General features: G+C 40.8%; 6 protein-coding genes across 11 annotated transcripts; 3 read left to right on the plus strand and 3 right to left on the minus strand.

Annotated features, from left to right (window-relative positions):
- The first annotated feature begins 308 nt into the window (after nucleotides 1-308).
- Nucleotides 309-12,386, plus strand: LOC124052754 (somatostatin receptor type 2-like). Its single transcript, XM_046377373.1, has 4 exons — nucleotides 309-715; nucleotides 3,447-4,176; nucleotides 4,910-5,235; nucleotides 7,202-12,386. The coding sequence occupies exons 2-4, from the start codon at nucleotides 3,789-3,791 to the stop codon at nucleotides 7,631-7,633; spliced, it is 1,146 nt and encodes a 381-aa protein (XP_046233329.1). The 5' UTR covers nucleotides 309-715; nucleotides 3,447-3,788; the 3' UTR covers nucleotides 7,634-12,386.
- A 7,039-nt stretch (nucleotides 12,387-19,425) lies between these two features.
- LOC124052334 (tumor necrosis factor receptor superfamily member 13B) lies at nucleotides 19,426-27,767 on the plus strand. Of its 6 annotated transcripts, XM_046376457.1 has the most exons (7): nucleotides 21,355-21,409; nucleotides 21,902-22,003; nucleotides 23,123-23,258; nucleotides 24,136-24,252; nucleotides 24,712-25,005; nucleotides 25,238-25,308; nucleotides 25,396-27,767. In XM_046376457.1, the coding sequence occupies exons 1-7, from the start codon at nucleotides 21,377-21,379 to the stop codon at nucleotides 25,555-25,557; spliced, it is 915 nt and encodes a 304-aa protein (XP_046232413.1). In that variant the 5' UTR covers nucleotides 21,355-21,376; the 3' UTR covers nucleotides 25,558-27,767. The 6 variants fall into 6 exon arrangements, with proteins under 6 accessions (XP_046232416.1, XP_046232418.1, XP_046232415.1 ...); XM_046376460.1 differs by lacking the exon at nucleotides 21,355-21,409 and adding an exon at nucleotides 19,426-19,549 and having other exon boundaries at nucleotides 21,902-22,086; nucleotides 25,238-27,767; XM_046376462.1 differs by lacking the exon at nucleotides 21,355-21,409 and adding an exon at nucleotides 19,426-19,549 and having other exon boundaries at nucleotides 25,238-27,767.
- Nucleotides 27,768-28,574: 807 nt separating this feature from the next.
- usp22 (ubiquitin specific peptidase 22) lies at nucleotides 28,575-44,252 on the minus strand. The gene is made up of 13 exons (XM_046376454.1): nucleotides 43,094-44,252; nucleotides 38,707-38,839; nucleotides 34,773-34,886; nucleotides 34,370-34,471; nucleotides 33,175-33,341; nucleotides 32,928-33,075; nucleotides 32,524-32,626; nucleotides 31,116-31,274; nucleotides 30,732-30,858; nucleotides 30,559-30,650; nucleotides 30,206-30,268; nucleotides 29,860-30,009; nucleotides 28,575-29,747 (listed from the first exon to the last, which is right to left on the minus strand). The coding sequence occupies exons 1-13, from the start codon at nucleotides 43,211-43,213 to the stop codon at nucleotides 29,705-29,707; spliced, it is 1,521 nt and encodes a 506-aa protein (XP_046232410.1). The 5' UTR covers nucleotides 43,214-44,252; the 3' UTR covers nucleotides 28,575-29,704.
- A 155-nt stretch (nucleotides 44,253-44,407) lies between these two features.
- On the minus strand, nucleotides 44,408-52,842 carry cops3 (COP9 signalosome subunit 3). Its single transcript, XM_046376455.1, has 12 exons — nucleotides 52,679-52,842; nucleotides 51,563-51,692; nucleotides 50,736-50,848; nucleotides 49,951-50,000; nucleotides 48,697-48,789; nucleotides 48,238-48,417; nucleotides 47,990-48,130; nucleotides 46,907-47,080; nucleotides 46,001-46,087; nucleotides 45,644-45,757; nucleotides 45,446-45,526; nucleotides 44,408-44,787 (listed from the first exon to the last, which is right to left on the minus strand). Exons 1-12 carry the CDS (start codon nucleotides 52,731-52,733, stop codon nucleotides 44,734-44,736), a joined length of 1,272 nt encoding a protein of 423 aa, XP_046232411.1. The 5' UTR covers nucleotides 52,734-52,842; the 3' UTR covers nucleotides 44,408-44,733.
- A 755-nt stretch (nucleotides 52,843-53,597) lies between these two features.
- On the plus strand, nucleotides 53,598-61,939 carry LOC124052335 (5'(3')-deoxyribonucleotidase, mitochondrial-like). The gene is made up of 5 exons (XM_046376463.1): nucleotides 53,598-54,319; nucleotides 55,154-55,254; nucleotides 56,319-56,379; nucleotides 56,494-56,608; nucleotides 57,933-61,939. The coding sequence occupies exons 1-5, from the start codon at nucleotides 54,044-54,046 to the stop codon at nucleotides 58,070-58,072; spliced, it is 693 nt and encodes a 230-aa protein (XP_046232419.1). The 5' UTR covers nucleotides 53,598-54,043; the 3' UTR covers nucleotides 58,073-61,939.
- A 37,475-nt stretch (nucleotides 61,940-99,414) lies between these two features.
- Nucleotides 99,415-101,786, minus strand: rasd1 (RAS, dexamethasone-induced 1). The gene is made up of 2 exons (XM_046378116.1): nucleotides 101,234-101,786; nucleotides 99,415-100,994 (listed from the first exon to the last, which is right to left on the minus strand). The coding sequence occupies exons 1-2, from the start codon at nucleotides 101,502-101,504 to the stop codon at nucleotides 100,465-100,467; spliced, it is 801 nt and encodes a 266-aa protein (XP_046234072.1). The 5' UTR covers nucleotides 101,505-101,786; the 3' UTR covers nucleotides 99,415-100,464.
- Nucleotides 101,787-107,514: the final 5,728 nt, after the last annotated feature.

Genomic DNA, 107,514 nt, shown 5'->3' on the forward strand with positions numbered 1-107,514 from the left:
GATGCACCTGGAGGTCTAGTGCCAACAAAAGAGTTTGTCACTGATGCGATTTCAGGTATGTGCTAGTGAAATATTTTCTATTTTTAAGTGTTTTAATTTTCATGTAACTACACAATTTATGTCCAAATAAATGCTTTAGATCTGTACTCTTAATGATGCAAGGCACCAGAAGAAGAGGCAACTCATAAGCGTGACTCAAAATCAGCAATCCGCAGGACACCGACGCACATTGGGTGACGCGTTTAGGTCTCTCTCTCTCTCTCTGTCTGTCTGTCCGTCTGTCTCTTTCTCTATCTATCTCTCTGTCCTTCTCTCTCTCCCTCTCTCTCTCTCTCTCTCTGGTGCAGTCGTGCGTCCTGCTGCTCAGTCTGACTTATCACGGGGATCCGGTGCTACGACAAGTTGGACGCAGCGCGCGCTACGGCGGGTTTAGACGCAGTTTGCCAAAGTTTCGGTTAACGAACACGGAATATTTGCTGGAGTTACAATGACGTGAAAGATGTAGTGTAACCACCAGCTCCGGTGAAGGTGGCGAGTGGGCGACCGAACGCCAGCGCCGTGCGTAACACTGGGACAGCAGGTGGATGGGGAGGCTGGCGAGATGCAGCTTTCCAGCAGGTCAGCGTCGCTTCGGAGAGGCTGGACTTGTTCTTCTCTGCTGAAGGACACCTTGCCACGATGGACTTGATGTGAGGACGAAGTTTTCTGTTTAAATGTAAGTGATGCTATGGAGAAAAAAAAAAGATCTAGAAAGGGAAATATTTGCTGGTTTTTAGTGAGCTTGTTAAATATGTCTCCATCTTAGGCATTTCTGCGTGGACTTTGGCTTGCTTTTACGCGCTGTAATGCATTCATTACAAAGTCAGCTCTTCTTTGATCAAAAGTTACATTTTTATCAAAGCCATCATGAAATACACTCACGTGGCAATTCATTGCGCAGGCGACTTAGTTGTTGGCACCCAATGAAAATTCAACAGAAAAACGCCATGACAAACACACAGCGTGTGCTTTAGGCGGATTTCAAGACCTCTTTCTGTCATTTCGTGGAGTGCTAGATGAGTTCCCCTCCATCTCAGCACGGCAAAAAATAACTGAAGTAGATGCAACTCCAGAACGCTTAAATTATGTGAGTTCACGGGAAAAAGAGAATGCAGAAAAGGGGATCTGTCTTTCAATTGGGAGGTCAAAGGTTTAGTGCCTGTAACAGCCATTTTATGTCAAAGTGTCCTTGACGGAGAAGATAAACCAACCTTCTGACTGTTAAATAAGAGTTTCCACTTCACTGTAAATTAAAAAAAAAGTGTCCTGTTGATCTGGACATTTATCACACACAGCCTGCGGGTTAGTGCGAGGCTGCATCAAGCCAAGCTGCTTCCCTGGCATCACTTCATGTACTCACACAGTCAGTGCTGAGCTGAAACATACAGCTCCTGGTTAATGCTTTTCTTTCCTTTTTTGTGTCTCAAGTAGCCTATTAGACTTTTTCTTCACAAGTGTTCTAATAGACCACTAAATCCCCCCTCTCTTAATGATACAATTATCCTACTTTATAATTAAACTGCTTGATGTTACCAACTAATACTGACACTTATACAGTAATTAGTCTGCTAACAAATAACAACGTAAATCCTTTCATTAGTGGATGTATTATTGGAGCACATTGCTTTTCTGCGCACTTCCCCTGATAGCTCTCTCTCTCTCACACACACACACACACACACACGTACAAATGCGTATAGTGGAGCTCCATCGATATTTATTTGTAATGGTTATAAAGTAATTTTCATTGTCAGTGTTGGGATCCGCCATTACTGCTCTTGCTGCCACCACCTCATGGATTCTAAGTTTAAAATCTAACTATAAGCACACCCAGTTAATAAACATTAAAACTCTAACAGTATAGTGTTTCTAACAAGGAACATCACCCCCACCCAAACAGAAATTTTTGGCATATAATTTTGGCCTCTAAAATTCTGCACTGAATAGTAGATAATACATTTTATGATGGTTAATGGAACAGATAAGTACCGTTACAGATTTTACAGATTACCTCCGCTGAGTCAAATACTCAATATGCAACAGACCAATGGTTGTGCATTGCTTCAGAGGCAAATGGCCACAGTGATAATAGAATTTACCAGAGCAGCGTGTCTTAATAGTGCTAAAAGAATGAATGATTGTCCTAGTATTTTTTTTCTATTAAAACCACCATTGTTGTTTTTTTTGTACCAAAGGGCTAATAGAATACAATGTTTAATTAGATTTCTTTTTTTCCTCTGGTAATTGCTGATGGGTATTTGTGAAATAAATTCATTGATTTGTCAATGGAACAAGACTTACATTCATGAGAACGACAATTATCCTGAATATTCTGAACTTTGAGTGCACACTCTTTCATCCTTTAGAGGTACATTGTTCCTGATTGTCTGTGATAACAAATAATTGTACCTAACATTGTTTCACAACATCCCTAATTAACACAAAGTGGATTGTCCAAAGTGGGCCCACATATGCCAGTCACATGTATTTCAGGTAAATTTTGAAAGCAAAAACTGGACTAATGTCCTCATTGGTCTGCTTCTGTCACTGTAGGGGAAGAGTGAGTGATCCTGCCACAGTGTCAGAGCTGTTTGTCCCCAAGATCAATTGAATAAACATTTGTCTTCGGCAGCACAGTGCCCCCGTCGTTCTCTCGCTCAGGCGTACCTTTCTGCATGTATGCATACATTGGGGGAGGCAGGCTCACAGGCACGCACCAGACTCAGACTACTGGACTCAGATTAGCATTAGGTCAATTTATTGTCTGGATTGGCTTAGAAACAAAGAGAATAGCCTCAGGTCAAATGAGCAAATACAAATTTGGATCTAAAGTGGAAGTTGTGATGAGTTTTGTAGTCACCCATGTTTGCACAGATTGGAGACATCTTCTTTAGTGCAAAAGAGTGCAAATCAATGTCATGACATAAATGGTGTGTGTGTTTGAGTTGAGTAATGTAGGGTTTTCTGATGGTGTTTGCCTCAGGAACAAATCAAAAACTCTGCAGTATTTAGGGTGTGTAACTCAGGTTTCTCTGTCTTTCTCTTCTGTGTTTCTCAAATAATGGAGATGATGGAAAAAGGTCATATCTTAAAACACTGCATATGATGCAAAATTTATACTTGGCTGGATTTGGCCATCTTTTCCTAGTCTCTGCCAAATGCTTACTGTGAGAGTAATAAGTAGTGTTCAGGATAATTGAGGAGAGGAAGTACTTATTATGTAAAAGAAATATCTGGACTGTTTTCTAGAGAGAATATCTGACATGTCACTCTGAAGGTGTGAAAGCTGTTCTGTAAAGTAACCCTGCCACTGTTGCCATGGATCTTGGAGCACTGTTATTATTTGTTAAATGATATACTGTCAACCATACTTACTGTACCATCACTCTGTTTTTCTCTCTCCATAGATCTGTCTTTCTCCTTTCCTCTTTCTTTACAGGTGGGATGTGATACTTGTGGTTCCTGGTTAATGAAAATCGTAGCCCCCAGAACCCTAAACCCTGACACCCCAAAGCCTCTAATTCCCATACATCCCAGTACCAGGCTTATCCTAGAACCTATGAACTAAAGTCCCTTGATCCTTATTTCCAGCCTTATACAGATAGTTCATTGATTATGAGCATGTGAAAGCTGAACCTCAGACACAGAATATCTACCATCTCCAAAACCCTTATGTTCGCACATTTACCCCTTATTTTCCACTATCTGTAGTCCTACCCTAAACATACCCTAAACCCCTCTCAGCCATCATGGCCTTGGATCAGTGGCCCTTTCTCACGACTCCCCCCAACATTTCCATCCCTGAGCCCCTCCTGTATGACAGCTACATCCAGGGGAATGAGTCCGAACTGGACCTGAACATCTCTGAGACCAGGGAGCCTCACCAGGACAAGACTAGCTCAGTAGTCATCACCTTCATCTACTTCATGGTATGTGCCTTGGGGCTATGCGGAAACACCTTGGTCATATATGTGATCTTGCGCTACGCCAAAATGAAGACGGTGACCAACATCTACATCCTGAACCTGGCGGTGGCAGATGTTCTATGCATGATGAGCCTACCGTTCATCGCCCTGCAGCTGTCCCTGGTACACTGGCCCTTTGGAGAGGTGCTTTGCAGGGTGATCATGACTGTAGGTAGGTGAAGAGGAGAAGGCTAGTGGTACACCCCAGAAAGAAGCAAGAGCTTCTCTGGGCAAAGAACCACTTTTGGGTTCCTCAGGAGGGAAATCATTGTCTATTGTGATTGCAATTTTAAGAAAACTGAAATAAATATCTTTATATCTTTTAAGATATCTTTATTTACTATTTTAAGAGTGTTTGTTGTTTGTTCTTGGACATTTAGGTGTCTTAAAGGAATAATTTGGCATTTTTAGAACTAAATTATTGGTTTCTTTCCCAAAACCTAAATGAGAATTCAACACCATTCTGCTATCTGTCCATAAGATTTAAAGATTAGCTGAGGAAAAGACTGGAAGCAGGGGGAAAAGCTAGCTTAGCTCTGCAATCCAAAGGTTGAAATAAATTCAGTCCACTAGCATTTTCAAAATTCACAGATTAATACACTGTATTTTCTTTTTACATGTTAATAAAACAATAATTGTTTTCCAGTCATGCTAAGCTAACTCTCTTCTGGCTGTATTTTCATCTTTAACACATTGCATTAAGTGTAGACTATACATATTTAGACTGTAGATGCAATGCAATGCAGTTTTCAACTGCCTGACTAAACAACCCTTTTTTACACTTAATTCGCCATCTGTTATATAATAAAACAAACACCCAATTCTGAATACTGTTATTTATTGGTTATCCTCACCTCACCTTTCTTTCTCCATTCCTCCACCCTCTCTCCTCTGTCTCCTCACAGACTCTCTCAATCAGTTCACTAGCATCTTCTGTCTGATGGTGATGAGCATCGATCGATACTTGGCTGTGGTCCACCCTATTAAGTCCACAAAATGGCGGAAGCCCCGCGTAGCCAAGCTAATTAACCTGACAGTATGGGGTGTGTCGCTGTTAGTCATCCTACCTACTATGATCTTCAGCGGCCTGAACAACGTGCCAGTTTGTGGAATAGTTTGGCCGGAGCCCCAGGATGTCTATTACAAAGCCTTCATATTCTACACCTTCTTCATTGGATTCTTCTTGCCGCTTGCAGTCATATGTCTGTGCTACCTGCTCATTATAGTCAAGGTGAGAGCATTCCTCTACCAGGGCTGAAAACTCACTTTAGTTTGGAATTAGATTTGGTATCACTGAAGCTGGTGCATTTCATGAGCAGGCCTTCTGCCTTCATTACCCACCGCAGGGGTCATCACTCCTCAACAGGAAGCCAAATTCACAATTTTAAAGCAATCAATAATCATAGTAATGAATAAGTGTGGTTGATCAGCATACCTGCCAAACTCCAGGCAGCTTAGCAACAGGAGACTGAACCTAACAAGGGTATCTGGGGATCTTCCCCCAGAAAACTGTTCATTTCAGGGACTGTTTTTCTGCACTGTGGTGGATTTATGGAGTATTTTTGTCAGAAATATAGAGTCATGAGGGGGAGGGGGCATTGAAAAAATGGGATTCTCAGAAGAATCTGGAGGCTTGGGAAGTGTTTACCTCTCAAAACAGCAATAGTGAGTAAGTCACTCTGAATGCCTACTCTCCTCATATCCCTATTACACAGCAGCACAAAGTGGTGCCAATCTGTGTTCTCTCTCTCACCTTAGTTTTTTAATCATGTTTAGTCGGTGTCATGTCAATGTCAGTTAAAACAATACATGTACTTCAAAATTTCAATGCATTTGAGCCTTAAAGCCAGACAAACTCTGTACATTGGGCTCTGGAAAAACACCTGATGTTCAAACTTTTTTCAGGAAGAAGTAGCTTTTCCTTTTATTCCTTTCATTTGTGAGAGAGTTGGCAGCTCTGCCTCTACACTACTCAGAAGTTAATATGATGTTTTTTATGAAAAACAAAATCATACTATTGATAAACACTTTACAGGAAAATTGTTATATGCTTGAACCCTGAAAGTTACTTTCATTGCCATTCATTACACAGGGTTAGTTTGACCTAAAATTTGTAGATTTTTCAACCTGATTGGACATCAGAGTACAGATGTACTGTGTTTATGATTAAATGGTTTAAAATTCAGTTGCTAACGTGTTAAATATTTGCCAGATGATTTCAGTCAGGTCCTCTAACTCAAACAAATTTGGATTGACATTTGGAATCTTTGGCCAATGAGGCTTCATATTGTCAACCCAGCTATCGCAAACCTGAAGTTACCCATTGTGGCCATCCGCTAATTTGGACAATGTGCCATAGTCAAACATGTCTACCTAAAGAGGAAGTAAACAAACCACCAACACTATACACCAGATGTCTGGATTTGGTGCACTTATAGGGCTCTGGGGTCAGAGCTGTTTTCAGGTTGTGACATAAAGTTGAACAGACAGGTCTGCGTAGTGTGTAAAATGTTCGTTCAGCCGCAAGCTATACTTAATGCCTTGCTTTCAGTGACATCAAGCTTGCTTGTGCCCCTGCTCTGTCACCCAGTGATAAATAATTTGGCCTGCTCCAAAAACCATGAAAAACACATGAATTCTAAATTAAGAGCAATAGTCTGGAAACACAAATATCTTTACTCTGTTTTCTTTTCTTTTTTTTTTTTTATTTACATACTTATCCAGACATGGAAAAGATTGAAGTTAAATTCGATACTTACCCATACTGCACAGAAACCCTGATTGCAGTGAATATGTTATGGCAATAATGTTGAGAATAAAAACCACAAAAAACAGTTGGTAGGAAACCGTCTTTAATAGAAGGTGGAAAAAGTGTGTGTCAGACAGGATTAAACCATGGTTAGTTTCCTTTTTTACAACATTTTTAATTTTGAGAATTTTACAAATGACTGAGTTTCCCTCTCATACACATTTGGCTGTGGATGGACCTGGAACAGGGCTATGAGCTTGCTAGCACAAGGATATGACCTGACATAAAACCACAACATGATGTTTTTGCACTTGAGTTTGGGGACAGATATTCTACCTTTGGACAGAGTTGTTCTTGTTCTTGAGTTGTTGGCAAAAAAAAGTGTGAACATTGTGCTTCTATATTTGGGGGATTTTAAGTCACTGACAGTCTATTATTCCTTCGCCAGGTTAAGTCATCTGGCATACGAGTGGGTTCCACCAAGCGCAAGCGCTCAGAGCGTAAGGTGACACGAATGGTGTCCATTGTGGTGGCGGTGTTCGTCCTCTGTTGGCTGCCTTTCTATATCTTCAACGTCACCTCTGTCACCGGCTCGATCAACCCAACCTCTGCTGTGAAGAGCACGTTTGACTTTGTAGTGGTGCTCGGCTACGCCAACAGCTGCGCCAACCCCATCTTGTACGCCTTCCTGTCGGACAACTTCAAGAAGAGCTTTCAAAACGTTCTGTGCCTGAAGAAGGTGGCAGGTCTGGATGAGATAGAGCGCAGCGACAGCAGGGCAGACAGGAGCAGGATGGCTAACGATGCTGCAATCATCAACGCCAACTTGGAGACTCACAATGCTGCCCTGCTCAATGGCGAGCTGCAGACCAGCATCTGAGGGAAATGGAACAGCAGTCACATCCAGGGAGGACAGAGTGACTGAATTGCGATGCTTGGTGCTTCCAGACTAATGGGCCACCAGTGCACTGCTAGCGACCCCCCTGCTCAAAGATGCGGGGGCCGAGGGTGATGTAATAGATACTGTTCTTGGACATTGACACATGAACAAAGTTTAAGTGGAAAGTAAACAATTTCCTAAGGGTTTTCAGAGGTCAGGGAAAGCATACTGACTCCATCTTCAAACTCTTGATATTTGGATTAATGAGGCAACTTGAGATGGTTCTCACTGAAGCGGAGCAAAAATGTATTGTGACTGAAGTAACTGTTAAGGCTGTAGAGACAAGTGATGTTGAAATCAGACATAAATAAGAGTATGGTTCATGCTTGTCAGCTTGAGGTTTGTATCAAGTTGTTAGATGCTATACAGACTGATCCAAAACTAAAACAAGACAGATCAGAGAGTGTATTGCTGTGGACCCACTAGAGGACTATCAGGGCTAGTACATTTGTGGTAGAGAGATCTCACTACCCATGCCCTTCTTGATCTAGAAGGGTCGGCACTAATTTCTCAGAATGTGGAAATACTGCTGAAGAATCAGACCAAAATGTCAGTGGAAAACATCCAGCACTTTGATTCTTCAGAGAGAAAAATCAGAGACCCTAAATGGGTTCATGGTCATGTTTTATTCATACCAGCTGGTTTGTTTGGTCTTACATAATCAACAGGGCAACAAAAAAAGCCCTCCTAACGTGACATCTTATTTTCCAGCAAACGAAGGATGTTTTTCACCTCTTTAGCTGACATCTCGGCAGGAGGAGCTGCATTGATCTGTTAACTCTGAATTTTAAGATCCTGGATTATTGATTAAGTGGAAGGATGGGAAACTGTCTCAGCAGCTGCTCTGACTTTGCTCCCTTTAAAACGGCTTGACTTTGTATATACAAAATGGTGTTCTGTCAACCTCTGGGAGAAAGTTCCACACATAGATAACACCAAAACAAAATGACTGAATGAAGACAATCCATGCTGTAAAATTCTGTATTGTTGTGATGCATCAAGGACAGCTCTAAACTGTGTTTGTGAAACCCGTCATATGTACTTTATACTTCGCTGTAGCTGGTCTTAATAGTTGCTGTGCCAACAGTGCGACTGTAAAGAGCCCATTTCTACTTGTAAAGTGCTGTGTTTTTGATAATGTAAGATTTCCTCCTGAGTTCATGTTCACATTTGCTTCAGTCGGTGTGTGCTTGCAAAAATGCTTAAATTTCACATGAGGCAGGAAAATGTGTCATGTCGAAGAGAGGGAGAGAGGGGAATACAGAGATACAGAGAATAGAAGCAGTAAAGCTTGTGCATGTATTGTATCCACTAAGAACACAAGTTTGAGATATTGTAGAAGATGAAATAGATGCAGGTGACAGCAATGTAACCATACCCTAATACAGCCCACGGCATTTAAGCCTGAAGGTATTCTCCAGCCCAGTCCTTGCTTTGCACTTTCATAAATTTGGGGGACTCATAAAGAGACAGATTTTTAAAAGAATGATGAAGCAGTAGGAGATATACTAATTTTTAGTCCTTTTTAAGGGTTGAATTTCAAAAGCAGTGGATTCTACATTTCCCAAGTCTTACAAACAGACTTCCCATTATATATAGTTGTTGTCCTATCACACTTTGGAATGTGACGAGCAGGAGTCCTATGACGAGTAAACTGCGTTTGATCTGCGTTTGAAGTCAGTGGAATGTCCCTTTAAAGTGCAGAGCTTGAACTCATCCGTTACATACTTAAAATGCATTCAGATTGCCCACAGTGCAGTGAACTTCATGTTCCACTGTACAAAGAGAGAGAGAGAGAGAGGCATTCTGCATTTCCACGAAGGTCACTTATATAAGGACTTGTATAATAATACAAAAAAACTCCCAAAAAACATGCAAATACATGTATTACCGGCTATATATATATTCAAGGTTATGTGATTTTATAAATTATATTGATGTGATATTGACCTATCTCATTTCTTTCAATGACATTCAATACAATGTATGTATAGAGAAAAATAACCAGGTAGCTACATTTAAGTGTGCATTCAACTCCATTATATTCCCACGCGTGTCATTGTGAGAGACGGGACATTCATGTTTCCCAGTCATCAGGTCAAATTTTCAGCTTTTCTCACACTTTTTTGCACTTTTGTTCCTATCAGTCTTGACTGTACTTTTACTTCTTTGTTTAATGCTAAGTAAGAGATGTTAGCATGCTAACAAGCTAAATGAAGATGATGTACATGGTAAACACAACTTCTAAATATGTGCATGTTAGCATCGACATTGTGAGCCTGTTGGCATGCTGATGTTAGCATGGAGCTAAAGTACATCTACAGAACCCCTAGCAGCTATCAGTCATTGCTATAAATTGAAATGTCTATATAAAACAATGGCATTAAAGATATATGATTATCAGACTCTAACCCAAACTTAACCTATCTGACATCATTATCAACTTTTAGAAACCTGTGGGTTCATTAGCTAGCTAAGAAATTAGGCCTACTAGTTTGCTTATTTCACTGCCTGACTCCACAAAGCTGCTGCGTCCTAGTTAAGACCCAGAAGAGCTACAACAAAAGGTCTTGTCACATTAAAATGAATTTAGAAACCTTATCACTCCATTAATGCTGACTGAATCAACATACATCTATTTCCGGTTTAGCTATCAGGCTGTTTGTGCACAGTGGCTTTTCCATTGGACCTCCATGATGGAGCCACACCTGGTTGCTGGGAGATTTGTCAAACAACTGCAAAGCCTCTATAGTAATAAGGTCACCCGCCATATGCCGCATTGTCAGATTCGCTTCGTCCCAGTATATCACTCAATGCAGAAGCCATCAGGGTTGACATGACAGGGTTTGTCCCGGGACGTTAGTGCGGGAAATAATCTACAACGATAATCGTTTCTCAGTTGTTAGTGGACCACACAACCTATTACATTCTCTCTGTGCTGTCAATACTAGGAGTAGTATCTGTAGCACAGTTAGTCCTAGCTTCATTTTCACACTCTGAAAGAACACACTCTTGCGTTGAAAGACATAATACGCACACATGTAGGTACAGTACAGTTCCATACTATTAAAGCACACACACTGTCTAATCTTGTTGTTCACAATGTGTCATGCAGACGTAAGCTCCTTGCGTCCATGTCTGATAAAAGATGAAAGCGATGAGGGGTGACCAATTCTGCATCATACTGACCCAGTGTATGTACGTGTCTTAAACAAAGTGGTGAGCGAGCCCCCATTGAGAGTTTTGGTTGTTGAGCGTAATCTGAATATCATATGAAGAAAAACTGTAAATTATCCTGAAACATGCAATATCTTTCTGTATGTCTTTATTTCTCTGCTTTCTGTGCCAAATTTGTGTGTGTGTGTGTCACAGCGAGAAACTCATTTCACAACATTACACTTTACAGTTAAGGTATTTAGCGCCTTCAAGTCTGAAGTGCTATTCTCTCATCATCCACAGCTAATTACTTGTACTCTCTCTCTCTAACTTTTCCTCTCTCTCTTTCGCATGCACAGCCGGTGAAGAATAATCTGAGTTGACACACATTTTACACCCACCCAAACTGAACTGGGCTGAAATCCACTGAACCATACTGAAGGAAAAAAATACTATGCCTGCCACTGCTACTGGCTGTTTGGACATATTTAATGGACTTAATGTTTTTAAGGGATCATTCTGTTAAATAGATGTTGATAAGATGCTTTGTGCCAAAGCCAGTGTAAATGTAGCGCTGAAAGAACAGCTGTGGCAGTGATGAAGATGTCTGTAGTAGTTGTTTCCTTTGTCATTTTGTGAAATCAAGACCTAAATTTCCCTCTCTGGAATTAGGTCATATTTTGAAAAAGTTTTGCTTATTTGGGTCGACATGGGGCTTGACTTGTTCCTTGCTTCGGCCATTGTATAGTGTACAGATGAGAGGCAGAAGCAGAGAAGCCTCTGCCTGCTCTGTTTCTTTTTGCGAAATAATTTGATTTGCGAAGGGCTAGAACGTGCACTTCTGAGGTTGCACCGTTCAATATTAACTCTATGTATTTGTGGTATCCTCTTCTTCTTCTTCTTCTTCTTCTTCTTCTTCTTCTTGCACATCACATCCGTGTGTCACCTCACTAGCCACAACCAGTTCACGCAAGTACTGGGTGCCATCTTTTTTGCTAGATACACTTTCAGAAAGCTTTTTGAGTTCAGCAGCAGATACAAGTCATTATTCTGGTCAGAGAAACAAAGTTAGACCTGGGTTCAACACTTCAGGTTTCATTCATATCATAAACCTGACAAAGCAAATTTTAGCCAAGCTGTTGTAACTTACATGCTTGTTTCTGACAACGCACAACCATGGATATGTACTTTTCTGTGCAGTTATTTTTATCTATGTGCCTTGGAACTGGAAAATCATATGATGATCAATGTACAGCAAAACAACATTTTATCCTGTTTCTGCCAACAACCAAAGGCCTTTGTACTGTACAAACATGTTGGTAACCAAAACATAACAGAGACCTGCTGTATATAATTTTTAGTTCTATGTCCCCAGCTTTCATAGCTTATGTTTGTGTGATATAATGTCAGAAGCAGATGTTTATTTGTGATTCTTTATTGTTGAGTAGAATATAATGTGATCATTGATTGTAATGGACAAACCAATGCCCTCATCTCTGCAATTAAAGTGCAGGCCAGTTTCTGCTCCCATGGTCAACCTGTTTATTGTTCCTGAGAACTGCAACTTGAAGGGCCTCTCCCACAGTGTATTTACTCCACGAATACATTTTTTCTAGGTGTTCCAAGTTTTTCCTTGATTCCTGAGCACATCATACAGACTACATTATGCTGTATACAAATGTGGGATTCAGTGAATTCCAGCATAGCTCAAACTGCTGTGACGGAACTCACAGACACAGAAGAGTTAGAGCTCATCATTTATTCTGCCACTACATGGCTCAAGGTTGGACAAAGAAGGACGACCACACAAGAGTTTATTTAACTTTGCCAGAGAGAAACTAAACAAAACAGATATAACAAACAACCCAAATAAATGGGTTTCCTGTTGTCAGATGGTCAGCCTTTCATGATTTGGTCATGTGTGGCATATTTACAAGTACTTTATTATTTATACATGTACGTCATTAACAATGCGGTATGATTGTGTCTTACAACTCTGAGCCGCATGGCTTGTAGGTGTATGACATTTACCTTTTCATTAATTTATTTTACCAACATCAACATTATGAATTCCGTATTATCTATGTCTTATTGCCACCGCATGTCTTAATCTGTCAAAAGTTGTTTCTAACTAGTCTTGCTTGGGTATTTTGTTGTTTCGTGCTGCTTGCTTGCATGGTTACATATGGACATACTGTGTTATTTTAATAATGATTTGGGGTGTAGGAGTGTGTAGGAATATCTACAGCGGTCACTAAAAAAACCCACAAATGGTCGGTTCATAATTATGTTTTAAATAGCACATAATCACCTGAAGTGATTGCTGTGATTGTGTTTTTGTTACCTTAAAATGGATACTTCATATCCACAGAAGGAGCAGGTCCTCTTCCACGCAGTCCGCCATGTTTCTACAGAATGTACAAACCAAACACTGGCTCTAGAGTCTTGTTTTTTTTAGCTCCCACGAGGGTGAGACGGGGGTGTTGCTCAGTTGCAGCTGCAGCCACATCTCTAGATGCTACTAAATGCCACACAGTGCACCTTTAATGCTTACAAAGCATTAGCAGTAAAGACAGTTGTATCAGGTTGTATCAAGGTGGCTGACAAATAAATAATCTCATATGAGACAAAATCATATCAAAGGCATATTTTCTTTTGTTTAATGTGGATTTATTTAGACATCCCCTGACATGCAGAAGTACAAAAGGCTCAATTTAATGTCTTCTACAGAAGAGCCTACTTGCACCAACATTCCCTCACATCACCTCTCATTTTCTCTGAGTCGCCTCCGTGTGACTCACGACTATGAATACGGTGCCAGTCTGCACTGCTGAGGATTCAATTTCACTGTAGAAACAAGTAAAGTATTCTGCATTGAAAGTCGTGTTTGGGGGTGTTTTATTGTGGTGGTGGCAGGTGAGAGGATGGAAATGAAGATTAAGTGCAAAAACTAGAAAGTGATTTTTCACATCCCCATCTTGCCAGCGAAATACAAGCTTTGGGGAGAGTCAGGTTTGAATGTCAATGTAAAAAATGTCAGCGCTTGCGATCAACAATAAATTTGTTATTATGGGTCAGAGATGTGTCAAAGCTTTGGTAGAGTATGACCAAGCCTCTGTGTGTACGACCTTTTCCAAAATCAGATAGAAAAATGGCTTGTCAAACTATTTCTGAAATTTTTTTTCCTTGCATAATATGAACTCAAAGTAGAACAAAGTTAAGGTAAGTAGGCGAAACTAGACTCAGTATGTGAAAAAAGTATGTGGTACTGGTACTGAACAGGACCTGAGGATAAAGTTAAGTTTCAGTGTTTCTGTTTGTTCTGAAAGGTTGGATAGTCATTGAGCCGAACTCGAGCCTTCCAGAGAATTCAGTCTGTTAAAGCTTTCATGTTTTTCTCCCATTATGAATCATTTTATCAGAGCAGACGTACATTTATAATGGACAGATATTAATTATCTCTGTTTAACCTGCAAGAGCAGAAACCAGCTGTGAAATGCTGACATACTATGTCCTGTTAGTTCTGCTAATCCGGCTAATGTGGGAGAAAATTGCCCACTATGTTCACCAGGTCTTCGCTAATGTTTGTGCATTGTTTGGTGCTGAGCAGGTAGTCAGTTATAGAGCTTTTCTTTTTACTGAAAGCAGCTGCCTGCTCTGGCCATAAATGACGGGCCAGAAAAACCAAAACACTGAGCTGAAAGATGCAAAAACAAAGTATAGAGCTAAGTGGACCAGCTGAGTGATAATCCCCTGTCGGTTTCCCCACTTTTACATATGGGTAGTCATGTGATCCATTGTTAATCAAAATAAAATTGTTGCTAGCTGACAGGGTAAAACTGTCAACTCTTTATCAGAGAATCTGGAGCAAATATAACAGTTTGATCAGGTGAAATTGTTGCAGGGATATACTGAATACTACAGTTATCAACACAGTGACAAGTTGCCACAGAGATACTGCCATTAAGTTTTGTGTTGTAATCTGTTGATCAGACATGTTCATACAATTGACGAGTGAGGCCGCCTTCATCACTTTCATCCCCTCCAAATCCTACCTGTGAATTGTTTCAGCCCCAGCACTCGTGTCTTTCCTACTTCACCTTCTCACCGAAGTTAGACAAGAGTACTTCATTAAAACACTGCTCTGCCTCCCCGCATAATCATGAGTGGGATTAGGAGTGATGAACAGAGTGTTTCTGCAAGATAAAGACAGTACTCGGCAGTGAAAATGGCACCATCTATGACAAGTAGAAATTAAGTTGATTCTGCACTGAAAGGCTTGTATTTTCAAATATTGCAGGCTGTCTCCATCTACTGGTCTGTTAGAATGAATGTGCTGTTATATACAGTACTTAGTGTGACAGCAGTAGGCTTATTATGGTCTGATTATGGATAAGTTCTAAAATGATGCCAGAGAAAGATTCCCACTAGAACTCTCTGACCTCTTCAGTTTGCAACAAAAATTTCAAAAATCAGCAAAAATCAATTACTGCTCCTCGTAAAATTTAACATTTGGTGGAAGAAGAATGTGATGCATGCTCCTTACATGAGGACATTTCAGTAAAACAGACCTCTGAGAAATGTGTCATTAACACACATTTGCATAGGCTCTCAAATGACTGATTTAGTCCTGATTTGATCATTTTATGTGGTTCTGTTTTTCACCCATGTGGCTTTCGTTTTTTTCCTTTTTCTGAATTTGACTACCCATCTGCAGTGAGTCTATTCTGGGTGTTCAGGTTTCTGTAGGTGGTTGTTTGGTTAGAGGTCTGACACAGGGTATACAGATTCTTAGCCGCCTTTACCCTCCAGTGGATTCGCACCAATCACTTCCCATTTATGTTTTTCATTACAATGCAATTTGCAAGCAGGCAGATGTTTTTGTCAGTATTTCATACTTCAAAGGGAATCAGTCTCATAAACACATGTCTATAGATTAGACAATGGTTTTTAAACATCCTTTAACACATTCTGATATTCATAGATAACAACCGATTCAATCATTTGGTTTCTGTTTTATGGCACCAGCTCTTCAACATGAATGTCAGTTTCTGAGTATTGCACTCTGTGGGTCTTTATAACAAAACTGATTTAACTCTCATCACAGTTTTGCACATGTGCAGTAAATTTTTGTTTCTTTTTGTCCCCCCCCCCCCCCCCCCCCCCCCGCGCCCCCCAGGAACAGTTTTTTCAAATTTGACCTAAAAGAGGCAAACTATATAGAAAAAAGTATTGGGACACCTGACCATTACCCCAACAGGGACTTAAATGACATTGCATTCTAAATACACAGACAGCTTTGCAGCTCCCAATCTTCTGAGAAGACTTTCCACAAGATATTGGAGTTTTTCTGTAGTACATGTTGCTCATACATACAGAGCATTTGTGAGGTCAGACACTGATGTTGGACCAAAAGGCCTGGCTGGTAATCTCTGTTCCAGTTCATCCCAAAAGTGTTGGATAGGGTTGAGATCAGGACTCTGTGTGGGCCAGTCAAGTTCTTCTGCAGACTCATCCCATCATGTCTTTATGGACTTTGCTTTGTGCACTGGGGCATAGAAAAGGGCCTTACTCAAGCTGTTGCTACAAAAGTGGAAGCACAGCATTGCCCAAAATGTCTGAAGCATTAAGATTTCCTTTCACTGGAAGTAAGGAAGTAAGGATCCAACCCCTGAAAAACAGCCCCATAAAGAGGTGTGTCTGGATACTTTTGTCTATATAGTATGTAACATATTTAGATTTCTATAGTATTTTTACATTCTTCTGAAACTTTTACTGCCTACATGTATCCCACTGATCCATGCTCACCTAATTTGCTGGAATAATTTAATTAAATATAATGCACTGCAACTATGAAAAGACTTTAAATGAATAAAATATAGTAAAATTATAAGTCTGGACAAATGAGCTGTATGTGCGTGTATACCATTTTACTTTTTCTTTTCATTTTCATTTTCATTTTCTTTTCTAATTAAAAACACTGTTTCGAAATATGATTAAATGTTGCTTATTTATGCTCATATATTTACATATATGTTGGCTTTGGCCTTCCTCTAGCTACAATATCCCAGCACAGGTTACAGTAAGTGTGAAATTTTTGTTCGTTTGTTTTACGGTGACTCAGCATGGCGCCAAGTCATAAATTTATGTGTGCTGCCTGAAATACAACTTTTTGCTTTTCCTCTGGATTTTTGTATTTCACACAAGGTTGAATTCAGATGATTTACATACAGATGCACTCGAAGTGGAAGTCTCGCTTATTTACTGTAAGTTTGCTCGAGTGTAGTCCTGCAATTTGAATCCCAAAGATGAGTTTTCTGTTAGTATCATTTAATTTCAGATGCTGGGGGTTTTCCCCATAGCCTCTGCTTTAAATCTACCTGAGAAGGCTTTTTCTTCCTTTTACCTGACTAATCAAAACGCCTGCAGCTGGACCGGTCTACTGCAGAGACCCAGCGTCAGTTCTCCATCTTGTTCTTGTTCGATCTTGTCTTGATCTTGTTCTCAATCAGTTCTCGATGCATCTTGTTTGGGGGGGGGGGTGCAGTGAGGGATTATATCCTTGTGAAGTGACATCTACTAGTTGAATATAAAAGTCAAAGAGAGGTGACTAATTTTTGATTAATTGTGCATGAATAAGTGTGTGGAGGTGGTTGCTTTTCCATGACTCTTATGCAGCAAAGCAGCACAACTGTAGCCACCTTCTATCACCATAAACCAACTTATGTGCACCCAGTGATCACATTAAAGCAGAGAACAACACCTCTGATGGCGATCAAATCTGCAAACCTTCTTTTATACAGTCCCTCACTGTTGCTGGTTTTAAAGGTCACAAAGGACAGCCAAATTAGGCCGTAGCAAAACAAAACTAACACCTTTTAATGACTTGACACCCCAGAATTTCCGGTAGCTTCTAACACCTGCACAGCAAAGAGTGACAAAGTCAATGCATTGTTGGCGACAGGAAGCTTTTTATCAAAGTGCTTTTTATTCTCAACATCCTCCTGATTTCTTCCTTTGCTGTCCCTCATACTGAACCTATAAATACATCATTAATGATTACTGCTGTTATTAGAAACAGTGTGCACCGTGTGTGACTTCTTTCAGGACTTTATATAACAAAAGCTAAACCAAAACAAATCTCTGGTTATGTTTGCTTCACACGGTCAGAATGATCAGGTGTTCGTACCCTGTTTAAAAATACTCCAGTGCATTTACTCTCAGTCTTAAACTATGCTGCACGTGGCCAGAAAAATCCCAGTTCCTGTGAGAATTGAAGCAGAGACACTGAAATCTCCTTTTGTGCTAAGTGAAAGAAATGCGCTGTGAAAATGCCCAACAGTTTCACAATGATGTTGAGAAAGTGAGATGAGCCGCGTCTCCCCCGTATGTGTGACAGATAGCGGTGCAATAATGCCTGTTTGAGTTTTACCCATATGACTGTTGAATACTGATACAAACCTTAATCCATCCATCCATTTTCTATACTGTTTATCCATCAGGGTTGCGAGGGAGCTGGAGTCTATCCCAGCTGACTACAGACGAGAGACGTGGTTCACCCTGGACTGGTCGCCAGTCAATCACAGGGCCGACACATAAAGACAGACACTCACACACTCACACTTAAAGGAAATATAGAGTAGACAGTTAACCTAATGTGCATGTTTTTGGTATTGTGGGAGGAAGCTGGAGTACCCGGAGAAAACCCACGCAGGCACAGGGAGAACATGCAAACTCCACATAGAAGGGCCCAGACTCGGCCGTGAAAAATGTCTGTTTTCAGAAAAATCACAGAGTCAGTTAAGTGGTTACGTGGTCTCATCTGCCAGAAATGGAGCTTTTTGCTCATCATACATTGGCATGAAGCCTGGTTGTGTCACCTGGAAGCCTTGTGAAGGTGGCAAGAATACAGCAAAATACAGAGACATCCTAGAGGAAGGTTCTGTACATACAAACGTTATATATATACATTTTTTATCATATATCATTATTCTATTTATGTGGGAGAAAAAGACACACAGGGATGGCTTAAATAAGCAAATATTAAGCTGACAATTTTACTTCTCTCTCCACATTCCCATTACATTTTGTAGGCAAATATTGTGCTTTTAACTCCACTAAATTTATTTAATAGTGTTACCGGTTCCTTAACAGAGTCAGATTGTTAAAACAAAACATGAATCACCTCATGAATTATTATATTTTGTTGGTTAATCTAACCAGTGGGTTAATAAAGCGGCTGAAATTGGCCCCACGTTTAAACGTTTAAGTGCAACATTAAAATGATGTGTGTGAATAATACGTCACTGATTACAATCCAGAAAATCCCGAAGTATTATATATTTTACTGTCGGTATTTTTACACTGTCGGATTTTACCACCGCTCTGATTTTTGCATAGATATTTCGCAGTTATTTAGTACAACTGTTTTTAAATTGACAGGTTTATTTTCAATTTATCGTCATAAGAAGTTCACAATTACTGTACAAATACTGTGATTCAGTGTAAAAAATAAAGTCATTGGGTATTGGTCTAACTTTGGTCTGTTTTTAGGTGGGGAGGGGGGGTCCACCTCACACACAGGGGGAAGTCCCATAGTTAATAACCAAATAAGCTTCTATCCTGAACTCTCACAGTCTCACTCCCATCTTCAAACCAAGAATTCTCCCTTCTCCCGCCACCGCGTCTTCATCTCGCCAGGTGAGTGATCCCTCTAAACATCATTTTCAATGCAGTTCTGTCTCCCGTTACACACATACAAGAAGCAGTATAAATGAGCGACAGCAAAACTCAATAAGGAAATAGAAAATTTGCTAAGTGCATGAAGAGAAGACAGGGAAGTCTATCTTGGTTTGTTTTGTGTGGAAATACAGACTTTTGTTCCGGATGTTATCAAACATATAGTACACGTTGATAATAATTTCACACTGTACTAACTCATGAAATCTTCAAGGGCATTTGAGGAAGACAGTTAGTGTGGATTATCAGTGTGTGACAAATATACTCAAGTTCTGAGTGTGAAAGCAGCAGAGGGCGGAGGAGGTTTAGACCAGCGTGTCTTTTCCAGTCAGCTGACTCAGTGCTCAATGGAGCGAAGAGGACTGTGTTTGAGAACAACATACCACTTCTCAAAGGATGGACATGTATGTGCTGCAGCAACAGCACTGCTGGCATGACCTGATAGCACTTTATCTTTGATTTACTGGACTTTGAACATGTTTTGCAAAGTTTGCTGTAGGTGAAAAAAAAAAAAAGGTTTGCTTGATCCTTACATCCTCACACATCATGCTGTGGTGCAGTGTGCTATACTACAGCATCCTAAACTATTAGCATGCAATAATCCCTTAAGCTTAATGTAGTATAGTATAGTGTACTATATTATAATGTAGCATACAGTGTAACATAATACAATATAACATACTAGCATAGCATTGAATAGCTCAGTATAGCAGTCCTTATAATTCATAGTCTTGCCAACTCGCAGTCATCTTGACAGTTACTTCACACTAAAAAGACCAGGTCTCTATCTAAATGAAAGGGTACATCACTGGGACACCAGAATCACCAGTCAAATCTGTTAAAAACAACTTACAAGGTTTGGTGACCTGGGGCATTATATTATATAATATAATATTATATATGAACACGTGTTTCTTATGATCAGATAGATGAAGCTCTTGTGATGAGATATCATAAATCATATGGTATAAAAAAAACTGACACAGATTCAAACATTCCTACAATATTGTTCAAAATAAGAAAAGCATTGTACAGTGAACTGTTAACATCCACTATATAGGCAAAAGTATTGAGACACTTGGCCAGCACACCAACAGGGACTTTGGTGACATTGCATTCCAAGTGTTTTTTTTGAAGTCTTTCTGATTGGGATTTGCTCATTCATGCAGTGGGGTGGTTGTGGGCTCAGGCACCGGTGTGGGACATGGGGGTCCTTGTTCATTAGTGGGGTGATGATGTGGTTGAGGTTGTGTCTCTGTGAAGGCCAGTTGGGTTTCTCATCGGACGCCTGAGGCCATGTCTTTGTGGACCATGCTCTGTGTGCTGGGGTGTAGTTGTGCTGTAGTGGATGGTGGGGGGGGGCTTCCCCGGGCGGTTGTCGGGAAAGGCCCCTCTGTTGGACGAATGGCATTGTCCAAAATGTATTGGTATGCTGAAGCATTAAGGTTCCCCTTCACAGGAGGGGTCCAGCCCAACCCCGGAAAAAGCTTTATTTATTTCTCTGCAACATAATTTGTTGATTATACTTTGCAACTTTGTATCAGCCGATCCCCTCTTCGCCCCCTTACAACTTGTTTCCCGTCTCCTTATTAATTGGTGGTTATTAGACGTGGGCGTGGGCGGGTACCCGTTTTCAGGGTCCTCGTGTACCCTCCTGCTGAATACACGCGCCGCTTCCCGGTTCACCAAACTTCCGCAGTCATCGAAGTTTCTCAAGCTGCTCCTGTGTTTGTTTATTTGTTTATTGTCCCTGCACTGTGGTTAGACTGGCGCCGGTAGGAGCATCACATGCGCCGTTGGTTCTCTCGCCCCCCGCGCTCGGTACGTAACCTGCTACGGCGTCAGGTCCGTTTTTGCAGCTGTCCCTGTTTGGTTTTTCACTTGAAATTTTACGGACTGCAGACCGGGGTTGGTGTATTGTCGGGGGGCTGCACCGGCTACTCCGGCTTCTGCTGGTTTCATCACAGTCCAAATGACGTTTAATTTACACGAATTATTTGATTTTGTGTGATTTATTTCATGCATCTGTTTATGTTCTATAAATGTGACCGCTTATTTCCCGCACATAATATTATTTTATGTTGACTGATTGAATTGATCTTTGACCTTGACGGTGCTTGGATTGTATTTCTTTGGAGAATGTTCCTTTAGTTCGTTTTCTTTCCCGTTGTTTTGTTATAGCACTGGCAGGAGGCTCCCTTATTCTGTAATAACCAGTATTTAGTGTTCCAGCACTGGGGGTGCTGTTTCAGTGTTCGCTTATTGGTTTGGATGAACTCCATAAATTACACCTATGACCTTTTATCTTTTCAGAAGCTGAGGGCCAGCAGTGTTCTGCTGGTGTTCTTGGGTGGTGTTGTCTCCCTCCTGTGTGCCGTCTCCGTCTGGACACCCCTGGTTTGTCCCGTCAGCATTGTAAGACTGCGTGGAAGTGTGCGTAGGGGTTGCTTCTCTTCGAGATATCTTTCCTTTCTCAGCAGCCCACTTCTCAGAAGCTGGTAAGCCTCAGCTTCTCTTGGTTTGCCTTGTTCCTCTGAGGTGAATGCTTTTATTGTGTGGTCTTGATTTTATTAGTATTTCACATTTTGTTAATAAAAAATTATTCATGGATGGAATGACATCTCTAGCTTCTTAGTATAACGAACCTAAAAACTCCCAGGGTTATGTTTGGGATTTCCATGAGTATAGTATGAAAAGAGCCGAAAACATAGGTTGCCATCAATGACATTTTTACTTGTTGGAGCTTTTGTAATGAAATGAAGCACATCTGTGTTTGTATGGAGCTGTGACCTCAGTTTTCAGCCTTTGTGCTCCCAGCCTCCATGCAAGCTTTGCTAATTAAATACCAGCAAGCTTTGGAAGCAGCTAGATGTATTTGGCTACAGCAAAAAAAAAAGCTTAGAAAGGGCTGTGTCACTCCCTTTCTTTACTATATTCAGTACTGTAATTCCTCCCTTGGAAGAAATGAGTAGTATCCATGGCATGTACAAGAATTTCTACTGACAATCTGACAATACAGTGTGTGACCTTTAATAGATACCCTAATTACAGCCGTGTAACACTTCAGCTATGATGCAAATAGATGATTCATAAATCTCTGGAATCTCAGTTTTTTCCACTGTAGAGCTGATCATTCAGTGCCTGTGATATAGGCCAGGAAACAGTGAAGGAGGGAGTCATTTTGGACACTACTGGGTGCTTTTGCAAAATAAAAACAGAGCTTTTACTAATAAAAAGGAAATCTCTGTCTTGTCTGTCCACTCACGTGCTCAAGGAAGTGCAATGTTGAGTGTGAAGTGTGAAATAATAATTCATTAGATAAATGTAATCTTTATGCATTCACGATGTTTGTTTCCATAGTGAACTTACACTCGGGTAAACCGTATCATCACGTCTGTTTTCCTCACTGGCGTAGGTTGTTCTATCAGCAGTCTATACATACATGTGAGCTACATGTGCATAAAATGGACTCTGCTGCTTCCTCTAAACTTATCTTTCTGTGTATCTCTGTGTTGTCATTGATGTGTGTGTCAGTCTAAGGTTTATCATTTGCTGATGGCTTCTAACTGCGGTGTTGGTCAGTACTGGGATACCTTAATCAAAAAGTGTTTCCAGTGTCACATGGAATGTCACCGACTGCATGTCATCCCCAGATGCGCCAGTTTCTGTGGTGGGTATACCCACACACATACATAGACTACAGTAGGTCAGAGGTACAGGGCACATATCCATCAACATTTTGTCACATTCATTTATGGGACTTTGTGAATTCTTAATATTGAATGTACTGTTGATCTTAATCCATATACACTGCAGACAATTTTGTTCTGCATGTTTGTGCGTCCATCTTACTTGATTATGCGATGTGGACTGAAAAAAAACAAAAAAAACAACTGGTAAATTATGTACTGAACAATGTCTCTAATTGTCCTGATTGTGCTAAAGGCAAGCGCAGTAGTTGAAAGGATGACATTTTCCTTAACAAATTATTCCCATCTCCCAACATTGTGGGGGACAAATGCATTTCAGTTCCATTTTTTGCATTGTTTTTCACATAATTTCAGAAATAAAACTCAATTTCAGATCTATCCTGAAATAATTATTGCCTTAGCAGGCAAAGATGCCTTAAATAAATGAGAATGAAGCCTGTTTTTGAGGGATCATTTCCCAATGCCTATAGGTGATTTAAAAAAAAAAAACACACCTGATTATAAGTGGTAACACCAGAATTGTCCTTAAAAATTTAGAGAGACAGGCGCTTAGTTCATGGGGACTGGGAATCTGAGGGTGGCCAGTTCAGGTCCAGCAGGAACCTGAGTGTAGTGTTCACCTGGTACATGCCCTTGAGCAAGGCACTGAACCCTTTACTAGCAATAAGCTTGTGTGTGTAGTTTGGACCCGTGTGTGTAATTAATCTTCAACAGTCAAGTGTAAAAATGCATTTCCATTGATGAAACAGTGACTGTAATGTAGAAAAGAATTCACTTTATTATGTCTTCACCTTCACCCGATTCACTGCTTTCACACTACGTGTCCCCCTGTGACAGAGTCCACAAATTGTAAGGCACGGCCTGGCCACTACTTCGATGGTCTGCTGAAGAAATGTATTAGATGCACTGAGGTTTGTGGCAGACATCCGGCAGAATGCTCCCAGGACTGCCAGAGTGAGTACTGACCACGCTGCCCTCAGTTTTGATTCTTCCTGTCAATTCTCTGTGTCTTGGAGGTAGAAATGTTGCTTACTTGAATACATAAGCTATAGTTAGGTCACACTGGGTTTGAATGGTACTTCGTTTGTGTAAGTAGAGGACGTTTACTTATGCGCAGAGACAGATGCTCTTCTTGCATGTCACCGATCTCTTTCGCCCCTCATTTCCTGTCATTTCTTTACTATTGGCTTCCCAATAAAAGAACAAATGACCCCCCTAAAACAAACAAAATGGATGAAAAAAAATGTTTGCAGCAAAGTGTATAATTTAGTTCAGAGATTCTTTTTGATAGCAGTATTACTGTCCAATTTTTCAGCTGCTTGGTCCAGTGGAAAATTCTTTGTCATCTGGAAGTAGACAGTCAAAGCAACTGCTGACTTCATTCCTATAACATTTTTCCCCATCTTTCCCCAGTTTTGCAACCACCCGTGACCACTAAAAGGCTCTTGGTTACCTCACACGTGTCATATTCCAGAGCGGCCACAGGCCTGGAAGACGCCACTCTTCTGCTATATCCCCTGCTGTCTCTTTGCATGGTGCTGCTGTTTTCTAGCTTGTGTCTAGCCTTGGTTGTCTTTCTGAGGGGAGCCAGGGCCAAGAACTCCAAGCTACAAGCAAAGGAGGCTAACTGCAGCTGCAAGGAATGTGTGGTCCAGCATGGCCAGGAGGTTGGCCAGTCAGTTTACCAGTTGGGGCAGAGCTCCAAAGGTTAGTGTGACAGTGCAATCAATGAGTGGTTTTGCTGGAATAATCTGTGAGTCAAATGGTAATATTATGCACTGTACACAGCACTTCAGACAGAACTTTGCAGGTTCTTTTTTCAATGTTCAGCAACTGAGAACTCCGGTTATTACCTTGTATTTTCTCTATTGCAATGGAAAAATATACTAGCATCCCTGTCCTGTGTTTTGCTCTGATGTGTGTCTGTGCCTTTTGACAGATTTTGCAACTAATTCAAGCCATCCAACTGATTGTGAGCCATCGGAAGACTCCAGCCCAACTGAGACCTGCGTGTGTGTCCACTGTTTCCCCGATCTGAAAGCAATAGGCCAGGGCAATGACAGGCCACTAAGACCGTCTTTCTCATTCTACCCGCAGGCTGTCGTCCCCAGAGCCCATGTGCAAAAGGGAGAGGCTCTGTGGACTCAGGGGAATGCACACCCGGTACGGGAAGGGTGCAGGTCTCAGGGGACGGGCCAGATCTGTCCCCAGCTCACATTAGAGGATTCAGTCGGTCACAGTGTATTGGATTTTCAATAACAACCAAGGTTTTGAAGCAACCTTTAAGTCAAGCTTGTCTACCACCCCTATCAGCCACTCAACAGCAAGACTGCTGTTCAGAATCGGTCAGAATCTGTATTAATAAACAAGTGAAGCAAATCATTCCATTAGAAATATTTCAGATGCTGTTGTGTGGTTGACTCATCTAAAACATGAAAAACTCTGCCATGTTTTACTCCTGTTTCACTCCCGACCCGATGAAGGCATGTTGACGGTGAGGGTTTTGCCACAGGATAGCAAAAAGCTTGTTTAGAAAAACACTTAAATGTTTCAGATCAAACAAAATTTAAATGTTAGACAAAGATAACACAAGTAAACACAAAAAGCAGTTTCTAAATGAAGGTGTTTATTATTAAAGGGGAAAAAACAAATCCAAACCTACATGGCCCATGTGAAAAAGAGATTGCATCCTAGACATAATACCTGGTTGGACCACCCTTAGCAGCAACAACTGCAATCAAGTGTTCGTGATAACTGGCAATGAGTCTTTCACAGTGCTGTGGAGGAATTTTGGCCCACTCATCCTTGCAGAATTATTGTAATTCAGCCACATTGGAGGGTTTGAGCATGAACCACCTTTTAAAGGTTATGCCACAGCATCTCAATGGGATTCAGGTCGGGACTTTGACTAGGCCACTCCAAAGGCTTCATTTTGTTTTTCTTAAGCCGTTCAGAGGTGGTCTTGCTAGTGTTTTTTGGATCATTGTCCTGCTGCAGAACCCAAGTGCACTTCCGAACTTGAACAGATGGCCGGACATTCTCCTTCAGGATGTTTTCATGGTTCCATTTAACACAGCAAGTCCTCCAGGTCCTCAGGCAGCAAAACAGCCCTGGACCATCACACCACCATATTTTACTGTTGGTATAATGTTCCTCTTCTGAAATGTTGTGTTACTTTTATGCCACATGTAGTGGGACACACGCCTTCCAAAAAGTTCAACTTTTGTCTTGTCAGTCCACAGAATATTTTCCCAAAAGTTTTGGGGATCATCAAAATGTTTTCTGGCAAAACGGAGACGAGTCTTCGTGTTCCGTTTGCTCAGCAGTGGTTTTCGTCTTGGAGCTCTGCCATGCAGGCCATTGTTGTCCGATCTCTTTCTTATGGTGGAGTCATGAACACTGCACTTAACTGAGGCAAGTGACGCCTGCAGTTCTTTGGATGTTGTTCTGGGGTCTTTTGTGACCTCTTGGATGAGTGGTCCCTGCACTCTTGTGGTAATTTTGGTTGGCTGGCCACTCTTGGGAAGGTTTACCACTGTTCCATGTTTTTGCCATTTGTGGATAATGGCTCTCACTGTGGTTTGCTGGAGTCCCAAAGCTTTATAAATGGCTTTATAACATTTTCCAACATTTTTAGATCTCAGTTACTTTGTTTCTCATTTGTTCATGAATTTCCTTGGAGCAGCATAATGTCTGGCTTTTGAGGATTTTTTGGTCTACTCCACTTTGTCAGGCAGGTCCTATTTAAGTGTTTGTTGATTGAGGACAGGTGTGGCAGTAATCAGGGCAGGGTGTGGCTAGAGAAATTGAACTGAGCTTTCCAAAGATGTGATACACCACAGTTAATTTATGTTTTAAGGGGGGCGACCTTCATTTAGAAACTGCATTTGGTGTTTACTTGTGTTATCTTTGTCTAATATTTGATTGATGATAGTCCAAATTGAAATATTGACTGACAAAACAGTCTCATTAAATTATCTTGTTTAAAGAGAATTGAGATTAGAATGCTGTAGGCTGAAGGTAATGCAAAGGAGCCCAGACTTCAGTGACTGCAGGCCTGTGAGCCAAAGCTTGCTGCAATATATGTAATGCATGTAAATAATGTCTAATAATGTTTATGCTGTTTTATTTTCTGCAGGGTAAAAACTTGCTCTTTTAAATATGTTTTTCATAATCTGAGAATGGCAGCCAGACTGACGCTGTTTGTCAGTCAAAAGGAACTGGAAGATCCCGAGTATCAGTTTGTATCTTAATAACATAATAGGTGCTTGCTGTTTGCTTCTTGCATTGAGTTTCAGTTTCTCTCCAAGGGGGAAAAAGTATGCACCGACCCCTGAGTACTACTATTCTTCAATCAGCAACATTAAATGAAATATTTGTAATGAATGTACTTTCACAAAACAATAAGACAAAGAGAGAAATCTCATATTCCATTATCATGGACAATAAATAACAAAAGTCTTTACAGATATAGACTTTTCTTTATTTGAGTGTCAATCACTGTGTCCAGTTCTTGCAGCAGTTAACATGTGTGTGCGCGAGGAATGACTGACCGGTTCGAGACAGGTTTCTTCTGATTTACGACCCCGTGTCCCGGATCCAGCTGGACAAATCAACTTTGAGGTTTCACCATTTGTCTCTTACATACAAACTGTACATATATACTTTTACATACATCATCAACATGTGGAAAAAAAAAAATCCTATCAAACTGTGATACCCAGCTCAGACGGCATGCTGAATGCAAGTACTGATTCAGTACACAAACATACGATACATATGCACGCGCACGACGCACGTGCATACACACAGAAACACATACACACTCTTTTTTCCCCCCCTCTTTACACGCAACAACACGTTTTACACAAACACACCTACAATAAGTTTTCCCGCCGCTCCCTCCCTCCCTCCCTCGAGCACATAAGATACACGTGCACGCACGCACACACGCGCACACACAAACACACCGAATTAGAGCAACATGCGGTTAACACTGCGGAATCGAGCTTCTGATGACCCACTATACACACTGAACTGAAATTTACGTTCTTGTCTTTTGTTTCATTTCTTTTTTGGGGGTGGGGGGGGCGTTTACCTGAAACATCACAAACATGGAGAAAATATGCCCCCACTTAAACTTTTTAAACAAAAAAAAAAGAAAGAAAGAAAAGACAACAAGTGCCCAAAGTACAGTAGGAAAGTAGGAAAACAAAATAAACTGAGCCGCCATAGCATCAGTTATCAGCGCTGTTCTGCTTTTTCTTTTTTTTTTAAATTTTGTGCACAAAAAACGTGATTGACGGCACAATGTAACACGGACAGGCAATGTGAGAGCTTACGGAGAATGCAAAAGTGTAAACAAACAATTTAATTACGGTATGTATAAAAATATAGTATTCACTGTGTAATTTACCCCCCCCAACCCCCTGTGTGACTGTTGGAAGCAGCTTGTAAAGGCAGAAAATAACAGAACCTTTGCGTACTGGGTTTCCTAAAAGTATCTGACAGCGACAAACTTATGTGTAATGAATGGAATTAACTGTCTCTCCCTCTGTACAATGTTCATATAATACCATATGTCAGGTGATTCCACCCCCCACCCACCTTCGGGATTGTGGAGAAAAATGCATAAGACAACCTCCATCCTTGAAATATTTGGTCATTTGGAGGAGTGTTGGGTGTGTCACACAAGTGTGTGTGTCCACAAAGTTGCCAGTTTTGACAATGAAAATGAAATTCTTTTTTTTTTTTAGAGCCTCAAATCCCCATGCGGCTTACAAACGCTTTCAGGCGACACTGAATGCAGCGGTACGAACATGAAACAGGACGTTGGTGGAGAACAGCATTTGTGATCAAGTAAACTAAGGTTTAAAAAAACAAAAAAAACAAAAAAAAACCCTCATGCCCTTCTGTGTGGGTCTGAAAAAGAGAGAGAGGAAAAAAAAAAAGTCCAGGCGTGCAGACTGATTCTGCAGTCATTTCTCTCTTACAGAAGAATCCCAGCTGCTTTCCTCTTCATTTCCTGAATTCAAGTGAAAAAAAAAACTTTTTATGTATGCAATATTGTTTCAGTGTCCATACAAAGTTCACTTCCAAATTTCCTGCATTTTGTTTTGTTTTTTTTTTGTTTGTTTGTTTGTTTTGTTTTTTTCTTTTGCACTTTTTGCACGGTCCGGCACAGCAGACACTTTTTTGTCTTGAAAGTCGTACATAGGAGCTAGATTAGTATGTGCTAAGGGTGGTTCCGTGTTAAGAGTGAGAGTTGGGATTTCGGACTGATTCAGGTAGGCTCGTGTTTCTGTTTCAACGCCTTTCCCATCGCCCTCTCGCCCTTTCCCATGTGACTAGTGTAATCCTTGCATCATCCCTTGTCTCCTCCTGCAGACTGTGCTGATGGAGGGAACTACTCGTACTCCAGGAACTGTTTGTGGTAAAAGAGAAGGTACCTGGGGACATCAAAGGGAGACACACACACACAAAAAAACAAAGGCAAACTGGATTTAGTAACATCTAAAATATCTAAACACATACAGTTTCGCTACGAGGTGCTGAGCTCACCCTTCACTGTCCAGCACATCCTTGATGCTGGCCTTGGTGATGATTGCATCGTCACATTTGAACCACTGGTCCTTGTGTTGGCGGATGAAGGTGGTGTAATGGCCGCTCTCCAGCGTTCCCTGGTGGTTCACCACTGCAAACAGACTATACCTGAAAGAGGAAGGGGGGAGAGAGAGAGAGAAGAGGCCAAGGCTTAGTCAGAGAGCAGCACAATACATTTATCTATATGCATTTGAAGGAACCCTGAAGTCAGGTAACAGAGCGATGATAAACTGGTTCCTGCTGAAACATTTGGGACCTGGGCTGGTTCAGATACTGGTTTACTACACACAGAGGTTTGCCTTACTTGTTGTCATTGTTGAAGGGGTCCACAGTCTGTTGGTACTGCCCATTCATCCTGCTTTCTTTACTGAAACACACAGCAAGTCAAACTTAGTCACAACAACACCAAATCCAATCAAACCAAACAAAGGAAGCATCTACTGCTGTGTGACTTTCTCATTTGTGTTTCCAATCCTTCTTTTCATTCCCATATCAATCAGAAAACGTGTGTATTTTCTGAGCAGCTAAACAGATACAGATAGTAGCACTGTGTTAGTTCTACCTGGCCTTCACAGGCCTTCCTCAAATCGTTTTGTGAAATGTTTTATTTTCTGTCTCCAGTTGACTGCTCCCAATCTTCCTTTGGATTGTGCTCACCTGGAAGCCATGAAGGGGGTCATGTCCAGCTCCAACGGGAAGGAGACGTAAGTTGTGATCTTCCGCCGCAGTTTGGCTGAATGTTCGAACCTCTGAACGCAAACAAAGAAGGAACATGTCTGAACATCGCTCTGGCCGAAAATTAGCATTGTCATACGCAGACACACTCTTACCTTGAGGTGAAAGCAGGCTACGATGGGCAGCTTCTTCATGGTCAGCTGCTTGGTGGACTCCTGGTAACTATGGCAACCGCTGCACTTGATCTTAGCGCTGCTGCCAAGGTGCTCTGGCCTGGTGAACCTAGACAGGACAGGATGAGGTTTAGCCCCGGCGGGTGTGTGTGTGCTTTTATCCTTTAAGTCTCTGCTCCAGTGGATTTGGGAAGAACAGGAATTAGTTTTCAGGTGAATGTGAACGTGTATGTGCGTGTGTGTGTGTGTGTGTGTTGTTACAGTTTTGGCACTTTGCAGCAGAGAGAAAGAAGATTTGATACACCAAAGAGGGGAATTCATAATAAAAAAACACCATGTCAGGATTGTAGTTGTAACGTCAGTTACCTGCGCAGACAGTCGGTGAGTGTCGTGGCTCCAGTGGTGTGACTTTCTCCGTTAAGCGCTGACCCGTCTCCTCCTGGGCTGAGGGGCCAGAACGGGGTGGAGGAGCCCGGCAGGTCCAGACTGATGTCCCAGAACGGGTCTATGGTCGTCGAGACACCGCTAATAGGAAGACAGAGAGACACACAAGATGGTGAGTCTGTATAAGAAGATGGAGGCGCTGCAGATATCTAACGCATACATCTTCCTGTCTGGTACCCACATGACGAGAAGCTCAGTCCAGGCAGTTACGGATGTAAAACAAATTATACTGGCTGATGGCATCTGTGACCCGAAAACATTTGGGCAGAGATTCTTTCTCAAGTAATCCCTAAGCTACCGTCAAGCATTTCTGCAAGGAGTAACTATATACAGTATATATATATAGAATATACACTGTCCATGTCTTTGGCCAAAACAAAGAATGAGTTGGCACCATGTTATATTTTATGTCTATATGTATGCCTTTTTTCCTTCCAACAAGTGAAATAATGTGCCACTAAGATAACCTCAGCCTGTTTTAATACAAATACGTTTTCATGATTTTGTATTAGAGTTTGTTCATTCAAGCGCAGTCCATTCCGTCACTCGGTTTTCTTTCTTCGAGAAAAATTCATGATACAAGTTGATTTTTATCGGAACTCTGACTGTTCAGTTTTCACTATTTTGAGAAAAAAAAGACTTTGATAGCTTGATCACTAACAAATAACTGTTTTAGAAGATGATGATTTTTTGCAAAGCCTACCACGATCATATAGAGTAGTTACTTGTTTAGCATCAATGAATTTTCAATGCAGCACTTTTGCTCAAGCTTGAAAAGGATCTCTGTGCTTCTTCTGCCACTTCAACCAACTGCTTCTAAAAGTTATGATGTGAAGTGAATCATATATTCCTGTTAGAAGTACAGGTCCACACCCACAGCAGCACATTAGCTACTGGAGATTCTTAAATGTCTTTTAAAAAAGAAAAGAAAAGAAAAAAAAAAACATCTTGGGCTATGAAGTTCCGTCACCTTATTTGACCACCAGGTGGAACTAGAGATCAGCATTTCAGACTGTAGGCCATGAAAGGTTTTTCCTGTTGCTGCAGTGTACGGTTCAGTGTGTGTGCAATGTGTGTGTGTGTCTGTGCGTGAATGATGGAGGCAGGAGGGTCCTATCGGGGGAAGAGACTGATCCAGGACACTGAGAGACATGTGAACTCTATCATGTCATGTCAAGACAGGCGTACTAGCAATACAATAAATCTGCAGTGTATAAGGTGAACGCTTTGTTCTACTAGGCTTCATACAGTCGCCAGTGAGGCCTAAAAGGCTTTCCGTATGGTGTTTGTTTTTTTCTGCCGGAACAACCTCACACAATATCACACTTACTGGCAGACTTGACAGGTGACGTCAGACTGCAGCCCCCCTGTGAAGATTTGGTCGATGATGCAGTTACAGTGGTTGGGGTTGTTGGCTTTCTTCCCGTTGTCGTCTGTGTGGAAACACACACACACACACAGTCACTAAAAGCAATGCTGTGTAACTCCACAGCCACCCTCTCTGTCTATGATGTGCAGAGAGAGAGAGAGAGAGAGACGCTGAGATCCAAGACAGAGATCAGTGCTGTCTCTCCGTCTCTGTGTCAGTCTTTTCATCCACTCATTCCACTCAGCTCTCCTCCTGTCACTCCTGCACTCAGATAAAAGCCTCCTCTCTCTCTCTGTCATTCTTCCTGCTTTTCTCCTCGCCTCCTTCACATCTGGTCTTCTCTAGTTTTACCGTCTGTGTCCAACCTTTGCAGTGTCTGTGCAGGACGTCCAGCGCCGCGATGAGGAACTCGTGGGCATCCTGCTGCTCGTAGCCGGCCAAGTGACGGGCGTGAGTCCACACCAGATGGAGAAGACGGAAGGGGATGTGCGGCGACCGATGGCCTGAGTAGAACTGGAGAATGTGTATGTGTCAGGTGTATGTGCTTCCACTTACTCACTTCTTATTCTTCTGTTTATTTGAACAAAGCCAACAAAAGAACGAGATGGTTACCTCCTGGAAGAGCTGCGACATCTCACACACCAGACAGGAGTTGCTCTGCATCTCGCATTTGTGTCGGTCGGACAGGAAGAAGTCGCGCAGCAGCGGGGTGTGCGTCAGCGCCTGGACGATGCAATTCATGAAGCATGTGTTGCCCAGGTTTATCAGACCTCGCAGCCCTGATGGTTAAGAGAAGGAAAGAAAATGAAAGAAATAAGAAGCGTGAAAAAAAGAAGGGACAAAGAGAAAGAATAAGTGGAGGAAGGAAAGGAGGATGAACAAAAAGGGAGGAGAACAGAGAGAAAAAATTGAAGAGAGCCAGACCATTTTTCTTGGCTGCTACAGTGGGGCATTGAAGCTGCTATGCTGTCCACACACACACACACACACACACACACACACATTACACAGTAACAATGTGATGTGCCTGAGGCAACGTTGGACTGCACGCAGGGAAACCCTTGTCAGATTACAGCAAACCAAATCACAGACACACACACACACACAGATGGGGGAAGGAGGGAGGGAAAAGCAGGAGAGAAGGTGGAAAGAAGGAAGGAAGAGGAACAAGGACGAATGAAGAGGAGGGAGACGGGAGGAAGGAGGGAGGCAGTGTTCTCACAGATAAGCAGCCAGGCCTATAATTCCCCTCACCTTAGACAGTGCCAGGGATGTTAATGATGCTCGAGCAGACTCCTGCGGGCTGCTACAAGGTGTTAAACGTATGGCAGTTCTCCTCAGTCCCGCAGGCTGCCAAACCCCAACTGCTTCACTCTGATATTCCCCGTTGCTTCCAATATATTCAGCTGCTTCGGTCTGAAGACAGCAAGCCTGCCCCATTGCAAGTGCATGACTGACCAGTGATCACAGACATGTTTAGGCTGTGTCATCATACAGGATATCAACGCTAATTATTACCTCAGTTTGAAGAAGGGCTACAATTAATATTTACTTCCTCTGCCAATTAATACTTAATGACATCTTTGTCTTATCTAACAGCAGCTATTATTCTGCTCTCCCCTCTGAGAACTCCAGTTGGTCTCCTTCCTTCTCTGAAACTCAACAATCGGCCCAGACTGTGCAGCTACACAGTTTGCCACTCTAACACTGATGTGTGTGTGTGTGTGTGTGTGTGTGTGTGTGTGTGTGTGCGCATGTGTGTATGAGATCTAAAAAAAAAAGAAAAAAAAAAAAAAGAGAGACTAACCAATAGTACAGTTGGAGGTGATTCTCCTCCTCTTGGGGTTGTGGCGGAGCAGCTCCAGCTCTCTCTTGGTGGGCTCCCATGTTGAGTACTTCTCCCCTATGCCTGAAAAACACACACACACACAAACACACGATATTAAGATGATCTAGATAATAATCTCTAATGTAGATAGATAAATAGATAGATAGATACTTTGTTGATCCCAAGGGAAATTCATGTCTTATTGTATTTCAAGTGTCAACACTAAAATTCAATGTCTTGAGTGCAATTTCACTTTAACCACTGGACCAAGAGCTGTTCGGATCAACAGTCGAATCAACACTCATAGGAGACATCATAGAGCTTTGGCGGGGTGTGATGTCACTGCGCGTGGTGTGGCTCTGTCTGTTTAATGGTTTCATACCTTGCATCTTCCACGCTTTCCTCTGTTCCTCTTTGGCTATCTGTTCCATGTCTTTGTCGTAAATGTAGTCTTGGCACATAAAACAGTAAATTCCTCCATACAGCAGGTCAATAGCTGAGAAGAAAAATACACGAGAGGGCTTTTTAATTCAAATGCAGAACACTTTGTCAAAGGGTGAAAATGGTCTGCGTGTCGCCACAGGCTGTGTGAACCGCTAACTGCTTCGTCTCTCAGTCTTTTCCTATTCAGGCCACGTTGTCACGGTGCTGCGATGCCGGGCAGTCGGGATTATCTGCTGACATATCAGCTATCTGTTAACACCATCCAGGAACGTCGCAGAGACGCCCCGAGAGACGCAGGGAGCAATCAAAAGCCAAAAGGTGAGGAGGGAGGGATGCGCCTATCTAACTGTGCAATCTTCCACCCGTCGCACGTTCACTTAAATGTTCAAAAAAGGTCTCTCTTCACCTGCTGTACCCTGCAGCTACCTGTTTGCTGTTGCCATGACGACCTGCCTGATGGCTTCTCCCGGGCTGTCATCCTCTGCAGGTATGGAGAGAAAAAAAAAAAAAAAAACAAGAATCCAAGTGGGGGACAGGATGGCAGAAGGGAAGAAAGGAAGTACAGAACTTCACTGAACTGACAGGAGGGGAGGAAAAAATAAAAAGGCAAGGAGACGAGGCTGATGGTCCAAGTGCAATTAGATGAAATGCTCTGACAATTCTGAATATCGAAAGGGTCATCAGGTAACCATGGGAACAAGAGGAGGGCAAAATAGAGGAGGAGACAGAGATGAGGCCGATACAAGGCTGTGAACAGCACCGACTAAATAGCTGCAAGTGAAAATGCATAAAACGGTCGGATGAAAGCGATGGAACGGCAAAGGAGGAGGAGGAGAAGCAGGAAGGAGGAGGAGAGGGAGGAGGGGGAGGAGGGGCCCGGGGTTTTAATGGAGGCTAATTCTAGAGGGTTTGTTAAAGACGACTTAATTACCTCCTTACCAGTCTGCTGAGATCTGTCCCTTTTCTCTCCCTCAGTATTAGACCGTTTCTCACTTTATTTTTCGCAGCATTTGATTCAGCGGCTAACCTAATTAAACTCACAGTTACACACACACACACACACACACACCAGAGGGGGGTCTTCCTGAGCTGAGCGATAACGGCGAGCAAAGGAGACTTCATAAAAACAAACCGACAGATTCCCAACATCTGCCAAACCCAGCCTTTGTCACGGACAGCCCGAGAGTCTCCGCTGCGGCAGCGTTCTCCTCCGAACGTGCTTCACTTACAGCTCAAACCGTCTAATTCTATTATGTGAAGTATAAAAGAGAAAGCCAGCGGGTGCAGGGCAGGATTTCAGCTAACGGGACGACGCCTTGTGTTGGAGATAATATGCTGTTTTCAGTATCTTTTCAATGTTGCCTCTGAACTTCTGGGTTTTTTTCTCCCCGTTCAGTCTTGTCACAAACAAGAAAATGTTGCATTTGCGTGCAGCTTCAATCACAAATGCAACACCTGTTTATTTATTTTTTTTTACCACAGCTGTCAACTGCGCTGTGCGTTTTGAGCCTGCCCGGTGCTAAATGTCTTAGCGTGCTGCATTATAGCGGCGCACATGGCAGCCACATGAATGCACACTTTTAACCCTTTGGATTTGAGTGTCGGGGTCCTGCTTCTTCCTGCAGCAAACTTAACTACGCGGTGGTCCTGTTCTATGATGTCATCGGGTCTGATGTCACTCATTCAGCTCATCCGAGAGGGGCACTTAAAGGTTCAGCCCGACTAATTCCTGACCGACTAATATAAACAAATGTTTTTATACAGATATATTTTGTTTGACCACAATGTGTGCTGCACACAGCATTTTTTACAGTGGGTGTATAGGGAAGTTTTTTGGTCTCTTTCTGTTTATTTTTACCCTAATCTGAGTGCTCCTTGCACATGGTGTGACCAGCATTCTTCTTCACATAAATAAATAGCAATAGATGTTTGATTCATCTAGTAGTTTTTTTTTCCTGTGATCAATACAAATCTTTCCCACGATTATATTTAAAAGCAAAACAAAAGTTAAGGCACCTTTATAAAATGTTAAGCAATTTTTACAAACTAGCAAAATCATATTTAAGCCATTTAAAGGCGTAAAACTCTTTCTAAGCTCTTTTAACGACCTGCAGAAGCCATGTCATACCAGTTGATGTAGGGGTCTAGCTGGACTACAACATCTGCCCTCTCCTCCACTCTTCCTACGCCTCTGCAACATACTTGGGTGGAGAAGCTTCAATAGCTGAACACCAACAAACACCAGTGTCTGAGAGCACTACAGCGGGCCAAACTCGATGCATTTAAAAAACTGACTCATAAAACAGAGCTGGGTGATAATTCAGCACTGACTTTAGGTAGAATCATCATGTAATGTTGTTTCACGAAACTCTACTCCCTCCCCATTTCCTAAGTATTAAGTGACACAAATTATGTGCTATGGCCTTCTCGACCCAGCTGAACACCTTTGGGGAGACGGTGGAGCAACATTTTAAACTGTTCTCTCTGTTGTCATCATCATCAAAAACACCAGCTGAGGGAATATGTTCCCTGCAGTAGAGTTCCAGGGAGTTTGGGAATCTACGTCAAGGAGCATCAGAGCTCTTCTGGAGGCTGGTGACAGACAAATACCTTAAGGGGACACTTGTGTTATCATTTCACTTGTCACCAATCTGCATTTCAGTATCTGCCAAGCACAATAGACAGCAGTTTACAGGTGAATGCAGAGTGCACACACTCAGCGGGACCTGTTCAAGTAAGGGTGGGATCAGGTAACACACAGCAATTTTCTCTGCAATAATTTGGTGATTTGTGTGCAGTGTTTTGATTACTACAGGCTGTGTGTCCCTGTGGGAGCTGCACAGAGGGGGGGGAACAGCCAACTGTTCTTGGTGTTCAGCTAACACCCACGTCTTTGTTCAAATCTGGAGCCATCCAGACTGTGTCTGTTTGATGGCAATATTTAATTCAGTGGAGTGAAATGCAAGTTTCCCATTCGTCACAGCGAGCGCTCGCCAACAAAGCGACCTCCGTGTGAGCTGTGCTGAGAAACACAGCGAGGTTGTTGCGTTTCTGAAAATAGAAGCAATGTCAGTAATTTTTTTAAGGGAGCATACTTGAACAAATCCGCTGAAAATCACTGATGTGCGACGATTTGTGTTACCTTCGCTGAATTGGAATAATAATCCTGTCACAATGAGGCAGAGGCAAATAACTCATAAACCTACACAGTAAACTGTAAACACAGGGATGTGCACCTAACAAAGTGGATTCTTAGGTACTTAATTTGAATCAGTCACCAAGACTGACCTCAGTCCCTATTCATTAATAAGTTCACTAATGCATATATACTCCTTTTAATGGGCTACATGGGGCCCAATCCACAAGTGACGTTCAAGTCCCCCATGTGGCCAACCTTTGTTGCAATTATGTTGCAAGAGATTACCGAATAGCTCTGTGCTGCTCTTAATTACACACATACATACAAGTCTCCACATACACAGACATTAAATACGGACACATCAACGAGCCCACGCTCTGGTGTTTATGAACAGTCAGCGCTTCACGCAGACGCACCGGGCTACGTCTTCATTAGCCACTCAGCTGTGTAATTAGCCCTTTTAGCAGCCTTTGTTTTGAGACAAGCTGCATTACTGACGCCGTTTGCATGTGGGTGTGTGTTTGTGTGCGTGCATGTATATTATGTGAGCGTGTCTGTTCAGGAGGCGGGGACCAACTCATTTAAGCAAAAGGGGCTAATTGAAGGTTTGGATGCCTGGCATGGCACCTTGTGCTTGACAGAAGCCTCGAAACAAACCTGCTCTAAGCGCACCTGCGGATACCTTTGTGAGTGCCTGTGTGAGTGTATGTGTGTGTATCTGTGTATGCCATACCTAGGTTATGCCTCTTGCTCTTGGCATGCTCGTGGATGTGTTTTTTGGCAAAGCAGGCGAAGAAGACGCAGTAGAGGCAGGAGTGGAGTCTGTTGAGGTGGGCGCCGCACATGTGGCAGATACATGACTTGGCCTGGAAGAGAGGAGGAAGAGGGGGAGGCACGAAGAGGAGACACAGGATATGTTTACATCTGCTTCGAAAATAAAATTCAGAAACAAGATGGAAAACTCAGCCAGGCTTAAAGCTCATCAGAATCCTTCACAATGATCAAATGACTATGTGCACGCAGAATTATCCCACTGCAGGTCCCCTCTGCTCTATGGAGCATTTTAGCATCTTTTAACTCAGCGTTTTGCTTAACCCCGCAGCTTTAAAGTCAAAGTGAAACACGCATTAAGGCATCTCTGTCTCATGCAATGTGACACATCTCCAAGTAAAACTGAAATATGTGGGCAGAGTTTCGTCACACAGGTGTCATAAATCCTATTCTACAGATATGACTGGATGGTAAAATGCAGCGGTGCGGTACAAAGGTCTGGGGTTAGGAAAATGTGAGAAATTTACAAATTAGGCCTCAAATTAGCCCTCCCACCCCCCACCAACTCTGACCTATGGCGATATCAGTCTGCCGACTACTTGACTCAAGAAACAAATCTGATTTACAAGAAGTATCAGAGGAACAAATTACGAATACATATAGAAAAACAATGACATTCATTAAACAGACAAAAAGAAGTAAATAAATGAAGTAAAAATGGTAAATTTTTGCCGTAAATAACAACTGACACGAGGACATAGCATCAGAACATGGAAAACGCACTTGTCATGTGCATTTCAAAGTCACAGGGTTCTCACAAAGCTCTGATGACCCCACCGTATGACAGACAGATGCAGTTAGCAACTAGCCAATGAAAATTTAGCAGCTAAAGAGACGTGTAAATTTATTTTAATGACTGCCAAAATATTCATCGCTTCCACTTCCCACAAGTGGACCAACGAAATCAATTCATGCAGCTGTAAAGATTTTTTGTTCTTTAGTTTGTTCTTTCTTTCATTGTCACCTAGCATTGGCCATACATAAAACATAATCATTAAGAAACTGCACTTTCAGATTTTCTAAAGCACCACGCGGCGCTGGTCACGCAACCACAGCAGGGAGATCTACAGTACACGGCTGTGACAGCAGCTGCTCTGGACACGCATTTTGTTTTTTTGACATTTCAAAATGTCAAACGTCTCTCTCTTGAAGCACTCTGTAATGAAAGGTAAGCTTTTGTTAGGGCCACACCTGACATGTGTTACATCATCTTTAATTTCCATTTTTATTTCAATAAAAAATCCTACAAAGCTTTTCTTCGACCTCTGGAGCCTTGAGCAGAATCACAATAGGCGAAAGCAATCTAACAAGGACATTTCTGTGTGTGTGTGTGTGTGTGGCTGTGCAGTATGTGACTATTTGTCATTGAGTGAATCAACCTTAGGCCAAAAAACCTTGTGCTCTCTTACATTTCATATGCACATGCAAACACACACCATATATGATTGCTAATATTTCATACATTCCTACATATTTCTTTTTGATAGTCACGTTGGGCAGATGAAGGAGAGGGAGAACGAGGATGGGGTGCATGACTGAAGATGGAGGGCAGATAGCAACAGTTCAAACGCATGCAGATGAGAGGCTGGCATGTCAATGAGCCAGCATGAATTTGGGGAGGTGAGAGGAAATGAGCAATGCCTGAAAAGATAAAAGATAATGCCTGAGAAGATAAAGAAAAAACAGTGTGAGGGCAAATACGAGAAATGGAGACAAAATTTTTAAAAAATGCTATTAGAATTTTTTTTCTTTTCCACTTTCAAATCACATACTCTGATTTGAAGGTGGAAAGTTGATGTAAAGCAGCATCTGGTGCATCACATCACAGTCTTCTGTCTAGAAAATGTCAACCAACGGTGAAAAATGCCTGTCACATTATCATTTCCCCGAGCCCGAGGTGACATCTTCCAACAGCTCGTCGCATGTGACAGCAAAACCAAAATACAAACATAACAAATATAAATTAAACAGACAATGGTAAAGAAACCGCGAAACTGGAACTGGGGTGTGTTTGCCAAATAGTCACCTTAAAAACCCTTTGATGAGGCTCACTCTCAGTTTTTGAAAAATGGGAAAAATAAGCAAACCAAAAACACTGGGTTTTATTCCAGTCACACACACACCTCCATGCATAAGTGCTTAGACAGCACATGAATTATGAAAAGGCATCAATATGCAACAATCTCTCCCTACTTATTCTTCCAACTGTCAGTGTTACAGTACGCATGTATTATTTTTTGGCTCCCTGAGAATATCGTCTTCATGTAGGAAGTTGTGTCTGCCATCTGTCAACATGTCCTTACATCCTCCACTGTCATACTGTCTGAGTACACACATGGAGTAGTTACAGTAGTTACAGGCCATGTACTAACCAACCAACCAACCAACCACACGCTCATTAAGGTCTCATCTTCCCACCACGTAGAGAAAAACCCCGAGCTCCGTCCATGACATATTTTTCTGAGCTGACGAGACAAGAGAAGCACAAGAGAGAGAGAGTAATGGGCTGGAAAGATCCTGGTTAGAAGTGTGAGTGAGGATGCTATCACACTGTGATTCCTTCCAAACAGAGGCATTATGAAATACTGTATATTCCACAAAAAAAATGAGTAAACAAAACTGGAGGGGAAATGAGAAGGAAGTCACTTTAAAAAGACGAAAAAAGAACAGGGACAGCATTTTAGTCAGTATTTTAAGTTTTGCTTTGAGTTTATAAGGCATCGTTCCTCTTTCACGATGAGTGCATTTCGTGCTGCCAAAGGGAGTGGAGGCCGCAGCAGTAGTGCAGGCTAACAATAGACATCCCTAGCAAGACTTTGCAGAAAAGTGCTGCAGACTGGTACTAAAATCAGAGTTCGAATAGGATTGACTCACACAATTTGGCAGGTCTTGGGTGGCTTGGAGCACATCATACATACAAACACACGTCATGGTCTCCAGTGCAGTATCTTGGGAAAAAAGTTTTCTTCAGTAGTGGACTATTTGGTAAAATCCAAACTAGCAGTTATTCAGGTGTGATTAAACACTTCTCTGATTGTCACTGCAGCCAACCAAAGTGTGAAGCCTTTGATTTCCCAAGGCGAAACAAATTGCTCAAAATTCAATCTGCGTCAGAAGATCAGTGGACCGTCTGATTCAGACCGCATGTTGATCGTGACCATCTGAGGCTGGCATGGTCAGCAATGGAGTGGAGACTGAATGATGGAACAGTTGTCTGATATGTAACTGAACCACGATCAATAAAACTGTAGTGCCACAGGGAAGTAATACGCAGCAGGGATGTGACACCTCCTGCCAGCCTTGTATGGTCTTCATGGTAGGGTGGGGGCAGGGGCAGAGAGGCGAGCAATTATGGCAGGAAGATCCCCTACAAATATTTACACCATTTACTTCAGTAAACATGCCTCCTAGACTACCAGCTCCCTCTGATGCCAAGCAGATGACAGGGGACGCACGGTTGTCCCAGAGCACATTTAAGTGCAGAAAGGCATGTATGCAGTCAAGCACACGCACTCGCACAGATGCACGCATGCAGATGCAAGCACTGCTACCTGCTATTACTGTGCTATTATCATACCCACATTATGTGAATCTTTACAATAAACATGACTCAACAAGAGGGGTCTTCTTCTCACACACACGAAGGAGATGCTCATTTTGCTTTCCTCGTTATACCTTGATGATAATGTCATGCAGTACAAAGGCAGCAATGATCCACCTCTGTCATTACCAATTGGGGCTCTCGTGATAATTGGTTGTGTGTGTGTGTGTGAGGAGGGGGGGCATTAATTGCTTAGTTTATTTTCAATCAATTAATGCCCCTTAAGCGAGGAAATACCATCGCGTAACGCTGGCCTGCGGTCTGCTGGTACAAGGAAGAGAAGCCACTGCAGGCGCATTGCCAGTGCAAACAGCTTTGTAATCTGTTATGCGCTCTCTAGCTTTATCTAACGTCCGACTGTGCGACGCTGACCGGGTGATATGCTGGTAGTTTGCTTCAGTTTGGGCTGTTCTGCAGTACTGCCGTTTAGGCTAGTCAGAGCCCGACACCGAGGGGAAGCGAGTCTCTGAGCGTGGGTAGTATTTTACTGAGAGCAAACAGTGGTTTGGCATTCGGAGCGTCTGTGTGTCGGATGTTTGTGTTGTTTAAGAAGGGCGGGGAACTGTCCACGCACGCGACCGCAGCTCACACATACACAAACACAAACACAAACACAAACACAAACACACACGGGCTGTCGTACGTTAGGGTCACTTCTAGGCGCTCGTTCCCCTCTTTCAATTGTTACCTTGCGTTTTCTGGTCTCGGCTGAACCACTCCACACGAAACACTGATAAATAACCCTCAGGTTCTGCTTCCAGTTGTCCACTTTAAAACTGTTGACATGAGGACAGCCCGCGGGACTCATGGCAGTCACAGCATCCGGTTTTACTGTCCTCTGGCGCGATGAAACCTGTTCAGATCCCTCAAGACAGACCCAGTCCGAACGGGCTGACTGGTTAGCTTGCCAGGTTCGTTATCCACAGAATGCTGCGCTCTGGCTAACTGGACATGTCCTGGTTGCAGTAACTGAGACACGCGCAGTAGCAAGCATTAAGACGGATTTTCCAGTATCCCTCTATTGGACATGAAACATTATGCATGCATTTAAATCCGGAATAGCGCGGTATGTGTAGTTCTTCACATTCGCCAAATTACATGTTAGCAAGCTGGCTAAAGTTGCTTAGCACTGGAATTTCAACAGTAGCTTACACGGTGAGTGTCGTCAAGACCCACCTCATTCATAACGACGGACCAATGAGGCACTAGCGCTGGAAATGATTGGCGTGTACCAACTTTCCTTTTCCCGCACAAGTTCCGCCTCTATGAAGTGGGAGCTGCGTCGTGATTGGTAATACTTTCCTGCAAACCACATCCGCCTGTATAAAGACGTTCATTGGCTAAGACATATATCAGCTTCATTGTATCCGACAAGAATGTTACAATGTGTAGTGAAGGGATGGAAATTCAAATCCACCTTACAGTGCACGTAGAAGCAAACGGATGAGAATCTCTTTTCACAAAGGCATGAAACCCAGAGCTATATTCTTAAACAATTTATTATTAACAGACCCACAATCGCAAAGCTCAAGCGCCCAAATGACATAACAATTTGGTTTCATCTGTTGGCTTCATCTTTTGTAATAACAACCTGTCAAAACGGGCTTTTTTTGTTTTTGTTTTTGTTTTGTTTTTTTAACAGTGCTCTAGCGACCTCTAGTGGATCCGACCTAAAAAAAAAAAAAAACAGAAAAGGGGGAAAGAAATGAAACAAACAAACAAAAAAAACACAACAAAAAAAACAAAACAGTGCACCAGATTGTGAACGACTCCTCCATTGTGCCGAGTTTGGTCAAGGGCATGTCCAGATACAAATCTGCTATTGATGATATCTACATTCTAACCAAAAGGAGTGAAAAGGGAAACGATCATTGCAGTCTTTACAAATGTAGAATATATCAGATTTATTCCTCGTCAGTCATAGATGTTTCTCACATGTAATGCCCTCTTGTTACGGCCATCATGCAGCAGAACCAAAACAAACAGTGAGATTATTCACACATATGTTTGGAACAAATAAGTCCAGTTTTTATTATTGTGGATTCTGTTAACGTAGCAGTGGCGTTCCAACCTGAACATTGATAAATAAAACACTGACAAAATTGTAATCTTTTTTTTTTTCCTTTCCTGTAAGGATCTTTTGTTATCCTTAAGACACTGTGAAGAAAGAATAACCAAATTTATCATCATTCCACACAATTAGATTTTCCTTGACCAATGTCCTTATGCAATAGAATGTTTGTTTGTTTTCCTCTTTAAAAAAAATCCAACTCATCCTGGGAAGAACGTGTTGGGTGGCTGCAGCGTTCTCTCCCTGTCCAAGGCCCCTCAGGAATAACTTGATGTTTTGCTACCAACATCGTCCTCCTGCGATCCCATACTCTGAAACGAAAAAGTGTCACATGATGAAAATGTTACCTGTAAGACAATGGACTAAATGACTGTTTTTCTTTTTTAAAAAAGGATAGTTTTACCATTAATTTATCTAAAGTTCTGTAAGCTGCATGTTTCTCAAAAAAACACTTTGGAACACTTTGAAAACAGGGTTGTAAATACCAGTAAGGGCGAATACTGTACAAGTGCGGTTATATTTTTTTTATTACTAAAGTAATTCCAACCCAATTCTTCTATTTATTTTTATTTCATTCCACCACATATAAACCATCTGAATTAATCAAACAATGTAACCAGCCCTGAGACATAGGGTACATATCATTCACATGTCAACATTTGTTAGCAGGATTGCAATGATAAAAGATTTTCACAGTAAGCGCCTCAGAAAATATCATGGTATCATAGTAAAAATTTTCTAAATTTTCTCCCTTTAAAAGGGATGAAAGCAGAGGGTTTGTTTATATGTGTAAAAAGGCTTTATTATAATTTCACAAAATATCATCAGAAATTATATTGTCAGAAATTAAACTTTATATATACTTAAACACACACGCTGTTGCTACCCTATTTGTTATTCATTTGTACAAAAGTTGCCCACATAACAGAGAGAAGTTTATGTAAATGACCTTGTTAAACATTGCCTCACCTTCTGCACAAATTGTGGGTTTACTGTGATTTCTTGATCCATAGACTTTAGTTTCTCATCCAGCTCTATACATTTCAACATCTGAAGGGAGAGGGGGGGAAAAAAAAAAGATGTGTCACTTTAAGAAGCTTCACACCAAACGCACCACCTGGATTTATACATAACATTAACGCTGAAAAGAGAGTCGGACACCCTCACCTCTTGGTCGATTTTGTGGAGCATTGCTGGGTTGTTGTATTTTTCGGGGTTGTCGTGGAAGCAGACCATGCCATCCTTTTGGTTAATGCTAGCGTAGATCTCACCATCTTCAATCTGCACAGAAGCACGAGGAGGAGCATGATGAAAATTAAATTTCTAATGGTGATCAACGGTTACCTTTCAAAATCTCTGGAATTAAAGGATAATTAAATAAAATTAAAAACGTGTCTAAAGCTCCTGAAGTTTGAGATACAGATACGATACTGTATATTGTACAACTGGTACAACATTTCATTTGATTTCAGGTCAGTGTGTGGATGACAGGTTGGACTAGCTTTTCTTGCTGGAGGGACTTACCATGTGTAAGACGTATTTCTCTGCTTCCTGGGGACCTGACAGCTGCACTCGACTCGCCATGTCTTGCAAAGACAGCGTCAGGAAAGTCTGCAGGAGGGAGATAAAGCAGGAACTTGATATCAAAAAGACTAAAAGATCTGCCGGACCTATGAGTGTAACCTCATGTATGATCATCCTTTCTTTGATTGAACATTTGTTTGATCTTATTCCGCTCAATCAAAAGCAGCCAAGAACTTGTCACCAAAGCACCTGAATTCACAAGCACCTTCTTAATTGTACAGTTTCTCTAACTTCAGTCAGATATGATTGACCTGAGAGACATTATATCATGATTATTTTGACCAAAGATCTTATCACAAGTATCTTTGACCAAACAAGTCTTTTCACTCCAAACAGACAAAATGGCTAACAATATTGCATCAGATAACTGCAGCAGAGGCTAAATCATGATGATAACCAAATACAACAATCCATCTGGTCTCGTGTCATGACCTAAACATTAAAGTGGTTACTCAGCTCTAGATGTGACACTCTTGTTTGATGTCCATTATGCTCAGTTTTCCCAGCATGAGTAACATTTGGCTATTAGATGTTTACATCTAACACTCATCCATGTTTCTGCGATGTTTCCTGCAATTTGGATTATTGTCAATTCTAATGTCATGTGGCAACGCTGTCATGGAGGAGGAGGAGGAGGAGGAGGAGTTATTTTCCAGATGTCTCAGATCAGGAGTTTAAAAAAAAAAATGATTAACTGACTGATTTCAAAATGCCAACACACCCCTTTGACAAGGACTACTCGCCTTCCATAAACTGTCCGTTAAACAGTATAGTTCAAGTCAGGATTGGACGACTGTCGCTCTTATTTTCTTGTAAAACATCTGAGGTATTAATACAGAAACCCACCTTTGTTAACCTCTGGATGTTCTTCTTGTACAGGGAGGAGAGGCACTGCTTGACCAGGCCTGTGTTGTTGTCTCGTGTGAAAGTCTCGCTGTGTTTGTTGACCAGGCTGCGCAGCTCGGCAGGGTTGTTGGTGGTGTAAACCTGAGCTAACTCGTGATACGCGTTGCTCAGGGGCTGAGAGAGGCAGTAAGAGGGGGAAAAAAGAAGAAAAAGGACAGGACAGAATATGAACCACCCGATGGCACAACAAATCATGCATGTGTGAGTCAATCTTGGCTGGTTTTAACATTGTGTTTACTCTGCAAGCAACAGGATTACTGTGTCACTGAAGTCTTCAAATTTCATGTTCTTCAGAGCTAGGTATGAGGAGTTACCTGTTTAAATGAGCAACATTTCCTCCTTCACCTGGTCTAACAGAGCTATAATGAGCTTACGCGCATCAGCTGAAAATCAACTTAGTAAAGATGCACAGAACGACCAGCCAGGGACCGCAATCAGACGGTTTTTAGTGTGCCCGGCCCCGGCCCGGAGATCAGCCGTTCCGTCTCCCATTCTGCCGATTGTAAACCGGTCTATTTTATGCATCCGCCGCACATCATATGCACAGCAGCACAGGCAATAAAGCCAGTCACACACTAGCGTGTTTTTAGCATGGGACTTCTTCACTGTGAGTGACACAAGACACAAAGCTCACAATCTGTAACCATGTAAAGTAAACCGTGGGGGACTACCACAAAAACATTCGGAACAGCAAACTTCACCCAGCTGAACGTGTCCAGTTTGAAGAAGCTAGAAAAGGAAGCTGCTAAAGCTAAAGCTTTGCAATGAAGAAAAGTTGATTTTGTTTGCATATGCTGTCAATTATCGTTGTTAGAAAAGAAAAAAAAATCTGAATTTTTGGCAATTGGCAAGTCACACACTTCGGGCACAGTTGGAAACCGGAACTGGCCGAGAAAATTGCAATTGGTGCACCTCTATAAGTCACTTAAATGTCTGCACATGCAAAGTAAGAGCTGACCTGAAGAGCAAAGCCCCAATACTAACTGTGTACTATACTATTCCACACATGCTGTTTGTCCTTACCTTGATGAACCTCCCTACTATTTGTGAGGTGTATTTGGGCAGCGGCTGCACTTTGCCGTGGAGAATGAGTGACACCAGGATGTATTTCTTATAGGCTTCCAACATAATGTGGCTCACTGCCATGGCTGGAGTGGTTATTGCCTGACACAAGACAATAAGAAACATGTTACTGCCTATATGTGCACCAGAGAAAAAGTGTCAGTATGTCAGTACATTTATCTGATTGCTCACAAAGCACGGGAGAGTACCTGTTCATAAAAATACAGTGCTCTTTCGAAGTTTTTGAGGCCCGTGTAGATCATACCACCATAATAGTAGTAACATAGAAAGTGCTTTGCGTCGTAAGCGCCGTTCTCCTTACAGATGTCCATCATGTCCAACTCCAAGAAGGGCAGGGCAGGCTTGAAGCACTTTGCTAACAAGCACAGCTGCAAGGAGACAGGTATGTAGAGAGGATGAATAGGAGGATTTCACTGGACCGTCACAGTGCAAAGGAACTGTGCTGTGTTTGAATTATTCAACACAACCCTTTAATAGGATATATTCAACAAGTATGCATATGTGAGCAGGGGGGAGAAGAGAACTCATGTATATATAATAAATTGGATGTTGCATACCGCTAAATAGATGGCTTTTAGCAGCTTAATTAGATGCAAGTTAAATTATGAGGCCATTTAGGATTACAGCCATGGTGGTGACAGACTCACCTGACACAGGTCTGCATGAACTGAGGTAAGTTGGTTTGTGTTCATCTGCATTTTGTCTATTGCCTGTTTTAGGACGACAACACCCCTCAATGGCTGTTAGGGAAGGGGGAAAAAAAACATATTCAGGTTTATTCAGCTGCAGCTTTCCTGAGGCACCCTAACACAGTGGAAACCGTCCAGGCTCGGTACGGCACTTTAAAATGCATTAGAATATTTAGATCTAAAAGAAAAAAAGGAAAACATGCTAATGTAGGATGCAAGTGAAACACAAGCAGCGGGATGACTCATTCTTATTGGACAGTGCTGAAAAATTTGATTAAAATGTGCTAAATTTCACTATCGCTGAGGGTCGATACAACATTAACAACAGTTTCATCCATCTCACAAGCTACACTGTCAAGACAATGCAGTGTCCTTTAAATTATCATACACACACACACACAACACGCACGCTGAGGGATGTTTCACAGAAACAAGAACAACATAAGACTCTAAAAATATCACAAAATACAAAATTTTTAAGAGACAACATAGAAAAGAGTCATATGATTCTACTGCTCAAGTTTAGGGGAGCTGATGTAGCTGATGAAGCCGTTTAGAATCTGAAGGTGTGGCAACACAGGCACACGTCAGCACACACATACTGCAGGTGAAACAGGGCTTATGCGTGAACATTAGAAGAATTAGTCACAGCCCTGTAGCTTTTGGAGCTAGAAGCCTACCTCACTAAAACTGCACTCGTGTCAGTGAACACACACTATTCACACGGTGTTCAACTGTGCAGGTAGTGTTTGATGGCAGCGGGAAGCATATGTCTCACAAAACAAACACTGAGCGAGGGGCAAAAGGCCAAATAAACTAAGAATAAACAACCCTCGTTTGCATTCTGTACTCTTGTCTGATATTTAAACTATTCAGTCTTCATTAGCGACTGCAGCACTGCAGTACACTGCAAAAGATGCTCTGAGTCATGAATGAAAAGAAACTGTTTTGCACAAACACAGATTTATAAATTTTAGAAAAAAACATATAAACATATAAGAACATGCAACTTTTCTATGTCTATATTTCATCCAGCAACGCATTGTTTAAGTCTACCACACTATATTCGAAATTATAAATAAATTAAATTCGAAAATAAAAATCACTCCACTCGATCATCAAACATCTGATTCAGTTGGGGTTTAAAAAAGATGTGATCGTAAATGAAAGCTCTGGGATGATATCTAGGTGAGTCAAAAGCAACAGTCTTACCTGTTTCCGCTCTACAAGGGCGTTTGTCAACTGGTGGCAGAGACCAGCAACTGTGAGAGGAAACAGAAGACAAGGAAACTGTGTGATGATTGACTCTTTTATGTATGTGTGTGTGTCATGCATAAACTGAAAACATATACATTAGGGATTGACAAATATGTTTTTCTTTTCTGGGCCAATAAAGTCTAATAGTCATGAAAGAGTGATAACTGATATACATTTGCAGTAAAAATTAAATTTAGAATAACCAGTGATGGAACATAAGTAAAATGTAAGTAAATTTACTCAAGTACTGTTCTTTTACAAGTAATTGTACAATTTTTTCTAGAATATAGGTGACAGAGAGAGGCAGCTGCATCAGAGCCAAAGGAGCACACTTAAATAATCATATCATAATCATAATCAATAATAATCAATCCATCACTGATGTGCACACATACGATACTGCACAGTTCAAGTCTGCCAAATAATGCTGTAATAACTTTTGTAATTATTTATCTGGCGGTAATACACTATTCTACATCAATAAACCTGATACTGCAAAACATTTTAGAGCTTACTGCTGGACACTGGAAATGGAGGTATCTGTCTTATGGTCATAACTGAGGAAAGCACTTGAACAAGAAAGACTGGGCATACTTTAGATAAACATAGACTGACCGACAACAGAACACACATTAGAAATCTGTTCAACTGAAAACCTGTATAACACAAAAACAGCCAGCAGGTTATAAATGTGCCTCCTAAACACCCAGAAGTGAGAAGTTTGGTTATTCTGGACTTACAAGTGTCTGTTGCATATCTAATGTGCTCCCCATTGCAGGTACTGATGAAGAGCTGGACTTGGGAGAAGAGCGTCTCAAAGTCAGGGATGTTTGGCATGGAGAACTTCACAAAGCTGAAACAAAAGAATAGGAAAAAGCCTTACAGTGACACAAGAACATAAAAATGCAAAACTGATATTCAGATGGTTTAGGATGAAGACAGTCAAATGGTATCACTTGAACAGTTTTAAACATTATTGCTGTAGGCTTTGCAATGCAGAAATTAAAAGAAATAATGCTTTTTTTTCTTACAGTACAAAACTACTACTATTTTGCATTTTTCCCCACTTCTGAGTTTTCCATGATGTGTAATTAAACTCAACCTCTCAACATTGTCATTTTCAGTTCTGTTAAATGTCCAGTTCAGCAATGGCATTTCTTGATTTACCAAATTACAAGTAAAAATCACATTCTTGGCTTCAGCGTTAGTCCATGCCTACATTACATGCAGTACATTCAACAGGTAGCCTTCAGCTGCTTGCAGACTACATAACATTTGCTTTGGTGTATGTAACAAGTCTCCTGCAATGATTAAAAAAAACAACACAGAGAAGCAGGACATGGCACCTTTTGCATGACGTGTGGATACTGAATAGTTTATATGATGATCAACAGACATAACAATAAACTTTTGGCCCAGTTCAGAAAAAAAAACATGGATCAGAAGCTTGGGACATTATGATGGCAGGAGTGTAGAGGAAAGCAAACAAGCCAAAATAAACTTCACTACTGATGGAGGAAGAGTTCTCGACAGGTGCTAAACACACTGATGGTGGAGAACTACTTACAGCACAGCCAGCACACCGAGGGAATGCTCCTGGATGTCCAAGGCCCCCAGCACCGTGTCCAGGTGGGACAAATTTTTGGCCAGCAGCTCCCCACTCTTGTTGATCAACTCACACAGCTGAGTCATCTGGCCTGGGGGGCAGAGAGAAAGTAAACCACTCTGGACCTTTTCTAGTGTTCTTTAAATCTTTAGAAAGACACAGGTCTCATATCTCAGAGAGTTTACATCGCAATGCTGGATACAGATCAAATTTTAAAAATCACTACTTTTAGGCAGACCCTTTGCTTTATAATTAAATTAGCCTGTTATAGTGGGATTTATTATCATCAAAGGTAAAAATTTCTTGTATGTTTTCCATGCTGTGACACACAAGAAAGACACATGCACAAAACTGTAACTGCACTGGTTACCAAAACTAAAACGTTATTATAACGTTCTGCCTACAACAGCCGTTGTAAATTATGAGATTAAATTAATACAATCCACAAAACGAGAAAAGAACAATACTTCTGCCCTAAGTAATGCTAAGACATTATCCACTTTGTGTAAGCGGTGAAAGTAAAAATAATATTTCAATTTTGTTGTCCAAGACTGTCAAGAGGCTATTGTCGATAAAGGCAGAAAACAAACAGACTTAAAAAATTATTTATAATCATCATTCTGTGGCTGAGCGTTTCAGTATAAATCGGCCGGTCAAGTGTACTGTCAAGGCCTTGCAACAGAGGCAATGCAAGTGGAATTGACAGATGACTTTGTACCAATAATATTCGCAAATTCAGGTCGAGAGCCAATCATGTGGGGCCGGGGCGGGACTACCGGTAGGCAATCCCCAGAAATTATTCTCTAGATCAAAAACAAAAAGTATGATTTTGACATTTTCTTTGATAAGCTACCTGTTTTACGGTTATCAGTGGTGTCCCTGTACATTAACGCATCTTCTGATGATACTTTACAGAACTCTCGCAGCCAGAGAGAGTCATTTTTGTGGTGTGTTTACATGATAAAGCAAAAAGAAGGCTCTGACCAGTTTGGCTGCCGAGCTATCGGCAAGGCACTGGATAGCATATGCTAGCTAACTAGCTAATACTTCCATCTTGAATGAGTTTAGCAACCCTACCTTGAGCGGAGAGCTGCCGCACATTGTTCACAAACTGCTCCAAGGCTGAAGCCATTATTTCCTGGGTCCAAAGTGGAGGTAATTTGCACTGTTTTTCATTCAAACGTCAGAAACAACTCCGTCCGGACTGAGGCAGGGGGCCACACAGCCGCCACTGGGTGAAGCTATCGCGAGATCATAAGAACAGAGCAGACTGCAATGAGTTTCTGAACCGACCATTGGATTCTTAAAGGGCCAGACATTCGATTTGCTAAAAGATTCATGACATAATTGTCATACTTTTCATAGTGGTATTTTGATTATTAAAATGTAACCTATTGTGCTTGTCTTCTGTGATATGGTGCTACAGTTATATATTGCACACTGCAATGCCAATTTTGCCTTTTAGGGAAAAAGAAATGAAGGAACTGACGTCAAACTTACCGGGTTTTTAACAAAGATGTTATAAGATGTAAGAGCTCCTGTGCGAGGTTTCAGCATTCACTGTCTCTAGACTGGAAACCAAAGAAAACAGTTATTGATGATCACCGTTATTAAATGATCTTGTCTGTCATTGTTGTAATTTGTTATCTTTGATAATCTGGTGCTTTTTTCTTTGTATTAGCTACACAATCATAAGTCTAATTTCCAACAGTTGAACCGCAGTGTAGGTCACTGTAATAGTATTTATTAGTGATAAATATCTGAAATGATTGCAATCACCGAAGATTAGCAAAAATGTCACAACTCAAAAATAAAAAAACAGACATTTATTTTGACACATTATCAAAGAACATGAATTTATTGTACAGCTAATGGATCCCTGAAAGCCTTCCTATATAATAAATATTACTGTAAACTTAGAACTTAGAAACCTTGAAATTGTCATTGCTCTGTGACGGCTCTCACATATTGACAGGAGTGAGCCATCTAGTCCACCTAACATATCTTTGCTGCAAGCAGGATTTGGTACAGTCTGTTCTCACTATCCTTGCAGATGCAGTGCCAGTTGTGTACTACTCCTTGTACTTCAGGTTACTCCAGCAGTCACTGTTACAGATGCTGTGGCTTTGAGAAAGGCTGTGGGTAATACACACTGACAAACGATGCAGACAGCTCCAAGTATACTGTGGTCAAAGGCATGTCACATTTGACCTGTCAGCTGCTATGCGGCTAGCCTGTCAGCTAAATTTAGCTACCGACCGTTAGCTGAACTGCAGCCGACTAGCAGAGATACCCCCAGAATGATAAAGTTAAGCTAACAGTGAAACAAAACATTACGAAAAGACAAATAGCAACGCAACAATGCAGAGTGCTGAAAACGACAAGGTTTAACTCTCGCAGAATTTGGAAGTAATTTTACTACAGCTCACTCAAGAGTCAACGATGTTGTTAAGGTCCAGTATAACACGCCTACTCGGAAGAGGGAAACCTTTGTTCCGTGATCCGTTTAAGAGGATTTGCGTAAACATGTCGTCCTCCACTGCTTCGGGTAAGAGACTGCGGGTTCTGGTTGACATGGACGGCGTCCTTGCGGACTTTGAGGGGGGATTCTTGAAGAAGTACCGGGCCAGGTACCCGAGCGAGCCCTACATCACACTGGATGACAGGAGGGGGTTTTGGGTGTCGACGCAGTATGGGCAGCTCAGGAGTGACCTGTGTGTAAGTTGATAAAACTCACATTTGCAGTCCTACACAGATCCAGAGGCCATTGAACCCCACTGAGTGTGGTTCAACGGCCCTAATTAAACAGTTTAAATTGTACCAGAATTCCAAGCTATCCCATTTCGAGGCTTTTTGAATGAAAAATGACAACAACGCTATTTAGTGGGCCATAAGTGTCTCGTTTTGCTTGTAAATAAAGGAATATGTCCCATGTATGCATTTGCACTGTGCTGAAGAGTTCAAATATGAATGTTGTATTTTGTTTATAAATTTCATTCAGTATCTGAGTTCAGTGCTTGAAGATTAGCCAGCAAGTTCATCCTAATGATCCCAATGACCCGTTTCTCTGATCCAATACAGTAAATGTACAACTGTCACACTGAACCAGTATTGTTAAATTGTTTCTTAGTTGTTCTATATTAGTATAAGTCCACTTAGTCAAATGCATATCCATATATCCTCGATACCCCCTGGCCTCTCTGTCATTATCTTATCAAGTCTGCTCTTTGCTCTCTTGGTTTAACCATTTGTCATCACTTGTTATTTAGCCAGTCACAGGCCTGTTCTTAATAAAGGCTCTTTTATCATAGAAGTAAAATATGGCATGAAATCATAAACATTGTCAGGGGCACAAGGTCTCAGTTCCTATTTTGTGATTATTAAAATACTCAAGAAATCTGTGCAGTTCAGTCTCATTCAGATATAAGTTCTTCTGTGCCTTAGATCAGCTGAGTGGCGAATTGACCTTGTAAAAGTTGCCCTTTGGATCTTCTTTCTTCAAAGTACATGTTTTTTTTTGTTTGTTTGTTTGTTTTGTTTTTTTGTCTCCAGGAAAAAGCCATCAGTATATGGCAGTCCAAGGACTTCTTCATAGACCTGGAGCCGCTGCCAGGAGGAGTGGAGGCAGTCAAGGAAATGTCCAAGATGGAAAAGTAGGTGCTGATGATGCATTTCACCCATCTAATATATAAACTCATTTGGCTGCTGCTGATGTTACAGTAAAATGTCATGCAGGCAGGTTTCTGAGCAGCATAATCTTGAAAAGAGTACAAACGCGGGGAGCAGAAAACAAAGCCGCAGAGCTTGTGGGGACTTTAACACGAAGAGCTGATTCTGTGCCTTAAACTGCATGAATCACCAAAGTCATTTGCATCTATTGGTCTGGTGGACCTGGATTTTAATACGGAGGTGGATGGTTATGCACGGAAGCTGATGAGAAAGAAACGCTGTTTTAAGCTCGGATGCAAGCTCACATGCATCAATACACCGTTTCTGGGTTGATGACGATGATGAGTTATCATCCAGTTGTATCAGATGTTTAGTGTCCTGTTGTGTTGCTGTTTCAGAGGCTACTTCCTCCCGACAGCCGTAATGTTGAGGAGCTTCTTAGTGTTGCCAGACTTAAAGATGATTGACACGAGTAGCACGAGTCCAGAGCTCTCATGATGGGTGTTATTATTTGTCACGCACCAGTTGGGGCTGTGTTTACGTGCAGGACGAGACGTGCTCTCCGTGCACTCGACCTGTACGTGCCTTGGTGAAAGCATCTCATAACTGGCATCTGCAGTGAGATATTTCTTTCAAGTGCGATTTTATTCAACATGAAGGAGGTTGTGATTACCATTTCCATTCCCAGAAGCACACAACAGAGTGGAATATTGTCTAAAAATAGCCACCATAGTTATGAAACTGTGTGTTTACATTATCGCTTCTAGTGGGAACGAATGGGTTTTCTTTACCACCACCACCACTGCCTGAATGAACCTGTTTACTTATCAGGGAAATCTGCCATATGGTGTGGTCTCTTATTTTTCATTCACTTTTGTTTCGGACCTCTTTGTTGTCCTGCCAGGGAACGTCCACAGCCTGTCTTCAAAATAGTCATTATTCCAGTTAGAAAGAATCGGTGTGCCTGTCCGGTATAAGCAGCTGGAATATATAAATGTTTGTATGTTTTTCATTTTTCCACTTCTGTTGTTCCCCTTTCTCCCCGCAGCACAGATGTCTTTATTTGCACCAGCCCTATAAAACATTACAAGCACTGTCCTTATGAGAAGGTAAGTTGCTTTTCTGCCAATCGCCAACCTCTACTCTGTTCCCTTTGTAAATTATTACTGTGTTTCCTTTTTCTAAATGGATCTCATCTTCTCTGTGTGTGTGTGTCCGTCCAGTATGCCTGGGTGGAGAAACATTTGGGGCAAGGCTTTCTGGAGCAGGTCATCCTGACCAGAGACAAAACATTAATTACCGGAGACATCCTCATAGACGACAAGCCTGATATTCTAGGTGAGGAGAGTGTTTGTGTATCCTTTTTCCGACCCACTTTAGATGAAACCATGCTGACCTCACATGCGGACCGCAAACACGTTTGTGTGTGCGCCCACATCTAGTGTCCATTTTATTATTTCAACTTCATTTGTCAGCTGAAATGAAAACATCCGTTGTAGTTAGCTAATGAGCTATTGCTACACTGTATGGTCAAAGGTGTTGGGACATCTGACTGGGATCTAACAGGGATGTTAATGACATCACATTCTAAATACACAGACAGCTTCCACTCTTGTGCGAAGGCTTTCCACAAGATTTTGGAGTGTTTCTGTGGGAATTTTTTCCCATTCATGTGGTAGAGCATTTGTGAGGTCAGACACTGATGTTGGACCAAAAGGTCTGGCTCACACTCTCCATTCCAGTTCATCCCAAAGGTGTTGGATGGGGTTGAGGTCAGGGTCAGGCCTCTGTAAGGGTCAGTCAAGTTCTTCCACACCAAACTCATCCAGCCATGTCTTTATGGACCCAAACTGTTGCCACAAATTTGAAAGCATAGCATTGTCCGAAATGTCTTGGTAAGCATTAAGATTTCCCTTCACTGGACGTAAGGGGCCGAGCCGACCTCCGAAAACAGCTCCATACCACACCTGACCCTAATAATGAAGAGCTGTGTCCCAATACTTTTGTCTATATAATGTTGCTGGCTAATTAAACTAACTTTAGCTCCATGAAGTGTTTTTGTGGATCGCACTGCTTTTCTTGCAAAACTATCCCTACTCTACCTCTGATAGGTTTCCTTCATTGATCAAGCCTGATCACTCAGATTTTTAATTTGTCGTTTAATGTATTGTGTATTCTCAGAGGGACCCCACCCCCCCACTGTCTCCTGCAAGTCCTCTGATCTGAAAAGCTCCAGTTGACTGAGTTTCAGTAACTCAAATTATGTTGCTGTTTTTTTTTTTACCATCGCTGACCGGCAAATCGCAACGACATAACATTATGAAAATGTTAATGTGTTGCCAAAAAAATTGCTTTGAAACAAACATCTTTCAGCATGCGTAGAAGTGCATTTTAAAGATTTAAAGGAAGACGGAGAGAAAAAAACTGAAAGGCAGAGGATTGCATAATACTGTTTGTGTATGCCATGTGGGTGTAATTATTTGCTTACATCTTCTTCAATGTCTCATTTGCACCTTTTAAGACAGCTGCCACAGTGTGTACACTGTTAGTCCGTATCTGTTGCTTTGTCTAAAGCAGCCCTTTGTACACTCGCTTTCTACGCAACGAAATGCCTGTGGTTGTCACTTACATAATGTTTGTGTCTAATACGTGTCCTTTTCAGGGGTGGAGCCTAAACCAACATGGGAGCACATCCTGTTCACCGCCTGCCACAACAAGCATCTGTCCACCAGCTCTTCACAGAGACGACTTCTGTCTTGGTCAGACGACTGGAGGGCAATTCTGGACAGCAAAAGGCAGTGAGGGACTCCTTCACCAAACACCGTCATCGCTCGGAGGAGGCGCTTGTCTTGCAGAGTCAGTGCTGAAATTCATTTCTGAAAAGGAGGAAGGTAAAGTAATAAGACAGGAGTGATTAGCCAAATAAACAATAGTATACAGGTTGGATGTTTCACACAAAGCAGAAACACTTGTTGCATGATGTTGGGAGAGGACATTCACTTTTTTAACCACAAGGGGGCACTCTGAGACTGAGTGTGAAGTGGGGCTGACAACAACATTTTCATCAGTTTCACTCAAACAACTGTGACAGCAACACAGTCGAAACATGAGGGCAAAAATAATTGAAAATGGATTCACAGTAAGTGGAAAAGGGCAGGCTGAACTTGTTGTTAGCTGCCCTGTGTCTGTTTACCATACGTTTTGTCCACGTTTTACTGTGGACATTAGATTTTTAAGCTTCTGCATGGATAGACGGTTTCCTTCACAAAAGGCTTATCACTGGTTGACAGTTTTGTGTTGCATTTATGAGTCAGTGGACTGTATACAACAGGACACTCCACTACACACAAAAATGTACAGAAATAGCCTCCAAAGGTCATAGGCACTGGCGAGGATGTGCGATACTTGAACACAGTAAAGTGACTCGGATGTACAAATACTGTAACTGTTATGTCAGTTCATTATTTCACTGTACCATTTGGGAGAGCACTGCAGTAGTGCCTGGGGTTAGTACACGTGTACAAAGCTAACCTCTAAAGGTAATTACAGAGCTGATGTGGTCAAGTTGGTGCTTTTTTTAAAAACTTATTTCACATTGATCTATGCATCTCAACTAATACATTAAAGAGGAAAAAAAATACTTATTATACACACAGAAATGCACACATACATATGCATGTTGCCAAAACATCACTAAAGTTGAGTATATTAGAATAAATGAACAAAATCTCAAAGGAAAAAAAGATTGTTTAAAAAAAATGAGCCTGAGCATAACTTTTAGATGTAAGAATGAACTAAACCTCAAAAAAGATGATTTTATTCTTAAATTGGGTTCTTTGTTTGATTCGTTTTGTTTTTACAGGCTCTGCTTTCACACAGCCAGTCAATCAGTTTTGAACACACCATATTTTATTGATTTCTGGTTAAGCTTGTGAAATTACCTATTGTAAACTCACTAAAATATGAAAATAATGTTACCTCAGTATGTCCAAAACCAGCACACAGCATCAGTTTTTAAAACATGATCTTGTTTATTAGATTTGTGATCTCTTTGTCATTTCTGATGAAACAAATCACCATTTATGGTTTATATTTTCATTACGTCAGCAAATAGATAGAATCTATTTGTATTTATTTTAGCATTTCATTTATGGTTTGAAAATATATTTTCCCTTTCCACATTTTATGTTGTTGAATTACATGAGTCACAGAACTGTATTTATTTCATTCAAGCCGAGCCACAAAACTCTCGCTGTCTTCTGTCTGAGGTGTATTTGAGCGAGTGAACAAACAACTTCCTGTCTGGATTTGCATTTTTTCTGCTTCATGGTCAATCGAGGTATTTTGTAAGTGCATTTGAATAATTTTTGACTCTTTCTGGTCGGTTCATTACAGATTTGCCTGTTGTTGCTGTTGTGCTTATTTGTGGGGGGTTCTGAGCAAGTGTTATGGAAGACGTACTTAGTACTGAGTGCTGTGTTATTGTGCCTCGTCTAATGTACAAATCAAACATGAGACCTTTAAATGCTGTGTTTTATTCTGCCTCACTTAAAATGTCTCCAAAGAAAAGAATAAGAGGAGGGCCAAGGCCTTTTAATGGCCCTATTTTCGGTGCAGTTAAAGGTGAATTTCTTTTTTTTTTTCTTTTTAGTTTTTATACTTTTTTCATTTAAATTCACATGAACTCATAAATAGGATTTAACAGACGTTTGGAATTATCATCCCTTTGTGTTTTGACATTCCAGCAGTATGGGACTGTTTCACTAAACATCATGAACTTTGTTGTAATTTCCTCTCTCTGCTGATCATATCAGTTAAGAACACAAGAAGAAACAGCCAAATATGAACATTAGTCTAGACGGCGACTCGCCCTCAGTCCATCTTATTATCACCAAGATAGGCTTTGCTACATATGAGAAGCTGCTGCTATCAAATGTGAATATCTGCCTCCTTATACCCATAAATCCCAAAATGCATTTTGGTATTGATTCTGTAGTTCTGCCTACATTCCTCATGAAACCCCCTGCAGATCTTGGCTGGCCATGAAAACATGGACTCTGCCACACTTCTCAGAAGAAACACGCTACAGAAAGTTAATTTAGAAGTAACAAAAAGTCCTTGCTGGGAATGAAAATGAGTCACATTTATCAAGCGAGCTCTTCTTTCTTACCGCAAAGTACATGAGTAACCTTTAAGATCAGCTCTTACCGCAAAATTGATCACATGTATGCGTAGAGAGGCACAGCGAGTCCGAGACAAGAATTTAAATTACATCTGTCCAATGGTACATTCTTTAAATACAGCAAAAAAACTTACTGGTACATCAAGGGATATGTTATTCTGCAACAGCATACATGATTGAATTCATTGTAGTGTACTATTACAAGTGTATTTTGTTTATGTAAAATCTTAAATATCTCCAGTAGCAATCAGGAGGAGGGAGTCTACCTCAGAGAAAATGTATGATAACATGGAATTTAGTAATACAGGTGCCAACAATAAAGACTCAAAGTGGTGTGGTATTCAGAATGTATATTTGAAGCTAATGGTTCAAAAGAAAGCTGCAAATATTAAGCAAAAAAAGGTCCCAATTCTGAATTATAATCATTGCTTTAGGTACCCTGTCCCATAAGGTGTGTCCACGGCCGTCTCTTAAGCAGTTAAAGAGAACTTCAGATGTCACTCAAATTTAGGAGCGTTTTTAAAAAATAATTATATTGAAAAACTCTCTGTTAAAATTTCACTTTAAGAGTCCGTCATGCATTTTTCTTCAGTGTCAAAACGTGACACTTGCATTTCCCACAATGCAACTTGGCCACTAACTTTTCTCTCTGAGATTCGGGCGTGTTAAGGCAGTAGTAGCTAATTTAGCCCAAAGCTGTTAGCCTTAAGCAGAGCTGCACTTGTGTTTAAAGGTCACTTCTTCTTCCATGGATTTACTTCATTTTTCAACTTGGATGCTGACTCAAGTTACATCACTTGAGACAATTTGTCAGACTTCACAGAACACCCAAACTTTATTTCACATATGCAGTAGTACTCCCCAACACGCGTAATCCACATCCTCTGATGTTTCAAATGAGTGACGTTTCTCTCTCGCCAGGATGATAAATTCCTATTCACTGTAAGGAAAAGATCTGGAGATCACAGAGGAAACCCAAAGATGGAAGAGTGAACTCCAGTTAGATGTAAAAAACATGTCAGTCAAGATCAGATGTAGTATCTCATGTGTCCCTGCAGCTCTCTCATCCTTTCTTTTCTTTAGCATAGAGCCCTCAATACACACCAGGACTGTGACCTGCTGCACTGTCAAGGTTACAGCGTTGCTTATTTTTCATACATCTGACCACCACCAAGTGATAAACTAGGTCAGCTGGCTCTCACAACTGCTGGAAGCTTACATGGAGGAAGCGCTGCCCGTTCCATTTGACCACCCAAATGACAGCCATGTTGTTGTTCAAATGAAACTACATGACAGCAAAAAGTCAGTCATCCCTTGCATAAACACTGCATGTGTGTCAGTCGTAGGTGAGCCATTTTTTTGTCAATGAATGTCTTGTGATTGTGGTGCTGATGTTCATTTTTTAAGCAGCTGCTGTGTGTATGGGAGAGAAATGTTAAACCACGATTCGTAAAGGACAGATTTAATTAAAAAATTCTAAAAGTTTATATTGTGTCAGTGTGATAAATGGGATCACATCCTCATATGAGCCTTGACATAACCCTCTGGCTCTGTTTGTAAGTGGTGCACAGCAGACGGTGTTGCTGCGCAGACAATTGTGTGCAATCATTCTCAATAATGCTTTGTCAACAGAACAGCACAGTATTTTATCTTCCCCGCACGGCGTTGGGTCTTTGCTTCTCTCAGACCTTTTATTCATTTCTTTAGCCTTTAAAATTACGCTCATCTTCACTTCAACATGTACCTGAGGTCTCTTCACTGTAATTTCCGTGTTGTGTTGAATGGAACAAAAGGATGTCATGTCGCATAGAAATTGTCAGCATAAGCCTTTGCAGGGTTCTGAGCAGCTGTGTCTATCCCAGCATGCATTGGTGGAGAGCACCAACCAAGACTGTCCACCACAGGAAAAATATGGATAAAGGTAGTTTATACAGGACGTCTTTTCAGTCCAGTATGAATTCTGCACCTTACAATTTACATCCAGGGCCAACATTCATTGACAATGAAGGATATAGTGAGCCCTACATTTAACAGGCATTGTAGATCTGAAATTATCTCTCACCATACTCAAGTCGCATGTGCTGATATTCTAGAGAACATTTCTATCTTACCGTATTAATGTTGCAAAATACTGTGCACAAATCAGCGTATTTACTTTACGAGTCTAAAATACTGACGACTGAAATCTAAAGCTATTTGCTTTCCACCGAGCTGTGTCGTGGCCCGTCAATGTAAATCCCACCTCAAGAGGCTTCATCAAATCAGGTTGATGATCACTTGGATGGTAAACTGAGGTCTAAGTGATGTCTTCAGGATGTAAAATGTAACACTTCCCCATTAAATATCTAAAAACAACTGGGCCTTTGTTCTGCATTTTGTTGAGCTGTGTACTTACATTATTCCAGTTGTTTCTAACTACCTTCAAACCCAGAGAAATTCTTTTATATTTAAGGTGAGGGTGCTCTGTGAATGTTTCTGCCCGAGTCAAGTGCATCAACAATGATGGTTGTTTAACGATGAAGATTACAACTCCAATGATCCTTGTTTTGTTTCCATTGAGAGACCCCTTGTGGCAGAGGCTACATACTGTACATTCATACCAATATGAACAGAAGGAATGCTTACAGTGACCAATAGCATTATGAGTATGCGTATAAGCATGTGACTAGACTGTAGAAAATGTGATCTTGTTCTCGAAGGAAATTATGATTAAATGCCAGAAATTTGGTTCTGCAGTCTACGTTCCATTGGTTGTGAATGCAGTCAGATTGACACCATTTGTCCCTTGCAAATACTGATATCACAATAACAAATTTGATGATGAATATCGAAAGCGTAGAGACAGCATTAGCACTGTGGGAGTACTTAACTACACTAGTTAAATAACTGCACTTAATTGGAACTGCACTCAGACAGTCTTCAGATTGTGCTGCAGGCCTATTTAATTTCAACAACATACGGCATAATGGCACAAAATACTAGCAGCATGTAAAGCCTCGTTTAGACAAGATTGTTTTTCAGCAGTGTGAGTAAAAGCATTCGTAATCTGAAATGTTAATGGGTGACAAATCTGTGTGATGACAAAACCAGTGCGCGCTTTGTGTGGCGTCATCACATCAGAAATATACCATGCTTCATGCAACTTCACGGTCAATAACAGGACGGAAGACCTTCAAAAGCAACAAAACATCACAGAAATGGGAAGGACAGCGGGGAAATTGGACAGGATTAGACCTTCTCCTGAGGTCTGATTTTTTTTTTTTATTTATTTTCCTGCTAGATAGTAGATTTCAATGGAACTAAAATAACAGACCTGCTCATGTAATAACATTACCCAACTTTCATCTGAACACAATGTAACCCCATAGAACCCCAAATACTATAGAGTGTGTGTATGTCCACGGTGACTCACTTCCACCCATAACATCGGCTAAGTATAAAACATTGATCCATGTTGGGTCTTTTGCTCTCTGGCTCTGCAGTCAGACCCACTGATAGCCATATTTCTTCTGTGTGTGTCAGTTTTACCTGCAGGCAAAACAATGTGTCGTGCCATTGGATTCGAAAGGGTGGCACTTTCCCTGCACCAAACAGGAAAAAAAAAAACCAAAAACATCCGTCTGTCACGCCCCTTGACCTTTATTTCTTTCAGAATTAAAGAAATGCTGTCTGGCACTGCACTGTAGCCCCCATTGAGGATCATCACTGTTTATTGATCAGACCAGTGAAGTTGTTCATTGTGTAAGCATCTCTTTATATTAATTGAATGAATAAATATATATGAATAATTAACAGATACAGAAACGTGGCAACTTTATTTATCCAGCTGATGTAGAGTAACAGTGGTATTAATTTGAAGAGGTTTTAAGCCTGATTTATGATAAACTCTCGACAGAGGTGACATGTTTTGGACAGGAAAACTTGTCACTCGATGCTTTCATGTCGTGCACCTGGAGAATTTTGTTTTGACACAGACACATTTCATCACCCAGTGTGACTGAGTAATGTACTAATGTCGCTGGAGATAGCAGTCTTCAATCCGCACCGACTTTGACCTGCACAGAAGTAACCGTCGGTCCGCAGCAGCTGATAGCACCAGGCTGACTGGCTGCAGAGATTTACTGCACCAAAAATATGTTTTTGTGTCACCTCTACACGGAGAGATCAGCAGTGTTTGGATTCACTGGTTTTATTTCCCAGCCCAGTGCAGTGAGTGAGGGGAATCTGCTGCTCTTAGACAGACTGAGGCTGATCAATCAGTGTGGATATGATTGAGAAGTGAAAAGCATACAGCATGGCACCTGTCAGCACAGATTTGGTGACAGAAATACATAAGGGACCTATGGTGGAGAACTTAAAAACCTTTTGTTGAAGCACGGCTGTTTCATATCTTTCACTCATCAAAAGTGCTAAGGGACCCACCACAAATCAGCCTTTATCTGATGAATGAACTTCAATGGTTGCTCCAACAGCTCTCCGCTCTGTAGCTGTTGAATGCTACACTATGTTCACTGGCTAGTTGCCCACTTTCTGCTGGGAGTCAAAACAGTAAAGGTGCAGCACATAAAAAAACTAAACAATGCTGAAACACTCAACTGAGATGGAATGGAGTGAAAATTCTCTGTGCGTTCATCAGTATGTTTGACCTCTTTTGTATTACACACAGTCATTTTACCCATTATTTCTATACATATTTTGATAGCTTCAGTTTTGAATCATTTTAATTTATTTAAAATTTAATGTATGATTAAGAAAACTTCATCATGAAAGTTGATACGGCTGATGCTGGCTTGTATGGAGTGAATCTCGTTGTATTTTTGCCCTTATTGTAAGTTGCTTTGGACAGAAATGTCCAAACCTAAATACAACTTTACAGTTAATCAAGAATGCAATAAGAAACAAGATTATTTGGTTGCTTATCAGGAGTAGCCTAATCAAACATCTTCATACGGCCTGTGGATAAAGAGAACAGCCAGTCCACTGCGAAAGTTTGTCCTTATTGGGAAAATGCGTCAAGAGTCCAGGGGAAATCCCAACAGAGCAATAAAACTGGGACTGAGCAAGAATTTCTTTAAGATGAATTCATAGAGCTTATGAGAGTGCAGTCATGTCGTACATACTAAGGAAATGCTCAGTACAGTACAGTTTGTTTTGTTTGTGCAGCGGAGATATGATGTACAAGATGTCCTTACGAGGACAGAAGTGACTTGGACTCAGCGTAATGTTTAGATTAGACTTAAGAGTACGGTTAACCACGTGCTGCAGATGTTGTTTGTTAATAATTAGATTCAGGCATATTCCATGGAAGCTTCCATGGTTGTGGTAAGGGGAACACAGGGTGTTTGTGCACGCACCAGTAGTTTATTACTCTCAAAAGTATGTTCCATTGAGTAGAACAATACAAATGAATGACTGGGGGAAGAAAATGGAAGCAGCCTATGGAAAGTGTGATCAAGCACATGGAACAGAGGACAGGTCAGGTGGAGCTCTTCCTGTTCGCTGAGTTGTTTTTGTTCCTTCCATCACACCGTTTGACCAATCCCCCTTCTCTTTCACACTCTGTCTGTTTGAACTGCTCTCCTTTCGTTTGTTTAATTGCTTTGCTTTTCTGCTTTTTTTCCAAGTTCAAGTACATTAAAGTTTGGTCATGATAATTTCGATTTTTCGTTGCTAAAATGATTTGTGGTAAAACATATGAAATGGTACAGTTTGTATAAATCCGGAAACTGTGGACAGTATTTTCATGATAGCATGACCCTTCTCTCTAAAGAGGCTATATTTTTATAATAACACTGTCTCAAATTACAATGTGGCAGTCACTTGAGTAGCTAACCTTGGCTTTATGGAGCTTGATAACTTCCTATTGTTTTGGCTCTCTCGCACACACCATTTTCATAATGTTGTTTTTGGCCAAAGCATGGGGCTGTTTTCAGCAAAAAAACCAAACAAAAAAAGCTCTAAAAACCGACTGTGTGCTGCATGGCCGGCAGCAAATTGCAGAGAGACGAAATTAGCAACTAGCTGGTGATCATAGTGGAGCATTTGGCAGCTAAAAAGCCTCAAGTCCCTCATGAGTTGGTGGATAAACAGAGCAAAAATGAGAGTGAATGTTGGACTTGCATTGCTCAGGTGGACAGAAAGATGACTCATGATAAATAATAATGTGGCTCCATAACTGCTGGAGTTATAAATAAGCAACCCTATGCTAACAGTCCCATCAATTTAAAAAGGCACTGATGTCTCAGCGTTGAGTTTCCAGCTTGTTTCTGCTGCCCCCTGTGGCCAAATAAATAAATAATGCAGATTTAAGTGATGAGAACTGTTCAAAAGGTGAGTGAACAATCTAAAACCGTTTTAAAACGCATTAAAGTAATTGCATCAAATAATGAAAGTCAGTTTTGTTCATCCATTCATAGCAGACAAATGTTCTTGATGTCAGACTTGTGAAGGTTAGAATTAGGGTAAGGGACTGCAGTGATGAAAAAATATTTCCTCACAGTGTGTGTGTGTGTGTGTGTGTGAGGCGAGTGCCACTACATCGCTACAGCTCAGCCGTATTGACGTCATCTAACATTACTTACATTTTTGCCTCTGATATTTAACCCTAGTCTGTGCAAACATACTGTATGTCGTTTTGAGGCAAACATGGCAGCGGATTGCAGTTAAGAGGCAGCTGTACGTGCTTGTCTTTCTGTCTTGCATACTGTCTGTGTGCATGACCCTGTGTGAACGTGCACGTGGGTCTTCTTGTGTTTGTGCGTGAGAAATGTCCCAGCTGCTGGTATGTAATATCTGAGTCAGTAGCGTGCATGTTTTTGCCAGTGTCACTGTGAGTGATTCAGCCACAGGCAGCATTCTGTCAGTCTGTTGGTCTGGCTTATTGTCATCTATCTTTCTGCCTCTGTCTGTTCACCAAGTCATCTATCTGTCCGTCTGTTTGGCAGAGAGAACAGGACGTTGTGTTTTGCTGAGCTGGTGTTATTGGTGGAAATCAAACAGTGGAACTGCTGCACACACCTGCCTACAATTACAATACAGTAATGCTGATAAGCTTCTTTTATGATGTCTGGTGTTGCTGCCCTGATGTGTGTGTCTCAGTCTACTGAATTTACTGACTATACACTATGCAGACAAAAGGATTGAGACACCTGACTGTTACACCAACAGGGACGTTAATGACATCACATTCTAAATACACAGACAGCTTTGCAGCTATAACAGCTTCCACTCTTCTGTTTCTCTTCTGTTTCTGTGGGAACTTTTTGCCCGTTGATGCAGTAGAGCATTTGTGAGGTCAGACGCTGATGTTGAACCAAAAGGTCTGGCTCACAGTCTCTGTTCCAGTTCATCCCAAAGGTGTTGGATGGGGTTGATGTCAGGGCTCTGTGTGGGCCAGTCAAGTTCTTCCACACCAAACCCATCCAGCCAGGTTTTTATGGACTTTGCTTCTGCACTGGGGCACAGTAATGCTGGAATAGAAAAGTTGGAAGCATAGCTTTGTCCAAAATGTTTTGGTATGCTGAAGCATTAAGATTTCCCTTCACTGGACGTAAGGGGCCGGGCCCAAACCCTGAAAAACAGCCCCATAAAGAGGTGTCTGGATACTTTTGTCTATATAATGTAGTTTTTATTGAAGCTTTTTATTGCAGCTTCAACAACAAAAGCAAACAAATTTTCTAAAGTAATGTTTCTTTTCTAAATCATCATTGGTTTGTTTGAAACTTAAGACAACCTAAGATCAGGTCTGCCAGGTGAAAGCGCTTAGTGAGGTTGAGCCCGCCTTGCAGGGTGACTGTCAAACAGGAAGAGGGTAAGATCTGAAGAGCTGAATGTTTAAACTGTCATCAGGAAAACAGCTGAATGTCTAGATACAGACTCCATCATGTTGGTTGTAGGCACATCATTTCATGTAGCCTGCAGAAATAGACCTACAAGGCAGCTCTGTTTCTTATTTAGTAGTTCAGTTGCTTAATGTTGCTAGCGGCATGTGCGTGGAGAGTATGTTGAATCATTGTGACAGAACCTAAGATACTTCTGTGTATTTTTGTTGAATGTTTCAGCTGTAAAATTCCAAACATTTCGGTGAGCGCCCCCTGGAGGCAGTGCTATTCTTTACGCTTAGCTTTGAGTCCTTTTGCGACTCTTCTTCACAGATTAAATATTGTTCTCATTACATAAACCTATGTTGTGTTTTATTGGCCACCTGAGGCAACGGAAACAAGCCGAAAACACAACATGAGTTCAGGCTAGTTGTTGAGGTCGAGAAAAATCCAAAGTTATCAGTTTTCGGAGCCGGTTTCCGTTTCTGAAGATTGGATTGCAGTGCTGCTCCAAGCGGTGTTGTGTTTTGAGCGAGGTGACCTTTCTCAATGGGGAAAACACTGCTTTTGATCTCTCAGTGTTTGCACCTGTAGACTGGGCAAGGCGGACTTAACAAATGCTGGCAGCCACTATATGAATGAGATATATATGAGGCAAGTGAAAGGAAAGTGGGTCAGGCGGGTAGGAGAAGTTCTTTCCTTGAATGCAGATGGATGTAACAATGTAAAGTATCTGAAAGTGGACTATTAATTTAATGGGGATGGGATGGAACGGCTGTTGTCGATTGCTATCTCTTCTTTGTTGTTTTTCTGTCTGAGAGAGTTCGCAGTATTTCTGTGAAAAGCAGCAGACTTCATATAGACAATGAAATTGGCATTCATCTCTGAGTGGAACAATTAATGGAACATTTAATTAAGTGCGGAATTGAAGTTCTTTTTCTTTTCTAAAGAATGTGCCACTGCCCACCGCCACACACTTCGCATAATTACTAGCTGCGAACAAGTCTTGTTCTGCTGAGGGGCCCCGCAGATGTAAATCAATTCCAAGTAAGGCTTGATGGTTTCTGCAGAAAGGGGAAAATGATGAGTACAGGGAAAATAGGTTTAGTTATGTGAGCAGAAGATTAAGTTGAACTCAGTGGTTTCAGAAGAAAAAGTTAAACACCGTTCAGTTGTAATTTTCCTTTATGCACACCGACAGAGACGAGAAGAGAAGGCGTGCTGTCTGACATTAGCTGGGGTTGATAAGCTGCGTAACGTCGATTGTGATTAATTTCCTATGTGTTCAGTCACTGTGGGAAGTACAGCACGGCTTGTGTGTGTTTGTTTATGACTTCACAACACATTTACAGCTAGTAATTAATGTGCTGTGTGTGTGTGTGTGTGTGAGAAAGAGAGACATGGAAAAGAAAAACAGGTAAATTTCCACAGCTGTGGACTGAACCGCCACATCACTTTGCCATCCATCTTCACAGAGGAGCAGATATAGCTGTTGACGCGCTGATCGTCGTAGGTAACATCTCTTTATAGTGCTGCTTCCTTTCCAGGCACAGGACTGAGCTGGAAAATTTTCACATTAGGCTGCTCGCGTCACCCACATACACACGTGTTCATCCCATCCCATCCTAGTGTTAATAAGGGTTTGGTATCTAAAGGCCCTCTGTGTGGTAACAGGATAACCTTTTTAAATGTGACACATAATTACATAACACATGTGCACACTTACTGAGTATTGTCTCTGTCTCTTGCCTAAAATAAAGACCATGTTATCCAATGAAACCCCCACTTCCTGTCACAAATCACCTGCATAGTGAGAGTTCCTCTGTTTCTTACAAATGCAAGAGGAAAGAAGTGAGCTTTTAATATCTTGCAAGCTGTCGACTAGAAAAGAACTATTTAGAAGCCTCTTAGTCCTAATGGTGAGCACAAAATTGTGCAAAGATTTAAGGATTAAATGCAGTATAACAACCTCATTCTCATCGCAGGTCATCAGATACTGATGCTCCGAAAGGTGCCTGCATCTGAGTGCAACGTGGAAAGTCTTTCTCACATGTGGTTCACCTAAAACTGCACTTTGGTTAAGTTTAGGCACAAAAAATGATGTGGTTTGCTTTAGGCAAAGATCAGTAACGTGTTTTTCTTTTCACATGGGGTGTGAACTCTGGTTGCCCGGTTGAGGGTTGAGTGTGTGACCCACTAATCAACTCTGACACCCAACCCACTCGGACTTTGTAATCGTCTGATAGTGATGTGCAATGTGTTTGCATTGGGGGTACATTGAAACCTGTGTCTGTATCCAGATGCCACTATAAAAAATGAGCAACTTCCGCTACAACTTCCTTTTAATGCTGCGTGAATTATTTATTTATTTATTATTATTATTGTTATTTTGGCAGCTGAACTAGTCATAAATACAACATTGACATATTGCACTTCTGCAAAATAATGATGTTTATCAGGGAAACACTTCACTTATCAGGTTCACAACGTTTGTCGACAGTTTCTTGTACAGGGATTTATCAGAGCTTGTTCGTTGAAAATATCTGCCTCCTGCAAATTACATGTAAATTTGCAGGCCTGTAATTCAAAATAATGAGTTGAAAGTCACTAAAACGCTTTTGTCTGTCTGTCTGAGGGGAAAGTGCAGACTCAGGTGATGATTCTGTTTGTCACAACGGAATCACCAGTTTTTCATATTACACATGCTCATTAGATTCATTGGTAATATTAAAGTTTCTCGATGACAAGTTATTTGTTAAAAGCTACAGTATGCATACACAACAGGGAAGTCAATGTGTAAAACTGCAGATTTGATAGCGAAATGGAAGTAAGTGTGTGTATTAGTTGACAAATATGGGTAAATGACCCAAGTCAAGCAAGGGTTCTTATTTCATACCATAAAACAACAGAATTGCTGCAAATTCCCACGTGCTGTACGATGGAAGATGCACTATATTTCTACTGATGATCTTATTATTATATTATTGTACCTGATATTAAAATCAATGGCTGTGTGTGTACATATTCTGTACTAATAGTAGTGGTACTCATCGTGCGGTCATTTTCCAGGAGTCAAGTTCAAGGCAGTGAACTTTTCCACTGAGCGCAAGCAGATAAATAATGCAGCGAGCTCTGAGGCAAAGGAGACTCAAGACGATGTCAGCGCAGGAGGCGTGGAAATAGGGGATGACGCAAATGACACGACGCGCATTCGTATCTTTGTGTGCATATGTGCGCGTGGCCTAAGAAGAGAGGGATAAAGAAAGAGGGCTCTATGTGAGAACAGTGCACAGATTGACTCACAGAGTCCCTCTCTAATGCGTGGTGAGCATCCAGTTTGTGTGCCTGAAAGCAAGCGAGGGAGGGAGAGCTGCCATCGCAAATCTTGAATCATCCGGCTCTGAAGTGAGGAAAAATTAAAAAAAAAAAGTGTTAAATAAATAACATGAGAAAATTATATATAAAAAAATATTTCATCCTCCCCTTTTTAGGACGATGAATCATTTCGTTTGGTGTGAGCATCTCTTCCAAGAGTCACAGGGATGTCCTGTGGATTTTTAATCACAGGAGGAGCCGCGCGAGTCTAAAATAACAGCTTGTTCTAACTGTTGGCTCCGAAGGTTTGTGTGGCTTCAGTCTGATAGCTGCGGCTCATTGCTGTCTGCTGCTCTAGTGGTCCAGTATCCGCTGTGAAATCATTATGTGCTGAATATTGCACTTCTTATTTTATCTTAGTGTGTCATTATCTTTGGAGCTTTAATTTTAGGTGACACTTTTTTTTCCAGCTATGATGGTAATTGCTGCGGACCCATTTTAACCCCCTTCTTGCTTATCGTTGGCATCCCATGTGCATATTTCATATATAACTATCTATCTATCTATCTATACATATATACATTTATGTTGTAAGTGTGTGTGCGAGAAAGGGAGAGAGAGAGAGAGATGAGCATCCTCGATGCTCATCTCTCTCTCTCTCTCTCCTTGATGCTGACTGCATTTTCTTTGCCAGGAAACTTCACACATTGACGTCTTTGCTCAACAGATTGAGGCTGCCACACAGAGGAAGGCTCACAGTGTGATGCCACGCATTGATGCCAGGTTGTCACTCACAAGTGCATGCGTGTGTGTGTGTGTGTGTGTGTGTGTGTGCACGCCCCACTCCTCAGAGTCAGTATGTTAATACTTAGATGGCATTCCCTCCATTCCCCTGGTTTTTTGTTGTTTTTAGACATGGACTGACGCTGTGTGCCGTCATCAAGCAGTGGGTAACCTGGTTTGTCTCAGAGCCACAACACACACTGTACATATGGATGACATGCTAAATTTAAAGGTAGGTTATGAGTAAATACTGCCTGACCAGCACCAGGTTTGAGCCAGTTTCTCCACAGTGAAAACATTTTCATGAGGTGTCGACAGTTTTTGCTTTTAAATCCCATTAATGTTGTTAGCTGTGTGAAACCTTATTTGTGCCTCAGTCAGGATGAGTAATCGAAAAAATAAATAAATACGTTATGTGTTTGATGCAGCACCTCAAAATAACACTACTGCATGTTATGTCCACACTAAACTTCAAAAGCATTTTTTTCCACACGTTTCTTGGCAGGCTCTTTCAAACATACAGTAAGTATGAGAGAGAAACCTTTTAGTGAACCCCGAGGCTTGTGAGCTAAAACCAATTCTATGCTCTCACAAATGCTTACATCTCTCAGATGTCAGCCCACTCTCAGTCCTTTCACTCCTACCTAATGACTGTTGAGACATGTGCATGCACACAAGTCTCATCATAATCATAAAAATTGAACTGATTCCTTCCTGTTATTGCTGATGTAAGTACATACAGTATATCAACCACAGTGAGTCTTTCATATTTCTAGAAATACTGCTTGCTTCTAGGCTTATATATTGCAAAATGATGGAAAGTCACTATATATGTATACACACACACACACACTGTGTTTGTGTATACATATATATGTATGTATACATACATACATACCTATACCTATATATATATCTGTTCCTGAATTGACCTTGCTAGATAAACTAGACTGAGGAAGAAGCAGGAAGGAGGAAATACGAGATACACACAGAAAAAGAGACACAATAAATGGCTCTTGTATGTTTGTGTATAACACCAATATTAGAAATTATTTTGTTCATCAAAATCATTCCAAGCTGTTTCACAAAAAGCAGCAAGAGGAAAAGGAGATTGCATAACAGCAAAAAAAAAAAAAAACCTTAAAAAAAGCAAAAATAAATAAAAGCCAAAGTAAATAAGCCATCGCGTTTATCTTGTCAATTTGGTTGAACTGAGGACAACATAAAGAGACACTTTTTGAGACAACAAGTAGACAAAAATCAAACAGTGATTCATGTAATTTGAAGAAATGTGTCTGTGCATCCGATAAACTCTGACCCAACATCCTATAAAACAAACAAAAAATAATCATCATCCAAACAGCGAAATTAAATGTTTCGAGTAAGACTCAATTCAATCCAAAGTGTACGCATGTGATTTTCCATTTTACTTCATCATAGTTTATCAAGCATGTCATCGAATGATGGTCAAGCAACCTCACGAACAGGCCCTTTTTTGTCCAGCACTTAAGCAGCACTTAAATATAAGGATCTCCATGAAGTCAGTGTGATGTGCGATTGTATCGCCTCATGCTGCGGTCTGTGCTGACGTAAAGTCCCTCTCATCAGGAAAAACAAAGTCAACAGGAGCTCCAGCCAAGTGGATGGCTGACACAAGGAAACTGTAGTGTTGTTCAGCCTGACATTTCAGTCACCTCGCCGCTCTGTTCCAATCAATTTTCTCAAGTGCTGTCAGATTACTGTAGACAACTGGCTGTTTTTCCCCAGCTCTTGAGGGGAATAACTTAACTTCATGTAATTTGAAAAGTATTTCAGTGGCCTACACATACTTAACAAATAACTGCAGTTCCACAAATGTTGAATTATTCCGTTTAACAATTCAGTGATAGTGTCATACATAGGTTTGGTTGCTTCTTTCAGGAGGTTATGTTTTGCAGATACATTCACCAACGATTACACAAGAACAAATCCATCATATAAAACGCAGGTATAATTAATTCTAATCTAAATACAACACAGGGAAAGATCATTAGAATTCTCTCGTCAGGAAAGAACTTGACTCCAAGTTTATTTCCTGTCCGCTGTTGACATATAAAATCCACTGCAAGTGGGATCATAAGATGAGGAGGCTATTATCCTTGTAGTGGACTACTTCCATGCAAGACATTCCAGTTAACCACAAGAATGAACTGATCACATGCAGAGTGATGAAAGCAGATAAGAGAATGTTCACAAAAATGTCCAGATCACATGAGCTTAAAGCCTTCTGAGGCTTCACACTGTACTATAGCTACAGGGGGCTGTTTAATATCAGTATATTTTCCCTCTTGTACTGCTTTGGATGACTAAGCCACTTATCTGTCTTTTACTGACAGAGATTCATCTGTGAAGAATTAAGCGTAGAGAATATAATTATAGCGACAGAGCCATAAAGCTGCAAAGGGCAGTGCAATAATCCCAGTATGTTACTGCCATTGTGATAGTCTTACAACACACAGTGTAGATAGAGTAAAACTCAATAAGGCAGAGGAATTTATTTCTATTAAAATGTCAGAATTTTAATGCAGTTTTCAGAACATGTCGAATTTTTCCTGCAAATATATTTGCTTGGGTTAGTACAGTTTGGTTTTTAATTTCCATTTTTATTCTTTTTCCTTTTCCTTTTTTTTTTCTCTAAAAAGTGGAATATATTTTAAAAAGCAGATGACTTGGTAATCACATCACTGACAAACTCAATGTGTTATGCTACAGCTTAGGTTCCACCACAAAGACAGGGAGGAGACCAGCAATGACACACTTGGTCACAGACATTAGTGTGAGACCGCCTGGTGGTAGGTCAACAGGTGGCATATGACAAGACTTGATTATCAAAGAAAAACATGAAAGTTACACACCAATCACACATAGGATGTGTGATGATCATGTGCAGGGCTAATTCTGCTTTCCTTTTCAATTTAGAAAGTGACTGTAACTCAGGAATCTATGTGAAATGGATATGTTGAAAAATGCCTGAAAAAGACATTAACTGGGCAATAGGCTGTCTGATGTCCAGCTGCTTAAAATAGCTTATAAAATGATTTACATGAAGAAATATATTGCCCATCACAAACTATTTATAGGCTATATACTATATATAGAATTCAGCACCTTGGCTGCCACCTGGCCCACGTGATGTAGGCTACAGTATGAAGCCTGCCATTGGCTCTACATTTCATGCAGCGTTCATCCTCCTCTGCTTGTTACCGTTTTCAATTTTCCCATTGCTAGGTGACAAAACAACAACCCGCCACCAAGCAATCTACACGCTGAAAATGGTAACTGTAACCAGGTCACTAATGGTATAAATGCAAACAAGCTGGCAGCTGTTACATTTGGAGCCAGAGTCTGTGGACTAATGATTGGGCGGTAGACCTATGATATCAAGTTCTTGTCCAAACAATGACCCATTCAAGCTGTCAATTAAGATCTGTTAACCTCTTTATATAGCAACAAATAACGTGGTCCTGCTAACGTGGACATGACCAATACTGCAGCCTGCCACCACGGGGCGACCAGGATGTTTTGGCTTCATTGTTGGGGACCGGTCATGTTGGTCACCTTCATTTTACAGTCAGTGTGCTGCAAGTTCAAAGCACATGTTGTAAACAGATTAAATTGAGATAATCAGTGTGTAATCAAGGCGTGGCAAGTGTTTATAGGTCACTAAACTTGGAATCATGGAAACCTAAACCCTCTTTAATTGCCCAAAAATATAAAGAGTAACTAAACCCCAAAACCACTTAGTTCTGCTGAAAATCGATATTTATTAGTGTTACTGATTTATTCAGTGCCAGATCTCACCATTTTAATGCAAAGAGTTTTGCATAATGTGTTATATGCATAGCAACTGCCCTCTATGGGTTTAAATCCAGCTATTGCAATTGAATTTTACGACTGGAGGCAGGTGACATATATGGAGACAGCCTGTGTCACCAGCCACCCCACAGCACCTATAAAACTAACGTCGCGCCCTTTTGTTGACTGTGGAGAGCTAGCCGTGGGAGTGGATTGCATAGTGACTGACTTGTTTGAGTGTACTGCTAGCATAGTTATATTAGTGTCGATTTAGTCAGTTCTGTGTTTATAGTATTTAGTACGTTAATCAATAATTTTACAAAGTTGTTAGCTTTTTTCCGATTTTAGTTTTTTCCGACCTTAAGCTTGTAATTTAACTTTATGTTTTTAGATAGTTGTTTGATTTAGCATCATTTAGTTTTAATATTAGTTTTTATCAGCTGGTGGCCAGAATGGGTTGGTACTGTTGCTTTCCCGGCTGTGGAAACGCCACCAGACTGCACCGCTTTCTAGCGGAACGAGAAATTAGCCGCTCGTGGTTGCGTGAATTGAGACTTTGGCAAGGCATGTCTTCGAAATCCCACCCCCAACCTCCGCCCAGCCCATGCTGCTATTACACCTTCTAGATGCATTTTTTTGAATTTTCTGGATAGGAGACGTTGCTTGATACAAATATTTAAATTTAAATTCATTATTTTTTTTATACATAATTTATTGTTTTTTGGTTTTTTTACATTATATGATACTCATAAAAGCTCATTTGATGACGTGTTTCAGAAGTTGAAAATTTGTTTTGTATGAAGTACAATGTTTGTCATTTGTTTGTGAACGTTCTGTTTTTATGCACTACTTCCCATTCCCAAAGTGGTCAACAAATTGTGCAGAAAGTTTTATGCCCCCACATAGGTGCATTGAGGTTTCCAGGGGAGTTTGACTTTTGGTCATGCTGACAGTGTGGCTCTAGAGATGGCTATGTTGGACTGTACGCTGATCTGAAATGTCTCTGTCACTATCTCTGTGTTGGATGGACTGCCATATTTGGTTCAGATATCCACTCTGCTCAGAGGACTTCGGTGAGTTTTCAGTGAGTTTTCCTTTAGTGCCACAAGCAGAGCGCTTATCCAGTGAATTATCTCATCTGCATCTACACAATAGTTTGACGTAAATTTGGCAACTCTTATTTTTCCTCCCGTGTCAGCACGTTGTTGAAATTTGAGTTCAGAGTGAAATCTCACTAATCTACATACTCAAAATAAATTAATGAAATGGTTTTTTGGGCCAGGTGTAAATCTGCCCAGTGCGGGACGTCCCACTCACCCATTAAACTTTAACAATCTTGATCCAGTTTGCCTAAAAGAATGAGGGCAAGTTGCAGTGTTCTGATGTGGAATGCAGATAAGGAAACTATATTCATGCACACTCAAAGCTGTAAATGCTGCCAATGGTATACCTGTACTAAATACTGACTTATATACAATCAGTAATGGTTTTTTATTGCTACTTAATTGATATAGACAAAAATGCATTCTGTCTCTGTCTACGTGCCATTCTGTGCTGGAAAACTTGTCCAAAAGGAGTGAAAACTGTAGCTCAGATATAAATGTTCCTGTCTCTGCTTCCATGTTGTTGCTACAGTTCTGCTGCAGACTCTTGTTGACATTTAAGGGAACTCTCAGATGTAATATTCTAATGTCTCACTGGCATGCATCCTCAAGTGCTGCAGAGTCAGGTGCAGGTCAGATGACTGTTTACCTGTGAAAACAAATAAATTATGCTCTTAACAGTCTTCAATCCTCAGACTCTAACAAGGAGGTTGGCATCCAGGAAGTGGTTAAGTTCAGAAAAACACTTGGTGAAATACAAGGTCAATACAAAGTAACATGAAATAACAAAGTCCTTCACTTAAAAAAAAAGAAAGAAAAAAGGAAAGTTCATTTTATAAGGAGTAAAGCACAACTTTGTTCAGTTCAATACACTCAGGGGTACTGCTGCAGTAGCTACACTATATAGGCAAAAGTAGTGGGACATCTGACTATTACCCCAACAGGGACTTTAATGACATTGCATTCTAAATACACAGACAGCTTCCACTCTTCTGGGAAGGCTTTCCACAAGATTTTGGAGTGTTTCTGTGGGAATTTTTGCCTATTCATGCAGTAGAGCATTTGTGAGGTCGGACACTGATGTTGGACCAAAAAGTCTGGCTCACAATCTCTGTTCCAGTTCACCCCAAAGGTGTTGGATGGGGTTGAGGTCAGGGCTCTGTGTGGGTCAGTCAAGTTCTTTCACACCAAACTCATCCAACCATGTCTTTATGGACTTTGCTTTGTGCACTGGGGCACAGTCATGCTGGAATAGAAAAGGTCCTTCCCCAAACTGTTGCCACAAAGTTGGAAGCATAGCATTGTCCAAAATGTCTTGTTATGCTGAAGCATTAAGATTTCCCTTCACTGGAAGTAAGGGGCCGAGCCCAAACCCTGAAAAACAGCCCCACCCCACACCTGAACTTAATAAAGGGTAAGATGTATGTCTGAATACTTTTGTCTATATAGTGTTGTCATGTTCCCAAGTTTAAAAATCTGTTAACACATTATCCTATTATGTTTCAAGTTAACATTACATACATGTTATCTTTTTTTTTTTTTAATTTAAACAATGCTTTAAAACATATAAACACCGACCTAAACCCTAGTACAGCAGTCCTTGATCCAGACCAGTGCTTTCAGCAGAGCGTCTCAGTTGATCTGTGTTCAGACCATGTTGTCTTTGAGCAGTGACTGCTGTTCTCCTCCAGCTGATCTCTCCTTTTGGTCTTACACACACACACGTAGGCCTCAGATCCATCCAATCATTTTCTTTGTTTGTAGGATTATGACCCTGCAAATTAATCCTTTCTACACCAACCTTGCTTTCACAAAGGACTCCAGGCAGTACAATAACACCCGTCGTGTTTGTTTTTGCTGCCACCTCTGCACCCACTCACCTGCTGCAAAGTGCACAGAGAACAGCCAGAATACAAAAGAACATACAAAGCTGTAAATGCAATTGCATAATTAGTTTGTTGACTGTCTGAATCCACATTGTTTTTTTGTTTTTTTTTTTCAATTTAACCTAGCAATAAATGACACAATTGACAATGCTGCAATCTCAGCTCATTCCTGATTTCAGGCTTATTACATTGATGGAAAAACTATTCCTCATAGCCCTATTTCTAAATTGGCAATTACCAAAACTATGGAAAACATAATAGAAAGGTGTATTTACAGAGCTCAGAGCTGCTAAATAAAGAGTTATTGCCTCTGAAAAAGCAAATAGGGAACTGAGCTTCTTAAGCACCGTGATATTTTTGTTTCACTCAATAGTAGAACAGGTTGGGTTGTGCTTTTTCCTAAAATTGACATTAGGTGAGAAAAACATGAAGACTCTATTTGGACTTCCCAAAACAATCCCCTGAGCAAAATTAAAAATTACACGACCCATAATTCTAGCACATCTCCCAATTTTTATACAATCCCTCAATGGGACTCCCAGTTAGATGACTGAAATTGAGAACACATTTGGGAACAGAAACATTTCACCATCCTAGTGTGAAGTGGTCCACATTTTTCTGCATTCTCTGGGAAGGTGTGACGTCCTGACTGTCCCCAGTAAGGTCATGCACATAAACACACACGCATGCAACTACAGTATCTTTCTGCTTTGTCACTGATAAGGAGACTCTCTCAGTTTCTGCATAACAGACACTTTTCAGAAAGTCCTGAGGAGATGTGACAAAGTCAGAGAAAATGAGATTTTTGAAACTTCACAGTGAACATTCACAGTGACACTGATCATTTGTGTTTTACAGTCAGATGCGTCGTAGAGGGAAGCCCTTTGAGGCAGCGGAAATATCTTTGTTGACAAAATTTGTAGAAAAGTTCAAACAAAACATTAACTGTATAGTTAATGATTTTCTTCCAGGCTGGAGCATAACAGGAGAACTGAGGCATGGCACTGGCTTTTGTCACAGAATGAGGCAGTGGCACACAATATTCAGGCTGACACCGTGTTCATGAGTACTACCCTTCAGAGAAAACCATGTGATATTCTCCCATGAACACATAAACAAGCGACAAATGTTAAACTCATTAAAGCTGATATTAAAAACCCAAAGCTTTTTGCATGCGGCCTCCTTCTGCAGCAACAACAAGAGATTGAAATTCTCTTTTATCAGCAGTGATGGTATTTGACTCAGTTACAGTAGAAGTTCACAGGGCTTCCACTTAAGTTGTGTTTCCATCAAGAAGTTTGGTTCAGTTCAGTTTGTTGTGCACCAGAACAGAAGACTCTAAATCTGCTTTGTGTTTCCACTGCAGGCTGGACCCCAGGGGGTTCCCCTCCTCACTTTTCCAACAGTTGGACAACAAACAAATGTGACACACAACAAATGTGACTTTTCATGGCGTTGAGAAGCTGCAGCAGTGAATAACTGACACATACGCTGTTCAGTTACTGCCGCATTGGCAACTTGCTGCAAACCGTTTGCGCTGCTTGCATTCACCATCAGTTTTCTGCCACTCCTTCCCTCTCATTCGCTCAACCACACACTCTCACACACATTAGAGGACTTTGTGGATTTGTGTTCTTTCTTGTAGGTATGTGGTTGTTTCATTTGAGAAAAGGCCAATGAAAAAAACTGGAGAGTGTCTGGGCTTAACCGGAAAAGAGACAAAATGCAGAGAATTAATCACAACACCACAAATAAATAAAACGCACTATGGGCACAGTGGTGAGTGCAAAGAGCAATGGCAACATGGCAGATGTATTCACCTGCTTTAACATCACTCTGTGAAGTCCACTCAGTCTCTCTGTCCCACTGTAACCAGTCCACTCAGTCTCTCTGTCCCACTGTAACCAGTCCACTCAGTCTCTCTGTCCCACTGTAACCAGTCCACTCAGTCTCTCCGTCCCACTGTAACCAGTCCACTCAGTCTCTCTGTCCCACTGTAACCAGTCCACTCAGTTTCTCTGCCCCACTACAACCAGTCCACGAAGAGTCAAAAAGCAGCAGAAAGTCTAACTGAAGGTAGAACTTCATCAAATGTAGCAGTCACTCACTAACATCATGTGTGTGTTTGATTTGGTTGGCGTTCTCACTGGGTGTTGCATTAAATCAATGAATGATTAATGTAGATGCGGCCTTTTATTTAACTATACTAAGTACAATAATGCTCAGCTGAATTAGTTTATTAACTGTTTTTACACTGTGACAGGTGCAAGTTGAAATGTGACAAAGTACAGTTAGTGAACGTCCAAGTTAAAAAGAAGACTTCATTACAGTTAATGGAGTCTGTTATTTTAAGCCCTGGTATTGATGAGTGTGAAACCTCTTGGCGTCTGCTGCTGGTTTCTCAGGGGTTAAAACTGTCAACGCGGTGTGAAGCATGTCACTCCAAGTGTGATAGCTCTGTATTTCACAGACGTTAAGTGTGGCTGCCAACAGGACAGGTGTGACTGAAGAAGCCAATCCCTCCTGCTGTCAGTCAGCTCTCTGGTCACCATAGAAACACAAAACACATATCACATGCACTGTTTGGCACTCGTGATGTGTCTTTGTTATGGTTGACTCTCACTATAAACAACAATATAAAAATAGTGTGAAGAATAATTAAGCACTATTTTATTGTAATTGAATTGCAATTAGTTTTTTAATGATTTTTTTTTTAATCTTGTTTTTTACGTTCCTCTCAAGCTCAAGTAATCTTAACTGCGCCCCCTTCCCCTTCACATACTCTTATGTTGTTACTATAGTGCTCGTATTATTCTGAAGCAGTGACTGTATTGTGACCTTTAAATGTCACGAGTGTCATGAAATATGACGTATTTCAACTGAAACAACAACAAGAAATGAGAGGTGAAGAGTATTTACAGCTTTACGTAGCCTCCAATCACCAAGTAATACTTTATTATGATGTTTCACAGTGGAGGGAAATAGCTCCATCATTAATGTCCTCATCCAAAATCATTGTGCTTTACTATCCCGTCCTTTAGTGCCTTTTTAGAATAACATTGGCAGTAAATGAAAACTTGGAGACTGATATTTTATAATGCAGACTTACACTGATGCATTTCAGTGAGTGTCTATAAATTGGTTCAGTAGTTATAGTTCTGATTGTAAGTTACATTTTTATTTATTTGTATATAATTATTAAAAATGTACTTTATGTTCTGTTTGTTTGATTCTTATAAAGTTTAAATATTTTATTCTCCTCTCTCTAATAACCAAACAATCATGGAATATCTGGAATATCTATATAAGGCTTATTAAAAAACAAAATACTGGACATATATTATTAGTGTTTCATATTTTATTGCACATCATCAGCCTCTCTAACGCAGCCTCTTAAAACTGTTAGATAAGAGAAAGTAAAACTAATAATTGTGTTGATTGTAGTACACAATCAAATCATACTGTACCACTGTTATTTTTCTGTGTTTTCACAGTAAACAGATGACATCAGTTCAGACTGTAACCTGCATGAATACAGTTTATGACTCATCTGTAGACATGTAGGCACTTACTGTGAGATAGCCAGGCCAGTACCAAGGAAAAGCCATCAAGTGTTACAGCATTACATGTTATTTTGTGATAAACAAGCATGTGGTGTAATATACAGTATATACCCAAAGTGATAAGTAAGAAATGGTTGTTGACAACAGTCTGTTTTGACTGTAAACATGCAGGTCTGCCTTGCCAATCAATGACCAAAGGTGGTCGGCAACATGCACTTAGGTAACCTGGTAACTGTCAGCTTTCCACTGTAATCCCAAAGACGTGTTGGGAAAAGATCTGCTTTCCTTGATTCTGGTAAAAGATGATGTCAACTGAAACTGAAATATGTGAATGTAAGTAAAGCAGTTTAGAAAAAGTCTGTCCTTTATTTGACCTGTCAGTTCAAATGTATTGACATCACAGCCAAAAACTGGTGCCTGCACTCAGTAAGGAGCTCGATGCACATTCACCAAAAAGGCTTTGCAGTCTACGGCTGATGGATTCATTATCCCGTGTTATTCTCTTTGTGCTTTTCCATGGTCTTGCACATGGAAATTTCATTGTTTTGCTTAAATCACACTGAACGAATGTGTGTATTTTCACAGAATTTTTGCAATCGTCTCTTTGAAGGACAAATATAACCATCAGACAGAAACCAACAATACGTTTAGGATGCAGGACTGCAGTCCTTGGTTGATAAGTCTTAAAGCTGAAGCTTGTTGTTTTCCAAGTGAATTACTAAAGGAGGAGTTCTATGAAACCACAAGTCTCTCATACTGTTCCAGCCTCAGCTTGATTTACAGACGTTTCTTGCTGGATAAGTCCATGGAAATTCTTCTGTGGGCTGAGATGATTACTGGGAACCGTAAACACAAAAATGGATGCTGGCGTCACATATTACGATGCACTTAATAAAATCATCCACCACATGTCATATGCTTATCATGTTAATGCTAAGCTAATAGATGATGAGCACTTCTGTGAACTTAAGCCATCTGAGGCCAAACACAAACACACCCAAATGCTCGACTGGCCTTGTGCCTGCAGCGTGTCACACACAGACACACATGGTATACAGCTGCTTTACAACGACTCATTACACCAGTGAAGTCTGTAAGGACTGTCATTCCAGAATAAGGGCTCATATAGTCTTAAAAAGCCAGTTCAACCAAAAGTTTTCTAGTTTTTCTGGATGGTCTACAGACCAGCCGGGGCCAAATGTATTTTTTGTCCCAAAAAATGTGGTAATGTGGTAGGAGGTTTCTGCCAGGTAGTAGGTAAAGGTGTCCCATGTCGGAAAAATGCAACCCAAACTGCACTCAGTCATCACAGGGTGCACACTTATCCTAATGCTGCCCAAAGCAGTATTCATGGTTAACTGTATCCCGTAATTCGCTTGTAAGCATGTTTTTCCTCTTTATCAGATTAGACTTCAAGTAAGACACTTTCTGCTCACTTCAGCAGTAAGTTTATGTTTTTATAATGTGGTACCAGTTTTACAGCCGTAAAGGCTCAGATATTATTTTGCCATCATATCCTTGTCCACGCATCCTGTTCAAAGACTTTCCAAATAAATGGGAGGAGATTTGTTTGTAGGTTGTCTGTCACAGATGCTGCTACGCTTGAGCAAACTACACCGTCTTTGTGATTTTCATTACACACCTGCAGACACATTTCATCAGCACTGGAGTGCAACAGATAATATGTTTTATTGGGTTGTATGAGTAAACAAACTGCTTTCAGTTTTTTGTTCTGCAGTGGGAAAGTAATGAAACAGCATGCTGAACTGAAACATTGATTTTCCCAGAATAACAATATTATATCCTGCTATTTTATTTCTCAGAATCAAGTATGCTTATGTTTCTCTACAGCCCGTTTCATTCAAAAGGACGCCACGCAGGAGAGCTCCTCATCTCTGATGACGCAGAATCTCCTGCTCCGCACAGAGCAATAAAGCACTTACACTACTCACAATAAGTTAGGGATATTGTTATTTACATGAGTGCTTTTCCTATTTGATCTGAATTTTAATGAAATAAGTAAAAGTTCCCTTTGATATTACTCATAATGAATGAGAAGAAACACCATTTTCATTGGTTTAATATTTATTACCCCAAAAATTTAGACAATAACGAGGAAATAACAAAAATTTACAAAGTCAGTAGCAAGTGTTTCCACCGTCTCATGCTCCTCACTACCCTCGTGATGTTGTTCTGAGGCAATGCGTTCCACTCTTCCGCAAGTGCTACACGCAGTTCTGCCAGGTCACGTGGGGATGGGGTATGATCATCCAGTCTCTGCTTCAGCTGGTCCCTGTGGGGTTGTACTCTGTGGGGTTCAGGTCAGGGGACATTGCTGGCCATACCATATGAGGCACTCCAACCTCCTGAAGCTGTGACAATTCTGGCACGATGTGGTGGAGCATTATCATCCATGAACAGAAAGTTTGGGGTTGTGCTGGCGGAATTGGTTGATGATGATGGGTTCTATGATGTCTCTGAGGTAAGAACGTGCAGTGACTGAGCCATCTACAATAACCAAATCTTTTTTGTGCTGACTGGTGATGCCTGCCCAGACTGTTGCACCTCCTCCACCAAAGCAAACCCTGGGGACCATGCTGGGGACCATCATTTCTGTGGAAGGTGACCCGACATTCATCAGTGAACAGGACGGTAGACCACTGCTGCATTGTCCAGGTCACATGGTCTTGTGCCCACTGCAAATGTTCACGGCGGTGTCTTGGTGTCAGTGGAGTCTCCTGCAACGGTCGTCTGGCATTCAAGCAAAAGCAGTGGAGTCAGTTGCGAATGGTTTGTCTGGAAACCCTAGTGCCCCTCACATCTTGTAAACGGGCCTGCAGCTGTGTGGCATTTGCATAACGATGTCTGAGTGCATGGGTCCTTGGGTACTGGTCATTGTTGCGGTCTGTCACTTGTAGGGCTCCACTCCTGGGTCTCTCACTCCAATACAATTGCCTCCTTATCCCAAAAATCTCTGAAGTGAAACAAACACCATATGTATGACATCCATTGAGTCTCTCACAATATCCCTAACTTATTGTGAGTAGTACTTATTTCTTACTTATCTTGGCTCTTAATATGAACCCTTATTTACTTTGTTCTCGCTTGAGAAAAGAGAGATGGCACAGGGAAAAGTGTTGACAAGACTGATGTGTGTGTAGAGCCTTGACTACTTTTTCTTGTCTCTACATTCTTTGTTATCCTTACATGCAGCATTAGGTTAGTGCAAATATTCTTATAACAGCAGCATTTTAACAGGACAAGCAATGACAGATATAGGTGTAGGTCATCACTGTATAACTTACTTCACCTCCTTCTGCTGTATCATATATGGACTGGTAAAACTTACTTTCTGAACTTCAGTTTTTCAGCTACCACCTTAGCAAGCAGGGTTATTTCACTGGTATCTGTTAACTTGCATCAGCCACTAGATCATATGCTGGGAATTTGATGGCTAGAGATCACAGAAACAGGCTTGTGACCTTGTTGCACCCTTGTTGCTGGGAAAACTGTGCTGTTGGCAAAAATGTACAATGCCTTTGTTTGTGGCAACTTCTGGGTTATTAGCTAGTATTATTCAGGCATAGAAAAGTTTCCACATCATGCCTGTGTAAGTTGAATATTGGACCAGGACTGAAAAAAGCCTTGTGTCAAATGTTTTTCAAAAATGTCTTAAATGGCTTGGACTTGTTTGAACCTGGGGTTTCAATTCAATTCAATTCAATTCAATTCAGTTTATTTATATAGCGCCAATTCACAACAAAGGTTATCTCATGACACTTTCCAGTTAGAGCAGGTCTAGACCAAACTCTAACTAGTAGAGAACCCAACATTCCCCCTTGAACAAGCACTTGGCGACAGTGACGAGGAAAAACTGCCTTTTAGAAGGCAGAAACCTCGGAGCAGACCCCGGCTCAAGATGGGTGGTCATCCGCCTTGACCGGTTGGACTATTTTTTCTGCATCTTTCTGACTCAGAATGTGCCTAATTTTTGCAATATTGCGGAGGTGAAAGAATGCAGTCTTTGAAATATTTGATATGTGTTATGGTTAAAGGACATGTCCTGGTCAAAGATAACTAATTAAGTTCCTTATGGTGGAGCTTGAGGCCAAGACTAAGCCATCTAGTATTGCAATATCACTGGATAATTTGTTTCTAAGGTGTTCAGGGCCCAGAACAATCACTTCAGTTTTCTGAATTTAGAAGTAGAAAACTGCAAGTCATCCAGGTTTTTATGTCTTTAAGACATGCCTGAAGTTTGATTAGCTGATTTGTTTGATCCCAATGTTTGAAAAAGGAACAAAATGAATCTCAAGGAAATTCAATCGAATGCAACTGGACTAGTCCCAGCCTAGTCAAGCGAGCATGAACTTGAAGCCTCTTGGATGAGAGGTGAAACGTCTTCAAAGACAAATAACTAAGTCCAGTTGCATTCGATTGAATTTCCTTGAGATAACTATGACCTGGATGAATGAGAATATTCACAGGCGAACAAAATGAAGCACCGTAGCTAACCAAGATTTTTTGTTAAACCAGATCCATGAGTGTATTGTCTTCCTCTGGCTTGATATGCATCTGGTCAGGACCAAGCTACCACAGTGAGCCACTTGCCATCTGCTGCCACCCATTTGGTGGTGATGTGTACATCAGCTAAATGTTTGAACCGGAACCTTGCAGATACACAGTGCATGCATAGCTAGTCTGGAGGCAGTCCTGGCTGACAAATTTTATGTAATTATATGAATAGGAGGTTACTGCTCACTGAAGTAAGCTGCTGGTGAATTATTTGAAAATGAAATCATAAAACAGCCTTCATGCTTTCCCAGTTTGAAATTCAGAATCAAAGACTGGTGACTGCCAAAAGAAAACACTGGTGGAGAAGTGTTCGGAGCTGTCAGTTATCTGCTGTGTTATGTGAAATGACATCTGTCCCAACAAAATGCCCTTACAATGACAGAGGTTAAAGCTATTGTCAAGTGTTGACAAGCTATAAAAATTATGGTTAAACAGCTTCTAATACAACTTTGTTGACCCTAGCAGCCATAAGTACAAGTGGAGGAGATTATACCACATATGACATATGTTGTCATCTAATACAAGGAAGACGGCTTTTATAGGCTACTTAATGACGCCTAAGAACCCTTGCTCACTATCATCTAGAAAGGAGTGGATGCTGAAGAGATGTGGAGTGAATATGAAAGGTTGAGGTTGAAGGAAGACAAAGGTGTGACGACTGAAGGGGAGAATAGGTGTCATTTCAACCTCCAGCAAATTTAATTTCTGTGCTCTCAGTGATTGATTTGAGTCAGACATGGGGGAGCATGCCATACAAATGCTGATTTAACCAAGGATGTGGAAAGTAACAACAAATCACACATTCATCTGCTGTTCTGTAAATGTTAACACGTTAGTTGTAGGATATCCTGTCCCTGACTATAAAACCATCCACATGCATGCAGATATTTACCAAGGGAGGGATAACAAACTAAGAGTTATTAAGTCATCACAAATGATTATTTAGTTATTGACAACTGCACAGGAGAATTATATAACTGGATGACACACAGGCTTCAGCAAACAGAGAAAAACAGGAATGACTGTGGGCTATTTAATTATGCTTTTCTTATACGCTGCCTGGCCAAAAAAAGTCGCCACCATAAAAAAAAGGTCACACACTCTAATATTTCGTTGGACTGCCTTTAGCAGCCACGCTGTCAATGTCACAAGATTTATTTCCATCCTGTGTTGCATTCATTTTTCACCAAAATCTTGCATTGATGATGGTAGAGTCTGACCGCTGCGCAAAGCCTTCTCCAGCATATCCCAAAGATTCTCAATGGGGTTAAAGGATTCTGTGGTGGCCAATCCATGTGTGAAAAGGATGTCTCATGCTCCCTGAAGCACTCTTTCACAATTTGAGCCCGGTGAATCCTGGCATTGTCACCTTGGAATATGCCCGTGCAATCAGGTAAGTAAAAATCCGTTGATGGAATACCCTGTTCATTCAGTATATTCAGGTAGTCAGCTGACCTCATTCTTTGAGCACATACTGTTGCTGAACCTACACCTGACCAACCCTAGATCATAGCACTGCCCCCACAGGCTTGTACAGTAGGCACTAGGCATGATGGGTGCATCACTTCATCTGCCTCTCTTCTTAACCTGATTCGCCCATCACTCTGGAACAGGGTAAATCTGGACTCATCAGACCACATGACCTTCTTCCATTGCTCCAGAGTCCAATCTTTATGCTCCTTAGCAAACCGAAGCCTTTTTTTTCGGTTAGCCTCACTGATTAGCGGTTTTCTTAAGGGTACACAGCTGTTCAGTCCCAATCCCTTGAGTTCCCTTCGCATTGTAGAAATGCTCTTACTTTCACTATTAAACATAGAGTTCTACTGTTGTTTTTCTTCAATTTGATTTCACCAAACGTTTAAGTGATCACCGATCACGATCATTCAGGATTTTTTTGTCAGATTTCTTCCTCGAAGACTATGGGTCCCCACTATCATTCCAGTTTTTAATAATGTGTTGGACAGTTCTTAACCCAATTTTAGTAGTTTCTGCAATCTCCTTAGATGTTTTCTCTGCTTCATGCATGCCAATGATTTGACCCTTCTCAAACAGACTAACATCTTTTCCACGACCACGATGTGTCTTTCGACATGGTTGTTTAAGAAATGAGAAGCAACTCATTGCACCAGTTGGGGTTAAATAACTTGTTGCCAGCTGAAAGATAATCGCCCATGCAGTAATTACCCAATAGGAGGCTCGTACCTATTTGCTTAGTTAAATCCAGAAGGCGACTTCTTTTTTTGGCCAGGCAGTGTACTTTAGTCATTTAATATATGTTGCAACATCCCAGGTATCTGCAAAATAATTACAATCCAGGTCTAATTTTGCTTTATCTCATCTTGGCTCTGATTTCATTTCAACATCTAACCCCATAGTGTGAGTAAAAATAGGGCATTCCAAATTTTGCATATATAAAAGTACTATCAGCAAATATACTTCATGTATCAAAAGTAAAAGTATTGTCAGGTTTAATATATTAGGATTACATAGCACAGCAGTGGGGAAATTTGGGGATATTTGAACTTTTTTTTCTTATAAATAAACTATCCAAAAACACACACAATATGTACAGTACTGCACAATTATTTATATTATCAGCAGTAAGAAATTATTACTATTACGCTTTGGAGGTTGGGGCTTATTGCACAATCAGTTACTGAGTGCAGTTCAGTTTGTTGTGGATTCAGGAGGGGGGTCAACAGAAGAAGACCCATGTTTTACGATTTGGTGTTTAACAGAGATGTCATTGTTTGCTCCTTCATTAACATTGTCTACTCTAAAACCTCAAAGTCTTTCATTTCCACTGCTTTGACCTTTCATCACTGACACATTTATGTAGGAATCACTGCCTGCGCTTGCTTGTTCACAGCTGACAGTTATTACTCTCTGACACACAAGGTAAATGACGCAAGTGAAAGTCAACTCAAAATGATATTCAGTCACACTTGATTCCATTAATGGCTTGGATACATTATCTGGAGAAAATGCCTTTGGCTCTTTTAATGCCTCCAGACATCAGTCAGAAAGTGTGTATGAACTTCGTCTTTGAGATTTCTGTAAATGAGGACTTTGGAGATGGCATTCCTGTCTTTATTTGTTCATGGGGGCACAAGCAGTAATGCTCCAGATATTCTGTTCATTACTTCTCCCTCACACCACTTCACTTTTTGCACATTTTGTTATGTTACAGCCTCATTCAAGAATAGATTAAATTCATTTTTTCAGACAATTCCTTTGACTTCATGGCTTGGTTTGTGCTCCGACATGCACTGTCAACTGTGAGGGCTTATATAGACTGGTGTGTGCCCAATCAACTGAACTTACCACAGGTGGACTTAACTCAAGTTGTAGGAACCTCTGAAGGATGATCAGTGGAAACAGGAGGCACCTGAGCTCAATTTTGAGTTTCGTGGCAAAGAGTGTGAACACTTACATACATGTTACATTTTGTGTTTTTTCCTTTTTAATAAATTTGCAAAAAATTCAAGCAAACTTGTTTCACTTTGTCATTATGAGATATTTTGTGTAGAATTTTGAGGGAGAATTTTAATTTAATCCATTTTGGAATGAGACTGTAACATGTAAAATGTGGAAAAAACGAAGCGGTGTGAATACTTTCTGGATGCACTGTACACAAAATCAATGTTTATTTCTTTGAAAACCACTGAATTACTGGTTTTTACTTCTATGTTTTCAACTTTGTGATCTCATCTGAATTTGTTATGAAATGCTGTGAATTTAGCAGCTGGGTATCATATTCTATCAGCACATGGCAAGCGTCTTACCAAAGCCAACTTTTCAGCAGCATAAGCATGTCATGGTAGCAGTCAGTATATAGCAGGCAAACACACATGAACTCCTTGTATTTGCCATTACTGAAAGATGAAATCCTGTTTTGATCCAGATTGTAGAAACTCACAATGTGCTAAACAAGGTGACCTCAGAGGTGTGCAACAAGTCACACAACACAACATGTTCATATTATGAGTTCATATTTTAGGTCAAAGCTTGTCCATCAGGGAACTGATTGTTTTCACCACATTGACAGAGAGGTGCAAAATGCAGTACTCAAGACTGCTGCAACTGCTTTCAAAGGACAGACAGACCTGTGTTTGGGGAGGTTGTTAAGCAGTTACCTGCTGTTAATCCTGGAGGTTCATTGTATTGACCTCTTTTTATCCAAGGTGTAAAATAGACCATGATTAAGTGTTCTGAAACCCGTCAGTTCAGCTCTAGAGGAGCAGGGTGAAAAGCACGGAGGTTAAAACCGTTAAAACAAAACATCAGCTCTAGCGTATCACACATACACTTCAACATATTGTACAAAATTATCTGTACTAAATAATATATAATTAAGGAAACGAGATGCAACAATGAAGTACAAGCATCCTCTTTGATTCTGTCGGAAGCTACATTAAAATTAACATTATGATGAAGTCCTTCCAAGATATTGTTGCAAAAGTAAAACCTTGCAAAATCTTACTTCCACAACAAACAAGACCCACAGGAGTGCTCATGCAACACCAAAGAGTCAAACATCCAGTATGCCAAAAACTTTGGAGAAATGTTGCTGCATTCATCTCCTTTTCTTTGTTGGAACTTTCATTCACACCCTTTCAAGTTGTAGAAATTCCTCTTTAAAAGCAGATGTGACTTTGTGTGAAGAGTTTGCAAAAAAGTACTGTGGTAAAAACACAGTACAATGGTTCAAGCAGGCTGACAAGTGAAACAGATGAAGAGCAACAGTTAAATAAGAATATAAGTAATTGGTAGAACAAACTGGAAGATTAGCATCAAGGTGTGTAGATTTAAATAGGAACTGGCTCCTGTTTCACTGCTAACGTTAAGTTTAATCAGCAGGTACTCCTCTGATTTAGTAGTGCAGCTTGGGATGCTTATGAAAGAAGACTTCAAAATCATGTAAGCAGAAGCATGAGTCAAGCTAAAATGTGGCATGCTACAGTTTCAACCCTTGTTGATGTAGTTATTCAAAACCCTGCAGAACTTGTGAAAGCCGCACAAGAAATCCAGCACTGATTTTATGTTTTGTACCACATCTGTCCATGCTGATTAACTTAACATAGCAAAGCAGCAATAATGAATGGCACCTCTTTGCCTGGAAATAAAAGGTTGGCCAAATTGAAAAACATTCAGTCGAAGGGTTTATTTTTAACTGTTTTCTAGAAGATCATTTTACACTGGGAGTAATTACTAGACCTGGAATGTTCCAGTCCATGAAAGTGCAATCATTCTGTTAAGCAAAGACAACATTTATTCCATTTGCACAAGTTGTTTCCATTTCACCACCATCGTCATTTTGTCAAAACATCACTCGCAGAGGCTGTGGAGTGAAGGTCCAATGTCGAAGGGGAGGTCTACAAAAACAGCCAGCATCAAGAGAGCTGCAGTGTGATGAACCACAGTTACATGTGGGACTGTTGGCACATGCACCACAACAAGGCAATTATGTCCTTCAAACCCCTGAGTCATCATCCACCTGCGATGCATCGAATCCGTCACCAGGCCAAATCCTGGTGGTCGGTTTACAAGGCTGCATGAGGCCTGTTATATTGTTTCTGTATGAGTGATGTTGCACATCAGTGAATCAGGCTCCACACACACACACACACACACTCCCAAACTCACATCAGAGACACCTTTGATGAAAGCGCCTTATGTCATCGGTAATTGAATCTTCACTCGTCTGTCTTGTCTGCTCGGATCTAAAGCCTTTGGAGGAGCAAGCAGATTATCGTCACGCGCAAGACACCCAAGTCATCTGCTTCTCATAAAAAGCTCCTCATCATACAAGTCCCTGCTGCTCTGCTGCTGCTGATCCAAGAACAAAGTTCCATGAAAATCTAGCAGGAGCAGCATAGAGCAGAGACCCTCTGCAGGGATAAGTAGATGAGAAAGTTCGAGAACAAAGAAAAGACGTCTTTCTGATAACAATCAGAGTGTAATGGACGGTTTTTAACACACAATAACATCCTGACCTGGCAGGCGTCGGTCATCAGAAACAAAAATGGGCAGCGGACGCTTTATCCTGCACTGCATCCATCATCTTAGATCTGATTCAGTTACTTAGCGTTTGTCTAGCACCTATACATAATACTTAACATGAACTGCAGCTCCATCAATTTAATTTATTACATCTGATAAAGCATTCCAAGCTGCTGTGAGAGGACTCTTCATGAGACCATATGAGGATGTTAAATGAACACCAAACGCAGTGTCCTTAACTCATGTTGAACAGCATTTTGATTCCCATTCTGCTCAAATGAAAGCAGACAAAGTGGCAGCTACATAATCAGCAGCAGCAAAATGTTACATTTGGGTGACAGACACTGTCTTGAGCCTGGACTAAGACAGACTGAGACAGCAGTCATCTGTCTCAGGCACTAAAATTAAATCTGTGAGCGGTTTTCATGCATGCGTTTTTGTGCCACCGTCTCTTCCTGCGGGAGTGAAGCAGTGAGACAGAAAACAATGGAAAAAAGACTATCATTCAGAGCTGAGGCTCAATGCGTGCTTCTGCTTTCTCAGTTTACATGAAAAACATTTTTCAACTCTTTACCATTTCAGAGACCCACATTTTAGTGTTGCTAGCTTTCAGCAGTCTTAGCAACAAAAACAAGAAAAAGCTCACAATCCTACTGAAATTTGTTTGCAGTGATTTTATATCATCCCACTTTCTCGGGTTTGTGATGTCATTGTCTCATTATCTTAATAACAGTTGTTTTCTTGAGATATCTGACAGGTTAATAATCTTCAAAAAGAAAATCAAAGGTACTGTATATATTCTTGAATTATCTGATTATTCCAAGAAATGTACTTAATTTTTCTGCAAAAACGAGGTATTATTCCTGTTATCTGCCAGAAACTTCTATTATCCGAACTTTGACTTAAATTTTTGCAGCCTTGGATATGAATGTGACAGCTGTGTCAGTCCTAAATTTTTCTCAGCGTTTTTTTCTTGAGGTGTTCTCATTTCCTTCATATCAGTGCAAAATTAGTTAACACGCTGACGTTAACGTTTAACTCGGGATGACTTCCTGTGGCTCTGTTACATTCTAACCACAGCTGACTTGATCATGTGCTGCTGTGTCCGGAGGAGGATGTGGGTGGCTGCTGCTGGAACCAATCAGTCAGTGATCAGGTTTGGTGCACACAAATCAACACACACACACATCCACAATACAGACTCACGTGCTAATAAAAAAAAAAAAAAAAAAAAAAAAAAGGTTAAACCTGGTTTGAATCTAACTGCATGTACATGTTTGCATGCATTCATTTCATATGTATGCAATAACACAACAGACTCCTGCAAGACACTTCCTGTTCTCAATTTAATCAATAACTACTGGTGACATCAAAGCTTTTGGGGTGCAAGGTTTAATATGGGTCTGGAGAGCATCTGTGACCTGTTGCACAACAGGTTGTTGGATGCGAAATGTTAAGACTGTCAATGAAATGACAAAAAAGCATGAAGGTCTGGAAATGTGTCATCTCAGCCTTATGAGATGCGTGTCAATTTCTAAAAGGGAAAAAATGACTTTAACAGTAAGACTATGTGCACAGGATGAAAACATACTGCCTTTTATCCATGGCTTTGTAAACAAGAATGCCTTAAAGTCTAAAACAGGATGTCTAATGAAGTGCCTAGCCTCCGTTTATCTCCAATTTAACCATGCATTTGTTTTTTTGGGAAGTCAGGATTTGTTCATTTTCTGTTGAAACAAATTGTTTTTGGCACTATGATTTGCTGCTACTAACAATTATTTTCAATTAATCAACCAATCCGGATAAGTCTCTTGATTTCTCAGTTTAAATGACTTAAATAATTTTTCGATTATCAAAATCGTTGTATCGAATGAATAATACCTCTGACCCTACAAGAATAAATTGGGTTAATTAATACAGCAGCTGCAACGCTCCAACAGGCAAGAACAGCGATACTGGATACTTTTTTATTTTTGTTCTTGCGTCCAACGGCATACATTTTTTTGCACGGCAATTTCTTTATGGTGACGATTAAAGGAAGATGTTGGCTAATGACAAGTGAACTAATTGTCATGGTATAATTAGGGTTTGGCAACTTAAAGACTTTGTTTGATACTTTGGTTGATACTAGAGAAAGACTGTGAAAGATGATTGGCTAAAAGGAGAACTTATGTTGCAGGTCTGTGATGGGACTTAAACTTCCCTGCATAATAGTCAAATGTGCTATACACTCATCCACTACTCCACATTCTTACTACCTAAAATTTGGCATTTTTAATATGGGCATAAGATTATATTGCTAAATGACCATGAAGCTGATCCAGCTAAAGTAGGTAGCCTCTCCTATCAGCTTGATCTCAGCATGTCTGAGCCGTGTCTGACTCTGCTGTGGTGCTCTGCTGAAACATAAACACATTACAGATGAAGACTGACCCTGCCACGGCTTCTCATCATCCCTGTATCAGTAAATCATTTTGTGTAAGAGGTGACAGTTTGGTGTAAAAACAATCCATCCACTCAGGTCTGTGTTGTGTAACGAATGTGCACACGCAAGTCCTGTCAGGCTGACAGTGAAGGTCTCTCCTTCCTCTGCTACAAAACCTGCAAATATCCTCAGGACAAGATGATTCAAATGCTCCTTTCTTACAAAAATGTTCATGCCAACTCAGTCTTTGGAGAAGTACATTCACAGCTAGTTGTTATGTAAGATGGCTCATAACACTGACAGCTCAAAGGTCACCCAGCATTCTGGATCTGTTTTCATTTAATTATGGCTCACTAACAAATTAAGATTGAATAGTTTACCAGTTGACCATTCTGTTGTTAGAGGATTTAATTTGTGGAGGTTGCTGATAAATACAAGAGAGCAAAGATCCCATCTCAGAGAAAGTTGGACAGTGATGTCACTATTCATACAGCAGCAGCGTTTATGTAACAAGAATACATTAGAATACGAAACAGCAGTGCAAAGATGAAGGCTGAAATGACTTTTTTTTGTAATTTAATCAAGGCTACTTGGAAGACAAAGTAAATAATGTGATTTACTGTACTGTAGTACTGAGAAACATTTACAGGAATCACTGTGTTACTGTTTAACAAACAGCTACTGTTTTAAATTCTTGGTACAGTTTTCTCAATCTTGTTTTTGACTGACCAAATGTGAAGACACGCCCAGTTAGTTACAGCTGCCTCAACAAACTTGGACAGCAAACACAAGATTTCGAATGAGCTGCTATTTGGCACTGACAACAGACTGTTTTTTACACTCATCCTAGCAGACATTAGACCAGATTGGGTGTGAGAATTGGCTGGATATTGATAAATACACAGTATACTGCAGAATGGGGACATTAAGCAACACTACCACTATCACAAATAAAGCATATGGCAAAATATGGGACTAATTATAAGAAACCAAATGAAAACAGACAGGACTGTTTAGATAAAAACAGGATTCGGAAGTCCACTCAGTTGGCTGCAGGAAAGTCAGTAATCACAAAATAACTCCTGCGATGCACAGAGCACCATAGAGTGCTGAGAGCGCTCACGTATGACTCTTCACAGACGGCCAGACCGCAGAGGGGCATCTCGTCTCTGCTTCCATGAATAACTGCGACAACATCACTGACTGTATGAGAGCATCTCAGCTCCCTTGGCTAACTTTCTGATGTTCCAAACCTGTAACACATTTAAGGTCAGTTACGACATTGGGTTGCATAAGCAGGATCTTACAGCCCTTCACTGTGTCATTACTCACCAGTATAGCAATTACATCCCCACCCACCCCCTCTGTCTGTCTTTAATGATGTGTGTCAAGCTAATTGTTGGCATTAAATGGCCAGTAGATTGGAATATTTCATGACGACACTGTTTTTTTTTACAGTGACATTAAATTTTCTCTTTTCAAACACAAGTCTCTGTGTGTGTGTCTGAAGTGTGCTATTGTAATCTCATCAGACAGAGCAAAGAAAACAAACACAAGAATAAACCCATGACCCTCTTGTCTTGTTTTCTCTCAGTTTTTTTTTTATTATTATTCCACCATGCTTAAACTTTCTTTGAATTATATTATTTTGTGCTGACAGCCACAACAAATTGTTTTTTGTACTGGTTATGGTTTCTTGAAGTGAAGGGGGTCAATAAATTTGAGCTCAAACTGCAGTGTTTTGATTCCATGTATTCATATTCGCTGTCAAAACGTGCAGCCTACATTACCCACAATGCATCCAGGTGTGTTTGCATGTGCTGTGCTAGCTGTAGCTATTGTAGCCTTGAGCTGCGATCCTCAAGCAGAGATGAGGAGCGGACTACAGAGGTCGGTAACACTGTTTTTGTTTGTTTGTTTGTTTTGTTTTCCAACTTGTACTCTTCAGCCACAACTGATGCTGACTCAAGTGACATCACACAAGGCAGTTTATCAGATTTCATGCACCTCACTCTGGAGCTACAAAAGACTTAATTCAACTTATTTCACATATACAATAGTACTTCATAGCGCCTGTAAACAGACTTTGGTGTGTAAAATTGGTTCAGAGAGAGCTATATATGGAGTTCCTTTGTACATTGTATTGTGGGACAACAGCCCATAAACAGCACACTCAAAAATGAAGAATAAACTCAACATGCCCATTTTTCTGAGTTAACTTCATCACAACATTTTATTTCACATTTCGTCCTTGAAACTTACTGAAATATTATGCAGAGTGGAATTAGTATGCAGTCAAATTCACAAGCCTGAATGACCACTGGGGGCACTAGAGGCTGCTGGAGATGGCGTGGCTGTGTTATGCAAAATATCAGTCTGTGTGTGTGGACATGCAAACATTATGTAATAGCTTTACTGTAATTTAAGCAAACAATTACTGGTAAAATGGAATCTATGTGTTTATGTCTGACTGACCTGCATGTGATGAAAACTGTGGATTTAATGGTATCATAGCAGCTTTCTGGATAAAATAATGACATCAGAGCAATACAAAGCCTTTACTTTGCATTCCCTGCAATTTATACATGTAGCTGAGAGTTTTTCGAGGTTTTTTGATTAACATGCTTTTCGAGTAAAGGGACATTCTGAAGAAGAATTCCTGTGCTATACACCATCCTCTCATTGTTCTGCTGCTTTGCTATTTGGTTTGCTCTGCACTTCACACTGTAACTATGGCCTTCATCTATCTCTCTGATGCTGGTGGGAATGTTGACGCTTTTGCCATATGGGAGGTAGACAGTGATAATGAAATGGCTATGCTCTGACTCCTCCACAGTGATTAGTTGTGTGTAAACCGCCTTGTTCTTATTAACTGTACTTCTGTGTTTTATTTGTCAGACAAAGAGTGCTGCTGTTGTTTCTCAGGGTAGAGAATAACACCAAAGTTTCATTGTGAGAAAAGCAAACATTGCCCTTCAGCTAACAGAGACAGTGATGCATATTATTAAAGCCATCATTATTTCTTTTTATCGTGAGCACATGGTGTTACCAACCAATAAAAGGGCAGTGTTACAGTACGTTACTGTGTCCCTGACTCTTTACACACTTTCTCCTCACACACATACAGGATAATGTGTAATGTTCTTTCTGTGTGTATGTGCGTGTGTGTGTGTGTGTGTGTATGTGTGTACTACAGGATACAGTATACAGGATTATTGCTGATAGCAAGGAGCTGGCACGTCACAGAGAGAGAGAGAGAGAGAAGTGCTGGACACTGTGTTTCTAGTTCATCTCAAGGGAAAAACTGTGAACAAACTGTGTGCTTTGTTTGGAGCTGCAAGGTGCAATAAAAGGCGTAATGTGTGTGTGTGTGTGTGTGTTTTAATGAATATATTAATGTATTTTTTCTTATACAGCCTATTATTACAATGCATAAGTGGACTTAAGGGTCATGATGAGAATTTTGGCGTTAAAGAGGCATAATCTGCCAATTCATGTTAAAAAAAACAAAATCCACCGGGTGATGTAACAGCTCATCATCTGCAGCTCTTGAATTTCCCTCGGGATCAATAAAGTATCTATCTATCTATCTATCTGGTATAATTAAAAATGGAAAATGCACATGCATATGAATATTCAAGTTTTCTATTTGTAAATATGTTTTGTTTGGGTAGTTTTTAATAAATAAAGAGTCATAATGTGCAAAGATCTCATTTTAAACCCTCGGTGACACCGGATTGATACACTGGATTGATTTCCTTTTCTATCTAAACAACCATGAAAGCGCTAAGAAGAATGAAGCCAGTTTTTCTGTACAATGTGAACATTGTTTCCGTTTGCATCCAGGTGCCACACACAGAATACTTTAGGAAGTTGGCAAAATTTGCAGGCTGAAATCTTCTTTCATCATCTTATGTTTGGCAGTAACCTTGCAGTAGCTGCCCTATTTAGATATTTGCGTCAGTTTTACAGTAATGAGACACGTTTTCTTTTTGGAGAATACTGCAATTCATGAATGCTGTCCATTATTTTGCATATAAGTTCACAATGCACGGTGCCCACGGAGTGATTGTGTGTGTGGGTTAGGGTTAGGGTGTAACAAGTTCAACAGTAGAGGAAGAACTTAGGATGGAGGAAATAAGAAACAATGCAGAATAAGTTTTAGTTTGTGTTTTTATTACATTTTAAGATTTTTGTTTTGATTTCTTTGCAAAATTGACAGTGACAATAAATATACATTCACAATAAAAAAAAGTTTAGATTGCAACAAAACATTCAAGTGTACTTAGCGATTATAAAACCTATGATAAGATGTAAACAACATTTTTCCCCCCAACATTGCACCTCCTGAGCCAAGAGTCTCTTTTCTCTCCCCTCTTGACATCTGTTAAAGGCATGACGTCGACAAAACACAGCATACGCATCGATGCGCGAGTCTCACAAGGTATGAAGCCACGTCACACACTGGGCTCTGACTGACAGGACAAGCTAACATTCTCACATGTCTCGTGAGCAGTGCTTTTTTTTTGGCGATTTGAGAGGACTCGCGTGTCCAGTCAGTGTCCCTGGAAACGGCGCTGCGCCAGAGCGCGCGGCGGCGGTCCCGGCGTCTCCACAGCTGCGAGCGCAGGTCGCCTCTCAAGCTGAGGCACCAGGCTCCGTCTCCTTTCAAAGATTTGTGTTGAGTTTGCGACTCACTGTCTACTTAACTGATCACACATCTCTCTTTGTCTTTGCCCTGGCCGCCTCCTATCGCCTTCTCCTTAATGTACATGAGGTCGCTGTGCACGCTGGGTCTCCGGGCGCACGGAGTGACCACACCGTAAGCTTCCCCAATGTCCTTCAGCTTCTTATTTTTTAGAGACTTTCTGTGCAGCATGTCGCAGTATTGCACGGAGACTTTCCGGTGAAGATCGGGGCTCATTTCGTGAGGTAGTTTGGCCAAGGTGAACAGAGTCTGAAACATCTTATCGACGTTCTCGTTGCGCTTGGCGGAGATCTCGAAGTACGCGCACTTCTCGTCCCCGGCTACAAGCTGTTCGATCTCCTCCTGCTGCACCTCCCGGTAAAACTCTCTGTCGCCCTTGTTCCCGCAGATGACTAGAGGCACGTCGATGTTCTCTTTGATCTTGTTTTTCAGGCACGACTTGGTCTCGAAGATCTGCCGCTTGAGCCGCTGCACCTCCTGGAAGGAGTCTCGATTGTCCAGGCTGAAGACGAGGATGAACACGTCACCTGGAGAGAGAGACAGAGAGAGAGGGAGAGAGAAAGCTTTGGTTAACTTGGCTTGCTTTCGGTGCATGTTAAGAGTCAGATTTCATGTATGTTTTCTAACCATGCAAATGCGCTGATGCGCCTTGAGCGCACGGTGCACACAGTAACCTTATGTTTGTAGGATTTAAAATGCCCTTTTGCATTATTATTCGTGCTTTCTGTGGATATTCAGAAAAAAATGTGCATATGTGCATAATTACCTGTCAGTATGGATAGTCTCCTCATGGCGGGGAATGGATGGTTTCCTGACGTATCCAGTATGTCTAGCTGGTAAACTTCTCCCTTGATGCTGTACAGTTTCCTGTGAAAGTCCTCGATGGTCGGAGTGTACTGATCGTCAAACCTCCCGTTCAGGAACCGGGACACGATGGCTGTTTTCCCTACTTTTGTGGATCCCAAAATCACCATCCTGTAGCAGTTCTTGGCTGGGATGGCAAAATCGCTCTCGGAAGGCGACATTTTCTTAATCATGGTTATACCCGGGTTCGTGGAGAGCGCGTAAGAGTGTGTGCCTAAAAGGCGTTCAGGCAACCTTTGGTCAAAAGGGATGCTGGCGTTCGCTCTGCTGTGCGTTCCTGTCTCAAACCCGGACTGCAGCCGCGCATTTAAGCGCACAGCTGACCCCTCCTCTCGTCGACGTCATAACTCAGTGAGCAGGAGCTCTGCGCTCCTTTGAGCGCAAGGAAAAGCGGATCAAACTCTCACTGGTGCGTCAGTCTGTCATTTCCAACGAAGACAAGAGGGAGCGCTGGGAAACAGTGACAAACACCCTTCAGAAAACAGTACATGATATAAATTAAGGCAATGGGGCAGGACAACTGGCCCTGCGCGCAAAATAATAACTTCCACAGAACATGTTAATAATCAACAGTTCTTCCGGTATTTAACCCGGTTTGGTACACTGTGTTGAAAACCAGAGTGTACCTTGGACATTTTCTCAAAATATCAAAGCCCGGCAGCGGATGTGAATTCTTCTTGACCGAGCAAATATGTTGCTAGACAGTTTTACTGCTGATCCTGAATCATTAAGTGGCCCTTAAAGTGAAGTTATTATTTTTAGATCACATAAAGCAGCACTGAACCCTGATTTCGATTTACTGCCACACTTGCAAAAGAAAAAAAAAAGAATTCAATAATATTAACAGTAATAATAATACTGCAGCAGCTTTTTATTTTTGACACCTGGCAGAAAACGTTTGTAGCAGTTTTGAGAAGGATGACTAAGAATTGAGATTCTGCAGTAACCAAAAAGACCAAAAGGGGGCACTCAGGTACAGTTTGAACCTAATGAATGGCATGGATAGCCTATGAAAACTTTGTGAAGAAGCTTTGTGTGTTTGTGTGTGTAAGCATATAAGCAGTCTTTGTTTGTTCAGTGCTCTGCTTGCAAAAAGACTTGAAACTGTCAATTGCCATTTGTCTGTAATGAACAACAACCCCCCCCCCCTCCTTTTTTTTTTCCAAGTAGTGCTTCATAAAACTGAATTGAGTGTCTGTAAACTGAATTGGAGGGACAGTGAATGGTTTAAACTGGATGACACTTGTTGATTCAACTGAATTTTTAATGTGTCTCATTCAGTCTGGTGTGACGTGCTAACTTAGTGGCATAAAATATTGAAAATGTTCTGAGGCAGAGCTCTGAGGCAGTTTAATGAAAGTCATGATGTGGCCTAAACTAAAGATTATGGATATAATGAGATTACATTACAGTCATTTAACAGACACAAAACAATATGTACTTTTTCACACAAACATCAGATTTGCGTGGAGCTGTGAGGAGACTGTAAACCTCCTCACATTAATACATGAAACACAACACAAATGTCATATTTCCATTTGTTTGTTTGAGGTTTGATTCGTCAATCAAAGACTCTTTTAAAGACTCCTTTAATTGCTTCAGTTTGATGCGTTTTCTTTTTCTGCAGTTGTTTAATAACATCCGACTGGACAATAAGCACCATCAAGTGTTTGCCTTAATGACACAATTTATAATATTTACAATAGCTGTGTAGAAGCAAATTCACATGCATTTCCTTTTGCAAGCAATGTTGAATGATACCAAAGTCCATTAAAATAAAAAGCTGAAATGAGTGAATTTTATTGATAAGTAAAATGGACAGGATTCTGATTGTTTTAAAATTTTACCTCACCACTTTTCAAATGTTTTTTTCCCCACCTGTAGCTTGGCTTGAGTTCATATTTATTCCTGTGAAGAATCCAAACTGAGCTCCACACAATGCAGCTCTGTCTAACTATTATCTGCAAGTAAGCTGTGATCTGTGAACAGATCAGGCTGTAACCAGCTTCTCATATTCCCACAGAGAAAAAAACAAACTCCTCTGTAAAGTATGACTGGCCCCTGAGCCTTTAAACTCTGGGATTATCAGTAAGCATATTGTCCTTCAGTGTCTTATCAGGTTAACCAAGTGCAGAGTGTGTGTCACAGTCAGTGGACGATGCTGTCTGGCCCGCTCAAAGACTCTGTTAATGTAAATATATATTTTTCTTGAGGCATGTTCCTCAGATAAACAAGATGTTCGCTGGGTGTTGAAGAAGAGCCGCACTGACCCTCTGTGTCTCATGACATGGCGACCTGTGTGAATGTTGTTATCATGAGTCACCCAGGATCTTCAAACTACGTGTGTGTCTTGGGGACAGTTGCACACAAATAATGTTCTCTTGTCTGTGTGTGTGTGTGTGTGAGTGTGTGTACTTTCACCAGGACGTTACCAGTGTAACCTTCCCAATAGAGAGAGGGAGAGAATGCATGCACACCTCCTAAAAACATCATGACTGAAGTGTTCTTTACAGGTTGAAACAGATCCAGTGAAGAGGTTTCAATACCGACAGGCAAAAAAAAACAAAAAAACATCAAAGATCAGAAAACCATCCCAACAGTTTCCCACGGCCATCACTCCGCTCTCCCTCCTTCAATCTATTTCAAAAGAAAAAAAAAAAGTGGGAGGTGTATTTCTTCCCCCCGTGTGAGTAGTAGTAATGAGGAAGAGGTGTCATGTGAAAACCGTGGTCATGTTTGGCTGTCTGATGGATAATGACACTGCGAGGAAGGACCAGTGTACTGTAGTGGAACAAGAAACGCAGAGGAGAGTGGAAAAACAAATGGTGTGCGGGCAGTGAGCAAATACGACTTCTGCCAGCTAGCTCATAAAAGACAGAGATACAGATCAGATACAGAAATGTAGTTTGTGAAGTCAGCTCTACAAACTGGAATGAAGTATTGAAAAGACGATCCCCTCATATTACACCTGCTTTTAATACGTTCTGCTTCACATGGAAATGTTGTTGTCCACCTCTACAGGTTGTCATGTCTTATTAAATAGACATTACAAACTGCTCAGCTTCAGGGCAAATTCAAATACTTCAAATGCATATCTGAGACAGAAAGATGGCATCAAATGTTTCTGCTTTTTGGCTGTTTGCTTGTGTGGGTAGTGTTGCAAATACACTTTCTCTGGACTAAACAGGCAAATACCCAAATGGTACTCGAATAATAACTAGCTGCGTTTTGACAGCCACTGAAGGAAAACACAGTGAAAACACAGACAGAAATTTAAGTGCATATGAGATTGTTGTTTAAGAGTCTGTTCCACACTGATACAACTGAAAATGAAGAGAGACTTCATTATTCTTTAAAGAAAAATGCAGCATGATATTAAGTGAGAAATTTGAATTCTGTATAACATGGGATTTCTAACTTGGCTGCTTCTGTGTGCTACAGCTGGTGCTTTTGTAGCACTTCAGATATTGTTTGGCAGAGATTTGATAGCATCTACAAAGCAAAAACTCCAAAGAAAAGCCAGGTGGCTGAAAATCAGGCGGGGAGAACAGATTTGTTTTTCTTCTGGTAGTTACAAGGATAAACAGAATGTTTATCACGCTTATTTTCATGAGATTGACTTCAAAAACTGACTGCATTAAAGATAAATCAACTGGTGACAAGGCATCTTTTTCTGGTGACTGACCTACTTTTGAGTACAAAAGAAAAACACATTCATACGCTTTGTGACGTAAAGGAGGACATTGCAGAAAATGCAAAGCATTTCTTATACAGCAAAATTTGTGTTTCTTTCTTGAGAACAAGGGAATTACTTTCTTCAGATATTTTGTGACAGGACAGCAACAAAAAATTACACTATATAACTCACTCAAAAACTGCAAATTATCACGTTTATGTTCAGGTTTGTGCACAAGTGAAAGAAACAGTTGGTAAGATTTGGTCATGTGTACAAGGTTGCAGGAAATGCTGCACAGAAAAACTATGCAGGTAGAAACCTATTACTGATATGGCATACCTCTAAAAACCACAAATTGTCCGTTTTTATATCTGAGTTTGTGTAAGGATTATCAAATGAGTCAAGTTTCCAGCCTTTATGCTAAGCTAAGTCACCTCCTGGAAGTAGTGTATGCGGACCGGAATTTACAAGTAGCATTTACAACCACGAATCTCAGAAAGTTGCTCAAAAACTGAAAACGTTGAAAAACATCAGCATAAGAAGAGTGTTTAAGTGTGGTTGAGTGAGAGAGAGCGCGCTGTAAAAAAGTGACAGTGAAAGTAAATGTATAATAGAATATGCACCGATCAACGTGAATAACATTAATCATCTGTTTACAATGCAATGTTCTGTGGGGAAACCTTGGGTTTGGGTCTCAGTCATGTCTCTTATTCTTTCATTTCTGACACAGAAAAACTCCTCTCGCTCAGTGTGAAGTGTGATGCTTTATATTGGAAAGGAAAATGAACGAGAAAAAAGAAACCTTCAAAGTGGCATATTCACATCACAACAAAAAGTTTATATTCATTGTCTTTAAACTACAGAGACTTCATTCTTGTGATGCTGCCAAGAAAGTGTGATTTTTTTTTTTTTAAATAGTTGCAGGATCAGAAGCAAAACTCAAAACTCTTTTTTCTTTGTGTGTGTGTGTGTGTACTTTTGGTGATATTAGTACTGATAGCATGTCACGACTGAACTATGGACCAGAACCCAAATGCACGACTCTCAAAGTTTCAAAATAAAGTTTTTATTCACAAAAGTACCAACTGAAAATCACTCTTCACAGAGGAAAACAACCTACACTGAACTAAAATAACAAAAACTCACTAGACTGAAGCTAGGCTAAGAAAACAAACTGAAAATCACTCTTCACAGAGGGAAAAAAAACACTAGAGGAAAATCATTAGAACAAAGTAACAAAATAACAAGACCTGGCAATGGCAGCGACAAAGGCAAAGGCATGGAGATGACACTGGTTATCTGACACAAAGGGAGAAGACAAACTGGCACAGGACAAAGGGAGACGAGGACTATATATACACACACAAGGTAAGGGCACAGGTGGAAACAATCAGGGCGGACACAGGTAATCCCAAAGGAGGGAAAACAGACAAAGCTGACCACAATAGACACAAACAGGAAGTAGTGACAAAATTAAACACGAAATCACAAGACAACATAGACACAAGACAAAACTGATAACTTAATGTTTCCTGGACATGACATAGTGTTAGGCACTGACCTGTATTTTCCACTGCTGGCTTCTTTAAATAAAAACAACAACAACAAAAAAAACACAGTATAAACAGAAACAGTTGGGAAAGGTCAACTGTATTTTTCTCTCATTTTATCAAACTCCACTTTCTTAAGGTTGTCATCAGCCCTCTGTTAAGAAAAAAACCCTGTCCAGACTCAGTGTAGAAGAGAGACGAGGTGTCACAGTTCTGCTGTTGGTAGTAACAGAATACTCAGGAAAGCAATCACCAAACTGAAGCCCATTCACAGAGTGATGCTGTCAGTTTGTGCTCAGGTAGTGTGTGACATTGTACAAAACAATGTGATGTCATGCACCAAGAATAATGGCAAGTTACAAATATTTGTAAAGAATAGTGAAATGTAGTGTTTTCTTTTTGAACCTGCTGGTGATGTGTGCAGACTGCTCAGTAGACTGTACACATTTTTAGATCCCAGTGTTGCTTTTGCAAACATTTCTCAGAGGCAGAGCCACAATTCACAGAAGCAACAAGACTTCAGAATCCACAGCCACGCTACGCTAACTGCTCACAGCTATAAACTGATGAGGACAGCATGCTAACATTAGCCACATTGATAACATGCTGATGTTTAGAAGGTAAAATGTTTACTATTTTAGTTTAAAATGTTAGCATGCTAACATTTGCCAACCAGCACTACTTGCAAAATAGTTGATACTAGAAGGAATGTCAATTTTGTAAGAAGTATTTTGGTAATCAAAGTTATTACACTTCATCCAGAAAAAAACTCCATGACAATCCACTCAGTAGTGGTGGAGATACATCATTTTAGTGATGGAGTGACCAGCATTGCCATCCCTAGCTTCGTCATGGCTGGAACTGCTAAAAAAAATAAAGCAGAATAAAGCAAGGAACACATTTCACATGCCTCATGTTCTGTTAACACATAACCTAAATTTTTTAAAAAAAAAATAT

This window comes from Scatophagus argus, chromosome 21, assembly GCF_020382885.2.
Source record: "Scatophagus argus isolate fScaArg1 chromosome 21, fScaArg1.pri, whole genome shotgun sequence".
Taxonomy (NCBI): Eukaryota; Metazoa; Chordata; class Actinopteri; family Scatophagidae; genus Scatophagus; species Scatophagus argus.

Coding starts and splice junctions, on each gene's coding strand:
- LOC124052754 (XM_046377373.1), top strand. CDS start 3,789: ATGGCCTTGGATCAGTGGCCCTTTCTCACGACTCCCCCCAACATTTCC. Junction 4,177..4,909: donor CAGGGTGATCATGACTGTAG/GTAGGTGAAGAG, acceptor GTCTCCTCACAG/ACTCTCTCAATCAGTTCACT. Junction 5,236..7,201: donor ACCTGCTCATTATAGTCAAG/GTGAGAGCATTC, acceptor TTCCTTCGCCAG/GTTAAGTCATCTGGCATACG.
- LOC124052334 (XM_046376456.1), top strand. CDS start 21,377: ATGCGCCGTTGGTTCTCTCGCCCCCCGCGCTCG. Junction 21,410..21,901: donor TCTCTCGCCCCCCGCGCTCG/GTACGTAACCTG, acceptor TTATCTTTTCAG/AAGCTGAGGGCCAGCAGTGT. Junction 23,259..24,135: donor CAGATGCGCCAGTTTCTGTG/GTGGGTATACCC, acceptor CCCCTGTGACAG/AGTCCACAAATTGTAAGGCA.
- usp22 (XM_046376454.1), bottom strand. CDS start 43,213: ATGAGTCCCGCGGGCTGTCCTCATGTCAACAGTTTTAAAGTGGACAAC. Junction 34,472..34,772: donor GAAAGCGTGGAAGATGCAAG/GTATGAAACCAT, acceptor TGTGTTTTTCAG/GCATAGGGGAGAAGTACTCA. Junction 33,076..33,174: donor TGTCGCAGCTCTTCCAGGAG/GTAACCATCTCG, acceptor CACATTCTCCAG/TTCTACTCAGGCCATCGGTC.
- cops3 (XM_046376455.1), bottom strand. CDS start 52,733: ATGGCTTCAGCCTTGGAGCAGTTTGTGAACAATGTGCGGCAGCTCTCC. Junction 47,081..47,989: donor TAGTAGGGAGGTTCATCAAG/GTAAGGACAAAC, acceptor TGCCTCTCTCAG/CCCCTGAGCAACGCGTATCA. Junction 45,527..45,643: donor TCCACAAAATCGACCAAGAG/GTGAGGGTGTCC, acceptor CTCTCCCTTCAG/ATGTTGAAATGTATAGAGCT.
- LOC124052335 (XM_046376463.1), top strand. CDS start 54,044: ATGTTGTTAAGGTCCAGTATAACACGCCTACTCGGAAGAGGGAAACCT. Junction 56,380..56,493: donor AGCACTGTCCTTATGAGAAG/GTAAGTTGCTTT, acceptor GTGTCCGTCCAG/TATGCCTGGGTGGAGAAACA. Junction 56,609..57,932: donor CGACAAGCCTGATATTCTAG/GTGAGGAGAGTG, acceptor TGTCCTTTTCAG/GGGTGGAGCCTAAACCAACA.
- rasd1 (XM_046378116.1), bottom strand. CDS start 101,504: ATGATTAAGAAAATGTCGCCTTCCGAGAGCGATTTTGCCATCCCAGCC. Junction 100,995..101,233: donor GAGACTATCCATACTGACAG/GTAATTATGCAC, acceptor CTCTCTCTCCAG/GTGACGTGTTCATCCTCGTC.